Consider the following 144,179-nt stretch of genomic DNA (forward strand, 5'->3'; position numbering starts at 1 on the left):
ATCCATCACATAAAATAGATTAAGAAAAATTGAAATTACAGGTTGGAATGTAACAAAATAGGTAAAAAGACAAGGGGGGTGAATACATTTGCAAGGCAGTGTAATGCTCATGGTGTAGTGTGCAGGTATAGGATCTGTAATCCAGAAACCTGTTATACAGAAAGCTCTGAACTATGGAAAGGCCATCTCCCATAGACTCCATTTCATCGAAATAATCCAAATTTTTAAAAATGATTTCCTTTTTCTATGTAATAATAAATCAGTACCACTAAATAAACATGATACATTAATTGACCCAATATGATTATTTTTTACTCAATAATGGAGTCTATGGGAGTTGGCTATGCCATAATCTGGAACTCTGCGGCACTCTCCTTTATCCTTTTAAGATGGACTGGGAACTGCCTCAGAATTGTATTGACTTTTCTTGGATAAGCTTGAAACTATATGAGCAAAGGGTTAATTTGGATTTCACTGAGAAGCTAAGGGTCCCCCCGGGTACCTTTTCACTTCTGTTCATTATGGCCATAATTGGGGGGGGGGAGTCAGGGGACGTTTTAGGTAGGGATGCTGGTGAGCGGGTCTGGGTTGATGGGTTCCATCAGGTTTTTTTTCAGAGTCCTGCTGGCCCAGTTCAACCCTGCTGTTACTGCATAGTAACTTTCAAAAGGGTAAATCAAGAAGCCCCAGAGGCAGGCTAAATTGGTTGGGCACCCTAGGCAACCTGGCCAGCCAGCTCTCAGTCCTCCTCATACAGCGTACAGCGGAGCTGAGAATATTAGCAACAAGCGGTGAGGAGGATAAGGCCTGTAGGTGTCCCAATCAGTACATGCCTGACACCACTGTACCGCTGCACCCGAGGCACGTGCCTATTCTTACTTCCTCTAGTTCTGGTCCTGAGAAGCCCGGACTGTATAATGCACTGAAACCCCTTGGATGCACTGTTCCTCCACCCAAAAATAGATGTTATTAGTTCTCCTATAACATTACAAAGGCTTAATTATGATAACTGTGACTGGTCAACATTTTAGCCCAGCTTGAGCTATTTTATTTCAGATTTACTGTCCAAAAAAATCTTGATGTTGCATTACTTAACAATGTTTGTTTTGCTGTCTCATTTACACACTGACTAGATTAGGGGTATATAAAATGAAATGTTCCCACATCCGACCTGGACTGAGAAATGAACAAGACTTAAAAGAGTGAACCTTTTGTTGTGGTTGTGAGGGTGTCATTCCTGTATCGGTGGTCTTTTTTTGTCTCCACTAGTTTTGTCTTTCACCAGTGTTATCTCTAGAAATGAGAGTTTGCCACTTGCATTCAATTTCTAACAAATCTCATAATTTGCATGAATGTAGTCTGATGATATGAATGCGGTTACAAGCTATGCTATACCTACTGATGGCAAAGAGCACCTGTCTCATGAATGGTGACCTACGCACCTTCTATAGCAGGGATTGACACGATTTCTAGAGGCTATGTAGCTGTTATACCTATACCTACTACTTACATAGCCTCTACAACTACTGTATCAGACTGCTTTTAATAGGGAAGTCTATATACAACATATACCTAAAGCTCTATTATTTAGCTTTTCTTAATAATAAGTCAATTGACTTCTCGACCTTAAGCTTCTTAATAACAAGGTGGTAAGGGCACCCAAGGCAGTGGATCCAACATTTGGCACCACAGATGGGACTCTGATACTTGAAATCTGTGCTAAAATTATTTATTGTTGGAATATTGTAACTCCATGTAAGAGTCTGCTCTAAAAATACCACTGCTTACTACCTTCTTTTCTGATTCATTAGGTAAAGCAGATTCTTCACCAGTATTCAGTTGCATTTATGTACTAGGATATGTGATTGATCTTTCCACTTAATAAAGTTTTGTGTTCCATGACTTAAAATCAAGTGACCATCTGGCTTGTAAATGCATTTCAGTTGCCATTTTGAGTGTCTTACTTAAATTTATAGCTGGCATTATACTTTGTGGAGTATCATAAATTTCCTTGTGTGAAATTATTGTTGACCTGGTGATATTATAGTATTGATAACTTGGTGTTCTACTTGTCAGTGTGGTCACTTAAAGGAGAAGGAAAGCCCCAGGGCGCAAAACCCCTCCCCCCCTCCCGTGTATTGCCCCCCCTCCCTCCTCCCCCCTGGCCTACCCCTCCCGCTGGGCAAATGCCCCTAACTTGTTACTCACCCCTCTGCGCAGGTCCTGTCCACGGAGTTCACAGTCGCCATCTTCTCCCACGCGCGTCTTCTTCCTGCTCTGACCGGCGTCTTCTGGCGCATGCGCAGTAGGAACAGGTACCGGTACAGCTCTATTGCGCATGCGCCGAATGTCACGAAGTGAAATCGGAAAACTTCGTGACATTCGGCGCATGCGCAATAGAGCTGTACCGGTACCTGTTCCTACTGCGCATGCGCCAGAAGACGCCGGTCAGAGCAGGAAGAAGACGCGCGTGGGAGAAGATGGCGACTGTGAACTCCGTGGACAGGACCTGCGCAGAGGGGTGAGTAACAAGTTAGGGGCATTTTCCCAGCGGGAGGGGTAGGCCAGGGGGGAGGAGGGAGGGGGGGCAATACACGGGAGGGGGGGAGGGGTTTTGCGCCCTGGGGCTTTCCTTCTCCTTTAAGGTCATTGTAACTACAAGGGGACCTTCCCAGTTTGCAGCCCATGCAGATTTTGGAACAAAATTTTTAACTATAACTTTATCACCAACTCTTAGAAATATTTGTGGTTTACCTTCTTGTCCCTTCTCTTTTGGTGCCATATTACAGGCTGCAAAATGTAAATATTTTTGTACTTGCTCTAGTAGTTGTTTGCAGGTCTGGACTGAGAAGCAAAATATTTAGGTGCACAGGGGCCCAAACAGGGGACCAAACAGCCCCCCACCAGCCCAATAAATAGTGGCTATCTATGGCAACTTACAGTAGTCCCTCTGGCATTTGCCAGCAGTGCCGGGCCAACCCGGGCAGGCGCCCCAGGCAGCCTGGCCCGGAAAAGCGCCCAATACCTGAGTGCGCATGCGCGAAAAAATACGAGTGCGCATGCGCACTTCCAGTTTTTCGCGCATGCGCACTAGTATATTTCGCGCAAACGCGCACATGCATACGCCAGCCAGAACAGGGACCGGACTAGGGGGATAGCAGAGAAGGTGCGTGCCTGGCGCCCCTCCAGCTTTGCGCCCTAGGCACGTGCCTTCTCTGCCTACCCCTAGTTCCGGCCCTGTTTGCCAGAACCCACAAATTGCCAGTCCGGGACTCGTTGTTTGATGAAATTATCCTTCTCTGCGGCTTCTCTAACAAGGGTGCTAATATTGGGATCAGCTGGATGACTAAGATTCATTACTCTGCCAATCGTTAGCTGATATGGAGTGAGTAGCTGATCACCCTTTGCTGGTGATCTCCTTATGGCCATTGGTTTTGCAGGTAGATGTGTAAGCCTGTCCTGACTGTAACACCATCTTTTTAAGTCTTTATTTTATTGTCCCATTCATCCTTTCAACAATACCGGATGAACACCAAGCACTATCTCAGATAGTTTTCATAATGTTCCCTGTGAAGGGGGTAAATTCTGCCCAAGGAAACAACTCAGACCATGAGGATTGATTATCAGAAACATAGCATCTTAAGAATTGCTCAAAGGACTGGTTAACTTTCTCCATCTGACCATTGGTTTGAGGATGGCATGCAGTGGAAAATGCTAAATTGATCCCAAAAAGAGCAGAAATTAGAAACGAATTGTACTCCCCTGTCAGACACAATATCGATTGGAAAACCATGCAATTTAAAAATGTTAGAAATAAACAGCCATAGTTTTAGCAGAAGGAAGGTGTGGAAGAGGAATAAAATGACTGTTGCTGAATCTATCAACCACCAACAAAATCACAATTTTTCCCTGAGAGGGAGAAAGTTCCACTATAAAATCCATCGACAGATGGGACCAGGGCCTATTTGGAATAGGCAATGAACTTAACAACCCCTATGATAGATTTCAAGAGGATTTTAAAAGGACAAGAATTGACAAATTTTTGAAAGTCTTGTTTAAATGAAGGCCACCAAACGTTTTGAGACAATAAAGCAGTAGTTTTGTTAATACCTTGTGCGCTTCACTGAGTACCTGCTCCCTCAGATTTTCGGGAACAAGCAGTGTCCCAGAAGGGGTATCACCAGGAGCCAATGTCTGCACTCAAGATAGGACTGTGGCAAGATCTGACCCTAAACCTGCAACAATCACCTCTTTAGGAATAATGGAAACACAATCTAAAGGTTCAGACAGACTTGGTTCAAAGCTCCTAGAGAGTGTGTCTGCTTTAGTATTCTTGGAAACAGGCCTGTATGTTAGAGAAAAATCTGGGAAAGAATAAAGCCCATCTGGCCTTTCTTGAATTCAAACGTTTTGCTGACAAAATTTTTTTATGGTCAGTATAAACCATGATAGTATGTTTAGCCCCCTCTAACAAGTGTCTCCATTCCTCAAAGGCCCATTTAATAGCCAACAATTCTCTATTACCAATATCATAATTGGTCTCAGAAAACAAGAATTTCCTCGAAAAAAAAAGCGCAAGGATGTACCTTGAAAGTTATTGGATGCCTTTGTGAAAGAACTGCCCCTGCCCCAACTTCAAAAGCATCTACCTCTACAATAAAAGGTAGTGTTGTGTCAGGATGATGAAGAATAGGGGCAGACACAAACTCTTTTTTTTAAGAATTCAAAGGCTTGAATATAGACCTCAGGAAGCCACATACTGGGATCCACACCCTTCTAGATCCGTAATTGGGGACACAACAAGGGAAAAGGATCACCCCTTTGGGAGTCCCGGCGGCCCACTAGACCACCAGGGTGAGTCCTCACAGTCCTCTTGGACACTTTATTAGGATTTGTTTGTTTATCTGTGGGCACCACAGGACATAACCTGTGTGAAAATAACCATTCACTCAATATCTTGACCCATCCACCCATATTTTTAAATCATCATGCTTTACATTTAATCTGAAAATCTCTTGGGATTTAGTTCTATGGGTCTTTCCACAGACATGTTGTTGGCACTATGCACAACATAGATCAACTAACCACATAGCAACCCTTTGGGAGGAGACATCACTTAGGGTTTGTTCATGAAGCATTTTTATGGGTGTATTAGGTGTCTGCAAGATGATTTTTCAAAAACCTACAACCTGTTCTGTTGCTAGGATTGCCCAGTGAACTGCTAGCAAGTTCCTAACACAGTCATCAAAACCCATTTCCACTTGATAAATACTCGTGATAAATATATCCTACTGGTACCCATTTCCCTTGTCTTTCTTACACAGTTGTAATTGCTACACTAGAAGCATATACATGGAGGGCAAAAGGTAGACTGGAGTTTGGGTTGCTTAAGGCAGGTGCTTGGGTAAGAATGATTTTTAATTTCCTAAATTCCTAAAAGCACCTTCATGGGATTCATTGCAGTCAAGAGTGTCATATCATGTTTGTCACCTTTAAGAAAGTCATATAGTGGACAGGCCTTTTCTGCAAATCCCTACAAGTCCCAGAAATTGTCTTAGCGCTGCTTTTGTGTTTGGTTTAGGCAATTTCCTGATAGTTTCTTATTTGTTTGGATCAGATGTTTGACCCCCTTGTGAAGGTATCACACCTAGAAATGAGCTGGGCTTTGGCAGGATTCAGTTTAAAGCCTGATTGTTGTACCAGTGTGAGCAGTTATGTTAACAAGGAGTAGTGTTGGTCTTGTGTGTCAGTTTGCAGTAGTATATCATCACCCTCCATGGCCAGAATCCCTAATATACCACACAGGCTGAATCAATCAGCAGGAGATGCAGTTCTAAGTTGCTCTTTTAGCTGAGGGAATTAATTGACCTGGTTGTTCATTCTGACAGATCAGTTTTGGTGCACTCACACCACAGACTGATGAGCCATATCACAAAAGATAATTTTATGGTCAGCATTTAACTGGGGGGGTCCAGGCCCCCCGCCCTAGCCGCAAATCCCACTCTGTCCCCCCTAATCCCCCCACCAGTGTGTACCTTCTTCTTGTGTGCCACTTCATGTGATCAGGTGAGGGGGAGATCAGGAAGGAGAGCTGGAGCTGCTGGCTATGGGGAGTGGGTCCGGGGCCCACCAGGTTTTTTTCCCAGTGTCCCGCTGTACCAGTCTGACCCTGTTTACAGTATGGCTCAGGTTATGCCCTAAGTGTCAGGTGGTGGGCAGCACCTTTGCATCCCCTGAAATGCCCACTAGTTATAAAAGTACAGTATAGGCAGTGTCCGGGGCCAACAGGTGCAGGAAAGCCCTGTATTTATTCCCTGCCCTTAATATGGCAGTGCATGGCTACAGTGTTCTTTACCATTTTAAAGAGAATAAGATTTTTATGTCCCAGGTGGCTTTGAGAAAGTCTTTGCTAAGAAGTTATTGCTTAAATAGTTCATCATGTTTGTCCATCATGTTCAATCCATCTCCCAGCATCACTGAGCCTTATTAAACCATGTGTGAAAAAATGAAATATATTCAAATATCTAATACCTAATTAACCATTCTGCAAGCTTGCTTATCTGAGAGGGAAGACTAACAGGCCTGTAGTTCACTGGCTGAGATTGCCCCTACCCTTTTAAATAGTGCTTTTTTGACAAATAGGTTATAGTATTAGGGCAACAACACACATATTGATCTGTCAGTCCTGGGGCAACAAATCACCAGAAAACACCTCTGTATTTCAATTTTGGGATTTGTCCCATATATACAGCATGGCATCCTCAAAGCAACTTTCAAAAGATCTGAAAACAAAGATTGTTCAGTATCATGGTTTAGGGGAAGGTCACAAAAAGCTATCTCAGAGGTTTAAACTTACAGCCACAAGCACAGTTGCTGTAATACCCAGGTCTGGCAGGCCAATAATACAGGAGCAGCATATGCAGAGGATTGTGAGAATGGTTACAGACAACCCAAAGATCACCTCCAAAGACCTGCAAGAACATTTTGTTGCAGATGGTGTATCTATACATCGTTCTACAATTCAATGCAATTTGCACAAAGAACATCTGTATGACAGGGTGATGAGAAAGTAGCCCTTTCTGCACTCACGCCACAAACAGTCGCTTGTTGTATGCAAAAGCTCCTTTAGACAAGCCACAGTCATTTTGGTACAAAGAGCTTTGGACTGATGAGACAAAAATTTATTTATTTGGCCATAACAAAAAGTGCTTTGCATGGCGGAAGAAAAACACCTGCTACCTACTGTTAAATTTGGTGGAGGATCCATCATGCTTTGAGGCTGTGTGGCTAGTTAAGGGACTGGGGCCCTTTTTAAAGTCGAGGGTTGGATGATTTCAACCCAGTATGAACCAATTCTTCAGGATAATGTTCAAGTCTTAGGCACAAAGTTGAAGTTACGCAGGGGTTGGATATTCCAACAATGACACTTGAAATCTACAAAGGTATTTATGCAGAGGGAGAAGTACAATATTCTGGAATGGCCGTCAAAGTCCCCTGACTTGAATATCATGGAAAATCTATGGGATGATTTGAAGCAGGCTGTCCATGCTTCAATTTAACTGAACTGAGATTTTGTATGGACGAATGGTCAAAAATACCGCCTTCCAGAATCCAGACACTCATCAAAGGCTATAGGAGGCGTCTAGAGGCTGTTACATTTGCAAAAGGAGCTCAACTAAGTATTGATGTAATATCTCTGTTGGGGCCCACATTTATGCACCTGTCTAATTTTGTTATGATGCATATTGCATATTTTCTGTTAATCCAATAAAATTTACTTTAAGTCACTGCTGAAATACTACTGTTTCCATAAGGCATGTTATATATTAAAAGAAAGTTGCTACTTTGAAAGCTCAGCCAATGATAAACAAAACTCCAAAGAATTAAGAGGGGTTGCCAAACTTTTTCACATGACTGTATACTGTATGTATATATAAGTACTGGAAATATATCCTTTTTTCTCTTTATACAAATCCTGTGAGTGCCAGTACTTTGGACTATTTACTAAATATTTTTCTACTAACTAGAGCACCCAGGTCGTGGAACCAAGTTTAAGGAGTGCAACCTGTGCCTACCGTCTAATATATATATAGTTCCATAGCTGAAAGCACTCACGGCAAATCACTCGCTTACGATCTTCTGCAGATCGAAACACGTAGACATGTTATAATGGGCGAATAAAGTTTTTTTACTACACTACTTAAGCGAGTGATTTGCCGTGAGTGCTTTCAGCTATGGAACTGTGCTATTAATGGCGAGCACCCGGCCCCTAACAGAAGATGTGGTGAGTGCCGATAAAATGGAGGACTTTCCATTTTCAAGCATAACATACTGTTGGACCAAAAGAATAAAATTAATTCAGATTCAGAATTATTTATATTCATAATAATGTATTCTGCATTATAGACTACATTATTGGCATTTACAGGCACAGATTGCAAATGAAAAAGGCAAAATATTGTTCATTGTTGCGATGTCCCGTTTTATCCTTTGACCTGATTTTATTTGACAAAATCCCCTTGCCATGCATCATGTATACCTAGGGCATTTCCCTCACTTTGGTTTGCAGTCATTTTATGTAGGTGAACGTGGATGCAGACATAGGTACCACCTAAGCAAAACGTGACTCACAAGGGGAAGTTTGAGCTGGCTGACTTAGACAAATGCATTAGTATATGTATAACATTACAGTATAAACTTCCAACATAACCATTGCTGAAAAGGAATTGCTCACTGGAAATAATAGATATATAACACAGAGCACTAGACAAATCCTTGATGAAGAAAGACCTAGCGGTACGTGTACATAATAAACTTGGCTGTAGCAAGCAATGCCAGTCAGCAGCTGCAAGTGCAAACAGGAAATGTTGCACATTATGTATTTGGGTTTTGTTCTAGCCCAAGGCAACCACAGCACTTTATCAGTGAAAATCTGTGAGCCTGAAAATTCCCCTAGTAGCTCCCCATATTCTTTTTTTACTGATTCACAGCACACCTTCTGGGCTGCTGTCAGTTAGCTGAGTTTAGGGACTGACTCACAATATACTGTTGAATGTCACAATACCAGGCCATTTAGTAATGAATTCACATTCTCAATACAGGGCAACTAACATCAGAATGTAATACTCAGCCCTGTAGCTTCTATAGCAGGCAAAATTAATTTCCTGCTTGGCTTGTGATGACCCCTAAGCTTTGCTTCTCAACAGCTGCAGAGCACATTGAGCATGTGCAGTGTCACTGACACTCCTAAAAAAAATCCACAATGGTGAGCTCCCGGGACAACTTTGAAGACCTGGGCCATTACTTTTAAAGGTATGCTAAACCTTAAAACTGGTGCATTACGCTTAGTATGACATTCCTAAGCATATTCACTTTTAGTTCTCACTTGAAATAGGTATAGATTTGCGGAAGGGGGGCATTTTTTACCTTTACATAGTAGTTGATATGTAACGGAATATTATTGAATTAGAGAAAGTCCACAACAAAGCTTTTAAAGGCTATAGAAAGTTGGGGTTGTTTACGCTGGAGAAGAGGCGCTTAAAGGGCATGTAAAGTCTAAAATAGCATAAGGCTAGAAATGCTGTATTTTATATACTAAATATAAACATGAATTTACTGCACCACACGCCTAATCAAACAAATAATTTATGCTTTCAAAGTTGGCTACAGGGGGACACCATCTTGTAACTTTGTTAAACATCATTGCAAGACTAAGACTGTGCACATGCTCAGTGTGGTCTGGGCTGCTTAGGGATCGTCATAAACAAAGCTGCTTGAGTTCTGCATGGCTGGGAAGTAAGGCGGGGGCTCCCCCTGCTGTTCATAAGTATGATTGGTTCCCTGCTCAGCAGTTAGGGACCATCTGACAATTCTTATCCACAGCAGTAAATGAAGGGAGAATTTCACTGAATAGTCAGGTTTCTTATAAAAACGGTACACATTTTTTAATTAAAGTATATTCGAGATAGGTTTCTTTTTAATTAAAGAAAGTAAAAATGGGATTTTATTTTTTTGCCTTTACATGCCCTTTAAGAGGAGATATGATAACTATGTATAAATATATAAGGGGAATAATTTCTCTAATGCTTTATTTTCTGTATGAAGTAGACGTTTTTCACTACATAAATTATCCTTAAGTCTAACAGTGTCAGACTGGGGGAACCAAGGGCCCACCAGCTGGAGCCCTAAAATGTTTTCTTGTTGCAGAGAAAAAAAACAGGCATCCCCATGTTTGAGGGATACATTGACCAAACTGAATAATATAGCTAAGAAATCACTGTTTTTCAAACCAATTTGCCCGGTAGATGTCAGTTTACCATTGTCCCTACCAATTCAGTTGAACTGAAGAAGAAGAATTCTGATTCTGTAGTAAAAAAAATCGAATCTTTTGATTTTTTAACATTCAGACTCTAAATACCACCCTAAATGTCCAGTTTCCTTTTACTTAATTCTACTAGATACTGTATAACATGAGCTGGATAAATGAGAATCTTCATAGACTTGTCAGTTTATCTTTTTTTATACTGAGATATCATAGCAACCAGTGTGGTACTTTCCAAAAAGACACATTGCCAGATCTGCACCCACATGCAGTGACAAATTGGACTGATCTGATAATAAATGTGACTTCTGTCTAGTTCCATGACCCCATCACAGACTCCTAAATTAACTTATTCCTATGTTTCTCACTACTGTGAATATATATATCTATATATATTAGCCATAGAATGGCTAATTCTAAGAAACTTTTCAGCTGGCCTTCAATTTTTCTTTTTTTATAGGCTTTGAATGAGTCATGCACCTTGAACAAGCAGTAGTGCAGTAAAAGATTTTACTATATAAATACTTTATCTATGCAGGATGAAAAAGCACAGTTATGGGGTTCATTATCTTGAAACTTTCGAATCACCATAGACTCCATTCTAGCGATGGGCGAATTTATTCGCCAGGCGCGAATTCGAGCGATTCGCCGCCAGCGAATAAATTAGCAGCAAAAATTCGCCGGCGTCAAAAAAGAACTTTTCGCCGGCGACGGAAAAAACGGACGCCGGCGTCAAAAACGAGACGCCGGCGTCAAAAACGAGACGCCGGCTCCGTTTCGCGAATTTTCCGACGTTTCGGCAAAGTGAAACGTCGCAAATTTGCCCATCACTACTCCATTCTAATCAAATGACTGATTTTTTTTTTTTAATTATTTCTTTCACCTCTGTAATAATAGAACAGTCCCTTGTGTTTAATCCCAACTAAGATACACACAGGGACGTTAAACCATGCACAGCTTTTCAGAGTTACATTCAAGTCTTCTACAAAATAATAGCTTTATACTGCCATCTTCTGGTAATAATGTATTATAGCCTCTGCTGGATTAGGAATCTAGGAAGAAATGCTCTCGGGTCATTTAAAACCTGTGGTGTAGAGTACAAAACACTGGTGAAAATACACCATGCCTGCAAAAAAACCTCTGGCAACCCCTAACCTCCCCCACCTGCTCGCGTCCCCCAATCTCTCTACAGCAATAGAGAAATCATATCCTGCAGTCAGAGTCCCCACCCTCCGTGCAACCACTGGGTCTGTTTCCGATATAGTTATGCTGCGGGGGCAATAGAACCATGCAAACATTTTGTACACTGTGCTTCTTGCCCTGCAGTGATAAGCCTGCCTCTCTGGCTCCAGTATTAAGGACAAAGATCCCAGGTGAGACAGTGCTGGCTGCATTTGTCAGTACTGTATTAATGGAAGGTGGGCTGGTGAGGCATGTAGCAGCCCTCTATACAGCACCAAAATTAGGAAGACACAGCTAGCACATTAGTCAAACTGCATACCTTACATTGTTACATAGGTTGAAAAAAGACACACATCCATCATGTTCAACCTTTTGACTTTATTTTTTTTTTTTAAATTTCTTTCTTTATTTTTTCTCACGCAAAAAACAAATTAGACAATACACAAAATAAAAGGGGAAGGGATACAGAAAATAAATACAGGGGGCATTGAGAGGATGGTGTATTAATCATATATCCCACAATTCATAACCACTTCAACATTTGTTCCATATTTGTTCTACGTACAAAATTTCTTTTGCTTACTGCTACTTTATTCCCCTCTTATTTTTCCATTTTGGTCTAGTGATTCTCTAAATCTGTACCATGGGGTCCAAATCTTCCAATAAGTTACACTATTGCTATGATATATATACGTTAACTCCTCTAGCTGTCTTATTTCTTCTACTGATCTCATCCATTCATTGAATGAAGGGGGTTCCTTGGATTTCCAGTGTTTTGGGATTAATGATTTAGCTACTTGAATAAGATAAAAGGTAAGTATATCATCTAGTATGTTATGGTTCTCCAGATTTACATTTAGTAACAATGTTACTTGATCTTCTATCTGTATATTGACTGATGTGATTGTTTTTACGCTTTCTAAGATTTGTTCCCAGTAATCCTTCAGTTTTGGGCAAATTAACCACATATGTAAATGATTTCCCACTTTATCATTGCATCTCCAACACCCGTTTTGCTTTTGTGGGTATATTTTATTAAGCCTTGCTGGGGTTAAATGCCACCTTGTAACTATTTTATAGATTGCTTCTTTCATTTTTGAGGCCCTAGCCTTTTTGTTACCTTGCTTAAAAATATTCACCCACATTTGTTCTGATATATTAACTCCCAGTTCTTTCTCCCAGGAACGGCAGAACAATGGTAATTTAAATTCACCTGAATTGAGGAGGATATCGTATACCTTTGAAAGAGGTTTAATCAAGTCTGGGTCAGTTTCTATTATCTCTTCCCATTGTGTTAGCGGTCTGTCCCAGTTTCTCTCTCTTTTCATATTAATAAAATAATATAGTTGGTTGTATCCCCATATATCCCTAGGGTGTTCCCCCCACCTTTCTTGTAGTTCCTGTAGAGGTATAATCTTATCTCCTCTGATCAAGTCTCGAATTTTTGTGGGTTTTTCCTCCCATTTCTCCCACCTTTGATATGTTCCTCTTTCCAGACTTGGGGGGTAGTTTGGATTAAGCATCAATGGTTGTAATACATATGGAGCCCGGGTCAGATGCATATCTATTTTATTCTTATGCCATACTTTGAGGGTAGTATTTATTAAGGGGTGTTGTGCTATCATTTTGGTCTTTCCCCACTTATCATCCCAAAGCACATTTTCGATTGGATAATCTCCCCATTCTTGTTCAATATAACTCCAATCTTTTTTCCCTTTTTTCGTCGTCCAATTTAATATTCTAACCAAATGTACAGCAATATAGTATAGATATGGGTCTGGAGCTGCCATCCCGCCCTTCTCTTTGGGGTCCGTTAAAATTTTATAGCTAATTCTTGCTTTTTTCCCATTCCATATAAACCTTGTAATCAACGATTTTAATTTTTTGAAAAATGTTTGCGGTAAGTCTATTGGTAAAACTTGGAGCAGATACAATACTTTTGATATTACAACCATCTTTATAGCTTGTAATCTTCCTGTCCACGACATTTTAATTTTTCCCCATTTATCTATTGTTTTTTGTAAGGATGTTAACATAGGTATGTAATTATCTTGATAGGTCTTCCCCAGGTCCTCACATATATTTACCCCTGGGTATTTAATGGTAGATAGCGACCACTTAAATGGGAAATTTTGTTTAATCTGCAGTGCGATGTCCTCTTTCACATTTATGTTTACAATCTCAGATTTAGAGTAATTAATTTTAAAATTTGAAAGTTCTCCAAATAACTTCAATAAGCTTTTTCAAATTTGGTAGGGTAATTAAGGGGTTCGTAATATAAATCAATAAATCATCAGCAAATGCGATTTTATATTCTTTACCCTTTATATTCACTCCCAAAATATCCTGATTGTTTCTTATATGTGAAAGCAATACCTCCATCACCATTAGAAACAAAGTAGGTGATAGAGGACATCCCTGTCTTGTTCCATTAAATATCTGGAGTGACTCTGAAAGGGTACCATTTATTTTTATTTTTGCAGTCGGTCTATCGTATAAGGCCAGTATTCTCTGTCTCATGTGCTCCCCAATTCCAAGATTAATCATTGTTTTCTCCAAGAATGCCCAAGATATTCTATCGAATGCTTTTTCAGCGTCTGTCGTAAGCAAAAGAGTCGGGATATTAAATTTTTTTGTATACTGTATTATAGATATTGTTTTTGCTAAATTGTCCTTTGCTTCTATTTTAGGTACAAAGCCTGCTTGATCCTGATGGATAATTGATGGTAAGTATTGTTTCAATCTATTTCCTAGTATATAGGCGTATATTTCCATGTCGTTATTTATTAAAGATATGGGTCTGTAACTTGAACATAATTGAGGGTCCTTATCTTGTTTTGGGATGATCGTAATATGTGCTTCCTGGGCCTGAGCGTGGAACCCCTTCTCATCAGATATATTATTAAAATATGATTGTAATGGAGGTATTAAATCAGTTTTGAATAATTTATAAAACCCAGCTATATACCCGTCTGGGCCTGGGCTCTTTCCTGGGGGCAGATTGTCAATTCCTTCTTCAATCTCTTTATATGTAAAAGGAGTTTCTATCTCTAATGCCTGTTCTTCTGTAAGTGGTTTCAATTTTGCCTCTTTGATAAATTTTTCCATTCTTTCTAAATTAGTTAAGGGTTGATTATTCTTTTGTATTCTGTATAGTGTTTGATAATAATCTTTAAACGATTCTGCTATTCCCTTAGTATCATGGTGAGTAATATTCTTTGCGTTTTTAATTGCTATAATGTTATTATTAGACTGTGTCTAATAATAACATTTTAAGAGGCTATTTGATAGCTTTGGAACCCAAAGCTATCAAATAGCCTCTTAAAACACATTTTACAGTTTCCCATAAAGTTGATGGTGATATTTCGGGTGTTGTATTGTTTGATATAATTTGTTTAATATATCATATCCTTGTTATCTGCGTTATGTAATAAAAATTCATTTAATCGCCAGTTAATTTCTGGTTTAGTTACTCCTGGTATCATATATTTCGTAATTACCGGTGCATGATCTGATATTAATGATGTGGCTATATCGGCTTTTTGGAATAAATGTGCCCATTGTTGTGATACCATTTTATTATCTATTCGTGAATAAACCTGATATTGCTTTGAATAATGTGAATAGTCTTTTTTTTGTGGGTTCATTACACGCCATATATCCACTAAGTGAAGATCAGTTAGTGATTTTTTTACTCGCTTGAGATTTTTATAAAATATGCTAGTTTTGCCAGAGGAAGAATCTATAAGCGGGTTCAGCGTAATGTTGAAATCTCCCCCCAGAATGATTAATCCTTCACTATAGGATTCTAGCACCTGGAAAAAGTGTTGTAAATACGGTACCTGTTTATTGTTGGGGACATATACATTTGCCAATGTGCATTCCTGGTTAGCCAACTTCCCCCTTACAATCACATACCTTCCTTCCGAATCTATTTTATAATCTTTTAATTTAAATGGTAAATCTTTATGAATCAGGATCATTACTCCAGTTGCTTTCTTTTCTGGATTGTTACTCATATACATTTGTGAATATGTCTTTAGATTTAACACCGGTAGGTGATTCTGTCTAAAATGTGTTTCTTGCAGCATTATTATTTTGGCTTTGTTATTCTTGCACTCATAAAATACCCTTGCTTTCTTAACAGGTTAATTTATCCCATTCACATTAAATGAAAGAACAGTACATTCCATATTCTTGAACGTTACCATGATTTCTGCTAGTCCACATTATTGTCCTTGCATACCTATATAATACACACTTTACCTTATTATTACCCAAGAGATTCTTATATTGGTAGAAAAGAAGGAAAACAATTATAAACCTTAGAAGTGTAAGCGGGAACAAATGAGAAAAAAGAAGGGAACAATTCCCCAATATTTTTACACCAAAGACCACCATGCCCAGGGGGTTTAGAACAAAAATACACAACCGATTAGAAAAAGGATAAATAATAATAAAAAAAAAAACCAATCAAAAAACAAGAAAAACAATATTTTAGCCACCCCAGCGACCTCAGGGTCCATCCCAGTGGCTGACTGTTGTTAATGGTGGCTTGAGTGGGTTTTCCCCTTTTTCGGGGGAGGTTCAGCTGCCTGAACCGTAGGCGTGTGATAGATCCCATGTCTTCCAGAGCAACTACTCCCACCATCTGTTTCAGCCGCAATGGTCTTTCCCCTCTATTCATCAAAATTTTTTTTTTGTTAAAGTTACTATGTGGGTTTCCTTCCCCTTTAATCCTGTTTTTTTTTTGTTTTTTTTTCCTGTTATTCTAAGGTTACCAAACCCATAACCTGTATATTATGTGAATAAACATATAGTGAGTCACATCATGTATTTTACATTCTCATACATTGTGAAAATTATATACTGTACTTTACCCATCTGTAGCCTGTTTTCCATGGGTTACTAAAGGTTTATAAATGGGGGCGGAGCCGAATGCTGAGCCGGTAGGAAGCGCAACTCGGGAGCTCCGCGCTAAAAATCCTGTTCAGCCCATGTAATAGCTCCTTCTCGTGCAGGAAATTGCCCTCAAACGGTGACCAACAACTGCACTTACCTTCCGCAGCAGAATATGCGCAGAGGAGCGCAAAAGGTACGTGCTGACACGGCTGCAAAGCTGGTGCAGTTTGCTCGCAGCATGGATCAAAATGGCGCCCGCAGCCCCAATACTCCGCCTAAGCAGGCCTCCTCTCCCAAGGTTTCTGCAGCCCCTCCGGAGGAGGCTGCGCCATCCGCTCAAGATATCATGGCTGCAATTGCGGCTTGCCAATCCTCCATCACCGCCACCCTTACATCCAAGATAGATGAGGTAAAGGTGGAGATCTCGCTCCTTAACCAGGATATGCAGGCCATCAGGGAGCGCACTGGTGCGCTGGAGGACCGCACAGCACCTGTTAATGGGGACATTACGCAGCTACAAAAGCAGCTGAAGATGGCTGCTGATAAATTAGAGGATATGGAGAACAGACAGAGGAGATCAAATGTAAGAGTAGTGGGGCTGCCAGAGAGAAGTGAGGGAGCCCACCCTGAAACCTTTGCAGAGCAATGGCTGAAAGAGCTATTGGGGGCAGAGACTTTCTCCTCGCAATTTGTTGCTGAACGGGCACATTGTGTCCCCACTAAGCCGCTGCCTCCTGGGGCCCCTCCGCGTCCATTCCTGATAAAGCTGTTAAATTACCGGGACAGGGACGCAGCATTAAGGGCAGCAAGACTAAAAGGTGATCTGCAGTACAAGGGCGCACGTGTTTCATTGTACCCTGATTATTCGGCAGCGCTGCAGAGACAACACAGCTCCTTTTTAGGAGTCAAGAGGCAGCTACGAGATTTGGGAATCAAATACAACATGATTTACCCCGCCAAACTGCGCATAATTGATGGTGATAGGCCACAGTTCATCGAGCGTCCGGAAGGGGCCCTCCAGTGGTTGCAAACACGTCCCTCGAGGAAAAAACGGAGCCCACGCCCAGAGCAGGCCAGTCCACCTTCATCCCCAGCATGATCCCCTTTTGCTTCTTCACAGATGAGGGTCTGGGAGCATACAACTCGGCAGCACGTCTCTACAATGGAAGGTTTGAGACAGCCCTGGGGATTGGGGTTGATGTGGTGTCATCCTGTTTTTTTTTTCTTTTTTTTTTCCTGTTATTCTAGGTTACCAAACCCATAACCTGTATATTATGTGAATAAACATATAGTGAGTCACATCATGTATTTTACATTCTCATACATTGTGAAAATTATATACTTTACCCATCTGTAGCCTGTTTTCCATGGGTTACTAAAGGTTTATAAATGGGGGCGGAGCCGAATGCTGAGCCGGTAGGAAGCGCAACTCGGGAGCTCCGCGCTAAAAATCCTGTTCAGCCCATGTAATAGCTCCTTCTCGTGCAGGAAATTGCCCTCAAACGGTGACCAACAACTGCACTTACCTTCCGCAGCAGAATATGCGCAGAGGAGCGCAAAAGGTACGTGCTGACACGGCTGCAAAGCTGGTGCAGTTTGCTCGCAGCATGGATCAAAATGGCGCCCGCAGCCCCAATACTCCGCCTAAGCAGGCCTCCTCTCCCAAGGTTTCTGCAGCCCCTCCGGAGGAGGCTGCGCCATCCGCTCAAGATATCATGGCTGCAATTGCGGCTTGCCAATCCTCCATCACCGCCACCCTTACATCCAAGATAGATGAGGTAAAGGTGGAGATCTCGCTCCTTAAACAGGATATGCAGGCCATCAGGGAGCGCACTGGTGCACTTGAGGAGAGAGTCAGTGCGCTGGAGGACCGCACAGCACCTGTTAATGGGGACATTACGCAGCTACAAAAGCAGCTGAAGATGGCTGCTGATAAATTAGAGGATATGGAGAACAGACAGAGGAGATCAAATGTAAGAGTAGTGGGGCTGCCAGAGAGAAGTGAGGGAGCCCACCCTGAAACCTTTGCAGAGCAATGGCTGAAAGAGCTATTGGGGGCAGAGACTTTCTCCTCGCAATTTGTTGCTGAACGGGCACATTGTGTCCCCACTAAGCCGCTGCCTCCTGGGGCCCCTCCGCGTCCATTCCTGATAAAGCTGTTAAATTACCGGGACAGGGACGCAGCATTAAGGGCAGCAAGACTAAAAGGTGATCTGCAGTACAAGGGCGCACGTGTTTCATTGTACCCTGATTATTCGGCAGCGCTGCAGAGACAACACAGCTCCTTTTTAGGAGTCAAGAGGCAGCTACGAGATTTGGGAATCAAATACAACATGATTTACCCCGCCAAACTGCGCATAATTGATGGTGATAGGCCACAGTTCATCGAGCGTCCGGAAGGGGCCCTCCAGTGGTTGCAAACACGTCCCTCGAGGAAAAAACGGAGCCCACGCCCAGAGCAGGCCAGTCCACCTTCATCCCCAGCATGATCCCCTTTTGCTTCTTCACAGATGAGGGTCTGGGAGCATACAACTCGGCAGCACGTCTCTACAATGGAAGGTTTGAGACAGCCCTGGGGATTGGGGTTGATGTGGTGTCACCGCTACATGGGTACCAGTACGAGGGGCATTTTTCAATTCTTTTCCATCTCACTTTGCATATATATTTACCTGGCTATTGTGTGAAATGCAACAGTCACTGGGAATGAGAGGAGCTCTGATACCATAGCAGCGGGCATGCCCGTAGTTTGTCTTTAATTACTGTTATGCTTTCGTTTTCAAGAACTACTACGTTTTGGAGGACATTTATATATATAGTTACATAGTTACATAGTTAAATTGGGTTGAAAAAAGACAAAGTCCATCAAGTTCAACCCCTCCAAATGAAAACCCAGCATCCCTACACACACCCCTCCCTACTTTTAATTAAAATTCTATATACCCATACCTATATTAACTATAGAGTTTAGTATCACAATAGCCTTTAATATTATGTCTGTCCAAAAAATCATCCAAGCCATTCTTAAAGGCATTAACTGAATCAGCCATCACAACATCACCCGGCAGTGCATTCCACAACCTCACTGTCCTGACTGTGAAGAACCCTCTACGTTGCTTCAAATGAAAGTTCTATATATTTATTTTTTTTTCTGTTTCTGATATTTTTGTCTAGCGAAGGATTCTTTGGTTTGGTGAATACCGGAATACCGTATACCCCAAAGACAAGGGAAGTTCATAGTTAAGGGATTAATGTATCTCCAGGTTTGGGTGGTGATACCGGGTGGGGGAGTTCTGTGGGGATTTAAAATGCTGTACTTAACTGTTCTTTTCTTTTCCTTTCTGCTTCTGACTATTTCTTCTGGATGTGTTCTCCAAGCGGCTATTCCGTGGGCCTGGGGTCAGTCTGTGAGCGGCCCAATGATACCTAATGCTGTCCAATCACCACATACATCATGGCAGGTACTAAGATTAGGTTAATCTCTTGGAACGTAAGAGGTCTCAATGATAGGATAAAAAGATCCTTGGTACTGGATCACCTTAAAAAACTTGGAGCGGACATTGTGCTCCTGCAGGAGACTCATTTAATAGGGCAAAGGGTAAGGGCTCTCAGGAGATACTGGTTGAATCCTACCTTTCATGCTGAATATTCTACATATTCGAGGGGGGTGGCAATCCTTTTTAGGAAAACACTTCTGCCAGTGATTGAGTCTTGTATCTCCGACAGGTATGGCAGATATATAATTCTTAAATTAAGCTTAGCATCGACCCCATTTATATTAGTGAACGTCTACTCCCCACCCCCGGGGGACATTGCCCTCCTGCAGACTATTCTGGGAAAGGTGGCTACTTTAGGGGATTACCCCACAATTTGGATGGGGGACTTCAATGCGGTACCTGTTCCGGGAATTGACCGCCTTAAACCTAGCAGGGGTGACTCTTCTGCTCTGGGGGACTGGCTCCGGGCATCCAATTTATCGGATGTTTGGAGGTGGTCCCACCCTGACAAGCAACAATTTTCCTGTTTTACAGTCTCCACTGCTTCCCTCTCGCGTATTGACTTAGCATTTGCCTCCCCCACACTTCTACCGTTTGTGGATTCCATTAGCTATACCACACGCATTTGCTCGGACCATGCTCCTTTGCAAATGGAACTGGGTCTTAAACCCCAACCGGGTGGGAGGCAGTGGAGACTACCCCCAAAGTGGATTCAACATGAGTTTGTCAAGCAGGAGTTTACTCAGCAATTCAAAATGTACTGGGAGATTAACTCAGGCACAGCGCCAGCCCCAACTGTATGGGATGCAGCCAAAGCCTACACTCAAGGCACATACATTTCACTAATCAAAGAGGCTAGACGTAAGGCGGATGCGGGGTTGTTAGAAGTCCGCAAGGTCTTGGAGGAGGTAGAGGAAGCAGACGCGGTTAATCCAACTAATGATTCCGGTGAAGCAATGTTATCTGCCCAAAGGAATGTCAATCTAGCATATATGGAAAAATATTCACAGAGGGAGATGTATCGAGTAGCTAGTTGGTATGACAAGGGGGATAAGTGTGGCAAGCTGTTGGCAATGCTATCCAGAGAACCGACACAGATAACGGCAATCCCTAGGATCATTACGGCTGACGGTACAGTGCACCAAAGCCCAGACCAGATATTGAGGGAATTTTTTTCCTACTACTCTGACTTATATAGCTCAAAAGTTAACTCATCTCAGGATGCCCTGAACCGGTATCTGGATGGCATTCCCTTCCCTAAACTTTCCAGAGATGATACAGAGTTACTAAACCAAGTCATAACCACAGAGGAAGTTCTGGAGGCTATAGCCGCTTTTCCGAATGGCAAGTCGCCTGGCGCGGATGGCCTGCCTATAGAGTGGTACAAGGTACATGGGGGCAAATTCACTAAGATGCGAAGTTGCGCCAGGCGCAACTTCGCCAGGCGTAGTTTTGCCAGGGCTCCGCAAATTCACTAAAATCCGAAGTTGCGCACAGGGGTAGCGTAAGGTTGCGAAGTTGCGCTAGCGTTGATTCGCTATATAAAGCGAAGTTGCGCTAGCGAAGGCTAATTTGCATACGGCGCGAAATTCAAATTTCAATGGAGGAACACGTATCTGCACTACAAATGCCTAGAAAACCTTCAAATCAGCAAATAAAAATTTTATTTTGCCCTACACATGTGCCCACTGTCTAGGTAAGTTGCCATGAGTCAGGAAATGTAGGGGGGAGGAAGGGGAGCCCCAAAAAATTTTCGATCTTTTTCAGCCTATCACCCATCATGTAGAAAACACGCCAGCGTTTTTTGGGACTTAGAAAAAATTTTGACTTTTTTTGAAACAATCCCTATCTCTATTGCGCTTCGCCAGGTCTGAGGTGGCGAAGGAAGTCTAGCGTAAAAGGTAGCGTTCAGTACACTGCGCAAGTTAGTGAATTTGCGTAGTTTCGTCGCTAGCGAAGATTCGCCTGGCGTAAGGTCGCGAAGTAACACTAGCGAAAATACGCCAGCGTTCGTTAGTGAATTTGCGCAGTAGCGAAAATGCCAAACGCTAGCGAATTAACGCTAGCGTTCGGCGCTTCGCGCCTTAGTGAATTTGCCCCATGGTGAGGTTATTGCCCCACGACTGGCCTCTCTATTCAATAATACTATCCAGGGTGTCCCCCTTCCAGCCACCTCTAAACTAGCAACTATTGTGTTGATTTTAAAGGAAGGCAGACCCCCTGAAAATTGTGGGTCCTATAGACCGATTTCTCTCCTAAATTCTGATGTTAAAATCCTGGCCAAAATCCTTGCAAACCGCCTGAAACTGGTGATAGACAATCTGGTCCACCCAGATCAAACAGGCTTTATGCCAAACAAGGGTACGAATATCAATATTAGACGCCTGTACACTAATATTTCGGCCAATCATCGGAATGTGGGAGAGAGAATTGTGGTATCCTTAGACACCGAGAAAGCCTTCGATACTATAGAGTGGCCATACCTGTGGCAGATCATTTCTCGGTTTGCTAAGGTAATAACTTTATAGCGTGGGTTAAGGCCTTATATGATTCCCCCAGGGCTAGGATACGGGTGAACTCGGGTCTATCTGGTGAGATCCCCTTGGTTAGAGGGACGAGACAAGGGTGCCCGTTGTCGCCCCTTCTCTTTGCCCTCGCGATCGAACCCCTAGCCATTAAAATTAGAACAAACCCTCAAATTAAAGGGCTACAGATGCAGAGGTGGGAAGAAAAACTTTCACTTTACGCGGATGATATGCTTGTTTATCTGGCGGACCCAAGGGACTCATTGTCCGAGCTCCTGAGTGAGATAGCTGGCTTTGGAGATTTTTCTGGTCTTCGGGTAAATTGGGGGAAATCTCTTGTTTTCCCCATTGATGCTGGAGCCCAGCGGGATGTTCTACATGGCCCCCTATTACAATGGGTGGATAGTTTCAGATACCTTGGGACAGGGCCGGACTGGGAGTAAAAAGCAGCCCTGGCAAAAAAAATCAAAGCAGCCCACACATAAATGCGTGCTGGTCTTTTACTTACACACACGCACATTTCAAATGTATATATATATATATATATTATATATTATATAGTGGATAATGTATTCCCTACTGTAAGTTATAAAGATATGTCACCGAGAGTTATGTGACCATATAAAAGAATGAGGATAACTCCGAGGTGACCACTAATATCTTTATAAATTTAAGTAGGGGGTACATTATGAAATATAATCTACAGTTTTTATGTGTCTTAATATGTAAGGAATGGCTTCGCTTATACACTACTAAATGACACTTCAGTGGTGTAACTAGAGTTTGCACCCCCACTGCAAAGGAATTTTCAGGCCCCCCTGTGAACAACTTTGGTGCCTCCCTGCATTTATATTAGTCTATGGCAATACCAATATTAAATATACATTTTTTATTTTTGAAGTATGAATAACATATGTGGAGTATATGGAAAAGTAAATTAGATAAAGAAAAAACAAATTAAACAAGGGCTGAAGAATTTGATCATTCATATTAATCGAAGAAACATGACAATATACATGATCATTATGGAATTAGCCTATTGCCTGTTGGTACTCCATACTAATAGTAGGCTTGCTATGTAGATAGCTAGGACCCAACGTATTCTACCCATGTGCAGTTGACATAATTAAAGGGGATCCCTGCCGGAGGGAAAAGGGAGGGGGCAGAAGGGAAAGGAAAAAAACAGAATGGCTAAAACAAAGAAAAGTTATGAGAATACAAAAAAAAATGATTTTTTAAAAAAAAACTTTTATGGGGGGGGCCCAGGCGCCAATCTTTTTTTAACTTATAAGGGGGCCCTGACCATCAATAGCTTTTTATAACTTGTGGGGGGGAGGTTACTTTTTTAGCGCTGATGTCTGTGTGGTCTTTTAACTGTGATGTGGAGTGGGCGGGGTCTGGGCAGGGCTTGAGCACCAGTGTGGGCGGGGCCCAGGGTAGGGTACCTGTTGGAAGGATATCACCTTTGTGGGGAACCAAGTCCTTAGAATGATATTGCGGTGGCCCCTCCACTGTCTCAGCCTCAGTCTGGTATCGGCACAGGAGGCTCTGGGCTCAGGGAAATATAAGAGAAAGGACTGAACTGCAGTATCTGCACCTGCCACTGGGGGACAGTATTTCTGTCAGTCACTGATCAACTCCCTCACAGAAGTCTAACTACTGACTGTGTGACTGGCTCCTCCCTCTGATGTCAGTCCCTCCCATATGGAGGGAGGAGTAACTCTGTCAGTCACTGAGCAACTCCCTCACTGTGTGACTGGCTCCTCCCTCTGATGTCAGAGGAGTAATTCTGTCAGTCACTGCATGTGTAAAATCGTCAGCATTTAGCTTCCCTTCTGGTAGGCTGTTGCCCAATACAAATATGGCCGTGTTGGCGATGACGTTTCTTCTAGAAGGCCAATCACATGATTATGTTTTTACAATCACGCCCTTTTCTCTCTCACCTATTGCGGCTCAACGTGACATCCCGCCTCCTCCCCAGCTTGTCAGGTTCTACCCAATCGCCGCAGGGGAGCTTCTCCGGAAGTGGCGGTGTCAGCTGGGTAGGAAGGCGGAAGTGAGTGTGAGCTGCCTGCGCATAACACAGGATGGAGCGGTGACCGGTGCCCATGGAAGGGGCGGGGCCTGGAGACACCGGGAACGGAAACGGGGAGCCGGAGCCGGTTTGCACCATGGAGAACAAGCCCATAGTCACGTGTAAGGTTCTGCGCCTGTCAGTGCGTTCTGTGCTGAGATTTGCGGCCCACTAAATGACAGAGTAGAGCGGCCCCTCGGGCATTTGCCCGATTGGACAGATTACCAGTCCGGGCCTGCCTTGGGATACTAATACACAAAGATACCAAAAATATGTGGATCTTAACTTGGCCCCTCTCATTGGATCTCTCAAACTTAGGGTGCATAATTGGGCAAATCTACCTTTATCCTTACCTGGACACATCAATATATTGAAAATGGTTTTTCTACCAAAATTTCTTTATGCCTTTCATAACTCTCCAATTATACCCCCCAGGAACTGGTTTAGGCACTTAGACGCCATAGTACGTGGCTTTGTTTGGGCAGGTGAACGTCCGAGGATTGGGTGGCAGACTCTCCAGGCTCCAGCTAACAGAGGGGGATTGGCCCTTCCTAATTTCCTACTGTACTTTTATGCAAGTCAGCTGGTATATGCCTGGTGGTGGCTGAACCCCAATCCAAACAACCAGGCGGTGGTTCTTGAGGCAGGGATACTCTCCTCATTCGAGGCTTTGGCCAATCAGTTACATAGGGGAATAGCCTCGATATATGTTCTTACACCAGGTATGAAGACGATATGTACAATTTTCCAGAGAGTGGTGGTGTCTCCTTGCCGTAAGAGAAATCAGTGGTCCAAGTGGTCCCCTTTGTGGGGGAATGACGCTTTGCTGCAATTAAGGCATTTGCCTGATGCTGCCACCTGGGCAGCGGCTGGAATTAAGTTTTTGGGGGATGTGGTTGGTTCTGGGGAGATAAAACAATTTGCAAAGTTGAAGGAAGACTTTGACCTACAAAATCACATGCTCTTTCGATATTTGCAATTACGTCATGCATTATCATCTCAGTTTCCAGAGAGAGCTCCAGAGGTAGTGGAGACTACTTTAGAAAAATATTTGAGACGCCCTGAACTGGTAAGGCCACTTAGTTGGTTCTATGCCCTTCTCCTGCAGGATGACTTTGATCCGCTCCAACATTTCTACCAAAAATGGCAGCCTGAGTTTCCCCAGTTAAACGTAGGTGACTGGAAGGAAATTTTATGTCAAATTCCTGAGACTAACATTTCTAGTAGAGATAGGTTCATACACACAAAGTTTCTTAATCGTGTATACCTGACGCCTCATAGACTAGCCCAGATTTATCCTGGCTGTCCTGATGTGTGCCCTAAGTGTAATGGTGCTCAAGGTACTTATAGCATGTTTTTTGGGACTGTCCTGAAATACAGAGATTCTGGGCGGAAATAATGCAGTTTGCGGAGAGTAAGCTTGGACTCCCCAATGTATGTTCACCTGAACTTTGCCTACTGGGAATAACTGAAGGCCTAACTCTGAGCACCAGCGAACGGATCTGCCTTTTGCAGCTATTGCACTTCGCCAAAAAAGCCATCCTGATGACTTGGAAGGCAACGGCACCTCCGTCTTTGAACTTCTGGAAAAACTAATCGACAGTGTTCTTCCCAGTCAAAAGTTGACATATATGGCTAGAGGCTGCCCAGAAAAATTTGGGAAGATATGGCATGCCTGGTTGGGGGTGGGCCAGAATGTTTGAAAGTCGTATACCTTTTCTCTGCTAAAGGCAATATGTACGGACTGAAACTGACTTGTGCACTTTTACCCGTAGTGGGATGCCTAGTTAGGCATGCCCACATTGGCAACACTTTGAGCCGAACGCGGAAGACCCATCCCCTCTTTACTCTTTCCTTTTCCTCGGTTTACCCCAAGGTTCTAACTTTCTTGACTCTTTCTTTTTCTTTGTAACTGGATGTTTAAAATGCAATAAAGAAAATCTGTTAAAAAAAAAAAAAAAGGTTTATAAATGGTTTTATAAGGAAGTCCACATTAGTCCCAAAAATCCATTTTTCTTTTAGAGGTGCCAAAGCTTCTTATACTGTGCTGTTTATGGAGCCTCCCACAAAAAATTCAAATTCCAAAAGTTTTTAAAGTTCTCTTTTCGTATTTATTTTGAATAATGTTTTTTCTTTGTCTCTGTTACTTTTGTCCATTCCTCGTGTTGGTCCCCTTTCAGATCTGGCGTTTGCACGTTTTCCACAGGCCAATCATTTATTTCAACTTCAGGTAAATGGAGTTTTTTAAGGAAGCTTTCCATATCTTTTGGACTTTGTATTGTAGCTATGATGCCCTCTTTGTGGACTGTCAGGGAGAAAGGGAACCCCCATCTATACAGTATTTTCCTCTCTCTCAGTATATCTGTAAGTGGCTTTAGTGCTTTCCTTTTATGGAGCGTTAATTTAGACAAGTCCTGATACAGTATGATCATATTTTCTTCAAATATAATACGATCTACCACTTTCGCCTTTAGTAGAATTTCTTCCTTTATAGCATAATTCAACAGACAGCATAGTATATCTCTTGGGGCGTCCGGGGGGGCCATTTTTGGCTTCTGAACTCGGTGTGCTCTTTCTATTTGTATTTCTACAACCTTCTCTTTATTTAATATATTATTAAAGATTTGTTGCAGAAAAGTCTTTATCTCCTCCTGCTGGATAGCCTCAGGCACCCCCCTTACTCTGATATTTTTCCTCCTATTTCTATTTTCCAAATCCTCCATCTGTCTGTATAAATTTGTTATAAGGCTGTCTTGTTGTCGCATTTGTAAGTGAATAGATTTTTGATTTTGTTGTAAGTCACTTACTTTGCTTTCCATCTCTTCCGTGCGGTTAATCATGGCAGCCATATCCTTTTTGATGTCCAGAATATCCTCTTTAATGGAGGCAGTCATTTCTCGCAGCATCTCCCTGATGTCGGTCTTGGATGGCAGCTTGGCAATCTGCACACTCAGATCGTCTGCTTCGCCATCCCCCTCGCTCTCTGAATCCTCAGATTCTTGAGCCGCCGCATCTATGGCCCCTTCTCTCCCCCTTGGTGTCGGCGCCATCTTTACCGTGCCATTACGATCCTTCTGCTTGCTGCGGAACATCGGCGTGACATCTCTTTGGGGTGGTTCGGGGCTTTTTACAGCTGCTTTTTCTTTTACCGCCTCTTCGCGGTTGTGTTTCTGCGTCCTCCCCATGCTTTAGCTTTACTCGCTCGGCTTGCTGCTCTCGGCTGGAGGACAGATAGTTTGGGCACCTGGCTCCGTGCTCACTCCGCCCCCCTTTTGACTTTATTTTAACTTGCCTACTAGTTGATCCAGAGGAAGGCAAACAAACCCTTCTGAAGCCTCTCCAATTTTTCTCAGAGGGGGAAAAATTCCTTCCTGACTCCAAGATGACAATCGGACCAGTCCCTGGATTAATTTATTCTATGAACTTTCATAACCCTGTATTCCCTCACTTGCTAAAAAGACATCCAACCCCTTCTTGAAGCTAATGTCATGGGTCTCCGAGGGAGTGAGGACTTCCAGGCTGCAGGTCCAAGGGCTGATGCCAGCATGACTGATTCAGAGAGAAATTCCACAATGTCACCGCTCTCATTGTAAAAATAAAAAACCCTTTCCGAATTTTAAGATGCAATGATACTCCCCTTCCTTAATACCAAAAGGGGTGTCTTGACTGGGTTAGGAAGGCAGAAAGGACATAGATTAAATTTAAATTGCAAAGGGTAGGGGGAAATGAGTGGCTAGGGATTATATAAAAGGGGTGCGGGGAGTTCCACTTCCACTTGTGTTTTCTTTGCCACAATGTGGAAAATATAACCTGCCCCTGTTGAGATTTTTTTTATTGTTTTTTGTCACAGCAGTGGGGTGATAGGGGGAGGGAAAGCTTGCCAGGTGGTAAGTACTCTTATTCCTCTGCTTAGTGGACTTCTTGGGTTTCGGTCCCAGCAGGCAGCAGTGTGGAGTGAGGCTGACATGTTTTCACATCGGAAAGTGTCTCATGGTTGCATGGCGAGTTCCTGTGGATTGTTTGGTTGACGGACATACCAGGGCTGCTGGGAATTGATATTATATTTCACTGTTTTAAACACTTATTCGTGTAAATAAAGCTGTGGCCTTCTATATCCAGCCAAGTTTACTGTATTTACAAGAACCCCTAAGTAGTGGATTTACCTAACGCAGTCCCGTTAAGGAGTATATTTATTATGTGGTGTAAAAAAAACGGCAGGATAATACACTTTTTAACATGTTTTTTTTCTTAGAGTGACTTCCACCAGAAAATAGCAGCAAAGCTGGCATACGCATGGTATAAAATAAAACGCTTCTTGATAAATTCGCCATTTATTTTCAACAGCTTTTTACACCGTTTTTTTCCCCAGTGAATTTCATTTTACACAGCATAATAAATATAAGTGTATCATTGGCTTGCCTATTTTTACATCCTAGGTGCATAATAACCATCCCTGGTCCACTTAATCTGGGGATTATTTATAAGGAGCCAAGAAAACCCTAAAATTACATTGAAGTAGAGATATGGGAGGGCACCAATTGTACAATTTCTTTTAAAAAAAAATCATCATTATTCTTTTTCAGAGATAAAAGGCCAAACTGCAAAGTAGAGTCATCAGCAAATTCTAGGGCCATTGGACAAAATCTATTGGTATAAGCCCTTCACATACCACAATTTCCGAGATGAAGTTTCCCCAGCTCCAAAATCTATCGGCTATTCGTTCAATCCGTGAAAATATTTAGGAATGGTTGGCAAGGAGAGAAGTCCTTATTTGATTCTGAAGAAGAAGAATGACCTCCAGTTGGAGCAGAGGATTTGCCTTTAAATATTTACATTCTAGGAGTTTTTAGAACAGTTAACAGCAGAATGACTACTGTCCACAATATAAACATAAGTAAGTGGTAGGCCCAAAATTGCACAGACTCCTATTTGACATTAGTTGAAGTAGCCCCTAGAACAGTTTCTAAAACCTCTGGAGACAAGACCTTTCCTTGCTTTTACCCTAGATTTTTTTTCTCCTCCATTCTGAAAGCCAAATGTCAATTTATTTTATTATTTAATTTATTTTATTTTACAAAGTCATCTAAAGATTTTGGGCTGTCAACCCTTGCAAGTTAATCTTAAATCAGATAGTCACCTCTTAAAATCTGCACAACATTCTGCTACAGAAAAGGGAGCAATTCAGCCAGAGACAGATTAAGGTTAAATGGGGCAAGGCAAGGTAGTGATTTTGGGGTCCCCACCTCAAAAGTACAGTGTGGTCATTTTTTTTTACCATGCTACACACCAAAACACCATGTCCATTATACAAAAACAAACAAGTTTCCATGTTTGGGATGCCAACATCAGAAGCACAAAGTGTACCAGAAGACAGACACCGTGGCCCCCGCTATGACATATTATGGCCCAAAACATTCTACAACACACTGTGGCATCTGCATGTCATGACAGTAAGATCACTGTAGAAATGGGCAATGAGCACATCATTAACCTCAGGCTTGCCAGTGAGATCCCTGCAGAAATAGCCATGAAAACACCATTAACCCCAGACCTGCCAGTAAAATCACAAAGTTAGTAATAATAGTCCCAGCCAGCTCCCACTCTCACAAAATATTTTTGTCAGGTGAGCTGACTAGAAAGTAGTAGATACTGTTTTGCTCAGCTCAGCTGTAGCCTTGGTCCTCCTTCCCAGGCCCTTAGAATTATTTTTCAGCCAGCCCAGATGAGATAATTAAACTTGAGAGTTGTAGTCTAGTACTAGAGACTGTTTTGCTCAGCTCAACTGTAGCCCTTGGACCTGCAGCCTGGAAGTCCTCACTCCCTCGGAGACCCAGTCAGACAGTCCCACACCCTTTTGTAGCCAACTTCAGGTAGCCTGCAGCGAGCACAGGTTAATAGCGTGACCTAGGGATCCTAAAGCTAAATTAGGGTTCCTAGTGGGTAATTTGGCCCTCATTTCAGCAAAGAGGTTTCAGCAGTGGCTCGCTGAAGCCTCTGAGGAAGTCGGAAGTCTGACGAAATGCGTCAGGTGAAGCGCAGTGACCGTCAGGTGAAGCGTCACCCCTAGGTGCTCAGAAGGTAACACATGGTGGAGGAGGACGACGCTGGCCGCGGTCGGACACACAACCCCAGAATTTACCAAACTTGTGGGCGGATCACTAAAATGGAGACTTTACATGCTTGTACAAACATCACAACTGTGAGTGAATTTTTGAAAAGATTTTTTATGTAAGAAAAGGTTTTACACTATTCCGTGCTCCATTGTTTTAAACTACAGCAGAGGTGGACACCTGGTGGAGCAACTGTGGTTAATGATGTGCGTTGTTTAACTTTAAAACATCTGTGAGTATCCATCAGAACTATTACAGTCGGTGGTTTAAGTTGGTATGATTAGACAGCGACAGCCAAAAAATACACATGGTGGATATATAGAGAGTGGGTCAGTTAGGCCATATTAGTATAAAACAATACACTATATTATTCTTTTTGCTATTACTTGTTTTCCTGAGCTTTTAGTGCTGACTCCAACCTATTGAAAGAATATTGTATTTACTGAACTCGAGGGAGAACGAGATTTGGGAGCCGGAGAGAAGGGGAAACCCCAGGGAACCTTGGGATACCCTATATTTAAGCTTCAGTAGTAGCTAGGACTATTAGGGGCACCATGATTACTGACACATTGTGGCCATGAATATCTCTTAACAGGGCCCCTTGATTTTCTATTAAAGGCCTATGCTAAAACTTCACATTGTAACAAATTCAGAATAAATCCCCTTTTCGTGGACTCATTAGAAAAGCAGCTTGCTTGTAAATGAAATAACTAACATTCATTAATAAACCTCCAAACAGCTTCTAATAACCCGAAACCATATCAGAGGAATTATCAGTGGGGCATGCTGCAGCAACTGAAGTTGTTTACTTAGAAGTTGTTTGTTCTGTCCCCGCAGAATCCCTTTTAAATACAGGCCAGAGTAACCGGTTAGATATGTAAAACAGAAGGACCCAAATTTGCTGAGACAGAAAATCTGTTGGGATTTTTAAATATAAAGCTTTGGGTTCTCTTATCCTGAAAGCTCAGGATTACAGGAAGGCCGGTCACCATAGACTCAATTTTAATGAAATATTTGACATTCTTAAAAATTATTTCCTTTTTCTCTGTAACAATAAACCTGTACCTTGCACTTGATCTCAGCTAAGATATAATTAATCCTTCTGGATATAAAACAATCCTATTGGGTTTAACTAATGTTGATCCTTAGTAGACAAAGAATGGAGATCCAAATTAAAGAAAGATCTCTTATTCAGATCCTTGAGCATTCTGGGTATCAGGTCCCACACCTGTAGTTCTTTGCTACAAGTTGCAACAGCTCAAAAAACTTGGAAGGCATTCAGATACCTGTGATATACTGAGGGGACTGGCAGAGAGGAAAGTTCCATCTACAAGCTAGTGAGCCACAATGGTGAGCAACTGAGCACACCGGGAACAGTAATGCACAGAGTGTGTATTAGCTAAGCAGTCTACCTGGTTGGGTAATATGCAAGTGAATCTCATAATCAAGGTAAAGCACCAAAGGATTTATTCAAGGAGCAACAGAAGCCAGGACATACACATTTTTAAAGCTAGCGTTGTAATAAAGCATTAGGCAAATTTGTAGTCAGACAAGCCAATTTCCAAACACAAACTATCTAAGGTTTTAGTAACACCCTTACTAACACAGACCTCTTTTCTCCGACAGGGAGCACCACCGCCAAATCAGCCCTATAATAAGGCTCTCATAGCTCCTGAGGACAGCAGGAATTAACCCTTAACCTTGCTGGATAGGGCAACTGCAGAAATCCCTACCAGTTGTAATGTCTTGCAGTGAAGCGTAATTCCTTGAATTCCTCCTTTCTGCTGAATATCCACTCAAGAAAAGAGTAGCCAACATCCGTTTTATACAATAAAAGACTTTAATTTCATTGTCATTGATTAAAGAGCATGGTACATAAGAAATGCAATGGGGAGAACTTTGACATTTTCCAGAATTCCTAAAACCTAATTACATGACCATTATCATACATAGTGATAATCATTAGTACCTGGCTAAAAATGATCCTTTTCTTTTCCAAGGGTGTCTGCAAGTTGCAGCAGGATGGTTTGCAGGCGCCATAGTTAATGAAAAGAGACTGTATTACATATAGTGAAATAAAACAGGTCCCCGTTCTATGAATTTCTACTGTACATCAGTAAAATAGTTCGACTTTTTTCACCGTTTTACTTTTTTTTTCTAATAAAATTATTTAAAATATAATGAAAAAAAAAAACGCAATCCTGCTGCGGAATTTAATATTACTCTGCAACAACAAAAAACCCTTTACTGTTTGGGTACAATTTTCCTAGCAATGGGACAATCAAAGGCTACCACAGGGGTTCATACACAAACTATGTACACTGGACATCCAATACAAGCTGAGTTATTTTGAAATGGGCTTAAACAAACCCTGTTAAGATCTTTGTGCAGATTTAACTGGTAACATCATACCATGTAACACCTATCTCATACAATATCTGTTCTTTAACAAACTATGCTAGAAAACTAACAGAGACTTCAGCCTTGAGTTTTAAAATATCACAAGAATTGGGATCCATCGTCCAGTCTTCTTACCAAACTATAACAACTTCTTGATGTGTTTTGCCAAAGCCATGGGTCACCTCCATGTCATTTCATATGTTCTTAGAATCAGGTTTCACATAATACAATTGGATCAGCAATGGCAAAACTCACTGATATAAGGAAAACCTCATATACACCATCTGTATATAATTCTAATGTCATATTTCTGTGTTCTCTGCTGTGTATATTATGGCCTTTACATTATATATTATGCAATTACAATTGCATAAATAGGGATAATAGATGACACTATTAAACTAACACAGAGTCTGGTTTTGATGAGGAATAAGGAACGACTGACATGTAATTCCAAGAATCTTTCTGTATGTTGTAAAACCTTTCCAGAATAATTTATCTCAAAAGCATTAAGGGCAATACAACTTATAGTAAAATATTGTTTTTTTTTCCTACAGATTTTCTAACAGTGGGGTCTATTTTATTACAGTTGTCTACATTACAAGTCATTTTGATCCCCCCGAAAAGATTTAATTTTCTTCTATAACTTTAATATCATTCTCTAGCTTTATGTTTCATTCATGTGGATGCCTCCCTATCCCAACAGTGAAAACAAACTTCATAAGCCAAAATATTAAACAATACCTTTCTTAAAAATATTGTGGTACTATATCTAAAACTACCTCTGTATCTCTCAGATTGTGTGTTTTCTTTTTGTTGTGTGTTCCCTTTTGTTTCTTTCCCATTATCCCGCTTGCCTTGCAAGCAGAGGATGCAGTAGGCATATGGAGCTGCCTAAGAAAGTCTTTGGTGTTGTTTGGGCCACAGACAATGAAAGCTGATTGGTAGAAATGCAACTGGACAGAATTGCAGAATTGTATTCCTGCAGGTTCATTAAGCAATGAAGTACTTAAGACACTGTGGTATTTCCATAAGACACTGCTTTTTTGTTTTTTGTGGTTGAGTTGTGAAGTTGGGTCAGTTGGGCAGCCTGTAGCAAAGGATACTACAGTCAATCCTTCCATCTCTTCTTCCACTTCTCATTGCTGTAATAGACTAGTCCTTATGCTCTCTTCCGCCTCCCTTCAAGATTTCTAAAGCTTACTGGTCTTATCTTCATTTCGGCAAACTGAATGGAGTATTCATGTCCCTTCCAGTGGAACCAGTTGATACCCTGAAAAAATTATGGGAAAACACATTCACCTTTCAGAAATCAATAATTTTAATGATAAGTTGAGCCCAATGCTGACAGTTTTTTCCCCCACCTGCAGTAAAATGTTGTGCTCTGAAGCTAGAACAGGTCTCAACAGCAATCCCAACATAGAGCAGGTATCAACATACACCAATGTTATAGTCATAAAACAACCCCTTAACTTGGATTAAAAAATTTTTAAAATCATTAATGTGCAAGAGGCTTTATTATTATCATTGCATTCAGCTTCTGGTTGGCAATATACAATTAGCGACAGAATTCTTCTTGTCACTTTGCACCTTCCCCATGAGTTTAGGACACATTAATTAACATGTAAGATTGACTTTTTCAGTAATTAGAGACAATTGCAACATAAAACCATCTGAATGTATCAATTATTCAGCAACTCTCCAGCTTGCAATTTCAGGTTACAATGGTCTAAATTACCCTAGCAGTGAGCAAGAGACTGGGATATGAATAGGAGAGGGTCAGAATACAAAAGCAAAAACTATATGTTGCCTTACAGAGAATTTGTTTTTAAATGGGGTCAGTGACCCCCAGTTGAGAGCTGGAAAGAGTCAGAAGAAGAAGGCAAATAATTCAAAAACTATAAAAAAAAAAGAACAAACGAAGGACATTTTATAACCTACTAAAAGTTAATTTATGGGTGAATCGCTCCTTTAGATAGGACCATTTCTGGTTGGATGATATAAAATACATGAGTATATTTAAGAAAGAATCAAATGAAATTCTCACCTGACTGTGGCTTGTGTCACCATATCTACCCATAAGGTTTACTCTGTGACAGTTCTTGTACCAGAAAGCCCCTTTGTATGACAAAGCGCAGTTTGTGATAGCTGAATCATTGTCCTTATCATATGTGGAAAATGATCGCCCATTATGGTAGGTCATGGAATCTCCTATTAAAAGAAAAAATCCAGAATGGTTAATAAATAAAGCACTTATAGGAATAAACTTTTAACAGTTTGATATACTGATATACTATATATGGACAAAATGGCAAATATTTAGATAACACCAACAGAATATACTGTATACCTTTTATGACTGCTAATTGAAATGACTAAATGAAATCCAAAAGATAAAGGAACCTTAAAGAAAACTCATACACATAGGGGGTTATTTATCAAAGTCCGAATTTATCTCAATATTTTCTGCTACAAACTCCGATTAAATCCACTCTGTATTTTACGCTTATTTATTATTACATTTTCCCGAAAAATTGCTTTGTGGTAAAAACTCAGATTTTCACGATTTTTTTCATCCCATTTTCACGAATTTCACGTTTTTTTTCCAGAATTTTCACCCGAAAACTTCGGGGTATTGCACGAAACCCAGCGCACATGAAAAAATCATTGGGACTTCTCCCATTGACTTATATGCAACCTCAACAGGTCTGAGATGCTGGATTTTCAGATTCTGACTTTTCCATCCTCAGGCTTTAATAAATTCCGAAAAATTCATGATTTTTTAAAAGTCTGATTTTATATAAAAAAATCACGAATTTTTCGTGATTTTTGCATTCGGAGTTTAGTGAATAACCCCCATACAGTGTCTCAGTGCTCGAATTGTAGTTTTTTTAGACCTCAAATAAACTCACAACTCAAATGGTTTCTAATTTAAAAAAATACTTATATGGAAAAAACTCAAATCAGCGAGATTGGGGTTAACAAGCAGAAAACTGAAAGTGATAGAGTTTTAAGCGAAAAAAAAAAACATGAACCGCTTAATTGATTGAGTTTTCGGGCAAACCCACAGAAAAAAACTAAAACTGAAGGCAATTAACATCTTCAAATGGTTCAATGGACCTCTACCATTGACTTCTACATGACCTAGACAGGTTTTAGATGGTGTAGTTTTGGATTTGAGCTATTTCCAGGGTTGGGGGTATAATAAATGTCAAAAAAACTTCTAAAAAAAAAACAACCTGAAAAATAGATTTTTGACTCAAAAATAACCTCGAAACTCAAATTTCTTAGTGGAAAACAAAACTCGAACCTGAATAAATCTGTCCCTTAATATACGTTATGCGTTTCAGTAACACAATTTAAGGTGCCTGTATCAAACCTCATCATGTAACATCAATGCAGTTTACACCATTAAGGGAGTTTGAAACAAATTATCATTCATTAGAACATAAAAAAACCAGAGAGCAAATTCTGTAGGTCTTGTTTTATAAAATGATCAAATAAATCAATTTTTCTAATATTTATTGTTCACATTTACACAACCAACATACTATTACATAATGAAGCCATTTCTTACCCGCTGTACCAGTGTACCCATCCACCCTCAGCCGATAGCGACTCTTTGCATCTCCCACTGCAAACTTATCATAGATTGCATATGCAGTTTCATCATTATCACGAAGGTCCACTCGTAGCTCATACTGGCCTTGGGAAGTAAGTTTATGCAGGTTCTCCAGACCTGATTCAATTTAAAAAAAGTTTTTTTTTATTATTAATGAATCCCAATTATGTCATGTTTCACTGTACAACCTTTACATTATTATCACTCTAGTAAAGTGAAATCAGTATTTTAAACATTAATATGCTATGAGAATCCTTAAAATGGACCTGTCACCCAGACACAAAAAGCTGTAAAATAAGTCCTTTTCAAATTAAACATGAAATCCAAATTAAATTTTTTTATTAACACATTCATAGCTGTGGTAAGCTCATTTAAAAATCTCAGCTGTGAACCAAATATTGTCTGCCCTTCCTCTATGACTTAGGCATAGAGGCGGGGCAGACAATTTCACTTTCCATTCAGCACTTCCTAGATGTCACTGTCCTCCACACATTTCCCGGTTCTCTTTACCATCTTTTAACAGATTTTCTTTATTGCAGTTTACACATCCATTTATATAGAAAGAAGAAGAGAAAGTATCAAGAGAAATAGAGCTTTGGAATATTCCGAGGGAAAAAAAGAGAAAAAAAAAAAGGGGGAGAGTAAAGAAGGGATGGGGCTTCTTTAGGCGGCTCAAAGTATTGTCGACGCGGGTATGTCTAATTGGGCAGCCCAATGGGGACAAAAATGCATTGGTCAGTTTCTGTCCTTATATATCAATAGGCCTCGTCCTTTCACAATATTAATGCAGTTTCCCATGTTGCCTTCTGCAGAGAAAAGGTAGATGTCTTTCAAACATTCTGGCCCACCCCTAACCAGGCATTCCATATTTTACCAAATTTCCCTGGGCAGCCTCTTGCCATATAAGTTAACTTTTGACTGGGAAGAACGCTGTTGATTAGTTTTTTCCAGAAGTTTAAGGTTGGAGGTGCCGTCGCCTTCCAAGTCATCAGGATGGCTTTTTTGCCAAAATGTAAAAGTTGCAAAAAGCAAATCCGTTCATTAGTGTTCAAAGCTAGACCTTCAGTTATTCCCAATAAGCAAAGTTCAGGGGAACATACGTTAGGGAGTCATTCTCTTCACCATTTATTTGTGTAACCAGGGTATGGGGATGGACATCAGGTCCCCCATTCTGGTGCACAAACAAGATTCTGAGATGATGCAAAGCTTGCCTTTATAAGTGTCCACAAAATTGCTCCTGCCTGCTTGCTATAATTATGAATTCCCAGACTGAAGGAAACAAGATTCAAATAATTTATATAGTGTAATTGAAGTTCATTTTGCTTGACTAATGTGATAAAATAGGATTTTGAATAATTTTTTGGGATGACAGGTCCCCTTTAAATGGTTTTTTAACTCACACGTGGCTTTGTGGGGGTAGATGTATCAAAAGATGGATGTGGGTTACTACAGCAGGTATTTCCCAATTCTTTCTCTAGAATTTCTCATGCTGATAGCTTGAAAAAAATAGGCCTTTGTAACCACAATAATGAGTTCTAGAGTGGAAAACAAATGCTTTAATGTGAAATGCTTTATATTTTTTTATGAGCAGTAACCATTACCGCTAAATATCAAGCAATGAGAAACCGATTCATTAGAGCTTGCCGTCCGCCTGGTGATGCCAGTCAGCCTGGTCACCTAAATCTTCAGTCAATTTTATCCAACTGTTGTAAGGATGCTCTTAACCATCCCCAGCTGACAGCAAGAGCATTTTTATTAGGAACTGGGAAATACCAGCTTATTGTTTGTGGCTATGAATATGCAATTAATCAACTGCAAATTCAATATACATTTATCTATGCAAAAACAGTAATTTAGCAATGTAATAACTAATGCAAAGTGTGCTACAGGTCTAGGCTCCCATATCAATTAACCACATATTTGCTTTTAACAGCAGGCTAATCAAGTGCTAGCTATAAGTGATGTGTGGGTCGAGAAAAATTTGATCCGCACACGACCCGGACCCACCTGAACCCAGCTTCCCACCCAACCCGCGGGTATCACCCGCACATTACTATTAGCTATGGACTAGTAAAGCTAGAGGAAACTTTGGACTCAACATTACAATACCTAGCCTCACAAAGTGTGGTATTGCTGTATGCAAAGTGCAATAAATGTTGTATGAAATGTTGCAAATAGTGCTTCCTCAAACAATTCTTTCTTACCCATGAAGAATTCATTGTTGGAATTTCCAAATCCTGCAGCATATGTCTTCCAGTTTCTGTAAAAGTCTTCTGACCCGTCTGTACGACGTAAAAATACCTAGGAACGAAATTGTTACATATTTAAACCACCCACACTTCAAAAAAATCTTCTAAATGCAATAGAAAGAAATAGCAATAATATACAGTACATCTGTGAATTATACCTTTAGATGAACCAGTGGTTTATACATTTCATAAAGGTCTAGTTACTTCTAGTATATCACCAAAATGAAGACCTGCATACTCCCAGCTCTGACCTGCAGCTCTGTATTCATGGGGTGTGGCAAGAAGGTGGCTCCCCTTCCTGCCCCTCAACCTGTGCATTATTCAGGCTGCAGGAATGCAATTCAGGCAGCGCTATTGGGTACGGTCCTGAGTCCTTTAGTGTAAGGTAGAGGCAGATCTAGATTTCACCACTATGCACTGCAACTAGCACCAGTTTTTTGGCCTGGCATAAGATGCACAACAGTAGCACAGCCAGACCAAAGTGCTTTTTTTTTTTAATTTAAATGTGCATTAATCAGTGCATTCAATGGGCACAATTTTAAAAGTGTATACTTAATACTTACAATCCATCCACCTCCATCAACACTCATGTCACAGTACACCTCCATGGGCTGAGATTGGTCACCATTGGCATAAATTGTGTATATACCAGAAGCTGTTTCTCCATTCAGCAGTGCCTGGGAGCAGTCCTTTGGATATGGATACAAGAGCCCAACTGTACAAAGAAAGTATAAAAGCTAATACTAAAAACAGCAATTTAACCCAAAATAAAGTTATATGATGGGAAAATATAAGCCCATTCCAGCTCCAGAACAGTCCAAACCCGATAAACTATGCAGTAAGTATGCAGACTATCTCCTGTGTGCAATAAAAGAGACACTTGGTACAATATTTAAGGCACTAACATCTTTGATACAGAATATGGTTTCTAATCTTTTTTTTTTTTTTATTACAAATCGATCCTTCTCTGCAGGTAGATGAGGCAACAGCAAATACATAACATTTTGGATCTGCATGCTTGGAGCGATCAACCTAAGCAAATTGATCATTGGTGTGCATGACCACATTAGACAACATCTGCCTGTTGGTCCTGTGATATGATCAATTGGATAACAAAGTCAGGCCCTGTATAGCACCTTAAGTACCATTTTCTTTATTTCCCCAAGCAATTATCAGAGCAATGCACTTACAGTATTTAAATCTTCTGTATAATAAAAGCTTTCCTATCAATTGCTCTGAGACAAATGTGCACTGGGGGAAGGGGTGGACTCATGGTATAGATCTACAAGCTGGATGCATAGGGTTATAAACATACATCATATCCCATTTCATTCAATCAAACCCCACCCCCCAAAAAAAGCTGCTTAGAAATGTTTATAGGTTGCCTTGTTGTAGTATTGTTTCATTAACCATTTCACCAAAGTCAGAATGCTCATGTCATGAAAATAAATCTTTGACCAATCAAATCTTGCTATTTCTGTTTATGTTTAGCTCAGGGCAACTGAAACTATTAATTAGACAGATGACCCGATAGGTCATGGGAAATAAATATTCATCCCACATTATATTGTGAAAGAAATAACTGTTTTCTGCTGTACCTTTTATCAAGGAGTGTCTGCATTTGTCAATAGGTCCTCATTTTCATAATAATATAAATAGCAGATTGATAAAAATGGTACCTTTTGGGGTTTAAGATAGGAAATTGTCTGCTTTAACAATAAAGATGATTGGAAAAAAAATGGCCTATTCCATCTAAAAAACTGCAGGAACTAAAAGATCTTTTCCCTCCTGGGCGCTTTGTAGTATAACTTCCAGCAGTTTGTACTTTGGCTACTTTTGCCTTTCGTTTCCCTGAATAAACTATTCCAAACATATGTTTCATTTCAAATATGAATGACTTTCCATTCATTGCACTGAGCAATCTGGAATACTTGGGTCATACACAGGTCACAAAGTCCGTGATTGCAGTGAATGACTTTTTTTGGTTATGCCAAGTACATATAAAGAGCTTTAAGAGTTACAAATCTAATATGACTAAAACACCTACACTGGGGACAAGTCAAAAATGATGGATACTTTCAGACACTGGAAATCTGCAAAGTCCATTTTTCCCTCTTTACATATTTCCCCATATGAGTCTGGTGGAAAGCATTCCCATTAGTCTTGCTCCCATTAGTCTTGTAAAGAAAAGTCAGTTTAAATAGAAACTAAAAATAAAGGAATGAGTGATGGTGATTTTTCCTTATTAAGAAAAAAAGTAAAAAAAAAACTCATTCTTTAATTTTAATTCCTTAAATTGTACACAGTTTTTGCTGTCAAAATCTACAACACCTGCTCAACAACTGCTGGTCTCTTTTATCTATATATTTTATTTATGGTTATTTATGATTATGTATGTCTGCACTACCCCCTACAAGGATAATTGTCATTTAATTCAAATTGAAAAATGTTACAAAAAAGATTGCTAACAGATGTCATGGATTACCACAGTATAGGTTGACTATTTTTGTTTTAAAAATATAAATAACCACCCCCAGGACAGCTGACCTATATAGCATAGGGTAGTACTCCTGTCTGCCCCATTCATTAAAAAAACAAAAAAACTATATATATATGTTTGAGCTTAAACAGGACTATTAAAAAAACAACAAAGGCTAGACATCATTTAAACAATAGGGACACATTAGAATAAAGGTAGAGGAATATTGAGACATGGTTGGATAAACCCAATATATGGATGGCAAGTTTGACAGGCTAAACAATGTTCAGAAAAATAGGTTAAATGGAAAAAGAATAGGAAAGGTCTGTATGTTTTTAAATATGATTTTCTATTTTATTTGTAACTGTTTAGGGAATGAAACCAACCAATAAGGCTTTCAATTATAAGCTTTCAAACTAAATACAAAGTGAGCCGTTGAAATTAGTACTTTAGCCAAGAAAAATCTGGTTTGAGGTTAAACTAAAAGATTTCCCTTGATTGGCAAAGGAATTTATTGTCCAATAACATTGATAACATTTGAGTCATAATCAAAAAATTATATAGGTTAATTTATGCAAAAAAAGGGGTGAACTGGATATTTGAATACATTGATTTAAACAAGTTAGGTTGATTGTACAAATGATTGTCATGCCAATATGCCCATATATTTCTATGTGGACTAAACGAGGGCACACAAGTGGAAGTACTGTAACTGCAATTAACTTAAAGTTTTGATACCACTAAGACAACATAAAATTATAATGCATTTTGTTCAGTGTGTAATTATGTACTGAAACATTAGTTCTGTATTCTGCTTTCTTACTTGTAATAAATATGGTTTCGATTTCCTTGCTTCTTCTTTCACCATTTATTGCTTGAACCCTTGCAATATACTGAGCGGATGGGCTTAGATCAAGGAGTCTGTAAGAAGTAGCATCAGGGCCCAAGACGACTTCCTGTAAATGTAGATAAATATTGTCTGCTGTTCTTTTTCTTCACCAAACATCTCAAACCCATGCAATGAGCAATAACAAGAAAGACTCATTTGAAAGACAGATATAATTGGAAAATGTGCACCATTACATTTTGCCTGCAAACATTGCATATGAAGTATCGGGTTCATGAAAGTACAGAATGATATGTATTCATAAAAAACATTTTATGTTCACACTGATTCAGTATTTAGAACTACAATGCTTTTTTCCCCTCTATTATCAAATGTTTTTCACATATGTTCACCATATGGCGCTATTCATTATTTACAGACTGTGATCTTTAAGGCAGCATCTATTCCATATGTAAATGATGCCTGTGCGGCTTGAACTAGTTTGATTGTTTTAGGGTGTGAAAGCCACCACTGCTTCTCTCTAAGGACCTCTCAAATCCCTTGTATAGAGCAGATATATATGATGCAATATATTTTACAAGGAGACTTGCTCAATACAGCTGATCTGGAATGCTTTGATATCTTTAACTAGGACTAAATGTTATGTTATGGCTCTACAGAAGTAATAAAATCACTTGAATGTTTGAGTAGTTATATGAAATGAAATAAAAAATGGGAATTAAAAATGTGACAGTCTTTTTTTTTTAATTAATTGTTGGTACAGTTGCTGGTTAATTTTAAATGATGTCAGTTCAGGATTTTGGTGTGCCACATACAGACAGTGACACATTTCCTGAAACATGACTCATAAAACTAGCAAAAATACTTTGTAATTAAAACTCTCTGCAACCCAATTCATATTTTCCAAACAAAGGTGCAGACTAAGTTAATCGTGGCGATCTGATTATGAACAAGGCGTTTTATGGTTGGAGAGAAAAAATTCTCCTTTATTTGAAAACCAGAGTGGAATATCTATCTATCTATCTATCTATCTATCTATCTATCTATCTATCTATCTATCTATCTATCTATCTATCTATCTATCTATCTATCTATCTATCTATCATATCTATCTGTGTGTTTGTCTGTTGGTCTGTCTGTCTACACACATACATCACTATCTTAATCCATAAATTGAATGGGAGTCTTGTTTTTGATTTTTTTTATAAGAGTCTAAATAGTAAAGGGACAGAAAGAGATACTTTTAAAGCAGTACTTTCCAAATTGTGGGACTGATCCCCTTGGGGAGCCTTAATCGGTTGTTGATATTACAATGAGGGCAACTAAGGAGGTCACATTAAGCCCATAGTTCCCAGGGGGTACAGCACAGTGGAGGGGTAGAGCTAGGATGGGGCAGGAGAAGGAGCAAGGGCAGAGCTGGGATGGGTCAGGGACAGGGCTGGGAAGGGGTCAGGTCACAGCCCATGGCCAATCGTGTAATAATTCTCCCCTGTCTGAAAGCCAGTTAGGGTGAGATTAGGGGAAAACACTAATTTTCTCTCCTGGATACACCAAGAATGATAGGTTAAAGATCAGTTAATGTGATATTTGGAACAAAAGCATATACGCTGTAAACTTTATTCTTGGAACTATAGCAGTAACTGATACAATTATGCTTTTATATATCTGCAACGTTGTTATGAGCTAAAAGGACCCTGTCCAAAAGCTGAGCTTTCAAGGAGGGCTTGAACGAACAACCACTTTTTCCTATCTTTATTTTTTACCTTGACCTTTCCATCAACAGACTCGTAGATCAGAACATATCCAGTAATTTTTGACCTCGGAGGTTTCCAGGTGAGCAGCGCTGATTCAGACTGGATCTCACTTGCACTCAAGTCTCTGGGACCATCCAGGGCTGTAAGCACAGAGAACAACGTTAAATGGACATTACAGGCAGCAGTTTATAGAAAGAAGTATAGCAGTAAAGAAATTGCGAGAAGGAACATTTTGTGTGCACAAACAATTATTTCTGAAAAGTATAATGTTCAAGTTTCCAATAAATATTGTTAACATGGCACGAATATAAATGCAGAGATGTATCCAATGCAAAAGTACATTTTCATCATTATGAAACTACTTATGCAAGAATATGACATCACTTTTTATGAACACCATTCTTTTTAAAGATGAAATTAATTGAGCATCAGTCCACCTATCACCATTGCATGTCTTAAGAGCCACATTTCTCTTAGATTATTATGGGAAAAGGTGATAGGCTGAGGGAAGGATATTTTGACTGCTGATGTTTTTCTGCTTGATGGGAGAAGTGGTCAGAATGCCCAGTGTGACACAGCCTTAGAGCTTCTGAAACAAGGGTAGCGGTATATTATATTGATGTTACTGAGGTTTAAAAGCCTCAGGATTATTTTTACTTAATTAATTTATAATTTTTTATGACATCAATAACTGAAATTATTTCAGTTTGATCAATATTCTACAAATCAGAAAACAATTCTGCCAGGGACAGGACTGTCGGTGCTTCACTCAACATTATTAAATGTCAAACAGAAGCTCACAATTGAAAAGAGCTGCTTCATACGGAATTTCTTCCTGACAGACTTTCAGAATCTCTTGGCACCATATAATTTATAAGAAATTTTTTCCTTCAATCATTTTTATTTTTATTCTTTTTCACATTTTTTTATTCTAAGACAGACGTTAATGATTAAATGTTCGCACAGGGAACAGATCCACAGGCTTATATTTTTGGTGCCATAAAAACAATTGCTGATTTGTACATTTCCAGCTGTCATGCTGATTAACTTGTTACGCTGCCTTCCGATATAAGCTTTGTTCATGACACCTGTTTTAACTCCATATTCTTTGCATCCATCAGTGCTCTCTCTGAAGTAAATTTCAGTCTGCTCTCAAGAGCTTTGACAAATGTGGAATGATATCTAAGAACATGCTTTTCAATGAAAGATGATCTTATTACAAACAGGATCAAAAATAATATTGTTTTTTAAATTGTTTACAGGTTCATTAATCTTTAATTTCTCTAGCTACAGTCCCAGTTTTACGCTTGAACAGGACAAGATAGTAAATCCATGTGGTCAAGGATCTTATTGGTGCCCAAAGCATACCTGTGATGAATTGGGTAGAGATTTCAGCACTCCGAAGCGGGCCTCTCACAGCATAGACTTTAACAGTATATTCAGTGAAAGACTGCAGGCCAATCAAATCATTCTCTACAGTGTTGCCTGAGATGGACTGTGTTACTGCAGGTGCTATGAAAAAGGAGAGGGGATGTTATTGTTTGTAGTCAATTAAATGACTAGAAAGCATAACAGTGCAAAAGGCTAACTTACCATTCTTTGCAGAGTAGGAGAAGACATAATTGTCCACTGATGCCAAAGATGGTTGCCAGAAAGCCAGTGCTTCTGACTCTGTAACGTTTACAACCATAAGACCAGATGGACTGTCCAGAGCTGAAAGAATATAAATTAAAGGTGTTTATGTTGAAATAATGCATAAATACTTTAAGCCTTTCTAAATTAGCAATAGCCTATAGTAAAGGGGCCCATTTACTAACTATTGGATTTCAGTTTTTTACACTAATCTCCAAAAATTGGTGGTTTTCTAATTTGTTTAAAAATATTCTAGATTTATTAAGGGGCAGATTTATCAAGGGTCGAAGTGAATTCGAGGGAATTTTCGAAGTTAAAAAATTAGAAATTCAAAGTAATTTTTTGAATACTTCGACCATCGAATAGGATACTACGACTATTCGATAATCGAAGTACTGTCTCTTTAAAAAAAACTTTGACATCAATACTTCACAAACTTAAACCTGCCGAGTGCTATGTTATCCTATGGGGACCTTCAATTTTCTAAGTTTTTTGTATTCGAAGGAAAATCGTACGATCTTACTACAATTGGAATGAATAAAATCCTCCGACTTCAAATTCGAATGTCGGAGGATTCTATTCGAATTTCAAAGTATTTTCGACTTCGAAATTCGATCCTTGATAAATCTGCCCCTAAGTGTATAAACGTCGCCAGGTAAAAGTTGTTGAGATCCTATAGAAGTCAATAGGAGCTGCACTGATTCTATCCTATCAACACTTTTAGAAGTTTTCCGATTTTTTTTCAATTGAATTTTTAGAGGTTTTAATGGTATTTGTATTTCTTCGGATGGTTCAGCGTTATTTTCCATTCGTATTTTGAAAATAAATTTAATGACATTCGTGGTTTAAGTGAAGTTAGTTTAGTCTTGGTTTCAAAAACCTCTAAAACCATTAAAATTTGACTTTAATAAATAGACCTCCACGTGTTTTGTACAAAAAAACTGTAGCAACCAATCAGCATTTGGCTTTTACCAGTCTTAAGAAATGGATGCAAACATCAAATTAGATTTGTACATCCTTTTTTATGTATCATCAGGAATTTAATGGCAGTTTTTTCCACTCCTTAAACTGTATTGCCTTTTGTAGGCTTAAAAGAAGACAACACAAATGAAAGATAAATGTTGCATTACAGACCAAACATAATGAGTTCCTGAACTGACTTGCAGTGATGTTTCATGTATGGATTAAGTCACATTATATGTGTTTGACTGTGTGGTGATGTAAGGGTGGAGTTTCAGTAGCTAATAGCCTTCCAGACATGTAGTTTGCATGCATGTTTTCTTCATTTAGTCAGTTAATTGCTTTAAAAGAGATGGGAGAAAAGTTGAAATGACAGTGAGAATTTAGGTCCGTGCCAGAATGCTCCATAACAACAGGGTGGGAACACTGCTGCAGGGGCTTGGACCGAGAACAAAAGCATCTGGCATGTCAGGCAACATCAAAATATGAATGTTGTTGATTGAATAGATTAAAAACCTTGTGTATTATTTTTCTAAATGGTTATTTTGCAGTGTAGTCATAATTACTGTAATACTACGTGTTGTGCAATGTGCAAAAGCTCTGTGGATGTGATCTATTGAGAGTAATTGGGGTTTTCATTTCTGCTTTAATAGAAGTGATCAAAACTATTATATTGCTTTTACCACATTTTCCTACACTATCGGTACTTGCTATTTTGTTTTCTACACACATACCAAGAACATACATACTATATATATTGTATATAAACACTGCCTCGTAAGTCCTTCATAATTTCATGGAGGAGAATCCCATGCAGTCACAAACAATACCTGTCGTGAGAGTCCCAGAAGATGGTTCACTTTCCTCACTTCCTAGCACGGATACAATAGACACAATGTATTCTACACCTGGATGGAGTTTTACCAAAGTTGTCTGAGTTTTAGACCCATCTACTTCCACTGTGTTAGAAGTACCTACAAAATAATTAGGTTTAAATTAAAGTGCTATAGTTTGCTTATTCATTGACATCATTGTGATTTTATTTAGAAATAAATATCATAGTACAAGACAGAGAATAGTTATGCAAGAATAGACCTTTTAACTTCAATAACTTATGAATGTATGTTAAGTATTTCACAAAAGTCACACTTAACAATGTATCCCAATAACTATTCTTTCTCCTTTGTACTTTGCCAGATGTTAATACAAGGTATAGACTTTTAAAGAGTCTGTTTTAGTTCGATATACAGTCTTGCATACAATAATTTGCAATTCTCTACTCTAAATATAAAATAAGATACAAATGCATAACTATATATCATTTACTAAGTAACCAGGGGCAAACCTAAACTCAAATATTATAAATATCCTTTAATTCAGAATTTATAAAATTTGAAAATGTATATATATATACGGTATATATATTTTTATACATACAGACCCCATTGTACTCCGCCTTATGCATTTTGTACCCTCTGGTATTCATAGGCACTGCCTACGAATAAGTACTGTAAGTTACAAAATGCATAAGGCGGAGTACCATAAGGCCTGTATGCATGCATTTATATATGGAGTTTGAATAAATGTTCTAAATTCATAAAGAATTTTAGAGTTATAGGATATTCATAATATTTCAGTATTTATTTACTGGTTCTATAACCCTAATTATTTCAGCCTCAGTGACTTCCTAATAAAGTTTTAATGAGTGAAGTTAGCGATCACCACAGTCCTCTACAGTGAAATTCTGCCACTCTCCATTCATTTCTATGGGATTTTTAAAAGAGTATTTATCAATGGGTGAAAGTGAAAGTTCATCCTTTGATAAATACGCTTTTCAAAATCCCATAGAAATGAATGGAAAGTGGCAGAATTTCACTCTAGCAGACTGTGGCGATCTTTAACTTTACTTTTTGATAAATATACCCCATTACTGTCATGGGAAAATGTTTTCTTTCAAAACGCATCAGTTAATAGTGCTGCTCCAGCAGAATTTTGCACTGAAATCCGTTTTTTAAAAGAACAGATTATTCATATTTAATTTTGAAATCTGACATGGGGCTAAACATTTTGTCAGTTTCCCAGCTGCCCCAAGTCATGTGACTTGTGAGCTGATAAACTTTAGTCACTCTTTACTGCTGTACAGCAAGTTGGAGTGATATTATCCCCCCAGCAGCCTAACAACACAACAATGGGAAGTGAGATAGCAACTCTCTAACACAAGATAACAGCTGCCCGGTTGATCTAAGAAAAGCACTCAATAGCAAAATCCAGATCCCACTACGTCACTTTCAGTTAGATTGAGTAGAAGAAACAACAGCCTGCCAGAAAGCAGTTCCATCCTAAAGTGCTGGCTCTTTCTGAAAGCACATGACCAGGCAAAATGAACTAAGATGGCTGCATACACACCAATATTACAAATTACAAAAATATACTTGCTGGTTCAGGAATCAAATTTTATATTGTAGAGTGAATTATTTGCAGTGTAAATAGTGTAATTTAAAAATAAAAAATACATCATTAAAATCATGACAGAATCCCTTTAATGATTATAATAAAACTCCTGGTGGTGATTTAAAAAACTGAGAATTCCTTTTCTACTAAGACACATTCTTACCTCCAGACACAGGGACATATGTGATCAGGAATTTGTCCACCCTGATCCTTGGTGCCAGCCATGTAACTTTAGCACTGTTTTCAGTTATCTCAGAGAATGAGAGTCCTTTAAGAGAACCTAGAGCTATAAAGGAAAAAAGGTAATATATATTTAGGAAAGGTATATTTCATTTTTGTCAATTCTATAAATGATAGAAATCTGTATTGTTCAGAAAACAGCTTGTTGCCTGCTTACCTACCTTGCAGCATAGGTATTGGCAGATATCTACAAAGCATTTCAAATACTGACATTTAAATAGATCAAACCATGTAAGTTTGTGGGTATTTACACATTTGGTCATGATAAATCAGCCCCCAAGAAAACAGCCACAAGTCATATATTTTCCTACATGATTATCTGATTTTGTAGGTCACAATATCTGGAAATGAATCACAAATGTAACAACTGAAATATTTCAATATACAGATATGTTTCTGGGAACTGTATGCAATAAAATAGGAAAAGAGAGAATCTTTGCTTCACAGACAAATAATTTTTTGTTTTCAGAACTTTTGTAAAAACAGAAAAATACAAGAGAAAGCCATTATCAATGGTGAACAAACCCAAACAAGCCATTTTAAAAGGGTTGGTGGAGGATTGCCAGTATTACATATGAGTAAGGGGTAAAACCATCAAAAAAAGTCAGCAGGAAAATAAAGGGATTTGCAGGATCCAAATCCTTCATTTGAATGCCAGGAGTATACAAGGAAAAAAAGGTTGCGCAAAAAAAGATACAAATTCAATCCAAGGCTTTAAACAACTTCAAACTATCTCTAGTGAGGCGAGGGAAGTGTAAATTGTTAATGTTCAACAGTTGACAAGTTTAGCAGAAATAGTTATTTATTGGCAAAGCAGAAAAAGGACTCCATAAAATTCATGCTCTAGTTTCTTTAGTGCTCTATGGTGGGAGGATATGCTGGCTACTCTTTGAGTGGTTGGAAGCTACTAAAAAATGCGAAAGTGGCATAACCACAAGAACCTGTCGCTACTTCTGGAGAATGTAGCTGCTTTGGAACTGTCTCTAGAAATCAATCTTTTGGTGGTCTGATTCTCATCAAGATCTGTGACATGTTTAACACCATGACAATGAATTTTAAAGTCATTTTAGTGACATCTGAAAGATATACGGCTTGGCATGTTGTTCCCAGGACCTGATTTCCTGGGCTTGACACTTTTTTCCCACAAAGGTGGGATTTTAAACTTTGTAGCTAACTCAACATTCAGACTGTTTTACCATCAAAATGTATCCATTCTGGAAAACAAGTCATAGAAATTGGGGTACAGTAGTAGGTTGATAATAAGGCAGAGATTCATTCTTTCTTTCTTACTATACTATGGGGCTGCTCATACTGATTAACATTATCATGCCTTATCAAGCAATTACGTTAATTATCAGATAATTTATATCTAGAATTTAATAAATATGTTCCATTTGCATACTTATCAGAGGAAATAAAATATACACATATAGATCACAACGTCAATGATGAAACTCAGACACACAAAAGTAATACAAGAACTACTAATGTACTAAAATTGCTTTGAATTTTGGTCTTCCATTTGACATGGTTTTCTACGAGGACAAAAAATTGCAGTACAGTAGAAGAAAAGAATGTATAAGTAGAAGAGGAGAATGTAGAAGTACTTTAAGTACTTCTACAATGTGAAATCACAAACAAGTTATGTACACTTGTTTGTGACTTCACATTGTTTACATATATCCCCCACGTTAATGACGCCTGATGATGTCACCCACACCCCTTTCCCGTCACTTGTGTTTGCTGTTATTCTTGTTTGTGGACTTTGAGAAAGGCTAGGGATCTAGCTGAAACTTTAGTATCTTTTTTGTTTGAATAAACACTTTTTTCTTTTGCATAAGCCCTGTGAGTGCGAGCTTCAATTAAGCCTACATACCATTTTCTAAGCTTGGCACCCAGGCGCCTTATTCCTCTATATGTCTTGTGCCGGCACCTACTATATATATATATATATATATATATATATATATATATATATATATATATATATATATATATATATATAGTATGCTACAGATACAATATGATCAGCTGTTTATCAAACTGTATAGTCATCCATTTCATAAAATCTGAGACTATTTTCTATTGGACACAGTTATTACCATAAGTTTAAAATAGATATGGCAGAATCTTTTTCAAATGGGCTGTACCAGGCAAGTATGCTAAGTTGAAGGGGTTGTTCACCTTTGAGATAACTGTTAGTATGATGTAGAGAGTGATATTCTGAGACAATTTGCATGTGGTTTTCATTTTTTATTGTTGAAGGTTTTTGAGATATTTGGCTTTTTATCCTGCAGCTCTTCAATTTGCATTTGAAGCAGTCTGGTAACTAGGGTCCAAATTATCCTAGCAACTATGCATTGATTTGAATAAGAGACTGGAATATGAATAGGAGAGGGCTTTAATAGAAAGACAATCAATAAAAAGTTGCAATAACAATAAATGTGTAGCCTTTGCTGTTTAGATGGGGACATCGACGCCCATTTGAAAGCTGCAAAGAGTCAGAAGAAAAAAGCAAATAACTATAAAACTATAAAAAATAAATAATGAAATATACCAATATAAAAGTTGCTTAGAATTGGGCATTCGATAACATACTAAAAGTTACCTTAAAGGTGAACCACCCCTTTAAGTGCCCAGGCCTATTGATAGGACGAAATTAATATATTTGTATTAATTATATATATATATATATATATATATATATATATATATATATATATATATATATATATATATATATATATATACACTCACACAATATATGTATGTACAAAGAAATGTAAATTATAAGAATGAAAAACACTTAAACATTGTACATTTTTGTGGGCAGGCTGATCCAAATACTCTTCCCCACATAATGCTTTAACAATTTTAACAATCAAGGATATATTTTCAGCTTTTTTATAGAAAGCATTGTTGGGGTTGTTGGCTAGAGGCCCCGGTCCCCAGAATAGTAGTTAGTAGCTAGCCAGAATTCCTCTTGGAATTCCTACACTGTCTGCACTTCTAATTTGGTTCAGAATTTATGGGCTAAGCACATTTTCAATTATCTTGAGATTCCTTTTTTTAGATGACTGCTGCTGTCTCTGGTTGCTGACTTTGACAAGCTCTTAAATCTTGTTAGGTCCCTAACAAAGGAGCTACTATGTTGATAGCTGTGAGGAGGTCTGGGTCATGAATGACTTAATGGTATACGGTAGCCTGTCCCCTTATTGTATCTCCTACTGCAAAGTTTCTTATTTCTCTTGCATATCTTCCTTTGACTTAGCACAGTATTTATTCCCCGATCGCACTTTTATTTCTGTCTAGAATACTCTTTTGGATTTGCCTCTAGCTGATGTCATTTTTAATTCATGGTTGTTCCAGTGGTCTTTCAGGACCCTGTTTATACTAACATAATTAAGTGAATTTACCTTACGTTTCATCTAAGACACTTTTGCCATTTATAGCAAGAAAATCAAAGCAAAGGCGACATCTGTAGATCCTCTTGGTTGAATATTTCTTAGCCCTGCTTTACAGTTGATATAAACATTTGCTAATAAAAACGCACATAGCCCACGTTCATCATTTTCAATGACATTCCCAGTATTCCATCTCTGCCTAATATCATTTCATGAAATGTCATGGAAATACTAGTCTATGACCTCTTCAGTCAGATATTTCATATTGTCTGGTGGTTCTGGTCTACAGTTGTAATAAATGCTCTAAAAGAATCAGATGGAGCATGTAGTATTGCCATTAACCGCAACATGGCGTCAGTACATCTGTATAGTGTGGTTTCCTAACCACAATGAACATTTAAATATAACTCCATTTAAACCAAACTCAAATTGCAGACATAGGGGCAGATGTATGAAGGGTCGAATATCGAGGGTTAATTAACCCTTGATATTCGACTAGGAACTAAAATCCTTCGACTTCGAATATCGAAGTCGAAGGATTTAGCGCAAATCCTACGATCGAACGATCGAAGGATTATTCCTTCGATCGAACGATTAAATCCTTCGAATCGAACGATTCGAAGGATTTTAATCCAACGATCGAAGGAATATCCTTCGATCAAAAAAATTTGGGCAAGCCTATGGGGACCTTCCCCATAGGCTAACATTGAGTTCGGTAGCTCTTAGCTGCCGAACTAGGGGGTCGAAGTTTTTTTTAAAGAAACGGTACTTCGACTATCGAATGGTCGAATAGTCGAACAATTTTTAGTTTGAATCCTTCGATTCGTAGTCGTAGTCGTAGTCGAAGGTCGAAGTAGCCCATTCGATGGTCGAAGTAGCCCAAAAAACACTTCGAAATTCGAAGTTTTTTTAATTTGAATCCTTCACTCGAGCTTCATGAATCGGCCCCTTAATGTTCTTCCAAATAGGATTATGAAAAAATCCATGCAAACCCTCATAAATAAAAATATACAGCTAAAATTCTAACTGTACATAACAAAAGAAAACTGCAGAAAAAATGGCCCAACATGCAATTTTCCATTTAGGGGTTGAAATATTACACTCTATAGAGAAGCTGGGATTAAGAATCTAGAGATTATTAGGGTGTGAAAGGATTTAGACATATATTTTGGCCCTAGAAACATGATACTACCGTTATACTGCAGTGGTGATGTCCAACATTAGTCTGTACCCTTCTAATCTCAAAACAGAGTTGCAAATACATGAAAATATTGCTGTAATAACCATTCAACCCCCCTTGAGGTGAGCAGGTTCCCCTATTCACAACAACTGTTTTTCAGGCTGAGCCTCCAAACAGTACAGTTTGGGAATTAACATATTTTTGGAAAGAGATGCTTGTAACATTTTTATTTGTATATGTAAAAGACACCACTGTTAGCCTGAAGGGAAAATATTTAAGAAGGCATGTGCACAGAAGACACGCGATTGAGACACATGCAAACATGACTATATGGCCCATTATTGCTTATTGCAGGCAGGAATAAACATTGTTTCATTTAACTGACACAAAAAAAATTAAAATATATAAAACATATAGGGAAATGTAACAAAAGGTGCAATTTGTGCTTTTTGTCTAATTCCCTATAGCCTGTTAGTTTGACATCAGTGGTAGGAATGCTTCTGGAAGGGGTAATAAAGGATAAGACACTTGAATATACTATAAGTTTGTATATTGGTTTCCATATTGTATCCCATATTAACTCTGCACTTTAGCATATAGTTTCAGGCAGGATCTGGATAATTTATTAGGGGAGAAATTAAGGTACTTCAGTAACTTAGAGGTGGAGGAGTGATTATTGGGCTATTTTCACCCAAGCTAATGTGAATTGATTACCCAGTTTTGATATTTGAGCCTCAGTTATTACATAAACGGCACCTATGAATTACAGTAGAACCACCATTTTACGTTTTTCAGGGGACCAGAAAAAAATGGTGTAAAATCCTGGAAAATGTAAAATCAGGGAAATGTATTGTGTACAATATGCAGGTGGAACCACAAAACACAAATGTACAATGAGGCAAAGCTTTAAATCAGGGGATGTAAAATTGAGGGTTTCACTGTAGTTGGCTGCATATATGAAATACTGACTATTACTTCATATGCATAGGTGAGGTCTAAAGTGTTTGGACGTTTAAGGTATTATACTTACTAAGTTAAACCATGAAAATTATGTTTATGTTATGAAATTTAAACTCCTCACATTCAGACAAAGCTCTCAATAGCAATGTTTCGCCTTACATTAGGATTCTCATCTCAAGGTATAATCCTAATGACAACTATGTTCCACTTGTCTAATGATCTTAAAGTTTCTTCTGCCCTAGTAACCTTATTACATGCACGCCTCCAAACCTTCTCGAGAGAAGTTTCTGGCCTGTGGAATCCATTACCCTACAGAATCAGACACTCTTCTACCCTGCAGAGCTTCAAATTTTTCCTTCGAATTCACCCCTTCCACGAAGCTTACACTTACATCTACTAACCAAATAGATATAGGATATTCTGCCCGTCACATTGTGCTGACTCATTATCTTCTCACTAACACGGTCATAACGCTATCCAATTTTCCAAACATTTACTTCCCGCACAGCCACATCATTTTATACCTTCTGCATTAACTAACCCCACTTTATAGATTGTAAGCCTGCAGGCGGTGCCCTCATCGCCTAATGCATCAATTTTTCAGTAAATTATGTAACCTTATGTACAGAGCTGCAGAAAATGTTAGCATCTTATAAATACAGGTATGGGACCTGTTATCCAGAATGCTCGGGACCTGGGGTTTTTCAGATAAGGGATATCTGTAATTTGGATCCTCATACCTTAAATCTAAAAAAACATTTAGACATTAAATAAACCTAATACAATTGTTTTGACTCCAATAAAGATTGATTATATCATTAGTTGGAATCAAGTTCAAGGTACTTTTTTATTATTACAGAGAAAAAGGAAAACCTGATTCGAAATTTGAATTATTTAGTTAAAATGGACTCTATGGGGGGTGGCCTTCCTGCAATTCAGAGCCTTCTCGATAACAGGTTTCTGTACATGTAATAATAACAAGTACGACCCATCCTCATATATCCACTTTTTTTTACACTGGTGAATTCATATATTTTACAAATATTCAACATATTTCATATCAAAGAAACCGAGTGGTCAATTTTTCATAAATAAATCATCGACCAGTGATACATATTTTTACCAGTCAAAATGAACAAAATTTGCATCTAATTAGATGTACTGTATGATTCCTATTGGGATCCCTACAGATTTTATTTAATAAAATACCTGTAGTTGCCATTCCTTTTAAGGGAGGAGAGCGTTGACCACTGGCAACGCCGACCAGCTCAATATCATACTCTGTACCATCTCTCAGTCCTGTTACCAATGAAGAGCGTTCGATGCCTGTGACAGTTAGTGTTATAGGCTCAAACTGCTGTTTGGCATCCCTTATTTTAAGAATAAAATTGTCAAAACCACTCTCATCAGCGGTCCATGATAGGTGGAAACTGTCTGAAGTTATTTTGGAAACTAGAAGATTGCCAACCTCAGGCTCTGGCTCTGAAAAGAATATCATGAAAGGAAAAAATGTGGAAATTAATACGTGCGTGACAGCTTTCCATCCTAAGAAAAAAAAAGTTCAATGTGAAATATAATCCAGATAGAGAAAGCAATGGAAGCAAATTAATTTTTCCTTCTGTTTTTGTGGTGAAAAAATCCTTAAGTGCAAATAAAATAAATTAATTAGCATTAACTGAAAAGAAAAAACATTAAAATCACATTTATGAGTAATATACAGAAGAAGTGGCACCAAAAAGTTGTCGGGACGGATGGAGAGACAATTTACCCCACAGCGCTACTGATTGTAAAGGGTTTCAGAGTGTCTTAGAACATTCTGAGGTAAAAAAAAAATGTATGTTACCTCCCACCTAATAAAATAATTGAAGTGAATGTTGTGCTTGGTAGTAGAAATACAAACATAATAAAGGAAATAACTTACCATAACAACTACCAATAATTAATAATTGTATTAATTATATTATAAAACTCTCTATAGTCATCATATTGAAAGTCAAGTTACAATTATCAAAGATATATGTTCAAACACTCATGGGACACATGGGAGACAATAAATGATCTATTTAAAGTAGGGGAATGCGCTATGAGGTACTGTAAAACCTTAGACCATCGGCCCACTTTCCAAACTATTATTCCTCCTCTACTCACTTAACCTTTTTATTCTCCAAGTCTTTTATATCTACTTACTATACTCTATTGTGCCATTATCAAGTCTCTTTTTTCCTAAAAAGAAATAGGGAATGACCATGATATATAACAAATGGTTAGAAGCAGGAGGGCCCACTGACACCTGGGCCCACTGGGAGTTTTCCAGGTATCCCGGTAGGCCAGTCCGACACTGCCCCTGCTCTTAAAGTATTGTGACTAAGACCTATCATATTTCTTCCTCTGGCAAAAGCCACTGGGTACATAAGCTAAGAAAAAGTGTAAGCAGAGATAGCAAAAGAAAAGACAATTATGCACTAAGTATAGATATAGTACCAGCACTGTGCTTGCATTACACCCAATAGGGTTTATCCATGGTAATAGATGCCAAAATGTGCATGCTTTTACTATATCTCCATACAATAAAACTATTTTGGGTTTTTTTTGTCAGCATCATCCCGCTTTATTTTTTTACTATCATATGTTGATTATATTGCCTTTGAAGGAAAAGTAACATAATTTTTTACCTGAAGAGGAGTAAAACTGTTTGTGCTGTATACATATTTTGTTACGTGGAGTCTACTGCAGTATGATGGGAAGGTGCTCATTATACTGTAGGTAGTTCTGTTATGGTTATTTCTGTTTATTAATGTTTTTTATTAATTTATGTTTATGTGGAGCACTTATTGTATATTCGGCCACTGATACAAGTGCCCAAAAGCCACAAAAGCAGAGCAACAGTTAGGGGCCGATTCATCAAGGGTCGAATATCGAGGGTTAATTAACCCTCGATATTCGACTGGGAATTAAAATCCTTCGACTTCGAATATCGAAGTCGAAGGATTTAGCGCAAATAGTGCGATCGAACGATCAAAGGATTATTCCTTCGATCGAACGATAAAATCCTTCGAATCGAACGATTCGAAGGATTTTAATCCAACGATCGAAGGAATATCCTTTGATCAAAAAAAGTTAGCCAAGCCTATGGGGACCTTCCCCATAGACTAACATTGAGTTCGGTAACTTTTAGATGGCGAACTAGGGGGTCGAAGTTTTTTCTTAAAGAGACAGTACTTCGATTATCGAATGGTCGAACGATTTTTAGTTTGAATCCTTCGATTCGAAGTTGTCATAGTCGAAGGTCGTAGTAGCCCATTCGATGGTCGAAGTAGCCCAAAAAACACTTGAAATTCGAAGTTTTTTTACTTCGAACCCTTCACTCGAAGTTAGTGAATCGGCCCCTTAGAGTCAAGCATTTACAATGATACGTTTGCTTCATTTGTTAACTTTTCTATATGTGTTTTTTATCAAAGCTACATCTCCCTCCTTTAAAAAGGACATCTTTTGCTCTCTTAATTTTATTTTTCACTGTAAAAGAATGATATTTAGCATAATGAAAAAGCTTCTTAATCACTGCTTATATGTAGAATGTTTGTGAGTATCTAAAGTCAGAAGTGGCCTTATGTACTGATCTTATAGAAAACAAATGCAAATGGAAAGCAAATGCTAAATGGAAATGTCAACGATACATACAAGCAACATAAAGTAGGAATCATATTCAGAAAAGGACCAAAACAATATAGATGAATTATAAGACAAAGTAGTGAAAGAAAGAGTATTGTTTAACTTGAAGGACCTGTTTTTTGGAGTTAAGATACTGGAGCACAAACTGACTTAAAAATAAAGACACATGCAAGGACATACACATAGTTATATACACACAACATAGATAAAGAAAGAGTAAGAGACCTTTTTTAAAATGAGTTATTGTTTCATCAAAACAATGCTACACAGACCAAGAGTTGGAAGATACTGACTGCATTTAGAAATGAGAAAAAAGATATGTTTGTTAAACAAGGCTGGTAGATCCAATACCTGTGGTAGCAGAAGTACTTATGGCCTGTGTACGCAGACCATGGACAATGCCATAGAGGTTGATGCTGTAATCTGTCTTTGATAACAATCCAGAGACAGATGATGTTCTGAGTTTGCCTGAGACATTCAATGTCATTGGTTCAAACAACCTGTTGGTATCAATCACTTCAATAACAAATCCTTCAAATGAATCCTTGGTTGCTGTCCATGACAGATCAAAGCTGTTTGTCGTGACATCGGAGACAGCTAACTCACCCACTTCTGGAATGTTTTCTGACCAAAAAGAAACATTAATACAATTAATATAAAAAACACAGCCCGGTCTTTTCCAAAAGAACTGCCACATCCATAAGCTGCAAGGAAAGAAAAACAGACTTCTTGAGACCTAATGTAAATTGAGAGCTGCAAGGAAAGCAGTTTTAAAACATTGAAATTGGTATATAATGCTGCCTTGTCCTCAGATGCCAAGATGGAATGGCAACATTTTACATGCTTGATTGCTGCCATGCAGAATGAAACTGTGGAGGCAAACGTTTTTTGACAGACGCTGACAGATGGAAAAAGAAGCTCAGTTCTAAATATTCATGTAGTAAAGAAAAGCATTAGGGAAAGCCATTTTCCAGGTCTGCCATTCGCAGAGGTGTAGTGGGTGGTCTTGCATTGTTGGCATTCTAAAGCTGTATGTTTGCGATGGTATATGTTTCAAGTTAAACGCAGCTCTGTAATGAGAAATAAAGCTGATTTTGGTCTAAAACAAGGACTAGTAGTCCATTTACCTTTTCTTTAAGGATAGGCAATCAGCAAGTGTTTAAATTAGAAGCTAATGGGGGCCACAGTTCCAAAATAGCTTTAGCAGCTAATATGGGAAATCGTAGAGCATATGGTGTTCCTGATTACTGAATCAGTTCCTCTTGTGTTTATAAAGTTACTTACAAAAACATTGTACTTAATATTAATTATATCAATTAGTAGTAATGCTTTTTGTTGTTGTTTTTCTTTTATTTTGAATGTGTAACATAAGAAATATATGTACAGAAAGGCTGGGATTCGGATGAATCCTGAACTGAATCTTGAACTGAATCAACAGATCTTTTGGTCTAACAAATCCTGAAGTGAATCTTTTGAGACCACAGGCTGTGCTGCCAACCAATCCTTACAAGAAACATGTGAGCCACTTTTACAGTCCGCTAGTGTCACATGTCAGCATTGAATAGAGAGGAAGGACAGGAAAGGACATTTTTTTCTGAAGTGCATTCCTATGTGGCACACATAACTTCAAGTATGTGCACTATGAAACCTATAACATCCAAATATATAGCGTACTTGTATCTCATATATTGTATTTTGGACTTGTTGAGGTAAGAATATCTTTAGAATAATGAATAGAAATGACTTCTATTCAACATTTGCGCAACAAGTTGCGCACTCTATTTTGGCACCTGGCTTTGTCAGAAAATAAAGGGCACCAATCATCCATATGAAGGGGTTAGTGTAAAAAAAAGTCAGTTCAGTTTAGAACCTAATTACAAGTTCATCTATGTACTTCTATAGACATTTATGAAGCTTAGCCTTGGAGGTACAATTGTAACAGTTATTCTACGCAAGCAAACAATGTTTTCATTTAATATTAGTTGACCTTAATTATATTATAGGTAGAGTGTTTTATGTAATACCTAAAAAGGCCTCATATTATGAGCTACTGTATCTTTAGCGAATAAACATATTATTAGACAACTAGCTGTATAATCATACAACGATCTTGGAATTCTGATGCAGTATTTCTAACAATACACAACTCTGAATGGGCCATGTGATCCAAGAGACATAATTATGACTAATGATATCATTAAGCCTTATTTTATAAGGATATATTTTATGGGTTTTTTTGGGTATCATATTGTCTTTTTGTTGCCTGCATTAGCGCAAAACTAAGAATCCCTTCTGTCTGTAGTGTCCTTTGGAAAATGATTTAGAAAAATTTAACTGCCTCAAGTAAGAGCTGCACTATCCTATTAGATACAGAAAAGAGATCCAAAGGAAGCCTTCCTGGGTAATCAGAGTACTTATTATAAGCTGCAAAAAGAAAGTTGAACAAGAGATAAAGGTGCATTAAAAAGTCAGTGCATTCGCTGGGTGGATCATGTACTGAACATAAAGCATTGCCTGCAGCCAGAGCGTAGCAATTGCAATGAAAGAGATACCTGTAACTGCTTCACCAAAGAGAGGTTTAGTGTTAGATCCCTGAATTACACCATGAAGCGTGATTTGATATTTTGTTTCTGGCTTAAGTCCTGGCACTTCTAAATATCGGAGTTCTCCAGGTATTAAAATGTTCTTAGGTTCTTCTCTGTGTTCAGAGTCCTCAACCTGGATAACAAATTTCTCATAGTTGCCTTCTGGGGCTATCCATGTGAGCTTGAAAGAGTCCCAGCTTATTTGGGACACCACTAAACTCCCCAGTTCCCGTGGCTCTTCTGAGTGTGAGAATATGCTTATATTAGTAGATGCATTTATAATAAAGGACAAACCAACAATCTTAAAACAAAACAGCATGCTTCAAAAACCACTAAAATATTTATACACCTACGTTAATTTATTTCTTTCACTTCAGGAAAAATAAATATGTAAGAAAATATGGTCTATATTGAATCTACTTTATACTTCATATCTCTGTGTCAAATAGGGTAATATAATAACAGGTATCAAGTTTTCTTCAGGCTAAATAATCCATAGCAACCAATCAGATGTTTTCTTTCAGAGAACAGACCAGTAACTGCTGCCGTGGGTTACTAGAACCAGGCATACCTTACACCTGCTATTATTTCTCTCTTACGGTGTAGTTTAGACAAGTTTTACTAATTATACAACCATTAAGGTTATTCAGTTGCCTTTATGCATTTGTGTATTACCAGTTTGTCCATGTTTTGTCATGGGAAGTGATAAGCTAAAGTCGCCTCTAGTCATTTATCTAATTTGCAGGGAACATTTGACTGCCCAAACTTATGAGACACAGTATAATCATCTAATTATTTTGTCTAAAAGCATAACAACATGGGGCCATTTATAAAGAAGAGTCACTTTACTATCTTAAAAATATATATAGCCATCACTGGGACTTACAAAAGGAAGAACAAAGTACAGTGTCATATTGTATAAAGCCAACTCTCATACAACAATAGTTATACAGTAATGTGGAATATATTAAATGATTTCGAATGAAAGGAGACAAAAAAGTAACAGCAGTGGACTGCACATGATGAGATGGATTTATGGAAAGAATTGCATATACAGAATAGCAATGCAATAAAAAAAATGATTCATGACAGACGGTGCCTGACTTTAAATTCCTTATGCTCTGTCCAATGCCTGACTTGAGGAAGAATTGCATTAACCTAGTAATAAATAAATCTACACTTTTATGAACACATTCCCTTGGATTATGAATGCAGGCATTGTAATAAAATAGTTCAGCTAGGAAACCCATGGCTTCAAGTTTAAGGACTAGTTCAGTAATACAAAGATTCATTTCAGTCCTAAACTTGCTTAGGTCACTCGCTTTATATTTTAATGACTTTTTCCACTTTGGTGGGTTTTTATAGACCCACTCACATCCATAGTACCAGGTCTGTTTAAAAGCCCAACGCTTAAATTTCTAATTCATATGATGCTTGTATTACAGAATAGAAGACGATTTGAATGATCCTTCAAACTGTACTTCAGCCCATCAGTGCTGATTGAGGTAATGTTTATAGGATAAATCAAGGGGCTATGGGAGGATACTGTTCTAGTACGTTTTAAAACTACACGTTTTTGAAGAGTTCAGTCATTAAAATTACTGATATTATTATATTCCAGAGCATTGATCCCAGCATAAGAAATATTAGAAACCCTTTAAAATTTTTGTTATAGCAGCAGCTACCAAATTAAAAAAAAAAAAAAAAAAAAAAAAGAAAACACATTCTTGATTTCCTGGGTTGTTCTTGCATTAGTTCCTGTAATATTTAAAAATTGTCATTAATTTAAAAAGGCAATAAAACTGTTATTACGCAGCCATCATCCGTAGCCTGTAGGGGTAGAAAATCTGCCCTATCTTGGTGACAGACATGTTGGTGAGAGAAATGACATTAACTACTGTAGCTATTATAGTTTTTATATTTATATAGAAAGCATTTGGATTAAAGGTGTATCCCTTGTAAAAGACAAGTTGGAACTTGGCGATAGAGTAGTCAGGTTTTTTTTTCAGGAAATATAAAGCTTTAAGTTTAGACTATATTTTCAGAAACAAAAACAAAAAAAAACTTCACGTTTGTTAAAATATTGCAATTACTTAACCAGGACTTTCGTTTCCTTGAGTAAAACATTTTTTCACTTGTGATATTCTTATATGAAGACATTAGAAAAATACATTTTGCCCAATAATGAAATGTGAAAAGTCAAAATTATTTCAGAGCCATAATATGAATACACAGCTAAAAACATTTATTACCCAGTTTCGTATTATGGGTAAATGGTTACTGATGCAGAACGCTTTTAAAGTTGTACACACCATACTTGAATCAAAAACAGTTTCCCTGGTAAAGATACACAGCAATATTTAGCAGACCCTACTGCTTTATTATTTAAAATTTCTGCTGAAGAGTGCTCTGTAGCAAAGGTAGCCAAATTGGTGCCCTCCAACAAGGCATCACACGGGAACTGGTGTCCATATGCCAACAGAAGCCTTTTTTTAAATTAAGTGTGCCAGTTTTAGAATAATTTTTAAGTTTCACTCATATAATCTGTTAACACCTTTTTAGGAACCATCAGGATATCACACCAGGACCCAGTTTCCAGGGTATGCTTTTTTTTTTTGTAAAGACCCAGTTTTGCCATCTAAACTTACATTCCTCTCTCACAATGCAGCCCAGAGTATTGTACTAGGAAAAGCAGATAACAACCCGACTTCCTAATCAGTGCTAAGTGAACTGCAGAAAAGATTTCAGAAAAATCAACCATTAAAAAAAAAATCTGTCTCCCTTCAAAAAGACTGTGGCTGGTCTATGAAATGCTCATATAAATGTATTTTAGATGCAAACGTTGCAACAACTTTAAGACATTATTTAGGACATAAAAGCAGTTAACAACTTTATATATTATCTTAATCTTGAACTTACCGGTCCTACCAACCACAGTGGCAGGCTTGCTCTTGTGCCTTCCTTTCTCAGCTACAAGAGATAGACTGTATTCTTTGCCAGGCTCAAGTCTACTGAGTTCATGGGTGACGGCATTTCCTGGGACCTGAACTTCCTTTTTATCACCAGTACTTGATGTATAAGTGAGGCGATAGTGGTCAATTTTAGCTACCGGTACTTTCCATTTTAGGTCTAAGGTTGTTTCAGTGGCCCCAGTGACTTCCAAATCCTTGGGAGCATCAAGGTCTACAAAATATCCCATACTATATTAATGATATATTCTTTGTTCATCACAATTACCGCAGAAAGCACTTTACTTTTATGCTTACCAGTTGCAGCATTTATTGTAGCTGGCAAACTTTCTTTGTCTTGCTTCACAGCGGTCAGTCCGATTCCGTACTCAGTTCCAGGTCTCAAACCTAGCAACAATTTAAAATCAAATATTATTTTGCATCTACAAATAAATACATTCATGCAGTGAGTTGCTGACAGAATTCACCTGCTCTAAATGACTGTTTCCAGAACAAGGCAACAATTAACAAATGTGCTACTGTTTCAGTTGTTTGCAACAGGAAGAAATGCTGAGTTGAGGAAGCACACTAATAATAGCACGCTAATAATAGAATCCACTATTACTTGGTTGCATGTTTATATTAATGACTATTCCCCTGATATGTGGTTTAAACAAGACTGCACTGGCTCACAATGTCAAAAGTACTATACCCACTCAGAAAAGTATACACAAGACCAAGTCATAACTCATTACCATAGGTATAGAGCCAAAGTTTTTTCATCCTAAACCGTATAAATGATGAAACCTTGTGGCTTGTGGAAATGTTGACACTCTCACTCACCTGTCAGTGTGGTTTTGGTGGTAGCTTCATTGCTTCTGGGTGCCATAGCTTCGTCATGGTCTCCCCCTGAGAGTGGTGCATATTTAATTCTGTAATATTCAACGTTGGCTTGACTATTTTTCCAGTCTAAAGTTATACTGGTATCTGTATTTGAAACCCTACGCAGGTTCTTTGGAATGTCCAGGTCTTTAAAAGAAGAGAAGCATAGCTTAGTTATTTGTTGGATATGTGTTCTAATGTGTTCTATGAAAAAGGAAGTGACACACTTTGCCTCTGAAAGCAGAGACCAGAGACTCCAAAAGGCTGTGGGTAGTGCTAAGACATTTGAAGTTACAACAAATATACCATATATGCTGTCAGGAATCACTAGGAATCAAACCCTAACCTTTGTCTTTGTACTGAGCCACCGGGAGGGGGGGGGGGCAAAAATAAAGCACCCCCAAGTGATCACATGTACTTACCTGAAACCCCAGGCTGGTGCACGTATTAGGAAAAACTGCACCGGCCGCAAAGAAAAAGACGCCAGAAGATGATCGCTCTGTGTTGCTCTCTGGAAGAATCCCATGCCGATGCAGTTTTCTCCTAAATGCTGCACTGGCTCGGGTAAGTACATGTGATCACTACTTTTGGCACCTCTATGTAAAAAGACCATTCCTTCTCCATAAATAACATGTGTTGTTGATTAAGCAATCAAGGCCCTTTATAATCCTGTGCAATGGAACTTCCTGTTGCCTGGCCATCTGATCTAGTCTCTGACTTATGTATGTGATTCCTGGTTCCTGTGTTCCATGCCTTTGTTTCTGTGATCCCTTCCTGGTTCTGGCCTTCTGTTCCCATCTGATACCCGTTTTATGTGGATCTCCTGGTTAGACCTTTGGCCTGTTAATCAACCTTTCTTGTCTGCCACCTGCCACTGACCTTGGGCCAGCCTTTAGGACTTGCTAGTCTTCCGCTAGCCCTGACCTTTTCAGGCCTTTACTGGACTCCACTCAGTCTAAACTCAGGCCTGTATCTGTTTTTTTTCTATTTGATTAATTGCTTTACCATGGTTATATAGGTTTCTACCTGCTGGACATTCTCCAGCGTTCAGACCTGACATATGCAGTAGTAAAAAGCTCATACCCACAGTATTATACACTGCAGGAAGAGGAAACACTTTTGCTACAGGTCTAGTAATCAATAGCATCAATAGCAACCAATCAACATGTAGCATTTACTTATCAGCTGTTACAAAATAAATATCTGTTTTGGTTTCTAAATGCAGGCAAAAGTTACGGTTTTATTACATTGCTAATTTAGTGCAGCTATTTTCCTGGGATCCTTAATTTATCATCATTAATGGCAAGCTGTACTTTATGTCCTAAATTTCTTGTTTTATACAGTATATTCTGTTTTTAGAAATCCCTTCCTAATTTACTTTTTAACACACACAGGGAAGTAGGCTGATTAAAATTTTAAAAAAAAAAACCCTTAATTCAATTTAGAAAACTCTTAAAACCGGATTTCTTAAAAATATGAAAAATAAGTTGAACACAGTAAAATAGTTTTTTTCCAATGAGAAGGCAAAAATTCTACTGATTTTGAAAAATGTAACGTTTAATATAGCTTGAATTTTGAAAATATATCTCCCATTGACTTCAACATTAACTTTACTGGCTGTTAGTGGGAGATTTTTTATATTCACCTTTTTTTTTTGCACTTTTTAGATCTTAAATATCAGAGTTTCAAAAACGTAATTAAAAAATAATCCCATTTGTTTATTGTTTACCTGTAAAATCACGAATTGTCGTTAAAACGGAAATGTTGATAAATTTGCCCCTAGCTGTTTTTCTCCCTTTTCATCAATGATTTTATTATTGTAAACAATGTTTTGGACTAGCTACTAAAGTGTTGTCTGTATTTCAGAAAAAGAATAGGCAGTTGATATTGTTTGTCTACATGAATAAACATAAGGCAAGACCTCTTTTGATTGATGATCAGATTATGCTCCACTGCTTATATTACATCAAGCAAAGAAATGCTGTCATTTAGGCCGCTGAGATTCAATTTTCTACATTCATAAATAAAAGAAGAACACTAAGAAATAAGTATTGTGCACGTAAAGCCATGCCATCTTTTTCACATCAGAAAAAATATTTTCTTTTCAAGAGAAGAGCAATTATGGAAAAGGGATTCATCTGTCGATGAACCATAACTCCCATAAATGGCTGAAGTTACTGGCATCAGAATGTTCAGCAGTTGTTGCATGGCAATAACATGGGGTTTCCATGGAGGTTTGGAATGATGTAGGTTGTTTTGGTAAGTTAAACACACTTGCCTATGTACATATATAAATCAATTCTGTATAACAAATCTGTATTGTTGCTGGTATAATTTCCTGTAAATAATATTGTTATGTACTTTCAGCTGTGATATCTCACATGTAATATATACAAGATGATCTAACAGCTCTGCTATAACAGCTGTGTGGCTCTTCTATAAAGAGAGAGAAAAAAAATGTACCCAAACAGTCCAACTTTATGGGGCAGATTTACTTAAGTACGAAGTGGCCATCGCTAGCGAAAATTCGCCAGAAATCCATCCGCAGGGATATTGGCAGTTTAATAACAGGCATAGAGGACAATTCACCAGCGAAAGAGTTCATCGCTAATGAAGTTTCGAGCCCTATCACCAGCGCCAGAGTTTCATTCGCCAGCTTAGACCTGGCAAACTGATAATGAATGAAGCTACATCTTCCTTAATCTTTTATCAGTGACATCATATCCTGTATGCCGAAAAGTCATAAAAATTATAAAAAACACTGGCGGTTTTTCATATTTTAAACTTTAAAAGTTGTAACTAATTTGTTTTATCATTTTTTTTACCATTTGAGGGGCATGCCACATTTGTTTTAGGGTGGGCTCATGTCTAGGACAATAGAGGATCACTTTTGTTTTTGTTTTGTTCCCGTGGACATTTTTAATAATAGGTGGCCACTTCAAGCATTTGCATCTCTAATAAAGTTATCTGTTAGACCTATAGGAACCCGCGATATTCAAATTGACCTAAGTGTAAGAGTACTAATGAAGTTTGCAATAAAATGCTTGCACTGATAAATTAACGCTAGCGAAATTACGCCAGCGTTCGGCTGCAGAGACGCAACTTTGCATTTTAGTGAATTAGTGTAGTGGCAGGGCCACTTTAATAACATGGCAAAAGGGGCATCTGCCCAGAGCCCACTGTTTTTGGGGGCCCACTGACAGCCTTATAAAATTTTTTAAACTTTATTTATTTATTTTTTGCCACACCACGCACCATATAATAGGGCCTGCATAGGAGATTTTTTTGATAGGTAGGGGGAGGAGGAGAGTGCAAGAAGGAGGAGGCCGGCAGCAAAAGTGCAGAAATTGCATTGAATTTCCTGCTCACATACTGATTTCGTTTAGAAGCAGAGAGAAAGAACATTGTTCCTGACTTCAGACTAGGTTAGGCTGACAGATGGTAAATGCTAGTGGCTTGGAGGCTCCACCCACACGAATGATCATGATAGAGACTCTCTGTCAGAGAAAATGCTGTTTAGAATAACTGCTCCTGCTTTATTACTCCTTACTTGGTGGGTTTTTATGCTGTCTATGTTCTCACTTCCCTTATCTTATAGCAATTTTCTCCTCCCTTTCTATAACAATTATTAACTCTTTGAGCTTTAACTCCTTGATTAGTTTTTCTGAATTTTAACAGCTGAAGTATTATACATTTTACATTTTGTTTTCCAAAGTCGTCCCGAAGTTCGGAGAAAAGAAGCGCTCCTAGTGCCATCCCGCCGGCAATTTAGATTCTAGCCGGCGGGGAGGCAGTTTGGGGAGATTAGTCGCCCGAAGAAGAAGCGGTTTGTTGCTGGGCAACTGGTGGTGTATGTGTTATAGCTGTTTTGTCATGATTCTGACAAGTAACACAAGAATGAATGGCAGATACCACATCAGCATCCATTGCTGGCCACCAGTATAGTGCTCGTAGTCTTTGTTTTGTACGTACAATTCCTTGATGACTCTCATGTGCAAGTTGTATGAGCTTTTATCGCAATGCCTCTGGTACCAGTAAACGATGAGCTCCACGGACAACATAGCCATCTACTAAGGACAGTTCGTGTCTAATCCTGTAGTAAGGTTGAACATCAGGACTGAGTTTCTTCTCAGCCTTTGGCCATTTGCTTTGTAAGATGTCCCGTAATTTTACTTGAATTGGACATGTGAGGCAAGCATGCTTAAAATCAGCAGCTGTAACTGTAGATGATAGTAAATCAGTCAATGCTACAACTTATATGTCCTCATCCAGTGTATCAGAAGCTGTAGGTAAAGGTAAACGTGTCAAACAATCAACAGTAACATTTTTCAAACCTGGTTTGTATGGCATTTTCTAGTTGAAATTCAGTAGCCTTGCTGACCATCTAGCTATACGCATTCCAGCTCTTCCTAGTCCCTTTGTTGTAAGCAGTGTAGTTAAAGGGCTATGATCAGTGCATAAGGTAAATTCTCTACCCCATAGGTAGGTTCTCCATTTTTCTGTTGCCCAAACACTTGCTAGAGCTTCTTTTTCAACAGTGGAATACTTATGCTCTATCTATGTAAGTGTTCTGGATGCAAATGCAACAGTTTTCTCTGTATGATCAGCATGGATCTGTGTGAGAACTGTACCAACGCCACAGTCTGAAGCATCTGTAGTAACCATAGTGGGTAGTGCAGGATCAAATAAAGCTAGTGCTGTACTGTTCACAATTAGCTGTTTCACTATTTCAAAGCTATGTTGAACAGACTCTGACCACACTAGACTTAAAGTTCCATGTAGTAGTGCTCCACAACTGAAGCATAGTTGGGAATGAACTTAGAATACCATGAAGTAAGACCTAAGAAAGCTCGTAAGGTCTGGAAGTCAGATGGAGGAGGTGCTTGTGTAACAGCGTTGACATGGTCAGGGTCAGGCAGTAATCCATCTTGTGAGATTATATGACCCAAAAATGACAGCCGAGTTTGTCTGAAGTGGCATTTGGAAAGGTTCAGTTTCAGTCCTGCGGAATCAATGCATTTCAGAACCTTTTCTAGGTACTTGTCATGAAGATCCATAGTTGGAGCATAGACAGTTATATCATCCAAGTAGCATTCTAAACCAGGTATGCCATGGAGTATAGAAGACATCAGTCTTTGAAAACAACTCGGTGCTGAAGCCAGTCCATAAGGAACACGCTTGAACCGAAACAAACCATCATGGGTGATAAATGCAGTGAGGTCTCTCTCTACTTTCCTCATGCAGTAATACTTGATTATAAGCACTCTGAAGATCCAGAGTAGAAAAGAATTTTGCTCCTCGGAGTTCTGAAAATATTTCCTCTATGTGTGGCAAGGGATGATTATCCATAACAACTGCTTTGTTAGGTTCACGGACATCAACACACAATCGAATACCTCCAGTTTTCTTCATTGTTACAACAATTGGTGAAACCCATTCAGAGGATTCTGATTTTTCAATCACATCTTGCTCTACCAGTTTCTTTAGTTCCTGTGAGACAGTCTCCCTTATAGAGTAGGGCAATTGCCTCAATTTCTGGTGTACTGGTTTTATATCTGGTCTCAACTTAACTTTGTGTACAAAGTTCTTTGCACAGCCCAGTGAAGTGTTGCTTTGTGGTGAAATTTTAGACACTGGCTGTGTGGCAGGCACTAGTGCTGTAGTAATGAGACCATCAATAAATTGTAGGTTTAATGCAGCAAAGAGATCCCTTCCAAGTATAGCAGTACCCTTATTCACAATGTAAAAGTCACATTTTGCAGTATTTGATTCAAATTGTACTGGCAAGCAACCAAGCACAGGGATTGGATCCTTTAAGTAACTGACCAGTTTCAGGGCAGGTGCAACAAGCAGATTTTTTGCAAAGTAATACAAGAAAATATCCTTTGGTAGTATAGAAGCAGCTAAACCTGCATCAAGCATCAGGTTAATGGAGTGCCCTTTGTCAGCCCAAGCAGTACTGACATTGACAGTGCATATAAACGTGTCTGGAATAATGTACCTGCTTTATCCACACTTAATACTGTGACATTTGTAGTAGTGACTTCATGAACATCTTTAGCAGAACTTCGGCAGATCGTAGCAAAATGTCCTACTTTTGTGCAGTTGCGGCACCGTAAAGCTTTTGCAGGACATGAAACATGATTTGCAGTGTGTTGTGTTGAACCACAGCAAAAGCAGTATTTTGTATTTGCTGCACGGTTTTGCAGTGTAGGTGAATCCCTTTCCTTAGCACTGTATTTTGCCTGTGACTGTGCATTATTAGGCCACAGTGTTGAATTCTGTACAATCTGTACATTCCCAGCAGTTCCCTGACTGAGAGTTTTAGCCTCTGCTACTGCTGTTTCAATTTGGCTAGCAACTGTAATAGCCTTTGCAAGGGTTAAACCCTGCTCTAGAAGCAGTCTCTCTCTAATGCGAGGTGAGTTTGTTTTTTCCATTATTTGGTCTCTTAGCATTTCATCTGTTAGATTCCCAAAGTCACAGGTAACAACCAGCTCTCTAAAAGCTGCTACAAATTGTTCTGTGGATTCGCCATTACGTTGTCCACGTTGACGGAATTTATATCTTTCAGCAACCACATTTACTCTTGGCACGAAAAAGTTCTTTATAGCAGTAAGAGCAGTTTCATAAGTATCATCAGCTAATGGTAATGTATAAATATATGCTGTCCCTCTGCTCCCAGGCAGTGAATAAGTAAAGCATGCTTTCTAGCAGCAGAAATCTCCCCGTGGTCAGCAGCAATAATGTAATTTTCAAACATACGGATCCAAGCAGTAAAAGGTATGGTAGGCTCACCAGGGTTTGGTAGAAAAGGTGCAGGCTGCTGCAGAGGAAGAAGAGCCACCCTTGTCGCCATTTGTTATGTTTTGGGCATCGAAGGATGAGTAGAGTATAACATTGCTTTATTAGCAGAGACTTATGCAGGCATTACACAACAGTAAGCTTTCACTTTCACTTTCAAGCTGTACAGAAAGTCCTGTGTATACACAGTACAAGTTATCTGCACAGTGCCACCCGCAGGCCATTTTTATAAACACCACAACATGGTCCTCTAAACAAAGGAAAATTTCTTTATCAGTAAAACTAGAGTGGTCATTTAGGACCTCCTGGGCAGTGTGCAACATTCACAAAATAGAGAGCGATGGATACCTTTATTGACCTTGGCACACTTCTGTTATTGCCATGGCCCCCTACATTCCATTTCAGAGGACAAAGACCTGCAGCTTCTCATTCAGTAGAGTGCTGCCTGTGTTTAGTAGTGCAGTATTTAAGTGGGGCAGGTTGGGGGGGGGGAGATACGCAGGTGTCCCTCCTCCCACCCCTAACTTGCAGCACAGGCACCACAGGCCACAATGGGACCCTGTGTCTACCACCTGCCCTATGGCAGTTTTTTAAGACAGGGCTGGCCTATGCCCCCTGACGCAGCACTGTGCACCTCCCACTAGTTTTTTTTTAATAGTTTTTGTCTAAGACTATTCCTTAATTGCAGCCAAAAATACCCTCTAAAATGATACAGAAATAATATCATTATATTATTTACTGTATATCCAGATGAAAAACAGAAATGGGCAGATTACAGACAAGCAGTGATTTCCCTCAAACCTGTTGTGAAAGTCTCTGTTGCAGGGGAACTTGACATTTCTCCACGTCGAGAGATAAGGGTAACCTCATACTCAGTATCTGGCCGTAAACTGCTCATTGAATACTGGGTTTCATCCTCAGTTAGTTCCACGGTGGTTCTCGGCTCATTCCCAGTTCCATAGGACAGAGAAATACCGTCAATTTCTGCCAGGGGCTTAATCCAGGTTATTAATGCAGAGGTATCGGTAACATCATTTACTTCAACCTGACTTGGTGCATCCAGTCCTGGAAAGCAAAAAAGAAAAAGATAAATAATTTTATTGTTGCTCATAAGGTTCAGGTGCCCTCTTCCTTACTAAAGACTTCTACTGCTACTTAGCAAGTACTTAGCAAGGACCAAGTTCAACCCTTCTAATATGCTTAAGAAGTTAATCCACAAAAAGTAAAAAAAAAAGACATAATAGAATGCATGTAGAGAAAAAAAACAGGCACTTCAAAGAACAAACTTCCAGACAGACTTGTCAAATAATGAGTTTTCTGAATGATACAAAATGCGTAAGGCTGTATCTTTGTGTACCAAAATAAACTATTCATTATTTGACAAGTTTGTCTGGAAGATTGGTCTTTGCCTGCTCTTTTTTCTCTACACGGTTATCGTCTCCCTAAACTGAAGGTTCAGGGTGGTGCACCTGGACCCCTTCTCATGATTGGTGAGTTTTTCCTTTTTGAGACCTGAGAACTTCATTGTAACTGCTATCAACCAGTGCTCATTATTTAAAAACAGAATGCATACCTAAGCAATCACAGTAAGCTCCAAAATGCTAACTGTGTAATAAACACACATCTTGAGGTTGGGGTGCCTGGGACTTGTACCTTGAAATTTGTCAGATTGTAACAAAAATTAAATCAACATTTAAAACTTAATTTAAGAGTTTCGATGTCTGATACTTGAATTCCTCTCTTGGAAACTGTCATGTGTCTGGAATGAGGTAGGAGTCCAGTGGCATATTTTCTTTGTTGTTTCTCTTGCATTGTTTACTAAATGTCAGACATGAAAGCGAAAGCAGCACTTTTCAGAGGAAAGCTCAGAGCCTTTGTTTAATCTGAGACACACAGAGAAGACCAATAGATTGCATATATTTAGCGAATAAAACACAGAATATATAAATATTGTGATTCTAGAGAATTCTCATGGTTTTAGGAGGGATAAAAGGGGGGTTCTGCAAGCAAATGTTTTGGGGGTGAGCCTAACAATGAACTTTCAGGGAAATCAAAAAAGACATTGCGGCAGGCTTGCTGCAGCTGAACAGTGCTTTTAAATTTGTGAACATGCAAGTGTCTAGGCACAGATCCAGCCAATGAAATCCTGTGTGTTCCTTGTTTCAATTTTTCCCAAATAGGAAGACAAACCACTGCTTTCATCACTGCTGAAATGCTAAACATAATGTCATCCACTGTAGAATTTACAGAGGAGTGAGATTTCTCAAAATTTCTGTATTTTGAAGCCTGCGAGTTATAGTTTACAGTTTAAGGAGCCTATTTATTTACATTCGGATTTCCTTTTTTCAATCTTATTTTTCCTCTAAATATTTGAAATTTATTTAATTTCTCTAAAAAAAAGTGACATTTCTTAAGTGTAAAAACCACGAAAAACTCGAAGAAAAAGCGGGTCCTATAGAAGTCAATGTACACTGCGCTGACCCTATTGGACTTTTTTTTTTTGTAAAACTTCATCTGTGAGTGCTGATATTTTTGCTGATATTTTTATATAAATATGTATTTTTTCTGCACTTTTTTTCGTTCATACTTTTTATATTCGCATCTTTTAATAACTTTTATGGCATTCATGATTTTAGAGAAACAGAGCTTAATCCTGGTTTCAGAAAGCTCTAATATCACTAAATTTGACCTTCAATTAATGGGCCTCCCTGTTTACACACACAAACTAAATGGTAAATTTTAACAGGAGCCACTGAATCTTCCTTTATTTTTTTGGAGTGTGGGACAAAGCAGAAGTACCCAAAGGACACCTACGTAAGCACAGGAAGAACTTCAAAACTTGCAGATGTGCACAAGCTGGACTCAAACCTAGGACCTTCAATGAAAACAAGCAGTAAAAGCAGTTTTGTCACATCTGTTTCACAAATTCTACTACAAGGCAGCTTTACTATCAGGCATTCTCCGTAAGAAAATGAATTGATACTGCAATATTTGTTTTGGCCAAAAAAATGTGTAAGTCCCATCATTGCTAGTGGTAACATCCTGACACTTTGATCTAATATAACCATCTCTTATTGCAGTCAGACACAGCTTCTATGGTGTCATTTTCAAGTGCATTTAATCTGATAAGATCACATTGCTTTATAAACTAGTTCTAACAAGGATCAAACTGTAGCAATATATAAAGTGATTAAATGGAATCATATCTGAAACAAACTCACTATATACATTCAACTGACATTATCATAACCATCTTCCGTCTATCAAAATCCTTCCGATACAAATACTCCTGTAAACAGACACTTAATTGTGAAAGATTGATTGCCTCACTCATGTAGATGTCCTCTGTGCTGCACTTGGGAAGTAAAGGCAAAGGGATCAGGTTACTGTGTCTTGGATATAATGAAGTATTTTTCAGGCACCCTTTTATGTGATTCTCTCCTACCTCTGCTCTCACTAAAGGTCCTCCACATGCATTGATTTATAGCATTTGTTCTTATTCATGACCTCCTACAAGGATGGGGGAGCAGACATGTCAGTGTTTAGTCTGCTAAAACAGAATGTGATTTGAGCCAAGGAAAAAGGAGGTCGTGATTGATTTTTACATTTTAAAATGAGGTATTTGGCTTGGTTTTAAATAATTCACCCCCCCCCCAACTTTATTCAAGCTTTGCAATCATGTGTTTTCATTTCCATTTAGGTTTATAGTTGAAACAGAGAAGTCTTTGTCACAAGAACTGAATGTTGGACCTCGTTTAAGAAGGGATAATTCTTTACATAGGGGATTTATTTCAGAATATGGAAACTTTTCTGCCATCACAACGAAACTTACTTGTGGTGGTCACTTTAGTCAAGGGTGGTCCTTGGGTCTTGTTTTTGACAACTTGAATAGACACTTCATAAGTCTCTCCTGGTGCAAGTCCAGTTTGCACAAATGATGTGACGGGTCTTTCTAAGCTGGTGGTTATCTCACCATTCTCTTCTTTCTAGAATTGTGAGCACAATAATAGAGAAGTTTTCATTTTTGTGAAGCTTCTACAGAAAGTGTGGTGAGTAAAAACGAATATTCCATATCACTTACTGTGTTCCTGAAGATGAGTTGCCAAGTATCAAAAGAAATGTCCAGTGGATCCCATTCCACCTCAACAAATGTTTCTCTCACAGATTTAAATCTTAAATCATCTGTGGTTGGGAGGTCTATGAAAACAGCAAGGATGTCACATGAAGTACAATATATACCCACATGTATACTATGACATCTACTGAACAGATTATCGTTAACTGATAATCTTTATAAAGTGAGAGGAAATGATGCAGCAAGATTTCACAATCTACACAACAGGTATAAGCTCAGTTTTCTGCCATTAAGCCTTATTTACGGTCACAAGTGTAAGTGGTAACATGTAAGAATTGGTGCATGCATTGACACTATTCATTAAAGGTGCTTGGGTCCATACATACTCCTTGCACTTCCATATAATAGTGCTGGGTACTGCTGCGTCAATTTTGCCAAGCTTTTTTTTAATAATAAATAAGGTCAATCACGGATTCTAGTTTGGGCAGGCTTTTTTTAAACTAAATAATCAGCAAAAATTTGCATTTTGAGAAATAACCTCCGTAGTGTTAAATGTACTTTGTAGGTTGTAGGCTTCGTGCAGTAATTTACAGAATGAAAACCCCAGGTCCTAAGCATCACCAAAACAGATCCCATGAGTGTACAGTAATTTTAAGACTCAATTTGCAAAGTTGTGCAGAAACCTTATTCAAAATAAATGACCTGATACGGGGACTGGAATAAGCATTTTACTTACGAGTTGAAACTCTTGCGCTCACAGGGATACTCTTCTGATTTCTGAGGATTGCATATACTCGAACGAAATATTCTACCCCAGGTTCAAGCTCTCTAATAGTGGCAGCTGTTTGGTCCCCTGGAACTCTAAAATCAAGCTCCAACCCTCCAGGGCTGGTCGGAACATATGAAACAAGATATTCATTGACTCTCATTTTGTTTTGCCATTCAAGATTCATGGTTTTTGTTGTCACGTCTATCACCATTAAGTCCTTTGGTGGTGAAACTGTGGGAAAGATAAAGAAATAAGAAAATGCCATATGTGATTTCAGGCCCATCAAATCTATCCACATCTGATAATGACTATATTTTTCATCTATTTGTCTTTTCTTTTGTGAAAAAAACTGCAATGCATGAACAGTTTTCTAGCACTAGGAAGTTTGCAAAGCAAGCTTTCTTGTTGATGGTTGATTGGCAAGTTGAAGTGTCTAGCTTCTCATCTGTCATGGAAGCGGACACAAAAAGACAGATACATTGCTGGATAATATGTAAAAACAGTGCAACACACCTAGGATTTAATGATAATGATTGAGTTATCATACAGTAACTAATGTGTTTTTTCACCAGTTGCTACAACTTCTCAGGAAAGGCGGCATAACATTATTTACTCAATTGCCATCAACATTTTCATAGAAAAATGTTACTTTTCAAATAAGTGGGAGGCAGGTAAAAGAGAACTAGCTGACAAAACACTGAATTCTAACTTACATGCTACATAATATTTCATCAGACCCCGTTGTTAAAAATATATGGAAAATCATACTGATCCATAGTATGTCATATTTTAGTCAAATTTAATACATAACTTTGTCAGTAATACCGAATGCACAATGGTTTTAAATACATGGCCCAGAAAGTTGCGGTCATACCTGTAATTCTACTATTAGCATGACAAATAGGAATGATAACAGATATTGTAGGGTAAGTGGGACAGTAACCAGGGTTTAAAGGGATGAAGTCACAAAGACTTACTTCACTATGATATGTGATGGGATTAATTCTGTAAACCAAACTGAGAATACTTAAAATAAATAATGTATAGCTAAGTATTTTCTATTGTGTTACACATTCTCTTCATATTACTGTACCTTCTGAGCAGAAGTCTCCAGTGAAACCTTCGTCACAGACACACTGTCCATTGATGCATTGGCCTTGGTTATTGCAATTATCAAGGCAGGTTAGTTCAGCGCAGTTGTCCCCAGTGAATCCTTCATCGCACACACATTGCCCATCGATGCAACGTCCTCTGTTATTGCAGTCGTCAGGGCAGCGCAGTTCACCACAGTCGTCGCCAATGAATAAAGTGTCACACACACACTTTCCATTAACACAGCGACCTCTGTTGTTACAGTCATTGGGGCATCTCAGTTCAGAACAATCTTCACCTGTAAATTCCTCATCGCACACACACTGCCCATTTTCACATCGCCCCCTGTTATTACAGTCATTTGGACACCTAAGCTCCCCACAGTCTAAGCCTGTATATCCTTCGTCGCACACACATTGTCCATTAACACAACGCCCCTTGTCATTACAGTCATTGGGGCACCTAAGTTCACCACAGTCGTCCCCTATGAATCCTTCATCACAAACGCACTGTCCATTAACACAGCGGCCCCTGTTATTACAATCATTAGGACATCTCAGATCAGAACAATCGGATCCAATGTATGCATCATCACATACACACTGCCCATGAACACAACGCCCCCTGTTGTTACAGTCATTTGGGCATCTTAGTTCACCACAGTTTTCTCCTGTGTAACTTTCATCACAAATGCATTGCCCATTTACACATCGCCCACGGTTATTGCAGTTATCTGGGCAAGCAAGTTCACTGCAGTCATCTCCAGTATAGCCAATATCACAGACACACAATCCATTCACACATCGCCCGTGGTTGTTGCAGTTATTGGGGCAAGCAAGTTCACCACAGTCCTCTCCAGTAAAACCTTCTTCACAAAAGCACACTCCGTTCACACATCGACCACGATCAAAGCAGTCGTTAGGGCATATAAGTTCACTGCAGTCCTCCCCTGTGTAGGGTTCATTACAGACACACTCATTATCCACACACCGTCCGTGATTGTTGCAATTGTTTGGGCAGCGAGGCTCACTGCAGTCTTCCCCTATAAAATTTTCTTCACACACACACCGTCCATTCACACATTTACCATGCTCACTACAGGGTATCGGGCATATCTCTTCCTTACAGTCTTCTCCTCCATAGCCTTCAAAGCAAACACAGATGCCATTGACACATTTGCCCTGGTCATTGCAGTCATCTGGACAAGCCAACTCACTACAGTCCTCCCCAATGAAACCTGGGTTACACACACATGCACCGTTCACACAGACACCCCTGCTATTGCATTGCCCTGGACATTCCATCTCTGTGCAGTTGAGCCCAGTCCATCCAGATTCACAAATACATGCTTTTGCTTCAGAACTGTAATTCCCCCGTCCATTGCAGTAAGGTTTTGTTTCAATAACACCTGATAAACAAGAAGGGAAACTGTATTTTAAAGATTAGTCCATCAGATGCAACTTTTAAATACCCACTTTGGGCTGATCCAGAGGAAGTAAAGTAGAGAAGATGAAACATTATAAACAACCAGCCAACTGAACTCATTGTGCATACTTGGAATATTCCCACACAAACACATACCAATAGAATGAGGATTTTTAGGTGTCATCGATCAAGATCATGACCAATTCTAGTCATGTGCTTTGGAAGCTTCAACAATTTTGTAGGTGATTCTTTCAGCTGAAACATCATTGATCAAGCTAATTGATTGCATCATTTAAAGTGATTCACTCATTTATCATCCAGAAGCTCTAAATGTTTCCTCAGGTTGCAACTAATGAGATTTAATACAGTTTCATGCAGTGGTATTTAGCCAAATGTAGGCTATGAGCATACATTACTCATTAGTTACATTATGAAAAATTAGCTGTTGGTTTAAATCAAGTAATCTATAGAGAGAAGGTCATGGCTGCTTCTTTCATACTCATGAATGCAAATCGTTCACCATGCAGTGTAGAAATGTTATGACTTACTGAAATAATGGTAAAGCTGCAACTGTCTTTTGTAGCAATCCTACCTGGTAATGCAAATGCTTCTGATACATTGATGGAGCTTAACAAAGTATATTGTTTGTCCTTTTTTTTAATTAAAATAAAGAATGCACTTTCCTAGATTCTACATATTGGTACAAGTGACAAATATTTCAGTATGTACCTGTAAATACAGTAAATTAAAGACTAGCAAACTGTTATTGTACTAACCTTGGGCACTAGAACAGCATCCAGCTCCTGTAGTGCACTGCTCTCTAAGAGATGATACCAGTCCTTCTAACTCCTCCAACCTGGTCAGAAGGTCCTTGATATCAGGGGCCGATGCACAGCCACATGCTCTTCGTGGAATGTTGATACGGTGAGTAAAAACAATTTGGTTTTCACCATTTAAAGTGTGCTCCTGGTAGTTCTTGCCAACTTGTGGAGTCAGCTCATTATCTTTTGTGCTTGTTGGATCCAAGTCAACGGAACACAAGGAACCCATAGGGACATTGATATTGTACACATGGTTAAAAACAACGGGCTGGTTATCTTCTGGGAGGGTAACGTTTAGACCACTCTCCCTTTTCTGACGAATGATTTTTCTGACAAGACCACAGTTCACCTCTGCACTCAGGAGAAAAATAAGACAGGCATACACCTGTATGGGAACCCCCATGTTTACTATCCACTTCTGGCGGGTCCCTGTTCTTTATTTCTTTGAAATGTTAAAACGCTGGTTGTTAGAATTTTCTTCTTTATCACTTTATTCTAAAAAGCAAAGACGATTAAAGGTAATTTACAGGATCAACATCTTGCTAATCTAAAAGCAAACAGAGTAATCATTAAACGTGTTCTTACTGGTTCTTAAGTTGCTTGGAAAGAAGTATGCATTCTTTTCACTGGCTGAATCAAAAGAAAAGCTTGTTAATATTCTAGTTGTTTCATTCCTATCCAGATGACAGATCCCTAGTATTATGCCCGAATACCACCTGAAGCTTTAGACTGACAGAAGCACCGGGTCTATATTTTCCCACTGGCTAAGGTTTTGTCTGTGCTCAGTTTTGAACAGCCTTCTCTTGCAATACAGCACTTAAATTAAAACAATGTAATGTTAAAGGTTTAACCTTTTTTGAAGTATGGCAAATAATACTTTGCATACTTTAACCAAAAAAAACAAGAAAAGCAGTTTTTTCTCCAAGCATATTCTTTAAACATACATACATTTAATAAGTAACTAGTAAGTAACAGCTGCCACATTTTGCATTATATTACAACTATAACTATTTGTCAAATCAGAATTTTCTTTATAACCTGTATCACTATTTGCGTAAAGCCACAGTCTGAACACAATACAAAGCCTAAGACTACCATATAATAGTGGGTTTAATTGCTGCTGTAAGTAGAACACATGAACACTGGCACAACACTAAAATTAATAGGAAGTGTTGAAGTCATTTCTGTTGCCCCAGGTCCCAAGCATTCTGAATAACAGGTTCCATACCTGTCTGTACTGTAATACAGTACGCCTATCCGTCTGCATTATAATTGCAAAAACAAACAATAATTCTTACATGCTGATATGCTTAGTGGTAACAACTGCTATGAATTGTTAATTAAAGTTCCTATATCCTTTAATTGCATTAAGGATATTTTCTCATGTAAAGTGATTTACTATATATTGGAAAACTTAAAAAAACGCAACTTTTTTGTTCCCAGTTTCTTTTTATTGAAATGATTTTTCATATAAGCGTTCTTGGCCCACAACTTAACTTGACCAAGCCGAAAAAATGTTAACTCCACTCTCCATATATGTAGTGAAGAACACATGGCCGCAGATTTTAAATCATGCCTAATGTCTATCCTTTTATATTAAAGTTGAATGCAGTCTCTGGATACTGCTGTGGTGCACTAATATATGCATACTTGTACAAACAATGAATCCAGATGTGCCACTTCCTCAGTTTATAGTAAAGGCATTTTTTCTTGTAACTACTTAAATCTGATCAACATCTTTGCTTCCTATGAGGCAAAAAAAAAAGCTGTTCTATTTGTATTTCTTCTGGACTCCCTTTTTTTACTGAACCAGAGTACTATTAGTATGAGTGGAAAGCACATAACTTGATGTTTAATTTGTAGCTGGTTCTAAACAAGTCAAACATTTTTGTGTTACTACTATTGTTCTTTATATAGAACTGATGTGTTCTGCATAATTTGACATGGAATATAATGTGCCTGCTCCAGGATCTTACAATATAAGTCCCTATCAGTGTTAATATAGTTTGTTTTTTGTACTTTAGTGTGAGAGGAAACTCAAGTACCTGAAGGAAACCCATGCATTAATGGGAGAACTACAAGAGCGTGCCCATGCTGGAATCAAACTTAGGATCCCAGCACTGAAAGGCAACACTATCGCACTGTGCTGCCCACTGAAAATGAAACGTGAGATTTCAGGTGTATATATTTTTCTGAAAATAAACATCAGAAACATCAGAATAAACATCAGAATTTGCCCTTGAGTTTAGCAAGACAGCTGTGTTTCTCTAATATGGGATCTCCGTGCTCATAAGTTCATCCTATTTGCAAAACAGCAGTATCTAGAAATAATGCATTTTAGGTTCACACAATGATTGCAGTCATATACTGTAGGTTCCCAAATCCTTTAAAAGACAATGGAAGACAATGGAATGTTTTTCCCTCAAAGTCTTGTAGCTCTCTAAGTGGGGGACAATATGCTTGAAATAGCTGCTCCATTCACTTGAACGGGAATCACCTGAAAGCACCAGTCAATAATACACCAATGATTCCAACAATGATAATCACCTATCAGTTCAGGTGATTTCTAATCAATGGAGGCAAGATTTCAGACCTTTTGGCCCCTGCCCAACAAACTATAGCATGTGTGCAGGTGGCATTAAACTAATGGGTTAAAAAGTTTTCAGAAACAACTAAAAGATCATTCTTAAAGGAAATGTAGCTTGCTTTTATAGATGGACAAATATTCAGTTATGCTAGTAAATTTATGTCCTACTGTTACAAAAGAACCTGGACCAAAACATTAACAGTATGCTGTACAGAACTGTTTCAAGATAAGCCTGGGAGCATGCCATATAGTATCTCCTGTATGTCTAAGTGTCATGAAATATTTACACACACACACATTTTCTGTAAAAGGTAATTCAATACCATCTTAACAAAGTGGACACCTTTAAGCCATTCTAGTCAACTCCTGTTTACATTATGCAACAATTAGATGTTGGGTTGACTTATGCAGTTTATGTATGGAATGTGCTTCATATTTTTGTAGAAAATATATGACACAGTTATTAATAAAGAATCTTGCTGAACTTGTTTTGTTTTCAATCAGCCCCTCTGACACAAGATCGCTTACTTCTGGGTACAGCCGTTACACGTTTACATTTAACCAAAACAAATATAGAGGGATTGCGATCACATCTGTATTTATTTTTCATTTTAACATAGAGGCACTTTGCTGCAGGACACAAAGACCTAACGAAAAGGTTCAACAAGCAACACATTTTAATGTGATCATAAGGTAATCATCTCTTAAAACCTCTAATAATTAATGCAAGGGGGGTTTGTGGCTCTCATCTTTTAGAACTTCATTAATGACTTCAACTAAAGGGCATGTTTGTTTTCTCTGAGCTACATAAATTTACAGAAAATCACAAAAAATCTTAAAACTGTTATAGTTGTACCTCTTTCTAAAATGATATGAATGATCATTTATAGGTACCATGAAATGTTGAGCTGAAACAATTAATTTTAGATAAAGGGGACAACTTGCATCAGTACAGGGAGTGTTTTTCAATCTTGAAGGTTTTCTGTGAACCTCTTACATTAATTTAATAGTTATGACTTGATCGACAATTCCTCTAAAGATACAGATTAGAATGCCCTCTATCCGCCAAAAGAACATTTAAAGGATAATAGTCCCTCAAATTGCATGGTTAATTGGACATATTCATCATAGTCTTTTAGTCTGTCACATGGGCAATTAAGCACAGCAGCACACTTGGTGTGTGACACATTTTTTTGAGAAGAAACATAAAGCAGTGCCATTTAGGACACAAAAGAGTAAGAAAGCAATATAAAGAGATGGCTTCAAACATACGGCCCCAGTCATAGAGTATACTGCATTGAAAAACTGGAGTTCCAAGAGCCCCTCAGTAAAGTAGATCAAACAGTATTTATAAAAATAAAATCTATTTTATAATTGGCCTAACATGTTTCATGGGGCACTTAGGCTTAGAACAGGAGTAAGTGAGGAAACAGATTATACCTGGTTTAATAGTGAAGCTTATTCCATTATGGGAAGAGGAGCCTATATTCCCTGGAGCTAGAGTTCTACAGTTTAAAGAATAAGATGGAAGCAGGTACTGCTTCATAGAAATACAGTTGACCCATAGAAAGCCCCAGAGCGGAAAAGGTTTTTTCATGCCTGAAGGGAAATTATGGCCTTTCCTGTGGACAAAGGGGACTTTAAAGCAATAATACACAAAATACAGATGTACCGTACTTAATTTATTTTTTATTGCCACCATCCTGGGCCCATTTTAATTTTACATAAAATTAATTGACTGCATTGTGTGGCATTCAAGACATACATAAACATTGTCTTATAGGTTAAACATTTTATTTTTCTCCTTTCATTAAATATTTCCTACAGCTAAAGGCTTCGAACTACATGACCATTTGTGGGCAAAATAAATACAGAAAACAATGCAAGATCATGGACAGATGTGAGTGCAGTGATATAAAGGTAACTGCAGATTTATGTCATTATATCCTTTAAGTAATTATAATTGTTAATGCTGTTATTAATGTTGTCTGTTATTTATGTTAATAATGAAATCTTACTTTATTGGATTCAGTTGCTTTTTAATGATCCATTATTAACATAGTATCTCAATGTTACACAACACTTTAAGGATATTGTATCATCTACAGGGGCCCTCGCTGGAGGCAGGAGTACTGTAAGCATCTTATTGAACCTAGGTGTAAGTAATTGCTCATTCCAAAACCTTTTTCCGAGCCTCCAGCTATTTTTTTTTTTTAAATTGACAAAGGACTTGCTGAAAGTTGTTTTGTACAGATGGTGGACTCTGGTGGAACTCTGCTTGGTATAGCAATAGTCATTTTACTTAAGGCAAATGTATTCAAATCTGTCATTTGCATTCATATATACTGTCAACACTGGTTATGTAACATTTACAATAAAGTTGACCCTGGTAATTTATCTTCATTTGTAATTCTGCTATGTCACTGTATTTTTGCTAGAGAATGTTTAACCCAGATACACACTGCAAAGTGCAGTAGGGGTTTCTGAGTTCTGAGATGTGAACTGTATATGTTTACTTCATAGATTTTAGTAGGTGGTGAGCCTGAGAGAATGCAAACTCTATAGTGTATCAATACATTTGAAAGTCAATGATTTTTAACTGTGTGCATGAGACATTAAGCATCAAACAAGGCAAAAATATTTTATTTAGCCATTTAGCTGCCCAAGGTAGATGAAATCATATGACAGTTTGTACCTTTCTCATAAAATGTACATTGCTGAATGCATAAAATACTCAGACTTGACCATTTTGTTGTGAATAAAAGCTTATTTCCTAATTAAGAAGAGTTGTGAAAAGTGCCTGGCAAAGTTCGAAGAGCGTTCACTGCAGTCCATCCTCAGAAGTGAAAAGAATTTTGAAAACTGCCGGCATCTGATCCCCCAGAACCCAGAACTAGGGGTAAGTAGACAGAAGAGGCACAGTACATGCCTAGAGGCCCCACTTTTGTTCCTTAGGCACATGCCTCTACTTCTGGCCTGGTCATAGAAGCCTAATGTGATTTTGGTTACAAAGTATCCTACATTAATAGCATGGTACACTAGAACACTACATAGAACACTATATGTGCGAGAAATCCCCTATCCTGAGTACCATCTATTGTACCTTTTGTACCTTCCTGGTGACAAATATGTTTTTTGATATTTTTTTATCTTTTTTGGTTTAAACCCCATTCACTAGAGGTTCATCTGCAGACGATCCTGTGAGCATCCAGTCCCCCTCACACTCTGTCTGTACTATAATGTACTCCACTGTACTTTGATAAAGAGTGCCCAAGTATGTCTACTAATGCTGGGGGAACCCTGGAGCTTCTGTAACCCTGCACATGACGGTAGTTCTAGGGTTCACGCAGCAGGTGTTTCAATACAAGAAAGACAGATATGATATGAAATCTACATTCTCTTATGAGTAATCAGAACAAATGCATGTTCTTAAAGGAGTACTGTTCTGTTTATTTTCTATTTGGTTTTTGATCACACAAAACCAAGTTCACACCCCTTAAAGGTGTCCATAGACGTTAAAATGACTATCTTTCCTGGAAAAGATCTTTCCAAGAAAGATTGTTCATTTCACACACATGTAGAGCTGAATCATCAGGTATACAGGTAGAAACAATCAAATTCTACCTGTATCTGACAATTCAGCACTAACAATGGCCGATGTTTGGGTGCCTTCATAGGCACCCGGTCAAAATTTTCCAGTCAGCCTGATCAACGAACCGATCATTATCCTCTGCCAATATTGGTTGGCTTGTTTCCCACCATACATGCACCGACTACCTTATCAGTGATTCTATGGCCACCTTTAGTGTTAAGCTTGCTGCATTTTAAGATAAATTAAAAATCTCACAGTCCACCTTTCATCTGAATAATGTGCAAATTAGCCCCATGTTGAATAAATGAATAAATGTGTATTTAGATCAATGCAACTCTTTAGGTTTACAGCAATACATATCGCATAGTCCTATAGTATGTACACACTAAGAAAAAGTATATTTTAATTAGTAACCCTATATACTGTATTTTTAAAAGAAGACTTGGCACAATGGGATCATACATGAAGGTAGTATAGGCTGGTGCTGTCCATGGGGCTCATTTACCAATACTAGGAAAAATTGCACATCGGCAGTAACCCATGGCAACCAATCAAATTTTAGCTTTCATTTGTTCTACCTGCAGCTTGCTAATTACTGGTTGGCTCCAATGGGATACTGGCCAGGTGCAGATTTGTAATGTTGATAAATGAGGCTCATGTGTGTCTGATTCAGGGGCAAGGCCCAGGTTCCTTTGTTCATTACACACTGGGTGATGGGTTTCATATGGTTGCTTTACTCATGACAGGTATATGACAGTACTCCAACATGCACATTGTAACTGGGCCAGGAATTAAACTAAGTGGTGGGAAAGGCACATGTGGCAATCATTAAAAGGTCCATTTGTCCAAAGGGATTAGCTGGGGGTGTTTAGCTAAGCAATGACCTGTAACATAAGAATATGTTTCATTGCCAACACTGCTGATCCCGCTGGATGCCACATTACACCCCTCAAGGTAAGCACTTTTAACAAAATCATATGCCTTTATTGCTTTCCCATATGTATATAATATATTAATACTTTACAGAGCAATAATAAATGGGTTGTTTTTTTGGAAACCTGATCACATGCTGAGAAGGCTGAATAGAAGCCACATATTAGCTCTCTAAGCAATAATGGGATGGATGTCTATAGCAGACCAAGATATCAGCTATGTTCTTGTAGACCTAAGATGGGACTATGTAGGCTTTAGTGTATAGCATTCAGTGTTATTGCTGTTTCAGAACTACAAATCACAGAATCCCCACACTAAAATGTGAAGGAGGTGACAATAAACAGGTCTTACAAAGAATGCAGTCATTTGGGAAATCGGAGCTAGTCAGACATAATGGATGTAACTGAGTCAGATCAACAGTGAATCCTAAGAGCTCCAGACATATATCTCGTATCCACATCTGATGAATCAATCATTCTGACCCTGCAATACTAGGTCAGTGGAAATGGTCTGGGAATAATTTTGTTAGGAAAAGAAGGTATAATATCAATGTCACAAATGTGTAGTTTTTATACTTTATTATATAACACCAACATCACTTATTTTTATCAGGGTTAGTTTCCCCACACTCAGGGCTCTCTACAGTGGCATAACTAACATACAACAGGCCGAGTGACTGGGCCCGGACCATTGCAGCATCTGATGTATGAATCGCCCTCCCCACCCCTTCCTTCACTTCAAATTGCCTGCCCACTGCAAAGAAGCCAGTGGGTGAGCAGACTGAAGAGCAGCTGGAAGTTGGAGTCTAGGAGGAGAGGGAGGATGAAGAGAGCTCCCCCTGAAAAATGTTGTGCAGGCTTCCTGCCCTCCATCGTAACGCTGCCACTGAATAAAAACCCATAAACCTTCAAACGTGGTCTAAGAATTGTATAATGGGCAGACCGGACTTGTGGAAAGTGCACAAATGCCTGCACTAAAGCACTGGGGACATGCATGTGATATGAGTTTTTTAAATTTCCCGCACCCCAATACTCAGTACTGCGGATCCAATGATGTGCATGAATGCATGGGAGGGGAGTAGCGAGAAGCAGCAGTGGACCTAAGGATGACCACTATAGACCTTTATAAATAACATGTTAATGACTCATAATTCTATATACAGTATGATCACTGCTACAACCGTTATTATAAGTTAGACGATAACATCTCTGCATGCATGGCCACTTTAAATGCGTTTCCTTCCCTGTCCACCTAAATCCTTTTCCTTCCTGTCCTATCCCATCCCATCCTCCTTTCCATAACAAGAGCCTTATGAATAATGAAATTTCACGTTTTAACATTGGCTTTACTGTTTATTAGATCTGTTGCAAAAAAAGCTCCAGTGTTCCCATCTCTTCTTGTGGTTAAAGCTTAACAGGAAACGTTGATGCCTTGTTTATATTAAACATAAAATGAAGATTAAAAGACAGTTATATATTATAAAGGGTCTTTCCCAAATTCTAGACCAGGCAGAAAGTACTTTTTTTTTTTAAATTAGCTAGGGGAAAAGGAAGGAAATGTTATATAACGATGGAGGAATGTAGAATAACACCATGTTCCTCAAAAATACGTCTATTTCTCTACTCTTGTATGACATGTGTAGCTTAATAATTATGCATGCAGATTTTGGATGTACTAAAATACTTGACAGATGTAACCCACCCACAACATTTTTTTATTATGTGAATTGCCAAGTAAATGACACTTGGCATCCACTTCTAAGCAGTGAAAAATATGCAAAATAAATATAAATGTGTTTAGCAGTTGATTCCATGTCTTAATTGGAACGATTAGATATATAATATAGCAAATCAAGCCAATGATATTATTGAATGGAGTACTTGGTGGGTGGTCTATACAGTGCATATTCTGCTAGTTATAGGAATTTACCCACATTCTACCAATTATCTACCAATTTAACCTGACCGTGAGTGTAGTGACTTCCAGTCTCTATATATATATCTATAGATACAGTCGTAGGTATATGTTATCAGTAGTGTGTGGTCAGCTAATTGGAGATGTAAATGGAACTGCCCATTGAAGGGATACCACAAGAATGAAAATTGGAGAATATTGTGGACTTCTAATAAAATAATCTGACATTAATACGAATCTCTCTTACGGTGTCCTCGGTTGCATTTCTTAGATACTAGGAGTTGATATTAGGAGTTGTAGCAATATCCACACCATACTTTTTAGCTGTATGTAGCTAGTCTATCCACATTAAGTGGATTCATTATTTCCTTGCCTTCCCCCACAAAAGTCCTGCTGACTAAAATATGTTTTGGGGATACATGTATAGATTTGCTTTTCTCTTTTCATAAAAATACATTTTTGAGCTGAGTTCAAGCAAGGATACTCCTGAGGAATGCAATATTAAGCACTTTTCTTAATCCTGTTGAAACGCAGACATGAAAAAAAAAACACTAGTACATTTTTGTTAATGAACATCAAAAGGGTGATTCCCAAAAGATTCTTTTATTATGGTTGCCACTCTGTCAGTATTTCATTGGCCCTGCTGTTAAAATACTGCTGAAGGCTGGAGCAGGTAATAAATCTTAACAGACAATAATGTTACCTGTAAAGCCAGGCACCTCTTTAGCTGGCCATAGATGTTGAGATTTTTAAAAGATCAGATCCTGATCGTGAGACCACGATCTTCTCAGTACGATCGTACGAATTTACCATCAACTAAAAAGACCAATTTGCCAGGAAAACAAAGGGGAGCTGCCTGCTTGGCCCTGCAAACATAGATAGATTGCACTGGGACCGACAAAGATTTTTTGACCTGGCCGATCAATTTCCTGACAGATGTAGGCCGAAAAATCATAAGATGTACGATCATTCGAATCCCACTAACCGCACGATAATTTCGAAGGATTGGTCGGGCTTCCCTAAAATCGGTCGTTCGGCAAGAAGAATCGTCGCGTCTATGGGGAGCTTTTTGCTACACCTTCGTCCAACCAATTCCACCCCCAATCCAGGTAGTTACTGTATACCCCCAGGCCCACCAATTTCACCTTTCATCCAACCCAGCTCCTGGTATGTCTTGGCCTTGCCCCTTGCAGTGTTGCAAAGGCGACAACCTTAAAAAAAAAATCGAATTTAAATGTTTTAAATATATGTCAGAAATCTTCGATAATAACAAAAGAAAATTACATTTTAGTTACATATTTTAGAAAATGGAAAACAACATGAACACTCTTGTTGTCTACAATTATAGTCCCTATTCTTTGGGCTATTATGCCATTTGCCCACAGAGGTGCAATTATAAGTTAAGCAGAGGATCCTTTGCTTTGATTTTTTACATCACAGTTAAAAGGATATGAATCCGTTTATCTGCTGGTTTACATTTATATTGTTGTACTTTGTTGTAGATGGACCTATTCTAGGCAACTTTTCACTTTCCCTATTTGTAGGGTTTTGACTTATGACTATTATTATTCCTGTTCTTCCTATGTCCAGCCTCCAAATGAAAATGCTATCTGGTTGTGGGGGGCACCAATCTCAGAACCCAGTACACATCAAACATGCATTTTCAGCTGTGAAATATAAAATCAACTCGATCACGAGGCTTCAGTTTAAGGCCTATGGCACAAAAACTGTTGTCATGACGGATACAGACCAAAACTGCTAAGAACAGACGACTCTAGACTGTATGTTGGATGCATAGTTTTGCTCAGTATTGTCCTCTATGGTCATTTTGGTATTATGTGACTTGCACTTTTCTTAAGCAAAGCTGAGCATAATGGCAATTATATATTAAAGAGATTTATATGTTTTCTCATAATTTTACTTTCTATCCCCCTGGACCTCTAAGAAGCAATTTTGATGAAAGACACGAGGGAAAATATAACCAAACCTGGAAGTGATTTTGGAAACCACTCTCTCCTGCTTCCATGCATTCCAATACATCTTTCCATTAGCAAATTGAAGGATTAATTCAAGCAACTGTGTGCAAGAGGGTAAAGGTTTTAAAAAACATTTCAATTGTTAGTTTTCCCCAGGAGAGTTAGGAGTGGGTCCTGATAACAGTTGGTGGGGGGGGAGGGGAATAGGCCCCTTAAAATGTAAGGGGTGTCAGGTTTCTCCTAGGTTATAAAAAGGGAAGCTTTTAGGAGTGGGTCCTGATAACAGTTGGTGGGGGGGGGGAGGGGAATAGGCCCCTTAAAATGTAAGGGGTGTCAGGTTTCTCCTAGGTTATAAAAAGGGATGCTTTTTTTGGTCTACCCACTTGCTGGAAGAGGTGGTGTAGTGTTGGAGGGCCTGGAAAAAAGGAAGGCTTCAGTACAGGAGAAGTACATGGAAGGGCAGTTCTGTTATAGTCACTCTAGGAGTAAAAGGTAGGATCAGGGGTTAGTTAGTAGATCAACCAGAGGATCCAACAAAGAGATCAGGATGATTAGTACCCTACAATGACAAGGTCACCAGGATAGGGATTCAACAGGTTAGGCTCAGGGAAAGAGACATCCTTGGAATGTGGGACCACATTTGCCTTGAATGGGAATTGGGCACCAAAGGCAGGCTATAGTACCTCTAGGTGAAAACTAAACCAGAAAGTCTGTGAGTATTTACTGGAAGACTTTTTTTGGAAGCATTTACTAATTGATATTGTAACATCAAGTCAGTACCCACCATTTCTAAATGTTACCATCTCTTAATAAACATGTTCTGTTTATTAACACCAATGGTGCCCAAGTTTTTTTTGTCTTATAGTGGAGACACCATGTGGTTAACCCTTCCTTCTAATAACTAAGGGGACCCACCTAAAGGAGAAGAGTCTTACAGTATGTACTAAATGCCCACTCAGGTTTTGAGTCCTTTGGACTGGGATCAAGTGATTTTGGGGTACCCCTGGCCCATCTACTTGTTAAAGATATATATCCTGCTTATCTGCAAGGACATCCCACTCAGTCTGAACTTATATAATATGCCCCTCACCATTAGAGAATGTAAAATATTTATTTTTGAACTTGTTCTAAATAAGTAAGACGGACCTTGCGCATGCAGTAATTGAGGGCAGATTTAACTGAATGTAGAATTAGACCACATACTGTGCTGAGTGATATGTTAAGATGTGTTAGATGAATAAAACAGACATAACTACTTTAACTGCCAGTTTTCATGTATTTACTTGGGCATCAAATCAATTAATTTTATTTCCCATCTTGACTAACATATTGCAATAAATTTACCTATTTTGCTTTCCTTCAATTCCTATTTTATATGTTATTAGTGAATGGACAAATGGTTCTCCTAATAATGTGACTAGTTTCTTGCCTGTATCTGGGGGATGCAGACACCATTTTAAATTTAGGTCACTCTGTAGAACAGCCCTTTGCCAGCTGACCTACTTGTCCTTTGTGTCAAAAACTATTCTGTCAAACCTACCCAACAGAAGTCACTGAAAAAGGCTAAATGTAACATATGCAACACATTCTATGGATGATCTGAAAAAGGAAGGAGCCTCAGCTGTTTAAACAAAGCTACCACTCCTGTTATTTCTCTTCCTTAGGGAAAACAAGTATTGTATTCAGTTCTAGAATTAATACAACACTGAACACAATCTAATTGATCTCTGTGATGTATGATAGAGCACATACAGAAGAACCGTTATGAACATAGTTATGATTTGACAGTTTACCATTGTTATTATTTGACAAACAAGCTATATCATCCACTGATGCACTCAACTATATATCGGAATTCTGGCATATGGTAATACATGTGAAATATTTTAGGGGGATCTTTATCTCTTTGCAAAGAAGATGGTCATAGACCAGAAAGTAAGCTAAAAAAATAAATAAATTACCCTTATATTCAAAACAGTTACATCATCTCACAGCTGCAGCTGACTTGAAATGATACAGGGGTTGCACGGAGCTTCAGCTTGATTATCAAAAACCCCCAAAAATGGTTATAAGGTTAGATAGGGACCATGCAGGTAAAACTGTGTTTTTATCAGGAAATTCAGACTTTGGCATACTTACTATTTCCATAGACTAAACAGTGATAAATGTTGCTAGAACCTATGACAGTGCCTACTGTATGTACTCCAGATCAGTTGTGATGCATGGGGACAAATGCAATTTCTGGGAAAATGCACATAGACATATCACCAATATTCATGATTGTTTGTTAAAAGGATCACTGTTCCTGTAAAATGTAACTGAGTCTACTTTCAAGGAAGACCAAGGACATCATTAGAAATACACCTCACCACTCAAGTATAGAATGAGATGGGCTTGGTTTCTTCATGATGCACCCTCACAATGATTGTCCAGTCTGCATTTATGAAAGAACACGTATGCTGTGAAAAATGCATTTGGACATCTGTGACTCAAAACATGTTACGCATTGTTCTGCATGATCCAGCCCAAGGTAGACTACCCTGACTGCTGTCATGGAAACACAGAGGTACCCTCAGAATTACAAACAAAATTACAAAATATGTCTTAGGCCAAGTACAGAATAAGTTACAAAGTTAAGTTAAAGTCCACCAAGTTCAACCCCTCCAAATAAAACCCAGCACACATAATTACATAGTTAATTAGGTTGAAAAAAGACCAAAGTCCATTAAGTTCAACCCATCCAAATGAAACCCAGGGCACATAGTTGCATATCTTAGTAAATTGGTAGCACTGGAAGACTTTGAGAAGTCCTTATTTGAACATCTAAACTTAGTAATGTTATTGAACTGTATGCAATAACTGTTTCTCAAGGCTCAAAGAATGATGGGTGTATATATATATTCTTGTAACATGAGAGGTATTCTTGTAATAACAAATTCCCTCAACCTTGCTGTGCATCAGGTTAACACAACACAATTCCCGTGGGAAAACATGCATTGAGATCACAAGTCTTGTAAAAACATTCAGTAATGCACTGTATCAAAATTGCATCTTAGCTGTTTAAAAGCAAATGTGATCATTCTAATTGTCTATAATTAAGTGACAGGGAAACATGAAATAAGAAAATTAACTGCTATTGGTCTGGAGTAGACAAAATGTAAGTGAAGATTACAGTGTACAAGGGCATCCTTAATCTCCCTTTGGGTTATATCACTAATTTTACACCCTGAAAGGGGTTTGTTTGCTGTGCCAGTACCACTGTTATATGAAATTGCATATGCTATTCTTCAGAAGTTAAGATGCTACAACATCCTCTTGAAGTAAACACTTAAAAGCAAAAGGCTATAAATGTGCTCAGTAATGCATTTGAGAATTATTCAACAAGGTCTACTATATGTAAAATAACCTGTACATTACTTATATCTCTGTTTAAAGCTTTCATTTAAAGGGATAGATGCACTAAACCATGCCCAAATAATGGGGGGGACCAGAATGGACAGGCACCACTTTGGGAACCAGGACCCCAAAGAACCCTTAACATTTTGTTTAAAGTAGTAAGATAGTTCCAAACCCCTTGAATCCCCCAGACTGACCTGCAACCCCAGATGAACACTGGTTGGACAGGTTCGGGTTTAAATTTGGCTAACCATTGCGGTTAGGGTTGGGTGCTGGTCAGACTGGGGAGTACACTCCTCTACTGCTCTTGAAGATTCAGTGCCTTGGAACCAGAGGCACTCATAGAAGTAGTTTACAGAGCAAGATGATGCAGGTACAGGTTGGGTGCGGGTCATACAATGGCAACGTTTTGCACGTTAGGGTCGGGTGAGGCTTAAGGTTTTGTCCGTTAGGGTCAGATGAGGGTTGAGTTTTTCCTGAATCACACATCACTACCCCCTATACCCTCATGGTAGAGGTTTGAACCCTCTAGGGTGGGCAAGAGATGTAGAAAGCGGAGGAGTAGTCTAGGTAGCCCAATGAATGAATTATTTACATTGTTGTATATCCCTATCCCTGTTATAGGAGATTGATTGTAATAACCTTTGTTTTATACATCTATAAACTTTTTATGAGCTAAGGGGATAATTAATTAAATGTTTGACTGGAAAAGGCAAACTAAACCCTAAAAATCTTCTACCTTAGAATCAACAACCAAGGATTCTGTATGAATAGCTCCAAACACAGCCATGAACTTTAGCATTTTTCATAGGCTTCCCTAATTAAAATCTAAACCCAGATAAGTACAGTGTGCCCAGCAAAGGAACTGCATGCCCTGAGAGAATGGAAGATTAACAAATGATGTACATGTTCAGCGATGGAATCATGTCCTTTTTTTTTTTTTCGTTTAAGGAAATACACGGCAGGGTTAAATTACAGTAGCTGGGGATGGAATGTAACAGTGTGTAATGTAGAACTCTGGATCCTATCCTAAGCCCTGCAGCAAATCTTTAAACCTCAAAAGCACAAAAGTGTGAAGCTTTGCACTATAAAGGGCATGTCGGTTAATAGAGCAATTTCCTGCTGCAAGTTCATCTGAAATGAAACACATACATATAAAACGAGTCCATTCTGCTTACTGCTGCCCTGGAATAAGCTACACTGATCCCATGCCTTGCGCCCCATGGTGTATTCTCGGTGCAGCGGGCTGATCATATTTCCAAAAACGTGTTCTAAGGACAAAGAACTAGAATGTTTCAGCTTAAAAGCATTCAATAAGGATGGACAGGTTCTTTAAGGTCCCACAGTATGGAGGAAGCAATAACATGGGGTGGCATCAGTGATTAAAATGATGATTAGGCATCAATACAGGCAAATACAGGTAAATCAATATTGAGCAGTAGAGGGAAGACTCATTTGGGATCAGATAAGCATCACTATGTTTTGACAGCGGACATTAAAACATTGTGTTTATTATTATTACTAATAATAATTAATATTATAAAATAATATAAAATAGTAATAGAAGCTGGTTGGGGGGGGGGGGGGTATTGTCCTAAACAAACAGGATTTCATGACATTACCTGTTGAAATGAGAACCATGTGAAATTCCCTTACCTTGATCAGTGTTTTCAGTATTACATCCAAGAGGGAACAGCATCCATGCGAGGAAACGAAGCCAATGGCTTTCCTGCAGGACTGGGAGCAAACTTTGGGACGTTACATGTGTTAATGAGTAAGGTGGCTACTGCTGCTGCTGCTCAGTGAGATGCTCGGAGGAAAAGCCCAGCACGCTCACAGCACAGGGCTTATATATAGTAGCGCTGCCAGCCCCGGTGCGTGGCTCACTCCTGTGTAATGCAATGCCTCCAGGCAGCCTGTCCCACTGCTTATTAAAGACACAGCTTCTGCTTGGAGCTGCTTCACATTCACAGTGGGACACACAAGCACAAAGGTATTTACCATGTAAGGCTAGAGCAAGCTAAGAGGCAGCTTTCCTTTCAGTGCTCTGAAAAGACACGGCTATACTACGGTAGAAGAGGATTATTTTTCTTGGATCAATTGTTTTTGTTACTATTATGTAGTCTCTATAATGAATTTACTCCGCTGGTTCAATCAGCGCATTTTGCTCCCACACAGTGATGAGTTAAAAGTGGTACAGTCCATCGCTCAGGTAAAGGCACGAGCGCGGGAAACCACGGTGCCAGTCCAGTCAAACACTGACACACACACACACACACACTGCTCTTATTCTTATGTTCTCTGTGTACCAGGGCCATAGGTATCCTGACTGGCACAAAGATAGAATTAAAAAATGAATTTGTTTGTAAGGTGACGGTTTACAAATCCTGCTATTGATTATGGCTGACCCTATAAAAGCAGTCAGGGAATTCAGGCAGTTGTTAGGAAGAGTATTCTGGATTTATTCAGAACTGGTAATATTCTGCTGAGACTACAGCTCTCTGAATAAGTATATATAGGCATGTATGGTTATTAAAATTTACAGAGGGAAGAACAGAAGGGTTCATTCACTGAAACGCATAATATACAAAATAATGAAGACGGAAGACAATGAGACGGATGGAGATCCTTTCCCTAAAAGCCAACGAACTATTGAGAAGATAGATAGATGTAAATTTTAATACCTTGAATCAGTGGTACAGGCATCACTAATTTTACACCCTGAAAGGGGTTTGTTTGCTGTGCCAGTACCACTGTTATATGAAATTGCATATGCTATTCTTCAGAATTGAAGAATTGGATAGCTTTAAGAACTGGTTGGATGGTGTTTAGCAAGTGAGGAAATACAGGGTTATGGGAGATAGCTCATAGTACAAGTTGATCCAGGGACTAGTCCAATTGCCAGGGGTGCTTCGCCAATGAGGCGAGTTGAGGCTGTCGCCTCAGGCGGCAGCGCCCCACTAGGTACCAGGGGCAGCAAAAATGCTGCTCCTGGTACTTTAAGAGCGAATTTCTGGGGGGGGGGCAGCAGCAACTGCTGATGCCTCAGGCGGCGGAGGGGCCAGGATCTCCCCTGCCAATTGCCATCTTGGAGTCAGGAAGGATTTTTTCCCGCTCTTGAGGCAAATTGAAGAGGCTTCAGATGGGGTTTTTTGCCTTCCTCTGGATCAACTGGCAGGTTAAAAAAAGTAAAAAGGTTGAACTTGATGGATGTGTGTTTTTTCAACCTAGCTTACTATGTTACTTTGTGGTCAAGGGCAAATATAGAACGTAAAAAACAATGGTGTAACTAGATGCAGGGTCGGTTTGGGGGGCCCAGGGCTCACCGGGGCTGCTTGTACGCGTGTGTTTTCCACGACCGGCCCAAAGAAGGGAGGTCGCTGCAGGAAGAAGAAGCGCAGAGTGCAGATCTGGGCTGGTGGGACCCAAAAGATCCGGGGGCCCACCGGGTTTTTTCCAGGTGGCCCGCCGGCCCAGTCCGACCCTGACTAGATGTTACTGTGCCCCACAGCAAATTCAATTTAGGGCTCCAAACATTGGTAAGTTGACCTATTTGACCAAGATATATTGAATATTAATATATTGAAATTGTTCATTTATTATGGCCTGATTGGGCCCTGTCAAGACAGTCTGCCTGGTTTTCCAAACAAGGAAAAACTGGACAGGATCCCCCTGTGATCACTGATCACTATGTCACAGCTGTGCCCCGTGATGTATATGGTCCTGCCCCGTGATGTCACTTATCCTCCCGTTGCATCATGAGCCACCGATAGATAGCAACCCTACACCTGGTAACCCAAGCGCAGCAGCGCAAACTCGAGTCAGCAGGGGGGAGGGTATAAGGGAATAGGGTTGTTTTGAGTACTGAGCCCCTCAGAACATTTTTTCTTGCTGGAGACGCAGCGACTTCTAGTTAAGCCACTGATAACGACTTTATAATATATATTAATTCAGTGTTTCTCAAGTTATTTTTTACTTGCCATTACTCCTGAAGGCAGTATTTGTCTGGCATTTTATATTCTCTGACTCTGAGACCGTAACAAGGGATGCAACATTCTCTACAGGTCTAGTCATCTATAACAACCAATCAGAAGGTAGAATTTACTAGTCACCTCTTTAGAAATAAGCCTCCTGTTGGTTGCCATTGGAAACTGCACCTGGGCAAACTGTGTTTTATTACATATGGGGGCAGGAGGTGAACTGACTTCTGCAACATTTTTTGGAGAGTGAGGACCAGAGAACAGAAACCCACAATAAAACTGCTTTCAGTTGAAATTCCATTTACAAATCAGCTTTTGCATATTTTTAATTAATGTACATGGGAAAGTTGCTTGGAATTAGATTTTTTAAGCTGCCTTTTCATTTCCAATGTCTCCTTTAAAAGAAGGATACACAAAGCTGAACAGTTTGGTGTTCCATTGCAGACCTGGGGTAACACAGGCTAATGACTTTGTATAGATTCCACTCATGTTCCAAGCAGGTTACACTTCAATAAGAAGATTTTTTTTTCTATTGTCTAAATTAGTAACAGCTATCAGGCGCAATAAGCAGAGTTCCCAGTAGAAAGAGAATGCTAATGAAAAATGTATAGTGTAGGCATATCTTGTTTTTAATGTATTTATTTATTTATTTTGACAGGCGTGGTGTATGTGTGTGCATATTCTACATCTTCAACATTACACAGTAGATTTAAGTAGTAAAGAGGAACTAAAACCCCCATGCAGACTTCAATCAACATACATTGAAAGGGGTGGTTCACCTTTAAGTTAACTTTTGGTATGTTATAAAATGGCTATTTCTAAGCAACCTTTTAATAGGCCTTATTTTTTTTCCTTTTTATCGTTTTTTATAGTTAAGTATTTGCCTTCTGATTCTTTCTAAGTAAACTTGCACCTGCCCACATTGAATAAAATCAGTTGGATTCCTACACATTTTTTAGTTGTTTTTTATATTGTTGTATAATTTTGTGTCATTGATAAGAATATTTCATTCAATAAACAAATTAAATGAACGTGATCTCAGTACAGCACCAAGTTGTACAACTTGTACAACTTTATGAAACCATATATATATAACCATATAATAATGAATGAAAGCTGGAAAAAAGGGTGGCCTATGTCTTTTCCAAGCTCTGAGGCACCGGCCTGAGTGCAGTTTCTGTCAGGGCAGACTAATTGGCATTCAACATCATTGCAAGTAGATCTGTTAAAAAACTGCCTTCCAAAAGGAACATCCCAACACACAAGGCTGCCATATTAGCACTTGGGCTTTTATGACCCATGTCAGGAAGTAGTGGCTCACTTCCTGATAGGTCTCTGTAGGCTGGGGATATAGGTGCCTCTCAAGCTCCAGCTGAACTTATGTCTGTCTCTTGATTTTACTTGGATTTGTACTTTGTAAGTCTTGACCTGAGCCACTGACCTGACTCTAATTTTTACTCTGACTTTGTAAATTTCAAACTGTCCTCTAGCTGAACCTGATATTCTGACTACTTTTTCTTCCTTAGCTACAGTATATTTTTTTTCACCCTTCCTAGTATCTCTAGGGGAGTGCTGGGAATTCTCAGGGTACTTTATGGCCTCCTGTAGTATATAGCTAAAAGTCAAAGGTGGCTGTTTTAAGTACATAAGCTCACTGAGAACCTTGGGTTTTATATCATGAAAGCAAAACACTCCCATAATGTATAACTAATGAGAATCTAGTCCTCTCCCAGAAGACATCCTTACATTGACTGGATCACAAAAAGAGTAGCCCAATTCAAGGATGGACAGTTACACCATACAGACGGTCATACTTTTTTTTTTACCAATTTGGGAAATTAAGGGTGAGTTATGTACTCAAAACATGTTTGGTGGCCACCTGCACACATAGATCATGGTCATAAAAGCTATAATGACCATATTTTAAACTGTAATCAACTATTTGCACAAAATGAACGCCTCCCCCACCAAATAATAACTATAGATAGTAGCACTTGCACAAACGATGTAAGTGACTAACAAAAAATGATCTCATAATTTATATGTATATTTATATTTTTTCCTCATCTTATTGGGAATCAGGCCTAAATTATTTTGACACATGGGCAAAAAAAAGATGTAGGTTCCATTAAAAAGTTACATTATACATAACATTAAAACCTGTTTTTAAAACCATCTTTGGCTTCTTTATCAAGTAGATGCTGAATACTGTACTGGCTTTACTATTAGGACATCAAAGACAAATACTGTACTGGCTTTACTATTACGACATCAAAGACAAACTTTTCATTGGTAATCAGTTTTTCATTCGCACATGAACATTTTCAGCCCTCAAAAATAACATATGTAGTGCTGCCTTGCAATGATTTTTTAACTTAAAACTTCAAATATTATTAATGACGAACCTCGACTTAAATCACTGTACATTTATTTCCTTGAAGCACACTATCAATTCAAACCTGTTATAAACATAATGTTCCCTTTCCAAAAATCCCTGTGCGCAACATGGTCATTATAAAGTGGATAGGCTGCCTCTGGTTTCCGTTGAAAGCCGCATGCCTACAGGAAACCAAGGAATGTTCTTTATGACTAGTTGGGTCTGTAAAATACTATCTCTAAACAGAACTGTCAGCATCTCTGGATGGCTGATTGAAAAGCAAGAAGGCTATGGAACTTATAGACTAAATTGGTTCACTTTTTTTCAAGAAATAGCAGTTAAATCATCAAGATGTCTGTGGCTGGGGAATAAAACCTAGAGACTAATTTAACCTGTGTTTAAACCCATGCCAGTAGGGTACTATAGTATGCAGAGAATGGCCAATTTTACCTGAATGCACTAGAGAAGGTACTGTATAACAGCTACTCTGATTTTCTGTCTTTTAATGTATTGTAGGATAATGCAGTTTGATTTTGTGAAAGGAACAATGATGCTGAAGTAGATCACATACGCTAAATGCTATATGCATACTGTTCATAGAAACCGGTGAAAAAAGTTTGACCAAAATATACAGATATAGGATCCATCATCCGAAAACCTGTTATCCAGAAAGCTCCAATTATGGAAAGGTGGTCTGCCATTGGACTCCATTGTAATTAAATAATTCTACATTTTTAAAATGTTTTCCTTTTTTGTTGTAGTAATTAAGAAGTACCTTGTACTTTATGCCATATAAGATATTATTAATCCTTATTGGAGGCAAAACAATCCTATTGGGTTTAATTAATGGTTACATGATTTTTAAGTAGACCTAAGATATGGAGATCCCAATTATGGAAAGATTCCCTATCCTAAAAACCGCAGGTCCCAATCATTCTATTTTATATTACTTGACAGGTAAGAAAAGCAATTTTCAGCTTCTCATTTGCTTACTTAGTCGATGAGACTGATCCATCAAGTGGACATTTAAGTACTGTAAAACCTGCCTAACTTCTGGCTGATCCAGAGGAAAGCAGAAAGTCTATCATTGGTGTGGTTTAAAAACAGTGAATGGTAAACACTGGCTTCCATTATCGGCCTTCTACCACGTAGGCCAGAAGAAATCTGGCCCTCGTTACCACAGAAGTTGGACAGCACTGATCTAAACTGTCAACATTGTGCAAGTATGGTATCTCTTATCTGGAAATCCAGTATTCAGAAAGCTATGTACCATATGAATTAATGGATCTCCCAGTGGGTCCATTGTAAGCAAATAATTCACTACTTTTAAAATGATTTCCTTAGTCCTTCCTTTTGTTATAAAACTGAACTTGTACTTCATTGTATCTAAGCTGTATAAATACATATTGGTTGCAAAAAAAATCTTTATTTAAAAATTATGTATCACTGTTTTTAGAAGATTTCATGGTGATCTAGATAATGGAAACCCATTGGAAAGCATTCCATAAAATATATCCTATACCTGTACTAAGAGTTTATTTCAGAAACCTTGTTTACTCTCATTTCCTAAAAAGGCATTCAACAATTTTCTTAAAAACATCCAATGTATCTGCCAGTAGTGATGGGAGAATTTGCGCCATTTCGCTTCGTCGAAAAATTTGCGAATTTCGCGAAACAGTGAAAAATTCGTTTTTTCGACGCCGGCGCCTGTTTTTGACGCCGGTGCCCGTTTTTGGCGCCGGCGTCCGTTTTTTCAAAAAAAAAATTTTGACGCCGGCGAATTTTCGCGGGCGTTGCGCGAATTTATTCGCTGGCGGCGAATCGCGCAAATTCGCCGCGAATTCGCGCCTGGCGAATAAATTCGCCCATCACTATCTGCCAGTAAAACTACTTTAGATAGAAAATTCCACAATGTCCCAGCTCTCACTGTAAACGTCCCTTTTTGCACTTTTCCTTTTTATTATAATTATCATTTAGATTTCTTTAAATTGCTGAAAAATCATTCCATGCAGTTTTAAACACCTAAAGTTTCTATGTATATCTGCAAACAAAATAATCACTTTGTGAATATGCAGAGACTTAAATCTGCTTTTAATTATACAGGAACTTAAGGTATTTATTATTGTGTGAAGTCATTTTCAACAGAAGGAAGGAATGCATATGGTGTAAATATGCTGCATTGTAGCTTATTTGCTTGTTTTATTAATGATTAATCACTACAGAGCCAGGTCAAACCGGCCAGGCACCCTAGACAACTTGGCCAGTAGTGGCGCTGTCTAGGTGGACGCATGCGCACGTCTATTACTCACTCGCGTGTATGGCAAATAGATGCTTGTGCGAACAGGCACGAATAGGCGCATCTCAAATCGACAAGTAGGCGGTCGGCAGAGAAGGGACCGGACTAGGGGTAGGAGTAAGTATGTGCCTGGCGCCCCTCCACCTTTCCGCCCTAGACACGTGCCTACTCTGCCTACCCCTAGTTCCGGGCCTGAATCAGTCTCATGCAGTATTGCACAGCGTATATAAACTGGAGAAGAAAACATATGGCAATCTGAAATTACTTTATCTATCTGGGAATCATAAATTAGCATATACATCAGTTTAGTGTTAAATTTATAAGATGCAATGGTATCTTCATTTATTAACTCTCCTGATTGTCAGTAAAAATTTCCTACCAGGAAACAGTTTCAACCAACTAATTTATCAATCTAACACATCAAACAAGATGAATATGCAAAATCGGTCAAATATGTTTACCTGATTTCCATGAATTTTAATGCTTACATGACTGCCTAATTTCTGGTTAAAAGCATGTACATTTGAAGTGGTCTGGGTTATCGTGACATTTAGGGGGTTAATTAATAAAGCTCAAATTTATTTATTTATCTCATATTTTATCAAAGGTTATTGCCCAAAAAACCCAGAATTTTGTGGATTATCAGACAAAACCTGGCGCAGACCACGATATCTTCAAACTGTAAATGGGACATCTCCTGTTGAGTTATACATGAATTCAACAGTTTTGTGATGTCCGATTTCGGATTCAGAATTTTAGCAGCTTTGGAGTTATAATAAATCTCAAAAATTTTTAGTTTTTTAAAGAAAATTAAAGTTTTTGCACTAAAAACCTGACCAGAAAAAATCTTGGTTAAGTAAATAACCCTCTTGATGTTGATGAATTTTGTCATTTAAGGAAGCATTCACAGAATGGTTATGAAACTTTATCTGATATGCTTTCAACAATCCCTTGAATAGAGTCTAATGGAAAAATTTATGTCATGGATGTGGTGGCTCTAGAGACAAATTGAAAGTGAGTGTTAAGGAGATAATAAAAAGGTGGTGAGCAGTAGGTCAAAAGTGTAAACAGTGTCTAGCAGAATAGCTACTAGCAAACTAGAACTTGCACTATTCCACTATGTAATTAGAGATGGGCAGTTTTGTTGAAGGCTAAATAAGTCAATGAAAAATATAATTTAAATGGGCTGGTTAAGTTCACAAAATGGCAAAGGTCTGATAACATGGTGTCCTCTCCATAAACAGTATTATTTATAGATACATTTACAGGAACATGCATCTTGTCATGATTATTGCAGTTATTAGGTAGCAGGGAGCAAATCGTTTTTCATGCTATGGAATTTGCCCACTTTACATTATGTCTGGACACTTCTCAAATTTCTGGCACTGTGCTCACTGGTGAGAGACAGAAACACTTAATTCACAATTGTTCAATACATAACAGATGAGTATGAACACCCCACACCCATACCAGATGCAGATGAACATTCCTTAGTGCTACATTGTGCCAAAGTGTGCCATCAGATCTGTGACTTATGTTCAATGATCATTGATCATTTTTCCTCTTAGACAGCCTCTGATGTTTTACTAGTGTCTTTCTAAATACACACTTCCCTGTCACCTGGTGTTTTACATTTATCATCTCAGAATTGTTGATACCAAGAATCCTATGGGTTGGGAAGGATTAAATGAGATAAAAACATGTGGACAGTAGTGGGTTTGCCCTAGGTAGTGTTGTGAATAACAGATTGTAAGATGGACACAGGAAGATATAATGTAAAAAGCCAAATACCAAAATTAATAACAATTGAAATAGTTAAAAAAGGGGGATTGCAAACTGTCTCTGAATATACACCACCAATATAATACTAAACATTTATTCTAACATGAAATGCCCCTTTAAATACTTAGACATTTTGTCTGCAATTGATACACAAAAGATTAATTAAAGGGGCAGTGTACCCACTTGTTGAATATATTCATTGGATAGGGCTTTTGCCTACTGTTTTATTCAATAAAAAAATTATTGAGCTCACAGGGCAAGCAGGAAAATTGAAGGTACTCCATGTTTGGTCCTTACAAGTTATATAATTAGATTGCCAGAATGCAGCCAGTGACATCACTGGCCCGCTGAACCCGATGCAGCTTAGAGAATTTGGTTGCAAACGCCATGCAAACATGCATGTTAGTTGCTGTCTTACCTCCTGGCTAATCTTCTCCCAGCAAGCAGGTACCAACAATACATGGCACCCGATTGATTCCAGGCCCAGCATAGATACAAATTAATATAAAAAAAAAAAGACTATAAAAGAAGAGAAAAAACAAATAATAAATGAAAAATGCTAGGTGGCACTTTGTTTCTCCAGGTCCACCTGTGACCCTGACTCAGCACAAATAAAAAAAAGACAGAGAGTGAGTCACTCACTGATTTTTGCACTTATCTACCACTAGGGATGTAGCGAACGTCGGAAAAAATGTTTGCGAACATATTCGCGAACTTGCGTCAAAAATGCGAACGGTTCGCGAACGTCGCGAACCCCATAGACTTCAATGGGAAGGCGAATTTTAAAAGCTAGAAAAGACATTTCTGGCCAGAAAAATGATTTTAAAGTTGTTTAAAGGGTGCAACGACCTGGACAGTGGCATGCCAGAGGGGGATCAAGGGCAAAAATGTATCTAAAAAATACATTGTTGACACAGCGCTGCGTTTTGTGCTGTAAAGGGCAGAAATCACACTACATTTCTAAACTTGTGTAATAAACTGCTTTAAAACGTCCGGCGTCTACATGCCAATCAAGTCGTGTAAAGGTTACAGCCTGTTCACACGCAAAGACAAAACGCGGCGCTTACTGCAACGCAAAAAAACGCAAAGAGCTTTCACGAATGATACCGTCAAGTGAGCAAATAATAGTTTTTAATTACTAGTTGCTTGTCACCTCCAGGATGTTCGTCCTGTTGGTGGCAATATTTCTGTAGTGGTGTGTTTAGCAGTCACCGTGCTTGTGCGCACGTGCACGGTCAGGCAGAGGTAATTCAATGTACAGTGAAGTGAACCAAAAAACACTGATTCTGCAGTGTGGGCCCAGTTTTGGTCTACTTTATTGATCACCTGCGGTGACCATAAAAGATGCGATTTTGCCACTGTTGCAGAACCCTGAAAAATTAGGCATGTGTACTTTCCTGAAAAATTATGTTTTTTTTGTCGCAGCAACTGAAGCACAGAGGCCAGAAAAAATATGCCATATGAATGCTAAAAATATAAAAAAATTTTGTCGCAGCGACTGAAGCACAGAGGCCAGAAAAAATATGCCATATAAATGCTGAAAATAGTCATTTTTTTTGTCGCAGCCACTGAAGCACAGAGGCCAGAAAAAAATATGCCATATAAATGCTAAAAATAGTCATTTTTTTTGTCGCAGCCACTGAAGCATAGAGGCCAGAAAAAATATGCCATATAAATGCTGAAAATAGTCATTTTTTTTGTCGCAGCCACTGAAGCACAGAGGCCAGAAAAATATGCCATATAAATGCTAAAAATAGTCATTTTTTTTGTCGCAGCCACTGAAGCACAGAGGCCAGAAAAATATGCCATATAAATGCTGAAAATAGTCATTTTTTTGTTGCAGCCACTGAAGCACAGAGGCCAGAAAAATATGCCATATAAATGCTAAAAATAGTCATTTTTTTGTCGCAGCCACTGAAGCACAGAGGCCAGAAAAATATGCCATATAAATGCTAAAAATAGTCATTTTTTTTGTCGCAGCCACTGAAGCACAGAGGCCAGAAAAAATATGCCATATAAATGCTGAAAATAGTCTTTTTTTTTTTGTCGCAGCCACTGAAGCACAGAGGCCAGAAAAATATGCCATATAAATGCTAAAAATAGTCATTTTTTATGTCGCAGCCACTGAAGCACAGAGGCCAGAAAAAATATGCCATATAAATGCTGAAAATAGTCATTTTTTTTGTCGCAGCCACTGAAGCACAGAGGCCAGAAAAAATATGCCATATAAATGCTAAAAATAGTCATTTTTTTTGTCGCAGCCACTGAAGCACAGAGGCCAGAAAAATATGCCATATAAATGCTAAAAATAGTCTTTTTTTTGTCGCAGCCACTGAAGCACAGAGGCCAGAAAAAATATGCCATATAAATGCTAAAAATAGTCATTTTTTTGTCGCAGCCACTGAAGCACAGAGGCCAGAAAAAATATGCCATATAAATGCTGAAAATAGTCATTTTTTTGTCGCAGCCACTGAAGCACAGAGGCCAGAAAAATATGCCATATAAATGCTAAAAATAGTCATTTTTTTTGTCGCAGCCACTGAAGCACAGAGGCCAGAAAAATATGCCATATAAATGCTAAAAATAGTCATTTTTTTTGTCCCAGCCACTGAAGCACAGAGGCCAGAAAAAATATGCCATATAAATGCTGAAAATAGTCTTTTTTTTGTCGCAGCCACTGAAGCACAGAGGCCAGAAAAATATGCCATATAAATGCTAAAAATAGTCATTTTTTTTGTCGCAGCCACTGAAGCACAGAGGCCAGAAAAATATGCCATATAAATGCTAAAAATAGTCATTTTTTTTGTCGCAGCCACTGAAGCACAGAGGCCAGAAAAAATATGCCATATAAATGCTGAAAATAGTCATTTTTTTTTGTCGCAGTCACTGAAGCACAGAGGCCAGAAAAATATGCCATATAAATGCTAAAAATAGTCATTTTTCTTGTCGCAGCCACTGAAGCACAGAGGCCAGAAAAAATATGCCATATAAATGCTGAAAATAGTCATTTTTTTTTGTCGCAGCCATTGAAGCACAGAGGCCAGAAAAAATATGCCATATAAATGCTAAAAATAGTCATTTTTTTTGTCGCAGCCACTGAAGCACAGAGGCCAGAAAAATATGCCATATAAATGCTAAAAATAGTCATTTTTTTTGTCGCAGCCACTGAAGCACAGAGGCCAGAAAAAATATGCCATATAAATGCTAAAAATAGTCATTTTTTTTGTCGCAGCCACTGAAGCACAGAGGCCAGAAAAAATATGCCATATAAATGCTGAAAATAGTCATTTTTTTTGTCGCAGCCACTGAAGCACAGAGGCCAGAAAAATATGCCATATAAATGCTAAAAATAGTCATTTTTTTTGTCGCAGCCACTGAAGCACAGAGGCCAGAAAAATATGCCATATAAATGCTAAAAATAGTCATTTTTTTTGTCGCAGCCACTGAAGCACAGAGGCCAGAAAAACTCAGGATTTACCTGTCCAAAAAGTTTTGATTCAAATGAAACCAAACCAGTAGGGTTTGCACCCTAGTTTGTAACGGTGGCGGAGGGAGGAGGACGCTAAAGGACAGCTGTGTGTGGAGTCATGCGGCGTGCAGAGAAGGACAGCTGCATGGGGAGTCAGAACAAGTCTTCCGGCGTGCAGTAACCCTCCGAGATCCATGCCTCGTTCATTTTAATAAAGGTCAGGTAATCCACACTTTTGTGACCTAGGCGAGTTCTCTTCTCAGTTAAAATCCCTCCTGCTGCACTGAAGGTCCTTTCTGAGAGGACACTTGAGGCGGGGCAAGACAAGAGGTTCATGGCAAATTGTGACAGCTCTGGCCACAGATCAAGCCTGCGCACCCAGTAGTCCAGGGGTTCATCGCTCCTCAGAGTGTCGATATCTGCAGTTAATGCCAGGTAGTCCGCTACCTGCCGGTCGAGGCGTTCTTTGAGGGTGGATCCCGAAGGGTTCTGGCGCTGCCTTGGACTGAAAAACATTTGCATGTCTGACGTTACAGAGTGGCCAAAGTGCATTGTCCTTGCAGGTGCGCTCGTGGCAGGATTACTGGCACCTCTGCCCCTGGAATGTTGATGAGTTCCTGAAGTGACATCACCCTTAAAAGCATTGTACAACATGTTTTGCAGGCTGGTTTGTAAATGCAGCATCCTTTCGGACTTGTGGTACGTTGGTAACATTTCTGCCACTTTATGCTTGTACCGAGGGTCTAGTAGCGTTGCGACCCAGTACAGGTCCTTCTCCTTAAGCCTCTTGATACGGGGGTCCTTCAACAGGCATGACAGCATGAAAGACCCCATTCTCACAAGGTTGGATGCAGAGGTATCCATCTCCGCTTCCTCGTTATCAAGGACTACATCATCCACGGTCTCCTCCCCCCAGCCACGTACAAGACCAGGGGTCCCCAAACGGTCACCACAAGCCCCCTGGGAAGCCTGCTCCTGTTGGTCCTCCTCCTCCACAAAGCCACCTTCCTCCTCTGACTCCACTTCTGACAGAAAGCAGTCCTTACAAGGACTATTGGGTTACAGGCAGCAGTCAGCAGATGAGAGATCAGCAGCAGTGCCCACAGCAGCTACACACAGAGCACTGCAGTAGAAGGTAGATTACTAGCCAGCAAAGCTACCTAACCTAAAATGTCCCTCAAATCCCTGCAGAGTTCTGTCCCTGCAATACAGAGCAGTATCAAGTCGATTACTAGCCAGCAAAGTTACTATCAACTGTCCCTCAAATCACTAACAGCTCTCTCCCTACACTAGCTCTTCCAAGCACACACAGGCAGAATGAAAAAACGCTGCAGGGCTTCAGTTTATATATGGAAGGGGGGTGGGTGGTGGTCCAGGAGGGAGAGCTTCCTGATTGGCTGCCATGTATCTGCTGGTCTGGGGTGAGAGTTCAAAAATAAGCGCCAGCTATGGCGAACCCAAATTGGCGAACGTCGCGCGGCGTTCGCGAACATTCGGCGGACGCGAACACCCGATGTTCGCGCGAACTAGTTCGCGGGCGAACAGTCCGCGACATCCCTATCTACCACTGCCTACACTATAAAAGTGGCTTCAGAGTCAGTAAAGGTCCACTCCATATATAACTTATACTTCCAGATCAGGATAGCTCCTTGCTAGGGGGAGCTGTGGAAAGTGTAGCCTAGGGGCCTCACATCTCATCAATCTGTCACTGAAAACAAAGATGGAAGGTAGGGGGAGGTATACTGGTAATAGAATTATCTACCACTCAATGACCAAACAGGAAATAGCTTTATAGCTTTCAGCACAAGCCCTATTCATTGAAGTCATATTCAGCAGAATGCCCCTTTTAAAGGCATTCAAGGATGAGGACACATAAGAAAAGAATAAAACTAAATTCTTTGTTTTTTTAGAAATATTTATCTTTATTTCTTACCTTTAAAAAAAAATCTAGCTCTAGGGAGAGTATATACCTAAACACCTTTTCTACACCTTTTCTACATCAAGCACATGTTTCTACTATGTACTGTATTTACTGTATATGGCTGAAATGACAATAAAATCCACTTGACTTGACTTATGGGGCAGATTCCTTAAAGGGCGAAGTGACTAAGGCTAGTGAAAATTTGTCAGGTTGATGTCATTTCGGAAGTTAGCTAGCGAAGGAGATAGACGCTAGCATTGCTTCGCACTGTAACGCCAGGCGAATTTTCACTCTGGCGAACGGACGTAACTCCGCAAATTCACTAAGATGCGGATTTTATTGAAAATTACCTCATTCAGCAGACTTGCTTTTGCCAAATCCGACTAGACGAAGTGCAATGGAGTGCATAGGACTTCCTCAATTTTTAGTGCAAAATTTTTCTAAGTCCCTAAAAACGCTGACGTCTTTTCCTTTTTTTCTGAATGATAGCCTGCAAAGGTCCGTAAATTTCTTTTTGGGTAATCGGGTTCTCCCCTCCATTTTCTAACATATGGAACATAAACTATACACTGGGCTCATGTGTAGGGCAATTTAAAAACTCTATTTTATTGATTAAGGTTCCCTGGACTTGTGTAGTGTAATGTATTTGCTGCAACATATACGTCCATGTAACTTTATAATTTCCCGCCGTATGCAAATTAGGCAATGATATTGCAACTTCGATTTGATTGGCGAAGTAACGCTGGTGAAAATTTGGCAGCATTCAGAGCCCTGGACGCAGCTTTGCACTTTAGTGAATTGCCGTTGTCCTAGCGAATTTACGCCTGACGAAGCGTTGCTGGCGAATTTTTGCCAGTTAGGGAATGTGCCCCTAATTAGGACTTGGATGAAATTACATTCTGCCTATTGTTTTAATATAAAAAATCTGTATATTTATTTTCCATAATAAAGCACAAATTTGAAAGCTGGACTGTGTTTACTGAAAACAACTCTTCCTTTCTTTATAAACAGATCAATTTCTTCAGGAAACCCTATATACCTTTAAACAAACAGATCTCTCCCTTATCTAAGCAGCAGCACCTTTTTATAAGGTGCTGGTTCATATTCTTGTTAGTGCCAAAAAATAACTCAGATCATAGATATTTCTTTATTACAACAATAGGCAAAAAAGTATGTATTTTGGGGGTGTCCCTTTTAAGCTGCAAAAGTCCTAGAACCCTCCCCTGTTTTCCCTTGGGCTGTGGAGACATCTGTGAAAAATAAGTGAAGATCATTACACCATGTCAAAAAAGTAGGGACAAGATTGAACATATGAGCATATAAACCAAGGGGCTGATCTATCAAAACTCAACGTGGGGAATCCTGAAAAATTCCCAGCAGTGCAATGTTTTCTCCATTTATCAAAACGTTGTTACATTTTGATAAATGGAGAAGCAGTCAAACACATTCAGGTGAACTGAAATAAATATTAGGTTTGATAACTGTGAAAATTATAGTACAGGTATGGGTATAGATATAGTACAGGTATCTGTCCACAGGTCCGAAGCGTTCTCGATAACAGGTCCCATACCTTTATTAGAGTATATACAGTACCTCATCACTCATAAAAAGGTCAGCCAGGGATAGAAAACATGGTAAAACACATTATTTTGTTTTTGCAATATTTAGGGAAGTTGTAAGGCACAGTAGACAAAGGTAGTTTAACCTTAATTTTATATATAAATCTATTCAATACATTGATGCAGTCTAGAATGACAGTGGTCCAAAGTTTTCCTACATGTATCAATTTGGTTTTTACTGGTATTTTTTGGGCAAAAAAAACTAAAGCTGTGTTAAACTATATTCCAATACCCAATCGTTTTATTTTTTGTGGTTCCTCAGTGTGCAGAATAGTGAGTCATTCTGATATAACCACAGGAAAAGACTGTCCCAGAAGTCAGATGAAAGTTCAAATATCATTATCGTTTCTGTCTGTGCAGTCAGGGAATACAGAGGGTATATTTAGAAAGCACTTTGTTTAGCACCATGCAATAGTTGGTGATACAACATAAAGGCTCTGGTACTGGTACATAAAAAAGTTAATTATTTGTTGGCAGAAGCAGTAACATTTAAAAAAAACTATAAAAGGGCAGGAGGTCACAAGGCCAATGTATGAAGGACACAGGGACCACCCATGATGTTAAACGGTTTCACACATTAACTTTAAGACATTAACGGTTTCACACATTAACTTTAAGACAATGTCCACTGGAATTACTACTAAGGCATAGTTGTAATGGTTCAGAATGTCATGTTTGGGGTGAGTTGAAGGGACATTTGAACTTTTGTAAAATATGCATTATATGGTGCCATGTTTTATATTATTTCTTGCAGCTATGGGAAATATTCTACAGTAATGTGCAACAGAAACCCTTCTTAGGAGCTACATCATAATTAACCTCCAGTAGTCATTCTATTGTATATGACAGAGGTGCAGGTAAAGCAGGGATATAAAGATCATGGATTACTATGTGCACCATCATTTTCATGTCTGTCACATGGGGGGGGCAAAAAAAACTTGCTAAAACAAGAAAGAATATGATACTGCCCAGATATATTTAAAAAAACAATGCAAGGATACTGAGGGCTAAGTATTTTATTTAAAAACAGAACTCTTGCTTGGTTATCTCAGCTCTATTACTTTAACATCACAATATGATAGAAGCTATTAAACATATTTAATACTATACTATTAAAACTCTATTTAGAGCTGTGGTTGTGACTTTTTTTTTTTTTTAGAAAAATGTCATGTGAAAAATGTCTGGTCGTATAAGACACTAACATCATTTCAGAGAACCTTCAAGTGATTTCTTGATATCATAAGAACTAGTATGACCAGACTGTAGTCTCCTAGTAGATAGGAGAGAAGAAAGAGGTTTTATGTCCAATTATTTGTGTTTCTGAAAATGAAGTTGGTGATTCTAAAGTTATTGCATTTGTATAAAATGATATTGCATTTGTGAAAAATTGAGGTGCAGGTTAGTCTATGGTTGATTTTCAATCTCTTCTCAGTGTATGGGTGAGGGAAATCAGGGCCACTCAGTAGGCACCGACAGGTGGTGCAATCCGGGCATCTGTCGTATTGCACCACCTGTCGGTGCCTACTGAGTGGCCCTGATTGGTGGGTGCTGGCTGGCAAGCTGTTCCAGTGTCTCAGTAACCCTCTAGTATATATAATACTGGTGTATAAAGGCTTGACTGCTTACTAGGCAGATAGGGATTTATAATTATAATGCCTCCCGATGCATGAGGGATGAGCTCACGCATGATGCCTGAGTCTTTTGTTTCCTTCACGGCAAACTTGTCTACCTCTACTGTACTATAAGGGTAGAATGTACTTCATTACCCTTCTTCACATGCTATCCCATGTTCTCACAATAGGTGTGGGTTTGTCTATATGAGTTGACCTAAATAAGGGTTATACATACAGCCCATTGTTACAACCAGAGGGTCATTTTATTCCTACAGGTGTGTTTCCCATGACTCTGATGTCATTATGGTGGACGGGCTCTATCACCACCCAGCCTCTCTCTCTGGCTACTTATACTGAACGTTCACACTGCACTGTGTTTCCTTGACAAAGGTTCCTGTGTGGGACCGAAACGTTGGATAAATAAACCTTTTTCTTTTTTTGACACCTTTGTCTGTTTTTGATGAAAATCCTCTGAGTGCCATCATTTCGTATCCTATATATCTATATCTATCTATATCTATATATATATATATATATATATATATATATATATATATATATATATATATATATATATATATAATAATGCAGGAAATAAGTGTGGACTCCAGTATTTCAAAACTTTGATCATTAGTGATAATGGGTAACCTCTTGGGCTATTGGGATGCAAGTTTTTTTTTTGCCAATTACCTTGGTAAGGCCACACGAGGAGATTCAGGGAGATTTTGTTGCCTGGCTACTAATCGCCTCGTCTTTTGAGCAACTATCTCCCTGAACTGCCTCAGCGTTTTTCCTCATAGGCTACAATGAAAAGTTGCCTGCGCTAATGCACACACAGCGATGCGTTTTCAATAGTTGCCTGAAATTGCCTAACTGAGGCAACTTTGGGCAACTATTGAAAACGCATCGCTGTGTGTGCATTAGTGCAGGCAACTATTCATTGTTGCCTATGGGGAAAAGCGCTGAGGCAGTTCAGGGAGATAGTTGCTCAAAAGACGAGGCGATTAGTAGCCAGGCAACAAAATCTCCCTGAATCTACTCGTGTGGACTAGCCTAAAAAGAGTTAAGAAAACAGACAAAATGTCTGTAATCATTGCCATTTTGATATTTCATATACCTTTCATTAAAGACATGCTCAAACTCAACCTCCATGAAGAATGCCTCATTCATCGGCTAAGTTCTGACTCTCTGGGGAGCTGCAATATCCCTTGTAGTGCAGTCTCCCAAAAAGGGAAATCTCTGCAGCTGGGTTTTATTGCTAAGCCATCAAAGCTACACAATGGCAAAGGCGATGTGAACACTGACTTCCCTTCAGAGTAACCAAGGAAACAGGAGCACATTTTAACCATAACAACTCGCTGAGTTTTTCTACCAATTTAAAGTTGATCTGAATTGGTCATGTTCCATGATTACTGATGTAGATGTATATGTATCTTGTAGCACTGTATAATCTATATTTAAACTGTAGGGAAGGTTTCTAATTTGGTGTGCTAACAGAACACTGACAGATCTACCAGACACACATGCATTATTTCATCCTTCAGCAAAGTTTTTATTGGATTCTTAAGGCCTGAGTCAGTGCTTGCAGCTCCTTCAGGAGACGTGCTCGGCAGAATCCCACACTTTACAGAATGAGATGTTACTCATATTCATATAGCATTTCCTCATTTGGGACTAAAGCTTTGGGTTCTTTCCAAATGGCACATTTCTCTCTCTTCTCTCAGACACTTCTCTTTATTTGTTGTTTTCTTATAATTAATAGTGTTTCAGAACATATTTCAGTAATCCTCATCTTAGTGGAATTAAGCTGAGGTCACGGTCATGGATAAGGAATCCCCCTTTGGAATGCTGGATTTCCCTGTTTCCTACATAGAACACCTACAACTGTCCCAAGAATAGACTACTAACTGACTCATAGACTTCAGCAAGATGCTAATGGGGAGGGGGGCTATAGGAAGTCATAAAACAAAGACAGATTTTTCATTTTCTTGCCAGAGGTCCTATATTACTGGAATCATAGTTTGGTAACAAAAAAAGGTTACTGGAAAATTGTTGTATCAAAAAAAATGAGATCATGTTATAGCTTGGGGATCAGGTCTGGACTGAGAATCAAAATAGTCCCAGACATTTCAGTTATACAGAGGCTCAAACAGCCCCACCAGACCAAAAAATAGTGAATGTATATGGCAACACACAGCAGCCTCTCTGGCAGATTGCCAGTCCGGGCCTGCTCGGGATACTAAATAATAAGGAAAATTGGAACTATTCATAGCCTGAGATAGTAATATGACCTAATCTGTGGATTGATTAAGCTCAGTAAATATTATGTATTTTAACTGTATGTAGAGCATGTAAAAAACAAAAATGCCCATGTCTTCTTTATGAAAAACACCTCTATTGCTTGTTAAACAGCATCTTCAAAATTGCCAAGGGTTGTCCATAACTAATAAGCAACATCATCTAGTTAGTAGTTACATGTCTGCTGCAGCTTGGATGATGAAAACAAGTATCCGGTTGCTATGGGTTATTATAACTGTTGCTGTGTTATAATATTTTTCGGTTAATTTCATCATAGTAAAAAAAAACAACAACAGTGAATTGTTTCAAAAAGAACCATCCACTGGTTGTTCTATAATTCCCTCATTGACAGCAAAGGGTTTAACTCATAGTAACCTTTTCTGTGTATAGTTGCTGTCAGGCTTTCAAGTTGCTCTAATTGAACTGCCAGAGGCATTGATAAATGTGTAATGTAGATGACATGTCTCTTACTTCCACATGAATGAAAGCGACTAGGTGTTAAGGATGTTGTTACCATGGGACAAAAAACACAAAGGTGACGCCTGTCAGCTGCCACTCACCAGATGCCATTTCTATGGCACAGTATTAACGCAACATCACCCTGCACACAGCTATATGAAGATTCACTTTGTTTCCGGAGGGTTCATTACTTGAAGTGCCATCTGAGTGGCACAGGGGTTTTCTATTTTGCCCATCATTGCTGTCTCTTACAGGCTTTTGTGCTACTACATACACCATGACTAGAACTCTGCAAGTCTTGGTATTCTGCCAGCCACCTCCTGCCACACATTTCTATTCACAGGCCCAAACAGGGTTAGTAGCACAGGCTGTGAATACAGATGATCAGCTAAATTGTACCAGACTCTGCAGAACAGAAGATCTCATTTTTAACCCTCAGCAATGCCTTCATCCCAAGAAGGGAAAGCTGCAAGGGGTCAGATATAATAGAAATTAAAGAAAATCTTCAGATTACCAGAACTGGAAATACAAATTAATTTACATAAGGCAAAAACAGTCAATGTTGACTGCAAATGAATGTATTCCATTTATGAGAGTAAAACATAATTTTGAGCATGTTCTTGTTTAATACTGTATATATATATATATATATATCTAAAGTATATATAAGAGGCTATATATGGATTAATTATGCAGGATTGCACCAATCAAAATGACATTTAATAAAATTAAATTTCATGGAATTAATTTTATGTTTTTCATGCATGTCATTTCAAAAGGCAGTTTGTAAGAGAAATGGGAGTTTCTTGAAGACCCCCTGGTTGGTTAATTTTTAACATAGAAGACAGTATCCATTTAACAGTTTCTTTCCTTTAGCTAAACTCATTTTCTTTTATTTAATTTTACAAGTTTTGGTTTAGCAATGTTGCTCTCTAGAATCAGGGACAATATTGAATCCTAACAAATCTTGTTTGTAAAATACACATGGACAATGAATAATGAATAATGTAACAGAGACAAAGTTAATTTGACCCTAAAGTGTTTTCAGAGTGTGAAAACTGTGGAGAGAAATGAATAATCTGTCTTCAGTGGAAGACATTTCCAGCCGAAATGGAACTGGCTACTGCTATTTATATAGTTTTTTTTTGACTTTGTATATGTTGTGACAAGATGTTTGGGAAACACCACTGTCTTGGAGGAAAGTGCCATGAAAAGAGGCCATTTAAAGTGCATGATATGTGTTGCAGAGGGATACCCAGCTCAGGTATGGTTAATATTCCCTCTCAGTCAGGTGGCAGCTGAGGGAGGAGCTAGCTAGGAAGGTAAAAGGGCTGTATTCACACACCTTAGGGCTCTCCGGATACCTCCTAGAGTGGAGGGAAGTATGATGCTGGTGGGAGAGACAGTGCCTGGCAGAGGGGTTCTTGCTGCCAGCAAAAGTGTTGCAGAGGCTAGTAAGCCTAAATCCCTGGAGGGGAGAAGGGACTGGCAGAGGCTAGTGAGCCTTGGTACCAAGGAGGGAAAGCCAGCAGGGCTGAGTGAGAAGCCTGAATGCTCTGAAGTTCCAGAGGGTGAGAGCTTCCCTGAATGGCGAGAGCCCAGAGGCGGGGAACCCTGAAGCAGTGAAGTTGCTGAACTGTGTTTTCTGCTGCTTTTTGTTCAGAATGCCCAGTGCCTAATAAACTTGTGTTTTGTCTGAAGCCTTGGTGTCCCTTACCGGCCTACCAAGCGATAATTCCCCCAAAAAGTGCATGTCACAACACTCAAAGATATATAGGAGAGATAAAAAGCTATTTTTAGGACAAAATGCTACCAATCAACAATGGGAAATTAAACCTGTTAAGGGCAAATGTTATTTAAGTTTAATAATATTACCAAATTTATGTTCTCACGTATATTTTCACATATAGATATGCTTGGCAGTCCCAGAGATGTTAAAATAGGTGTCCCAGATATGCTAGTTCATAATGGCAAAATGTAAAGTACAGTATTTATGTGTTTAACAAATCAATAACCCTATTTCTGCAGTGACTTTAATCACATATGGACTTTAACCATATATAGACTATATTGGACTTTCTTCACCTTTCTAAGAGGTTATAGCAATGTACACTTAGGGGTAGGTTTATCAAAGTGTAAAATTAGAGCTCACTGCAGAAAAACTTTTTGTTTATTTCTATGGGATTTTTAGTGTATTTATCAAATGGTGAACTTTTACTTTTACCCATTGATAAACACGCTTCTACAGTACATGTACATTAGGAATGAATAGAAAGTGCTTTTTCTGTGATGAGCTCTCATTTCACAGTTTGATAAATCTGCCCCTTATTGATGTCACTATTAGAAAGGGGCATTGTCTGACTCCACTAAATTGGGGTTTTTACATATGTAACAGTAGGCTTGTTAAATGGCCTTGAGGGCCTGAAACATTGCCAATCTTTCATGTGTGTTTTTGGGTTGAATAAACTTGTTGCAACACTTAAACTGCTGCAGTGTAAAGCTGAGACTCTTTTTACATGTGCTTATGACCCATGTGGCTGGCCGGGGTCCTCCAGCACAACACCAGATACCACAAGGAAGGTATTTAGTGCTCCACCTCTGTGTTTTTACATACCCAGAGATGTGATAGAGAAAGCTGTGATCTTTAGCAGTTCTATTCCACCTTCTATTCCTTATTCCAAATCTGTGTGTGGAAGTGGCAATCTGTGGAAATTACCTACAATAATTTAAGCAAATAATAGCCTTTAAATGGGAAAAATAAAAGCTGCAGAAATAATGGCATATATAATTTTCTAGTGGTACATGGGTGGGTAGGAAAGTGAAATTGAACGAGTAAAGTGGCTAAAAAGAAAGCAGAACAGAGAGCATAAGGAATAGGAAGAAATTGCTGAAAATGAGAGTTTGTGAGATAAAAAAAAGAGAGGTGGTGTGTGCATAGAAATAAGAAAGAAGGTGAGACTAGAAGAAAATGTGGAGCATGAGAGAAAGTTGGATAAAATGAGCAGGAAGGAAAGAGAAGAAGAAAGCAGAAAAAAAGGAAGAAAAAGAGAATACTGAGAAGATGGTAGAACCAGTGGCAAAAATGATTGGAGGTGGAGAAAGAAGAATGTAAGAGAAAAAGGGTGTGGGGAGGAAGAAAGCAGGGAACAGAAGTAAAGATAGAGAGTTTTAAACCCACAGACTTTACTGCTGGACCCTTGACAAAATAATATTGAAGAATATACTCATTGTCATCATTATTTTACATTTTGATTATATGTTATGGTCGCTGTGTTGTTTCATTGTTCATGATAGTCAGGACCCAATCTTAACATAATCTCTGTACAGTTTCATAGTATTCCTGCAGCTAGTGCATTTTCTTGTGGAACAGTATTTGGCACAAATATTCTTCCTTTTAAATATATCATTAGAATGATTTGTTTTTGTTTCTTTCAAGAATACCCACTGGTGCATATGCCTATGCAATGGAAAAATGCCATGCAGTATAAACATGCAGTATAAACAATAAAATGTCTGCTTCCTTAGTACCAATATTTATTTCTTCAAGGGAATCCCACTGTTTTTACAGTGAGAAGTGAGAAGTTGTGTAATTTTCTCTCAGAGAACTGGCAGATACAATTTAGAGCAGGTCTGGATGTTGTTTTAGCAAATTGAAAGATACTTTTTAGTTTTCATAGACAGCAGAGAATTTCTGGCATACAAGGTTATTGCAATGGGGACTAGCCCCTCGACTTTTTTTAATGCCAAAAGAACACACAACATTTCGGGGGCGTGAAAAAACCCGTATTTAAGTACAAAACAACCCACCCCCTTTACTTATAATCCTAGTTCACACCAAATTCTTAAACCACCCTCAAATTGATAAAACTAACATTCAGTGTAATTTTCTGCTTGTACTAACAACCACCACTGTAGCAGGATTTTTTTGCATAGTATTGAGGGTGTGTGTGTTTTCACTGAGTATTACGCCCATGAAATGTTGTAGCTAAAAGCTAAGTAGTAAAAAATCAAAATATTCTGAGAAAAAGTTTAAACTCAGTGAGGGTGTCCTTTCTCAATTTCAAGTACTGTCACTTTTATTATATGGTGTGAGGCAATAAACACTTGGTACAGGTATGGGAACTGTTATCCAGAATGCTCGGGACATGGAGATTTCAAGATAATGGATCTTTTCATAATTTGGATCTTCATACCTTAAGGCTACTAGAAAATCATGTAAACATGAAATAAAACCAATAGGGTGGCTTTGCTTACAATAAGGATGAATTATATTATTGGGATTAAGTACAATGTATTGTTTTATTATTACAGAGAAAATGGAAATCATTTTAAAAAAATTTGGATTATTTGAATAAAATGGAGTCTATGGGAGACAGGAATTCCCAGAACTTACTGTAAGCAAAAGCGTAAAGCTTGGTACATTTTATATATTTGTAACTGCAGTTAATTTTGGTAATGTTTAAACAATGCTGTGATGTTTTACTGTAATGTGGCCCCAGTTGTTTCATGTTGTGTATAATATATATATCTTTACTTCCAGGGAATTCTTTCCTTTTTATTTAGCCCATTGAACCTCCAAAGCACACCTTTATATTCGATCATTTTCATTTTCATCTGAGTGCTTTCTTGGCAAGGACACATGCAATAAATTCCCTAAAATTGTGCTGCTGTATAATGCGGTGTGTGCTGTGCAATCTTTATCTTTGCATCTCTTGAATTCCATTTCTTAATTTAAGTTTAATTTGCCAGCCTAAAAATGAAACTTGGAAACTTTTTTCCAAATACCTAGTTGACAGCTCTTAAATGAGACTTACTATTTACATTCTGATTATGTACTTTTTCCCTGAAGTGTCATTAGTGGTGCTTGCGAAGCAAAGCATCACTACTGTTATCTTGCAAACTTATTAGTGGTGCTTGCGAAGCAAAGCATCACTACTGTTATCTTGCAAACTTATTTTTAGTGGTGCTTGCGAAGCAAAGCATCACTACTGTTATCTTGCAAACTTATTTTTATTCTTCTTCCGTATGAAAGTTTGGCGCGTAACTAGTCCCGCACCGTTTGTCCTAGACCCATGAATGAGGTGTCAAATCGTGCGGCTTAATCGGGAATGGGGTGGTATGACTTTTCTAAGGGGTGGGTGGTTAATTGCCCCTTGCGGGGGCAATTAACCACCCCGAAAAGTCCCATAGATTAACATTGAGGCCAACTTTTGACGGATTCTAGCGCAGAGAGGGAATCTTGTAGAAACGTTAAATTTACCACATTTGAAGAGGTTTGCGACCTGTGTCAGATGATACCCCACACGAGGGTATAAGTTTTACCCCCGGGGCAGGAGAGGTCCCCAAATTTGCCCCATTGACTTATAATGGGGAATTTATCGAATAATTAGTTTGTCGCAGACCCATGAATGAGGTGTCAAACCGTTCAGCTTATTCGGGAATGGGGTGTTGTGACTTTTCTGTCCTATTTTGGGGACCCAAAAAAGTGAGCGGAGCCGCAAACAACCAATCAGATTTTCCCTATTGACTTCAATGAGAAAATGTAAACAGCTGTAATTCTCACAGTAATAAAGCCAGAGCTCCCAAACTTGGCACCGTGGGTCACTGGGTGACTGCAGCCAAAATTTACAAAAAGTGGGCGGAGCCTACAACAGCCAATCAAATTTCAGCCATTCAATTAAATAGGAAAATTTTAAACTGCTGCCGCTCTTAGACAGTTAATGGCAGCCTCCTCAAAGTTGGCACAGTTGGTCACTGGGGGACTGGGATTAAAATTAAGAAAAGTGGGTGGAGCCAAAACCAACCAATCAGATTTCTTTGATTGGTTTTAATGGGAAAAATTAAGAAGGCTGCCATTCTCACAGTATTGATGTCAGGGACCTTGAATATCACAAATGTGGTCGCTGGGGGTTTCCACTTCAAGTTTAGAAAAAGTGGGCGGAGACACCAACAACCAATCGAATTTCATTCATTGATTTTCAATAGAAAAAAATAGAAATGCTGCCATTTTTACACATTAAATGACAGCATTCCCAAACTTTGGTATGTTAGTCACTGAGTGACTGTGGTTCACAATTATGAAAAAAAGGGGCGGGGCAACAACAGCCAATCAGATTTCAGCCTTTGACCTTAATGAAAAATGATAAACTGCTGCTATTATCACGGTTTAAATGCTAGGTGTACCAAACTTGGCTCAATTACTCACTGGGTGACTGCGGTCAAAATTTAGGAAAAGTGGGTGGAGCCATAAACAGCCAATCCGTTTTCACCTATTGACTTCAATGTAAAATTTTTGATTACCGCCGTTCTCACAGTTTTAAAACCGGAGGCCCCAAACTTGGCACTGACCATGACTAGGTAACTGGGGTTAAAATTCAGAAAACTGGGCGGAGCTTAAGACAGCCAATCACATTTTACCAAACGCTATTCAATGGGAATATTTAAATTCCTGTCATTCTTACACTGTTAATGTAAGAGTGCTCAAACTTGGTCCATTTGGTGACTGTGTTGCAAATTTTTAAAAGTGGGCGGAGCCAAAAATAGCCAGTTTGTTTGGATTGATTTCAATGGTAAAATTTGGTTGGCTTTAAATTTCACTGGTTTAATCCGGATTCTACCGACTTTGTGTACTCTCTAGGCACCAGGGGCGACTGGGCAAGACATCCAACATATATGGGGGGCCTGAGTTTTGCCACGGCAAGCACCACTCACATTTTCTTCAGGAAATGTACCTCTCTAGTTCATGTTTATTGCTTTGTAAAATTGTTAGCATTTCTGAGTCGTTTTCAAAATGCACTGCATGTATGTATTTTGAGCAGTCTGCCTCAACCATCAAATGCCAAAACTAAATTGTCTGAGAATTACTAAGAAACCAACTGCTGCAAATCTCTTGCAAACTTCACGGATTTCTAGGATCTTGCTTGAGTCAGGACTTACTCAGGACTAGCTCAGTATCCAACTGATATCATTTAGCCAAAGCAGTACCACAGCTACAAAGTCTCTTATTCTAGCAGATACCTGTAAGTGTAGGAGAATTATTGATAGACATGGTTACCTGATGCCCAGGCCTTATTTAGATAAACCGTGTGCAGGTTCATTGGTGATTGTTACAAGTGCAAAGAAGCATCAATGCATGCTCAATTTTGCATCCATTTTAGCGATTTGAACTTGTGCCAGTGTTTGTTAATAAGCATTCTTATGTTTTGGGCTTCTGTACCAGCCCAAGTCCTCACAGCCTATTAACAGTAAGGTCTGAAGATAACCCATTTTGCTGCTTTATGGTACATGCTCTGGGCTGATGTCAGTTACCCAAGCTTTAGGAAAAAGTCACAATACACAGTTTGCATATTTTACAATACAAACATCACATAATGATAACTAATTGTGATTCAAAATCACAATTAAAGGGGCAGATTTCAATTTTGCATTCCCCTAGGACCATGACCCCCACTTGCACAACTATACCCTCCATCCTCATGGTTTGCATACACCCTCCTTTAGTGCACCTGTAGAGGGCCACACTGGGGTCTAGGTGAGAAGGAGCCCAATGAGGCTTCCTCTTTCCAGTACTATCAGTTCCATAAATGATCCAGCCCACAGGTGGCAGGCTTTCCTCAAAAAGTTGTTGCCCTAATCTTTTCTCTTGTAGAGCAGAAAGTACATTTAATAATTAACCATAAAACATTGTCTTCTAGATCAACTGTAATCTCACTTCTGCTAATGTTTTATAATTTCCAAAGACTTCTAGGTGTTTCAGCAGCAGCAGCATGGAGTACACTAAGCATTTATAGTGGCACTGTGTATGTATAGTGTCCAAAGAATCTTCTGAGTTGGCCTTAGATCAGAAGACAGGAAACTGGTATGGCTAGGTTTTCAGACATAGTTTATTCCTCTAATAGTGCTGCTAAACATCAAGCCTTCTATAATACCAGTCTACTCATTTGTTTTTTAGTTCTCCTTTTATAGGAAGATGGGGGGATGCATAACCAGGTATTTTTCAGCACTTGAGATTCTAATATAACTATTATAAATTTTATAAAGTGAGCTTGCATATTTTTTACCAACACCTCATTTTTTGTAATAATTATTTTTAAAGGCAAACTGTGCGCTGGCAAATTTTCTCTTTGTGTACAAGTATTGGCTTTTTATCGTTTATAGCAGCTGGTCAATGCGACAGCGTGAGTTAGACTGAGCGATTGTGATTTATTTCTGTTTTTCGTGTATAAATTTTATAATACATGCTAAATATAGAATTTTGTTAAAAATGAAAGCATATTTTGAAGAAATCCTCTAACAAGGAACATTGCATAGAAATAACCGTGCATATTTTCTGCTGTAGCCTATTTTCGGTAAAACTTTGAAAATTACTGACTAATACATTGTCACCACATTGGCCTCTATTTCTTGCAATTCTTTTACAGGGACAACAATCATTGCATTATAGTTTCATCCTTAGCATATGGAATTGCTTCCCAGCCTGGATGACTGATCATATGTGTATTGCATGTCAAACTATTTCTGATAGTAAAACTACATACAATAACTATTCTCCAAAATGCATTCAAGATCAATATTCTTTCCCTGCATCTGAATATTATTAAACATTTAACTAAAACATCAAGGTAAAAGAGCATTACGCCAGCAGTATTGCATTTAAGTCACCACTGATATTAATTGCTTACTGACGGAATACGATAAATATTCTATTAAAAGTCAATAGGGCAGCAAAATAGCCAGATATTCCAGCAGAGATCAATGGACTCTTTGTACTCAGATGTTCATACCCCAACTATGCTCTAGAACGTGTGTTACATTATATAGTAATGGGTGCCATCAGTTCAGGTAACACAAGTTTGATGTACATTTTAGCTGTGCCAAATAATTGTGACCGATATTCATGCCCCCTATCAGCCCTAGATGTGCATGACCACTGCTTTATACCCTATTTATTAAAAGTTAAACAAGTTCTCATAAAGCAAAGAAGAAAAATGAAGGGATTTCCTTGCTGTTAGGATGTGGGGCTACTATACCTCCCTAAACAGACAGTTGCTTTCATTATATAAAACTTTCACCAGTAGAGTCTAATAATGGGTCAGTAAGTTCAGCTTAGTGTCCAGGAAATTATTATTATTATTTTTTTAACATTGCTCAAATGCAAACACTAGGGGAGTGCGTATTCTCTAGGCTTCAAAGATGAGAAAGTCTAGCTGAACTTGGGCAGCACACAAGCCACAGATGGTATAAAAGATTCCCTGAAGGAAGACACTCCAGGAGAATTCACAAGCATAACCCTCTTGCATGTCTGCAGTCAATTAATGTAGCAATACCCATGTCATGCAATCTATAGTTTAGTATAGAATAAAGAGGAGACATTATTATCAAATCTCATTAAATATTCCTGAAAGTAATGTACCTTGAAAGGTAACTAAAATATGAGCTTTCCTTAGAGCCACAATATAGTATTAAATATTTCATTAAAGGGACATTGTGCTGAATAATAATGGATTTTGGAACACTGGGGTGGATCCAATTAGAAATTATCAGGCACATGCGGAACGTGCAAATTCCTCTGCCCATGTGTTACAAGAAAAGGTTACAGTGAACTGTATTAAAGAGCATCTGTCACAATACACAAAATATTTGAAAGGTTGTTTTGCGTGCAAAACCTTTTGTCCTATGCCTGTAAACAATTAAAGGCAGATCTATCAACATGTGAAACCTGCTTTTTTTTTTTCATTTGTGAATGAAAAAAGTTGCTTGAAAATGTTTCTCTTATTGTGCAAGGCCTCCAAAAGGTTTTTTGGACTATAATGTCAGGAGCTCTCTATTTCCTATTCAAGATGGCGAAATCCACTGGGGCAACTTCATGTGCTGCTTAGTGACGCATTGCTGTGTAACGTGATCACACAAATTTTTTTTAAAAAAGGATGTAATAAATCCTGGGAAAAGACCTGAGTTCAATGACTGAATATAGGTTTCACTTTGAGTTTACGAGTGCGCCTTAATTATTTTCTGACTTGATTTCTGTTTCCAGACCCTTCTGCTTTGATTCTGACTATGCTTCCCTGACTCGTGCCTGGATTTCACCCTTGAGCTTCTTTAACCATATTGGATTTTTTTCTACCTGCCTGTGCTACAGCTTCCTCCTTGGTCCTAACTATTATCTTGGGAAGGCCGCTAGGTCTTGACACATTACTGGAGAGAAAAAAATATCTGAAAACTTCTAAAAGTCTGAATGGCTAAAAAAAAGTTCCAGTAGGATCAGTGAAGCTCCCATTGACTTCTATAGGAACTTGATTGCTTTTGCTTGCTGATGTTTTATTATTAGAGTTTTTGTGGTTTTTACACTTTATCTAACATTTCTAGAGTTTTAGAGAAATAAAAAAATTGAAAAAAGAAAAAAATTTATAAATAGGTTCCCTAAGAGTTAAAACAATTCTCAAAATTTTAAACATAGTAACATAGTAAGTAAGGTTGAAAAAAGACACATGTCCATCAAGTTCCACCTTTTTTTTTATTAACTACCTATCTGCCAGTTGATCCAGAGGAAGGCAAAAAACCCATCTGAAGCCTCTCCAATTTGCCTTAGAGGGGGAAAAATTCCATCCTGACTCCAAAATGGCAATCGGACTAGTCCCTGGATCAACTTGGACTATGTATTCCCTTAATTGCTAAAAAGCTATCCAACCCCTTCTTAAAGCTATCTAATGTATCAGCCTGTACAACTGATTCAGGGAGAGAATTCCACATCTTCACAGCTCTCACTGTAAAAAACCCCTTCCGAATATTTAGGTGGAACCTCTTTTCTTCTAATCGGAATGGGTGACCTCGTGTCAGCTGGAAAGACCTACTGGTAAATAAAGCATTAGAGAGAGTATTATATGATCCCCTTATATATTTATACATAGTCATCATATCACCCCTTAAGCGCCTCTTCTCCAGCGTGAACATCCCCAATTTGGCCAGTCTTTCCTCATAGCTAAGATTTTCAATACCTTTTACCAGCTTAGTTACCCTTCTCTGTACCCTCTCTAATACAATAGTGTCCTGTTTGAGTGATGGAGACCAAAACTGTACGGCATATTCTAGATGGGGCCTTACAAGTGCTCTATACAGTGGAAGAATGACCCCCTCCTCCCTTGACTCTATGCCCCTTTTAATACAGCTCAATACCTTATTTGCCCTTGATGCTGACGACTGGCATTGCTTGCTACAGCCAAGTTTATCATTTACAAGGACTCCAAGGTCCTTTTCCATAATGGATTTGCCTAGTGCAGTCCCATTAAGGGTATAAGTGGCTTGGATATTTTTACATCCCAGGTGCATGACTTTACATTTATCAACATTGAATCTCATTTGCCACTTAGCTGCCCAGGTTGCCAGTTTGTCAAGATCATGTTGCAAGGATGCCACATCCTGGATGGGATTAATTGGGCTGGATAATTTTGTGTCATCTGCAAACACTGATACATTACTTACAACACCCTCCCCTAAGTCATTAATGAACAAGTTAAATAAAAGTGGACCCAATACTGAGCCCTGGGGGACCCCACTAAAAACCTTACTCCAAGTAGAGAATGTCCCATTAACAACCACCCTCTGTACCCGATCCTGTAGCCAGTTTCCTATCCACGTGAAAACGACTTCATTAAGCCCAACAGACCTTAGTTTAGAAAGCAGTTGTTTGTGGGGCACAGTATCAAACGCTTTGGCAAAATACGGATAGATCACATCTACTGCCCCCCCCACTGTCCAGAATCTTACTTACCACATCATAAAATGCAATCAGATTCGTCTGACATGACCTATCCTTCATAAAGCCATGCTGATTGTTGCTCATAATGCCATTCATTAGGACAAAATTTTGAATGTGATCCCTTAACAAACCTTCAAATAATTTGCCCACCACAGATGTCAAGCTTACTGGCCTATAATTGCCAGGCTGAGATCGTAATCCCTTTTTAAATATTGGAATAACATCAGCTTTTCTCCAATCCATAGGCACCATACCAGATGACCGTGAATCTGAGAAAATCAGAAATAAGGGCTGGTATAAAACTTTTGAGTATGTGGAGTGGAGTGATAGAGTGATCTCCATTCAAATGTGTAAAATATACATATAGTAGAATAGGAACACATTCATATTTATTTTTTCCAAATGTTTACTTACAGTGTGGTCTGTGATGTGTCCTTAAAGGGAGATTGTTTTCAGTATTTTGCTAATTCAATAGTGCTGTGTCATATTGTTTGGAAACACAACATAATACAAACTGAATACTAAATCAGAAAATAAGAAATAAAAAAAACCATCAAGAGAACCCATCAGTGGTAGAAAAAACACCTTCCTCTGTGTTTTTGAGTGACACAAGCTTCTCAGAAGTAACTTCTATTTTAAACATGCTGATTCACTGTATTATGTTAACTAAATGACTATATGCCACAGATAGCAGTGATGTCACAAGAGTTGGAAGACCACGATTCTTACTGTTGGCTGGTATTATTTGTGAAAAGGAGGAGTTGGCTTAGAAAAAATGGCTTATTCTCTGTCTTTTCTACTGTATCTAAAGTAGGGAGCCCTGGTTGTAATTTCAGTTTCAGTTTTTGTTGTGCAATTCTCTTAATCTACTCATGTTCTTGCTTATAGCAGTTATTGTACACAAAGACGGCTGTGTTGACTGCTATAAAATACTAAGTTTCGAGACATGTGCTATAAAAATCATACATATTTTTAAAGCACACACAGGGATATGTTCAACATGATTAGGAGCAGTAAACCTGCGGCACAATGGGTTGCTTTGGCGTCTGGGTTTTGGGTTCAGTTCTGACCAGGGCACCTGAGTTGTTATGCCCTCTCCATGTGTGCGGAGGTTTATATCATTAGTCATGGTCTTCTCCCATACGCCAACGATATGTAGGCAGGTTAATTGAATTCTGATGACACTGACCCTAGGGTGTGTGTGTTTGATCCACCAGGAAAGGGGCCGTTGTGAATTATGAACATTGGTGCTGTATAAATAAAGGTTAAGAATAACAATAATAACTCAGACTCATCATCATCCTCCAACACCGTAAGATAAACTGGTTCTTTAGCGGTTGAAAGGATTTTAGTGTTCAGTGAAATCTAAACAATTGTCTGTTGAAAAAAAATTATGTTTAGGAATATAGAGGCCAAAAGGCTTCAGTCTGGGCTGCAGGCTCTTACCGAAACAAATCAGTCATGTGTAGGCTTGTGTTACTTCAGTTTAGTTGTTCCAAAAAAAATGATCTCAGCCCTATCCTTAGTGCAAATTTCCATAGTATCATCACAAGAACACAGGTGGGATAATCTGCAGATGAGTAATTTTGGCAGACTCATGCCTTCCACTTACTGATCAACATATGTGATAATATATATGTTTGGGGGCAGTGATGAGTTTTGGTTCCGGAGAAGTGCTTTAGAAAATATTTGAATTAATGGATTTTTATAAAAGTGTAATGGGTGCCTGAAACTAGTCTTGTTTCTGTGGCCTCCTGTGGGCTCCCATGCATGATTTGCCTCTGTATTCCACCCTATTCTTATAAACCATTCTAACTTAGTCAGCACCTGCATCTGTCAATCAATGTAACTGCAAATGGCTCTGGGGAAAGAATGTATAATGAATGCTGAAAACAGGTGATGAATTGCCTCCTTCTGATTTTTCTTTGTCACTCTTTGAATGCTTCAATAAAATAACTTTTCAAACTTTAAATATTGCTAAATAATTTTGATAATGTCAGCTTTTCTTTACCCTATGAGCACCATCTGCCATTTTTGTTACCAACAATGAATTGCTTTTTTTTTTCTTCGAAAACAAGCACTAACTTTTGTGGCACATAAATTTTGTGATAGGTACTGAATGGAACACATTTGGAATGGAAGCAACATACACATGAAGTGTAAAGGGCAGAACGCCGACACAGCTACTGCTGGAGCTACCACTCCTTAAAGGCACAACCAGTACATAGCTCTTACCCAGGCAGTTGTTCCATGCCCGTAATCCCCATGTGACCCAGTGTTGTGTGGGTTTGACATGGTTGAAGCAAGGGCAGGGGTGGGAGGAGAAGGGAACAACCTGGGCATGTGGAAGGTCTGGGCATGCTCTTCCACTGTATAATGCTTAGCATCTACCTATTGGCCCATAAATATTGAACATTTTTGTTTTTAGGAATGTATCGAATCGAGGATTCAGTTCAGGATTCAGCTAAGATTCGGCCTTTTTCAGCAGGATTTGGATTCAGCCGAATCCTTGTGCCTGGCCAAACAGAATCTGAACCCTAATTTGCATATGTAAATTAGGGGCAGGAAGGGAAAACAAGGAAGTAAAAACATTTTTCTCACTCTTTCCTCTTCCGCCCCTAATTTTCTTATGCATATGCAAATTAGGATTTGGATTTGGTTCGTCCAGGCACAAGGATTCATGCATATGCAAATTAGGCTTCAGATTTGGTCCGGCATTTGTCAAAATCTTTCACGAAGTGCATCTCTAGTTTTTATAGATTATGATCTTATGGCAGGACCTTCTTACCCCTCCTATGTTTCAGTCAGTATATAATCTGTATGTTTCATGTAAGCAATAACCCTTCTGTTTTACCCCACTGCATAATATGTTGGTGCTTGACAAAATTGTGTTAATAATTATTTATGCCACTCTTCTAACATCTGTCTCAAAATATAATTAAAAATGCTACCAGAAAGCAGATAAATCATTAAGCTAGCTATTTTATGAATATTTATAACTGATGGTAATCATATTGGTGTTTAAATACCAAACCTGAGAGCTGCACAATAATATAATTTTTAAACATTTGTTTAATGTTTACGACGAAAAGCATTAGGAAACAGATTCAACAGCCTTTATTGATGAACAATCATTTTCTGCTTAAATTCTAAGTGCAATATATATTCTTTGATTATAGGTGCTGATACAATTTTACATGATGGGAGCATGCCTCTTCTTTTATGTTTATTTGTAGACTTTGCCTGCTTGGGACCAGCAGATTAAGGAGGCAGCACCCCACGTGGAACATTTGTTGAGTTTTCAGATAATTTGCATTTAACCCTCGGAGCATCAAACATTTGATTTTGACCTTCGCAGTATTTGGACTTGTTATTTGTGTGCATTATTTGGTTTTGCATATAACTGCCTTTAACCAGTTAGCGCCCCTTTCTACATCTTTAAAAGCACATTGTTCTTGCAGTGTTTTTCCAAAATTTACAGCATGATAGTGAGCACTTGTAGACGTTAGTGTACAACTCATTAGGAGTAAATCCATTGTAGGTGCAACACACAAAGGGGGTGCCCTGAAAATAACACTTCTGCATGGCACTTGGTAACTCTAGGAATGCTTCTGTGCATGATTGCATCTTGCAAGGAACATGTTTAGAAGCTATTATCTTTGTAAATAATATTTAAATGTGCATCATTCTTAAATGAGCCCTATTGTGTTCTGTATCTGCAGCATAGTACACAATGCAACCTGAGCACTACATCACTCCAGCAAGGATGTATTTCTTGGGAACTATTGAGACTTCCCAGGGCAGCAAATAATTTTCAACCCAAAATCTCACCCAAATGTTTCCTGCAGCTGAGATTCATGTATATCTAGAGGAGCAAATAGGCAACAATGGGCTTATTTATCAAAAAACTATTTTAAGAGGTTTTTCCTAGTTCAAATAAACTCACTTTAAAAAACGTGAGTGTTTGCCTGTTGATTAAATAAATTTGAATATAAAAAACGTACTTGAATACAAGCGTGGAGCAAAACTTGTCTACCGTGTTTAGAAGCTCAAAAAACTCAAAACAGTAAGTTTACTAGCTCAAACAAACACAAAAAACTCAAATATCTCAAATGAAAAAAAATAGCTTGAATTTTGCCTAGGGCAACTCCCATTGACTTCTACATGAACTCGCAAGCTTTTTGATAACAAAATTTTGCATCTGAGTTTTTATGCGCTTAATAAATCACAAACATTAAATTTTTTCAATTTTTTTTTCAAATTTATGAGTTTTTGTGCAAAAAAATTTGAATCGTGGAAAAATTTTAATTTGAACCTTGATAAAGAACCCCCAAATCTTACCCTAATGGCATTAATGCAATTGCTTCTCTTCAGGTAAACGTTTTGCAGTATCAGGGTAAAAGTTTTCACCCCTGTCAGTAAGCAACAAAAAGTTAACATGCTCTAATTATTTGTTTATGAACATTAGCTTTGCATATATTTTCTTAACAAGAACAGACATCCATAGATAGATAGATAGATAGATAGATATATATATATATATATATATATATATATATATATATTCTTTTTTTTTTTTTTTAAGTTTTAGAACCAATCAATCTGCCATTGCCAGTTACCCAGATGCCTCCCTATCATGGCACTAATAGTGATTAGTGGATTTTGGTTTGCACAGACCTTTGGAAACATACACATATAGCAATGAGTGACATTTTATAAAGTATGAAATGGTAATTATTTTCTGCACAAGGCACGTTAAGTATATAAAACAGACAGAAATATGGAACTACTGAGACCACTAAGATACAATGAGATAATGGACAAATATCCCCTTATGGACCTTTTCCTCTGAAGAAAATAAAGAGGCATTTGGCATGTAATTTATATCATCCCTCTGCTGCTTTCTTTATTTCCAAAGGATTTTAAATGGATATTGATCCTTACAGTTGCAGTAGAAGAAACTATTAATATACACCAAGTACAATGATTTACATAAAGGGAGGATCTTGTTACACTGATTTGAAATAAAATGTAAGCAATACATTTGCAGGACTTCTTTTAAGACAACCTTCTTGTGCTAGGATATAAGACAGCTGCTAATGTTATTTATTTTTAAGAGCTTTTTCATAAAAACATCTGCTGATGAAAACATTTAAAGTGTTTAAATTTGATGAAACATTTAATAGATAACAGGGTGATTATCTTGTATACGTTTTATGGCTGTTAGATCATAACTGCTGTTTGAATAGAGGCCAGGAAACTTGGCCGCTCTTTGCTGGTAGATGATAGAAGATACTTTTTTCATTGTCTGTTCATTGGTCTGTGCAATTGGCTGTGATGGAACTGTATATGTTAGACTTCTTCCGCCGAACTTATTGAGAAAACACGCTGTGTGACTTCACCCACAAACTATCTGTGGAGTAAATAGATGTGAAGTGTATTATGAATGATAGACTCCCATGACAGCTCCGCTATCTAAAAGTCTAGAAATAGCGCTCACCAGCTGCAGATAACTTAACTCTGAGTACATCAATCATGAGCCATAGACTGATATCCCATGAGAAAGATGGAGTTTTGTCCCAGGACAGAGCAGGATGTGCGGTTTATGGCAGCGACATGGTTAAGTCAGACTTTGACGCTATTGTCAGGCAGCTGCTCCGTATGCTTCATATTCCTGGAATGTCTTGAAAGAAAGAAATGGGATGTTCTGATTTTATGGCTTTTTAGTATTAAAATAGCATTGGGATCCTAATTTCAGTTGATAAAGCCTATTGTATAAAATATATACCTGACTCTGTGGATCTCTCTTTGCTGCTGCCACCTGTTGCACTCTCTGCACTAGAAGTTAGATTAAAAAATGGAAAATTGGCTTTTAAAGTTACTGGAGACAGCTTTTTGCCGCTCCTGCTAACTGGCTACTCACTGCTGCCTAACAGCGTCCCTGTCTATGTAAAGGTATTTAATTGCAGTGAAAATGTTAGGAAGATCTCTCTGAGGAGGACACAGGGTAGGAAAGCTACCTGTCTGTGTATGGATCTCCCAGTGAGACTATGGGTGCTGTCTGCCACTGCAAGTAACAGAAGGAACTTCTGACTGATTGGGACTGATTGAGGAATTAAGAAAAGCCACAAAGGAGAGCCATTCTCCCAAAGGAGTTGTGAGTACAGGGGTGACCCGAACATATATGTGTTTTAACTGGTAGTCCACAAAGGACCCACTGGGCAGGATTTATTTTTATTAGTTAGTATAATGAAATAGGCACCCCTGTATATCGATAAACTGTCTTAAGGTGAAGAACGTGTCTGTTGTGTATCCCAAAAATGCTTTCTCTCTCTTTTTATATGTATTTATATTATTTTCCCTTATATGTATACATTTTCTACTAATTCACTTTATTGTGAAAGCAGAGCTATATTCTTCATTGTGTACCAGATTTTTATCTGGTGCAAGACACAGATCCCACCTGGGCCATAGGTTACACAGGCCTACCTGTCTTTGCAAAGTTCTCAGAGGCAAGTATTCCAAACACATTAGGGCCACAGGTAGTAAATTGCATACCCAAAGGTATGCAATTTTTTACCTGTGGCCCTAATGTGTTTGGAATACTTGCCTCTGAGAACTTTGCAAAGACAGGTAGGCCTGTGTAACCTATGGCCCTTTAGTTGTTGCTTATCTACAATACCCATCACCCTCTGATTAGGGATGTAGCGAACGTCGGAAAAAAAGTTCGCGAACATATTCGCGAACTTGCGCTAAAATGCGAGCGGTTCGCGAACGGTTCGCGAACCCCATAGACATCAACATAGACATTTCTGGCCAGAAAAATGATTTTAAAGTTGTTTAAAGGGTGCAACGACCTGGACAGTGGCATGCCAGAGGGGGATCAAGGGCAAAAATGTATCTGAAAAATCTGCCTGTGTGTGCTTGGAAGAGATAGTGTAGGGGGAGAGCTGTTAGTGATTTCAGGGACAGATGATAGTTAGTTTGCTGGCTAGTAATCTGCTTGATACTGCTCTGTATTGGAGGGACAGAAGTCTGCAGGGATTTGAGGGACATTTTAGCTTAGGTAGCTTTGCTGGCTAGTAATCTACTGTTCTCTTTAAACAACTGCCATACGTTGACCTTGTAGGCATTGTTTGCCCAGTTTTTTTGGACGCAGCCACTGAAGCACAGTTGCCATAAAAAATATGCCATATAAATGCTGAAAATAGTAATTTTTCGCCATACGTTGACCTTGTAGACATTGTTTGCCCAGTTTTTTTGGTTGCAGCCACTGAAGCACAGTTGCCAGAAAAAATATGCCATATAAATGCTGAAAATAGTCATTTTTTGCCATACGTTGACCTTGTAGGCATTGTTTGCCCAGTTTTTTTTGGTCGCAGCCACTGAAGCACAGTTGCCAGAAAAAATATGCCATATAAATGCTGAAAATAGTAATTTTTTGCCATATACGTTGAGTCAACGTATGGCAAAAAATGACTATTTTCAGCATTTATATGGCATATTTTTTCTGGCCGCTGTGCTTCAGTGGCTGCGGCCAAAAAAACTGGGCAAACAATGCCTACAAGGTCAACGTCGTTGACCTTGTAGGCATTGTTTGCCCAGTTTTTTTGGCCGCAGCCACTGAAGCACAGAGGCCAGAAAAAATATGCCATATAAATGCTGAAAATAGTCATTTTTTTGGTCGCAGCCACTGAAGCACAGTTGCCAGAAAAATTATGCCATATAAATGCTGAAAATATGCATTTTTTGGTTGCAGCCACTGAAGCACAGAGGCCAGAAAAATTATGCCATATAAATGCTGAAAATATAAATTTTTTTGGTTGCAGCCACTGAAGCACAGAGGCCAGAAAAATTATGCCATATAAATGCAGAAAATATGCATTTTTTTGGTCGCAGCCACTGAAGCACAGTTGCCAGAAAAATTATGCCATATAAATGCTGAAAATATAAATTTTTTTGGTTGCAGCCACTGAAGCACAGAGGCCAGAAAAATTATGCCATATAAATGCTGAAAATATGCATTTTTTTGGTCGCAGCCACTGAAGCACAGTTGCCAGAAAAATTATGCCATATAAATGCTGAAAATATAAATTTTTTTGGTTGCAGCCACTGAAGCACAGAGGCCAGAAAAATTATGCCATATAAATGCTGAAAATATGCATTTTTTTGGTTGCAGCCACTGAAGCACAGAGGCCAGAAAAATTATGCCATATAAATGCAGAAAATATGCATTTTTTTGGACGCAGCCACTGAAGCACAGTTGCCAGAAAAAATATGCCATATAAATGCTGAAAATAGTCATTTTTTGCCATACGTTGACCTTGTAGACATTGTTTGCCCAGTTTTTTTGGTTGCAGCCACTGAAGCACAGAGGCCAGAAAAAATTAAACCAGTAGGGTTTGCACCCTAGTTTGTAACGGTGGCGGAGGGAGGAGGAGGACGCTAAAGGACAGCTGTGTGTGGAGTCATGAGGCTTGAAGAGAAGGACAGCTGCATAGAAGTCAGAACAAGTCTTCCGGCGTGCAGTAACCCTCCGAGATCCACCCCTCATTCATTTTAATAAAGGTCAGGTAATCTACACTTTTGTGACCTAGGCGAGTTCTCTTCTCAGTTACAATCCCTCCTGCTGCACTGAAGGTCCTTTCTGAGAGCACACTTGAGGCTGGGCAAGACAAGAGGTTCATGGCAAATTGTGACAGCTCTGGCCACAGATCAAGCCTGCGCACCCAGTAGTCCAGGGGTTCATCGCTCCTCAGAGTGTCGATATCTGCAGTTAATGCCAGGTAGTCCGCTACCTGCCGGTCGAGGCGTTCTTTGAGGGTGGATCCAGAAGGGTTGTGGCGCTGCCTTGGACAGAAAAACATTTGCATGTCTGACGTTACAGACTGGCCAAAGGGCTTTGTCCTTGCAGGTGTGCTCGTGGCAGGATTACTGGCACCTCTGCCCCTGGAATGTTGATGAGTTCCTGAAGTGACATCACCCTTAAAAGCATTGTACAACATGTTTTGCAGGCTGGTTTGTAAATGCCGCATCTTTTCGGACTTGTGGTATGTTGGTAACATTTCTGACACTTTATGCTTGTACCGAGGGTCTAGTAGCGTTGCGACCCAGTACAGGTCCTTCTCCTTAAGCCTCTTGATACGGGGGTCCTTCAACAGGCATGAAAGACCCCATTCTCACAAGGTTGGATGCAGAGCTATCCATCTCCGCTTCCTCATTATCAAGGACTGCATCATCCACGGTCTCCTCCCCCCAGCCACGTACAAGACCAGGGGTCCCCAAAAGGTCACCACTAGCCCCCTGGGAAGCCTGCTCCTGTTGGTCCTCCTCCTCCTCCTCCACAAAGCCACCTTCCTCCTCTGACTCCACTTCTGGCACCTCTCCCTGCGTTGCAGCAGGTGCCTGGGTTCGTTCTGGTGATTCCGACCAGAAATCGTGCGCTTCCAGCTCCTCGTCACGCTGGTCTACAGCCTCATCTGTCACTCGTCGCACGGCACGCTCCAGGAATAAAGCGAAGGGTATTAGGTCGCTGATGGTGCCTTCGGTGCGACTGACCATATTTGTCACCTCTTCAAAAGGTCGCATGAGCCTGCAGGCATCGCGCATAAGCACCCAGTAACGGGGGAAAAAAATCCCCAGCTGTGCAGATCCAGTCCTACCACCCAGTTCAAAAAGGTACTCGTTGACGGCCCTTTGTTGTTGCAGCAGACGTTCCAACATAAGGAGCGTTGAATTCCAGCGAGTCTGGCTGTCAGAAATCAAACGCCTGACTGGCATGTTGTAGCGCTGCTGAATGTCAGCAAGGCGTGCCATGGCTGTGTAGGAACGTCTGAAATGGGCCGACACCTTTCTGGACTGGGTGAGAACGTCCTGGAATCCTGGGTACTTGGAGACAAAACGTTGGACTATTAAATTTAACACATGTGCCATGCAGGGCACATGTGTTAAATTGCCTAGTCTCAACGCTGCCAACAGATTGCTTCCATTGTCACACACCACTTTTCCGATCTGCAGTTGGTGTGGGGTCAGCCACCGATCGGCCTGTGACTGCAGAGATGACAGGAGTACAGATCCGGTATGGTTTTTGCTTTCCAGGCACGTCATCCCCAAGACAGCGTGACAACGGCGTACCTGGCACGTCGAATAGCCTAGGGGGAGCTGGGGGTGCACAGGTGTGGAGGAGGAGAAGGAGGACCCAGCAGCAGAGTAAGAAGAAGAAGAAGACGAGGTAGAGAGCGATGGAGGAGTAGAGGTGGTGGCAGAACCGCGTGCAATCCGTGGCGGTGACACCAACTCCACTGTTGTTGTTGAGCTACCCATTCCCTGCTTCCCAGCCATTACCAAGTTCACCCAGTGGGCAGTGTAGGTGACATACCTGCCCTGACCATGCTTGGAGGACCATGCGTCAGTAGTCATATGGACCTTTGGCCCAACACTAAGTGACAGAGATGCGGTAACTTGGCTCTGCACATGTTGGTACAGGTGTGGTATTCCCTTTTTAGAAAAAAAATTGCGGCTGGGTACCTTCCACTGCGGTGTCCCAATTGCTACAAATTTGCGGAAGGCCTCAGAGTCCACCAGCTGGTATGGTAAAAGCTGGCGGGCTAAGAGTGCAGACAAGCCAGCTGTCAGACGCCGGGCAAGGGGGTGACAGTCAGACATTGGCTTCTTACGCTCAAACATGGCCTTCACAGAAACTTGGCTGGTGGCAGATGACTGGGAATGGGAACAGGTGGTCAAGGTGGAAGGCGGAGTGGAGGGTGGTTCAGACGGGTCAAGGAGAGCAGAGGTAGAGCAGTAAGATGCTGGACCAGAAGGAGTGTGGCTTTTAGTTTGCCTGTTGCCTTTGAGGTGTTGCTCCCAAAGTGCTTTGTGCTTGCCGCTCATGTGCCTTCGCATAGAAGTTGTACCTATGTGGCTGTTGGGCTTACCAAGGCTCAGTTTCTGACTGCACTCATTGCAAATTACAATGCTTTTGTCAGAGGCACACACATTAAAAAATCCCACACTGCTGACTTTTTGGAAGTGTGCGATCTGGCGGTAACAGTAGAAGTTGGCGGCAATGGCGGGTGCGTTGGCCGGCTGAACACAGGTGCCGATACATGTTGTTGCCCTACTGATCCCTGCGGGCTGTCCTCCCTGCTTCTTCTAAGTCTTATTCTCCTACTGCCTCTCTGACTCTCCGTCTCTCCATCTGAACTACCCTCCTCTTGCTCTCTTCTACTAGGCACCCACAAAACATCAATCTCCTCATCATCATTCTCCTCAGATGCATCAATTTCTTCTGACACATCACAGAAGGAAGCAGCAGCGGGGACCTCCTCCTCATCACTCATTATGTCCATCTCTATCGTGTTCTCTGCCAGAATTAAATCTGGTGTAAGGTCCTCATCTCCTTCATCTTCTTCTGGCAATAATAGTTGCGCATTACTCAGTTCAAGAAACTCATGGGAAAATAACTCCTCTGACCCCAGTGAAGAAGGGGCACCGGTGGTGGAGGAAGTGTTACGTGGGGTGGCCATAGCAGTGGAGGATGAGGAGGATGTTGTGGTAAAGTTAGAAACGGTAGAGGATGGGGTGTGCTGTGTAAGCCAGTCAACTACCTCTTCAGCATTTTGGGAGTTCAGGGTCATTGGCTTTTTAAAACTGGGCAATTTGCTAGGGCCACAGGATTGCATAGCAGCACGGCCCCTAGCACGGCCTCTGCGTGGCGGCCTGCCTTTGCCTGGCATTATTTTTAAAAAAACAACAACAACAAAAACTCAGTTGGTTTTTCTGGAAACGATAATACACACAGCTAGATGGCGGGTTGAAGAAAACAGTGTGCAAATAATGCCTACAAGGTCAACGTATACACTACTACAGCGGTGGATACGGATTACGTAAAATATATGAATGCTGCTTGAAAAAAAGTAACTCAAGTGGTTTTTCTAGAGACGATAATATTATCAATATTTAGACAAAATGTGAACAAGCTCACACAGCTAGATGGCGGGTTGAAGAAAACAGTGTGCAAATAATGCCTACAAGGTCAACGTATACACTACTACAGCGGTGGATACGGATTACGTAAAATATATTATGGCTGCTTGAAAAAAGTCACTCCGGTGTTTTTTCTGGAGACGGTAATATTATGGATATTTAGACAGAATGTGAACAAGGTCACACAGCTAGATGGCGGGTTGAAGAAAACAGTGTGCAAATAATGCCTACAAGGTCAACGTATACACTACTACAGCGGTGGATACGGATTACGTAAAATATATGAATGCTGCTTGAAAAAAAGTAACTCAAGTGGTTTTTCTAGAGACGATAATATTATCAATATTTAGACAAAATGTGAACAAGCTCACACAGCTAGATGGCGGGTTGAAGAAAACAGTGTGCAAATAATGCCTACAAGGTCAACGTATACACTACTACAGCGGTGGATACGGATTACGTAAAATATATTATGGCTGCTTGAAAAAAGTCACTCCGGTGTTTTTTCTGGAGACGGTAATATTATGGATATTTAGACAGAATGTGAACAAGGTCACACAGCTAGATGGCGGGTTGAAGAAAACAGTGTGCAAATAATGCCTACAGGGCAAATAATGCCTAAAAGGTCAATTTATACACTACTACAGCGGTAGTAAAATAAAAAAAAGTAAAATAAAAAAAAATGAATATTAAAAAAAAAAAATTAAAGTTGGTGCTGCTGAACTACTAGGAGCAGCAGATTAGCACACCAGTCCCACTCCCCAACACTGCTAGACTAATAGCACTGGGCTCTTATAATAGTAGTAGTAGTAGTAGTAGTAGTAAAACAACAAAAAATAAATAAAAGCAGTCCTTACAAGGACTACTGTTATTGCAGCAGTCAGCAGATGAGATCAGAAGCAGGACAGCTGCCCACTGCAGCTACATACAGAGCACTGCAGTAGAAGGTAGATTACTAGCCAGCAAAGCTACCTAAGCTTAAATGTCCCTCAAACCCCTGCAGACTTCTGTCCCTCCAATAACAGAGCAGTATCAAAACGATTACTAGCCAGCAAACTTTCAACTGTCCCTGAAATCACTAACAGGCAGCAGCTCTCTCCCTACACTATCTCTTCAGCACACACAGGCAGAGTGAAAAAACGCTGCAGGGCTTCGGTTTTTATAGGGAAGGGGAGTGGTCCAGGGGAGAGCTTCCTGATTGGCTGCCATGTACCTGCTGGTCTGGGGTGAGAGGGCAAAAAAAAGCGCCAACAATGGCGAACCCAAAATGGCGAACGTCGCGCGACGTTCGCGAACTTCCGGCGAGCGCGAACACCCGATGTTCGCGCGAACAAGTTCGCCGGCGAACAGTTCGCGACATCTCTACCTCTGATAGCAATCAGCTGTTGTTTGTTGCTAAGATGTACTTTAACATTAACTGAAGGGCAAAGTTTGGGCAACACTAATATAAACGTTTATTCTCAGTTAACAGTAAAGGTTTACTGACAGTACATTGGCAATCCTTTTCCTTGAGTTTGTTAGCCCACTGCTTCTAAAGGGACAATTTCTTCCTACTATACCTGCTATCCCACAGTCCCTTCTAGAGACTATTATCCCACTGATACTATAGGCACTACCTCTCCAATCTATACCTGCTATTCCACAGCCACAGTCCCTTCCAGAGACTATTATGCCCACTGCTACTATAGGCACCATCTCTCCCTACTATATCTGCTATCCCACAGCTCCAGTCCTTTCCCAGAGACTATTATCTCAACCCACAACTATAGACACCATCTCTCCCTACTATAACTGCTATCCCACAGCTCCAGTCCCTCCCCAGAGACTATTATCCCACTGTTACTATAGGCACTGCCTCTCCCTACTATACCTGCTATTCCACAGCCACAGTCCCTTCCAGACACTATTATCCCACTGCTACTATAGGCACCATCTCTCCCTACAATACCTGCTATCCCACAGCTCCAATCCTTTCCCAGAGACTATTATCCCAACCCAAAACTATAGACATCATCTCTCCTTACTATACCTGCTATCTCACAGCTCCAGTCCCTTCCCAGAGACTATTATCCCACTGCTACTATAGGCACCATCTATCTCTACTATACCTGCTATCTCACAGCTCCAATCCCTTCCCAGAGACTATTATCCCACTGCTACTATAGGCACCATCTATCTCTACTATACCTGCTATCCCAGACTCACAGTCACAGTACCTTCCCAGAGACTAGTATCCCCACTGTTACTATAGGCACCATATCTCCCTACTATACCTGCGATCCCACAACCACAGGTGGTGGTGTTGTTGTTCATTCACTGTCAGAAATACAATGTTAGAGCAAATGTCTGTTGTGCTTGTCAACAAGGAAATTACCTAAGGAATTTTCCAATTGGTTGTGCAGGATGTCATGCTGAGTTTAGGACACTTGTTGACAAGCATCATAGGGAGATAAGAACCAATTACTTCGGCAGCAAGATCAAATTTCTTTCACCCAATTAATGTGTCTGTCTGCCAAGAAATGGATTAGAGGAGTTTAACACATCAGAGATGAAAGTGAGTGCAACTGTGTAATGTTAAAATATGTTTTGTGTGATGGCACGCAAAAAAAGAAAATATCACAAAATAACTCATTTACATTTTATTTTTGTGGTAATGATACAGGATATGGAATCCAGCGATCAGTTAAACATGTGCGTTCCTGTCACCACCATCTTGCTCAAAGACAGGGCAGCCCAACATCTCTGTGACCAGACTGCTATTGAATTTAAATAGGATTGTGGTGCACCAGGTGTGTACAGACAGGACTGTTACCCGAGTCTAGAAGTAACAAATTGATGGAAGAATGCAGTTCTCTGAATGAGTTCTGAGACCAAAAGTGATAAAACTTGTATTAAATGTCCCTTTCTTTTAGCATTTCTAGCAAATGCATTACTATATCTGCATACATAAAGTTTCTAATAAATGGTTTTTAAACAGCAAATGGACACTTTGCTCACACAATCAAGAACTCTCCATTCATCTAATCTGTTTCAGTATCCACAGTGACTCCTTGATTCTAGGTTAAGCACAGACCAAACAGACAGAGCTGTACAAAGCACCCATCTGAAAAAACTATTCTTTCTTATACTGTATTTAACATCTTATATGACATGCCATTAATGTGTGTCACACCATGGAATGCACAGCCAGTCCATATTGATTCTATGAAATGATGTCCATGATTACCACTTAATTGTGCAAGAATTGCAAATCTGCACAAATCTCTTTACACCTATGGTGGCTTACTAAGATTTCTTATCCAATTTGATGACGGAAATATAACAAAATCTTTTAAATGTTTTAATGTGTGTTCATAGCTGATAATGTATATCAGGAACAGATTGCAGATTGTCTAGTGAACTACAGCAGGCCTACTTTACAAACTACTACAAATTCAATGAAAGGTTGCCAGGTGATACACTCAGTATTTAAAGCAGAGACTGATTTGATGATTAACACTTTGGTAGTTTTGTTACTGATCCAAATATTTTCTTATTGAGGCCAAATCAGCCCACTATATGGCCGAAACATGGCTGAATGAGTTGCATGACTGGGCAGTTAATATCATTGTAGACAGAGGCAATAGAAAAGGAGGAGGAATATGTCTGTTTGTTAGGCAGGATTTAAAAGCTTATATAAAGGAGGAGGTTATGTTTGAAAATGAGGGGGCAGAAGTCTTATGGCTAAAGTTCACCAACTGTAAAGAGTCCAGCAAATTAATTGTAGGAGTATGCTATAGACCCCCTAATGTAAGTGAGGAGGAGGGGGCTAAGCTCCTGATGCAAATAGAAAAGGCTGCTAGTTTGGGTAAAGTTATGATAATGGGGGATTTTAATTACCCAGATATTGACTGGAGCATTAGTACTGCCAGATCAGTTAATGGGAACAAGTTTATAAACATGTTGCATGACTATTTTAAGGCACAGGTTGTTGAGGAGCCAACCAGAAAAATGCTATTCTGGATCTAGTTATCTCAAATGACCCAGAAATTATAGCAAATGTGCAAGTCATTGAACCCTGGGTAATAGTGACCATAATGTTATATAATTTAATGTCTGGTGCAAAAAACAAATATACACTGGGGCAACAAACCATGAATTTTAGAAAAGCTAATTTTAGTGCATTGAGGGCTGCCCTTCAGAGCATTGATTGGGGCATTAAGTTTTCAGCTAATAACATAGAACAGAAATGGTTGTCATTTAAAATTATATTAAATCATTACTGTTCTCAATTTATTCCCTTAAGGAGTAAATGTAGAAGCTCTAAGAATCGCCCTATATGGCTTAATAAAGGAGTAACGAAGTTAATAGTAAAGAAGAGAAAGACATTTA

At 39.0% G+C, this 144,179-nt stretch overlaps 1 protein-coding gene across 5 annotated transcripts; it reads right to left on the reverse strand.

Annotated features, from left to right (window-relative positions):
* Positions 1 to 32,429: 32,429 nt before the first annotated feature.
* tnc.L (tenascin C L homeolog) lies at positions 32,430 to 96,135 on the reverse strand. 5 transcript variants are annotated; one of them, XM_018229592.2, is made up of 25 exons: positions 95,911 to 96,135; positions 80,442 to 80,486; positions 79,812 to 80,351; positions 77,612 to 79,018; positions 76,486 to 76,749; positions 75,756 to 75,871; positions 75,507 to 75,660; positions 72,476 to 72,739; positions 64,832 to 65,017; positions 64,307 to 64,396; positions 63,960 to 64,223; positions 61,008 to 61,280; positions 58,807 to 59,079; positions 55,996 to 56,268; positions 49,166 to 49,288; positions 47,382 to 47,525; positions 45,553 to 45,672; positions 45,328 to 45,471; positions 43,969 to 44,099; positions 42,182 to 42,314; positions 39,443 to 39,594; positions 38,835 to 38,931; positions 36,586 to 36,747; positions 35,056 to 35,219; positions 32,430 to 34,281 (listed from the first exon to the last, which is right to left on the reverse strand). In XM_018229592.2, exons 3-25 carry the CDS (start codon positions 80,257 to 80,259, stop codon positions 34,171 to 34,173), a joined length of 5,493 nt encoding a protein of 1,830 aa, XP_018085081.1. In that variant the 5' UTR covers positions 80,260 to 80,351; positions 80,442 to 80,486; positions 95,911 to 96,135; the 3' UTR covers positions 32,430 to 34,170. The 5 variants fall into 5 exon arrangements, with proteins under 5 accessions (XP_018085081.1, XP_018085080.1, XP_041428442.1 ...); XM_018229591.2 differs by lacking the exon at positions 80,442 to 80,486; XM_041572508.1 differs by lacking the exons at positions 55,996 to 56,268; positions 80,442 to 80,486.
* Positions 96,136 to 144,179: the final 48,044 nt, after the last annotated feature.

This window comes from Xenopus laevis, chromosome 8L, assembly GCF_017654675.1.
Source record: "Xenopus laevis strain J_2021 chromosome 8L, Xenopus_laevis_v10.1, whole genome shotgun sequence".
NCBI classification, from domain to species: Eukaryota; Metazoa; Chordata; class Amphibia; order Anura; family Pipidae; genus Xenopus; species Xenopus laevis.

Coding starts and splice junctions, on each gene's coding strand:
- tnc.L (XM_018229591.2), bottom strand. CDS start 80,259: ATGGGGGTTCCCATACAGGTGTATGCCTGTCTTATTTTTCTCCTGAGT. Junction 47,526..49,165: donor ATATGTCCCTGTGTCTGGAG/GTAAGAATGTGT, acceptor ATTATTTTGTAG/GTACTTCTAACACAGTGGAA. Junction 42,315..43,968: donor CTGTTGATGGAAAGGTCAAG/GTAAAAAATAAA, acceptor CTACATTTACAG/GAAGTCGTCTTGGGCCCTGA.